This window comes from Erpetoichthys calabaricus, chromosome 5 (assembly GCF_900747795.2).
Source record: "Erpetoichthys calabaricus chromosome 5, fErpCal1.3, whole genome shotgun sequence".
In the NCBI taxonomy this organism is placed as follows: domain Eukaryota; kingdom Metazoa; phylum Chordata; class Cladistia; order Polypteriformes; family Polypteridae; genus Erpetoichthys; species Erpetoichthys calabaricus.
This window is the reverse complement of record NC_041398.2, coordinates 31,607,373-31,751,551: the sequence shown is the minus strand read 5'-3', so window position 1 is coordinate 31,751,551 and position 144,179 is coordinate 31,607,373. Positions and strand designations below refer to the sequence as shown.

General features: G+C 38.6%; 1 protein-coding gene across 1 annotated transcript; it reads left to right on the top strand.

The window, feature by feature from the left end:
- Positions 1-51,816: 51,816 nt before the first annotated feature.
- Positions 51,817-137,143, top strand: eif2ak3 (eukaryotic translation initiation factor 2-alpha kinase 3). The gene is made up of 17 exons (XM_028792711.2): positions 51,817-52,242; positions 105,954-106,083; positions 113,283-113,477; positions 113,731-113,861; positions 113,945-114,182; positions 115,606-115,771; positions 115,859-115,999; positions 116,098-116,220; positions 116,538-116,764; positions 117,182-117,294; positions 118,543-118,665; positions 124,132-124,281; positions 124,486-125,254; positions 125,479-125,649; positions 125,854-125,955; positions 126,058-126,120; positions 131,504-137,143. Exons 1-17 carry the CDS (start codon positions 52,001-52,003, stop codon positions 131,678-131,680), a joined length of 3,261 nt encoding a protein of 1,086 aa, XP_028648544.1. The 5' UTR covers positions 51,817-52,000; the 3' UTR covers positions 131,681-137,143.
- The last annotated feature ends 7,036 nt before the right edge of the window (positions 137,144-144,179 follow it).

Here is a 144,179-nt window from a genome sequence, read left to right as displayed (position 1 = left end):
TTTTAAAAAAATGGCTGCCATGAACCTGGAAGGAAAGATTCTGTTATCATATTAGATGGCCCAGCACATAAAGTATTTATACTGTACAATGTTCAGGAAATGATGAAAAAACAGCTGGCCTCTAGAACTGTGACTGTATCTAACTTTGTCTGTCATAACTGATCATGGACCCCTCAGAGGTTTGCTTTCTCTGAAAAAGTTGCTCACTGGAGTGTTTTGCTTTCCAAGCCTCCATTGTCAACAGGCCATAGTTAAAAAATATTGCTGATGGATAGATATTGTTAGACTGCATTTATGTTAATCAGTTTTTAACTGCTTTATTTAAACAAATCCATACCTTTATGTATTATTAAATTAGTAATTTATAAAGTTTGTAATTGCATTTACCTGTGAACTTGTTACAGCATTCCGGGGTCTCAACTCTGTGAACAGAGTTATAACCAAACAATCTGAATTAAATTGAACCAAATATGTGACCGCACTATGTGAAATAACATAAGCATGCATATAGGCCACACGAGAATATTTAAATGCTAAAAATATGTTTGGCATAGGGGGAATAAAAAGAGGGGCGGCACGGTGGCGCAGTGGGTAGTGCTGCTGCCTCGCAGTTGGGAGATCTGGGGACCTGGGTTCGATTCCCGGGTCCTCCCTGCGTGGAGTTTGCATGTTCTCCCCGTGTCTGCGTGGGTTTCCTCCGGGCGCTCCGGTTTCCTCCCACAGTCCAAAGACATGCAGGTTAGGTGGATTGGCGATTCTAAATTGGCCCTAGTGTGTGCTTGGTGTGTGGGTGTGTTTGTGTGTGTCCTGCGGTGGGTTGGCACCCTGCCCAGGATTGTTTCCTGCCTTGTGCCCTGTGTTGGCTGGGATTGGCTCCAGCAGACCCCCGTGACCCTGTGTTCGGATTCAGCGGGTTGGAAAATGGATGGATGGTTGGATGGAATAAAAAGAGGGTTTTAGATGGTGGCATCATTTTAGCACTGTGTGCCACATTCTGAATGGAAAATAAAAAAGTTAATAGTGGTTTGTGACCAGGAAGAGAGAGGTTGGGAGCATGCGCTGATAAAGTGTGTTGCACACCACCACACGACAAAGCACCCAAGTGTAGCTGTGCAACACGTGACACCTTAGCACCACACTGGGACAGTGTGAGTTTTTTTTTTTTTTTACGGTGGTTGGAGTGCCAATTGTGTCCCCAACCAAGACCAGGAAGCTGACCTGAAAAGAGTGTAGCAGAAGCATAGTCATAAAACAGGGATTTATCCTTTTTCCACAAAGACTACTGGATAGGCAAAATCATTTTCTAGGTTTTCCAATATATACTGATACAAATCCGTGTTTTGTAGGTTTCACAGGGCATAAACCTTTTATTAAAAACATCTGAGAACTGGGCATATTCTTGATATAATACCACTAATGAATTACAAGAAATGGTTGGAGGCTGTACCTTTTCATGTAATATACTCTACCATGTCTGATCCAATAGGTTCTCTATATACATAAAATTCAAAGATTTAATTTTTAATGTTTTGGGAACACTGAGTTTTTGGAGGAGACCCAAGCTAATAACATTTTCAGCAGCATATGAAACAATAAGCACTAATATGTTTAGTGTACATTGCAATGACACTGTTTTTATAATAAATTTGACCAACTGGGCCTGTTTCACCAAACCTCACTGATGGAGTTTGTTTCTCCTTTTCCTTTAACGTAGGCTACTTGCATTGGCAACTTATATACTACAGGTGTGAGATAATGATAAAGTATTTAATAAATAATAAGGTCATGGCCATGTAAAAATTTAATCAAAATAACTGAAGCTCTTCGCAAAATGGCATTGTCACAATAATTCAGTAAGTGCAAAAATATATTGCATATACACAAAAGGTTAAAAAAATGAGTAGAACAGAGTATGTTCGCCTTTCTGATATGCGATATGTAGAGCTTGTCTTGTGTATTTTGGAATACCTTCAATTTTCACGCCTTTTGATCTTGATTTTATTTTTAAGATAAAATATTTTTTATCTAATGTTGTTGTTCTTGTTCTGACCTCCAAAGATCTGACAGCTTTCCTGTTTGTGGACCTGTTTTGATATTCCACTATTTGCATTTTATCACTGACTTCTGGCCTGTTTTGAACATTCTTTTAGATTCCATATATTTTACCTTTTCTCATGTTGTGACACACCATTCTGCAGTTCAGTAGCTCCACTTTTCCTGCAGGAAAGCCAGCACTGAAGAGGCTCCTAGCCTGACTGCTTCCATTTCTGTAGTAGAATCTGGTTGGGAGACACATACCATTTTAAGAAACAGATAGCATTATTCATTATTATGTCATTATATACTATACATGCCTAATTTGCATTATTGCATAGTTTGAATTTCTAACTGCCACTTTTCTCCTTTACTTTTACAGCTTCTGAAAGAAATCATGCTGGGGTGGACAAAAATGAAAACAAATGGCTTTACAGTTATAATAATGATTTCTCATTGTCTTCACATTTTAAGATGACAGAAAGGCAATGAGAAACATAATTATAATCACTTTGGATAAATCTTTTAATAAAATGAAAAAGACACAATGTCAAATGTCATTAGACAAAAAATAAAATAAAACTGAAGACATCACAATGGCTAGCAGGATCTGCTACTAGTGATAACAAATAACCAAAACTGCATGCTTGCTTTATTAGCCAGGTCACCTAATGGAATAATTTAGATTCTGTGACTAATTCCAAGTATGACACTATTTTTAATTAACTATGTATGGAGAGGCAAGTTAATTCATGTGCTTTAAGATGTTAAAAGCATTGTAACATTAAACTATATGTTAAACTCTAAGGCCTTTTCTTTTTTACTTTATCTTTTGACCTATGTAAAAGCAGCAACAAATGTTTTAAACACAGAGAGAGGAAATATTAGCAGGCAGAAGGCACAACAGTTCAACTAGAAAAAAAATAAAACATTCTGCATCAATATAATTCTACATTTCTTCTTTCCCTCTGGCTTTTACCCTATCTGGGATCACCACATAGGAGGTGTATCTTTCTTTTTCATCAACTCACATTTCTGCCCAACTCCTTATTACACCCAATCACTTCACTATCACTTCCTTCCATTTCTTTTTAGATTTCCTTGTCATTCTTTCACATTGCCACTCCATTTTCAATACTTGCAATAAGTCAAAATCTTAAATTTGAACCAAGCCTTTATAAATTATGGAGCGAGAATTTGGTTGATGAACTAATGCTCAATCTTGAATACAGAAAGACATGTCTCGCCTACTTATAGAAGGTCATACTGATGATGTGACACTGAGACCACCCACATTGGAAAATGGGTCATTGCATTGTAGCAGTGGTGCCTTAATAGAAATTAATATAATTAGATCAAAATATACCAAAAAAAAAAAAAAATAATAAAATTGGATTCTTGTGATGAGTGGTCCATGGCGTTGGGTAAGTTTTAAATAAATAATTGTGCCCCACGAGGTGCAGGATCAGGTGAGTACACGAATGTGCTTCACTCTTGGGATGGATGAGGATGCTTGTCGGATTGTGAAGGCACGTGCAAGTAAGCACTAGAGCCTCAGAGGGAGCAGAATCGTCTAACACTCAAGCCCAATTAGGAGAGGCAGTTTAAAAGCATCCTGCATAGGGCAGAGAAGTTTAGAAGATGGGAGAAAAAGCAGGATGGTCCCAAACAGGAGTGAGAGCATAGAGTCAACCTGCACATCAGGGGTGAGATGAGCCGTGGCAGTGAGGACTGAAGATTGGAAAAGGAAACCGCAAGTGGGTTAAGGTGTCTGACTGTTGGAAGAACTCACAGATTTAAGCGTGAGGAGGATATTTTAATGGACATTTATTTATTTATTATATTTTATTTGTTCTTTATTTTGCCTTATACAATTTCTTGTACTAGGAATTTGTTAGTTTTCACATACCCCTTGGGGTCAGAGCACTGTGTCAGCCATTGTATAACACCCCTGGAGCAATTACAGGTTAAAGGTCTTGCTCAAGGGCCCAGCAGAGTAGTGACCGGGATTGTTACTGTTTTTAATGTCTTAAACTTCTTTTCTTTTAAATTCTTTTAAATATCCTGTTTTTAATGAAAGGGGGCTTGGGTTTTGTTTTAGGAAGGGGTTTCTTTTCGTGCTTTTATCATTATTTAATGGTTTTAGTGCAGTGTAGGGCCACGGCATGGACCTGGGCCACCAGTTGTGCTGGGTTGAAAGAAGGGTGGAGCCTTCACGTGCAACTGGGGCCTTGTGGAGTGAGATGTGTGATCAGTGATCTGTGGCGTCAGGTGAGTTTTTAAATAAATAATTGCACCTTATGTGGTGCAGCCTCTAATCCAGAGTGGGTGAGTACATGAATACACATCACTCTGGGGATGGATGGGGGTGTCTGGCTGATCGTGAAGGTACATGCAAGAGCAAGCATCAGTCAGGTGCCTCATAAGCGACTTGCACCAAATTAGGAGACCCAGTATAAAAGTAGTCTGCCCGGGACAGAGGAGGACGGGAAAAAAAAGACAAATGAACAAATAAGAAAAAAAGAAGAAATGGAGTTTAGAAGACAGAAGAAAAGGCAGAAGGCTCCGAAACAGGAGTGGGGCATGGAGCTAACCTTCACTGTCACAATTCTCTGATTCACAAAATCCCGGAAAAATGTATTAATATCTGAAAAAATTAACATAGAGTACCATATTATACCCCATAGCTGCTGAATGTATTAATATCTGTACTCTGAACTATTCACTATATCACAAAATGCATTTTTTCCTTCAAACTGTAAAAATAACCAAAAGTGAGGAAAGGATTTCAACTACAGAAAACAGAATGACCAACGTACCTTTGTAGAGAAGTAGTATTGTGCTATTACCAGCATTTAACTACATTAATGGCTGAAGACTCATTATTTTTTGTGTTTTTTTTTTTTTTGTTTTTGTTAGACCTGATGGTTCAAACTATATTTTTAAAATGTAACGGTATTTTGATTGGTATTAGCATCTTGGTATTGCATTCGTGATGCTGGAACGAAATTGTGGAGTTGATATGTTATCACCATTGATGGTCCCAGTGTCAAATGTCTGTGTTATACTGTAAAATCGTAACGAATGGCCTGTGTCCTGGGTAGAGATGAGTGAAACAAGCAAATTTCAATTTGCATACTGTTTCATAACAGGCACTAAAATTCATTTTGCAGTTGATTTAGCAAAAACATAAAATTTACTAAAGAGCACTTTTGGTGTGACAACAAGGAATATTGGTCACTAAAGTCTCACTTCCATGTTTACCTGTGCTTTTTTTCTGTAGTTATGTAATCCATTCCATACCAATAAAATTAATTCTATTTATGTCTTTTTGTTTCACTTCACCATGTAGGAGTACAATACATTTTTTAAAAATGTGAACTAACTACATGAAAAGTCACAGCTGTCAAACGCTCTGCCTCCTTCCCTTCACCTTTAACAACTACCTTATCCTAGTTGAGAATATGCACATTTCCGGCGATTTTATTTTTAATTTTGTACTACAGATCTTTATTTAAAAACTAAATGACAGTCCATCCCATGCAGAATCAATGCATGAAAACACTAATTGCCTTTGCTCTTGTGTGAATCGCAAAAATTTTTCTAGAAAAGAAACAAAATTTATTTTGTACATTTTTTTTGCAAAGTGAAAAAGAAGATTTTGCTGCAAAATCAATTTTGTGCAAATCATTTTGTTCATTTCTAGTCCTGGGGCATTATAAACTATTTATAGGTAGGCCTGGTGACCCATTGAACCTAAAATGATTGGAATCTGTGTTATCCTTTCACATTTTGCTCATGTTTTAGCATTCTATATTGTTCTGTTGCCTCTATTTTTAGTTTAATTATACTCTACATGAAATAAAGTAGGGGCGGCACGGTGGCACAGTGGGTAGCGCTGTTGCCTCGCAGATAGGAGACCACCCTGCGTGGAGTTCGCGTGTTCTCCCAGTGTCTGCGTGGGTACTCTGGTTTCCTCCCACAGTCCAAAGACATACAGGTGCATTGGTGATTCTAAATTGTCCCTAGTTTGTGCTTGGTGAGTGTGTGTGTGTGCGTGCGCATGCTCTGCCTGGGTTTTGTTTCCTGCCTTGTGCCATGTTGGCTGGGATTGGCTCCAGCAGACCCCCATGACCCTGTAGTTGGGATATGGTGGGTTGGATAATGCATGGATGGATGAAATAATGTATATTGTGCTCTATAATCTCACTTTCATTTTTTTATTTCAAGAAAGTAACATACTATATAATGTTTTCCAATTCCAAATAAAAGAGAACATCAGCTACCCACTGACTTATAAAAGGTGGTTCGGGATTCTTCCAGTCAAGCAAGGTAAGTCTATGTGCTAGTAGTATGGTATTGGCTATTACAATCAATTTGTCCTTCTCCACTTTAAGCCCATCTCTGAATCCATCAAACATAGCTGTTAATGGATTATGAGTGCTTGTGACGCCAAGGCTGTCTGATAAATGATTAAAGATTTTTGTCCAAAATGATGTTAATTTAATGCACTCCTCAAACATGTGGCCTAGTAATGCTGGAGCTAGATGGTAATACTTTCAAGTTGGATCTTGCACTGAGGACATTTTGGACAATTTTAAACATGACAAGTGTGATCAATTAAAGATTTTAAGTTGAATTATTGAGTGTTTGGCTCATATAGAGGTATGGCTAACCTCCACTCCTTTTCTGAGATGTTAACTGAAAGGTCCTTTTCCTACCGCTCTAGGATCATGGAAGGGAAGTTTATTTGCCATGTTTTTATATATTGTTGAGATCCCAAGACTGATTAGTTTTTCCTTTGGAACAGAACTGGGTAGAAAGGTCTGGAAAATTTGGTAGATTTCTTTTAACAAAATTACAAATTTTAAAATAGTGAAAAAATGGTGTTGCTGGTAAGTTAAATGTTATGTGTAATTGTTCATAATATGCAAAATATATTATCTGTATTCAGTTATACAAGTGTCTTAATCCTGAGTGTTTTCCAAAAATTAAATACTGAGTAAGTTTGAGAAGGTTGAAAATGGTGATTATCAGGTAGAACAGCAACAGATAAATGCTTCTCTGCTTTGAAGTGCATCCTGAATTGGTTCCAAATTCTGATGGACAATCGGATTACTGGTACTCTGTATATAATTTGCATTACTGGGGCACAAAGCAGGGCATATAAAGAAGTAGAGCAAGATTTAATTTCCATTGCATTGCTGATGAGGCTGGTGTAAATTCATGAATTTGTGCCAATTTCTAGGTCTTAAAGCTATGTATATCCATATTACTAACTGAGAATAAACCGGATATGGACGCAGGTACACGGCGATGGGACCATGAGATGTACTGTGCAGGCGCCTACAGAGCGCGTCTCATAAACCGCAATCAAAGGAGTTGCGGCCCAAAAACGAAAGAGCTCAACTAACGTGAATGAGAAATGAAGCAACAACGCGCCCATAGCCAACGACTAACGACACAGCCACACAAAAAAGAGGATTCTGCGCTGCACCCCAGAGTCAAACGGAAGAGGCTACGGAGGCCTCACAGGTCCACAAAGATAGTACGGAAGGTGCGGGAAAGTACGAAAGGCGCAGGCGTCCAAAACGCGCTTCTGAATAGGACATGAAGCAACAACGTGCCACGAACTCTCCGTATTAAACGTACGGCATCCTCACACGTCCAAACCATATAGCATATGTGAATCACATTACAGTGATTAACGGTACAACCACAGAAAACACTCCGTATTAACAGTAAGTGCAATTATCCATATTACTAATGGTAGACAACGGATAACTAATGGAGTCACGGTCACGGCTCCAAAACGATCCAGCTCAACTAACGGAGCTACAAAAGCGAGCCCACATGGATAAAAACAATAGACATAGGCGCTTACAACGTGCGTCTGAAACTGCGGAAGCAAGACTGTCTCGGCTCCAAAACCAAACAGCTCCGCATGAACAAATACAATGTACATAGACGCCTACAACGCGCGTCAGAAACTGCGGAAGCAAATCAGGCACGTGTTCAAAATGAAAGACCACAACTGACGGAGATACAAACACGAGCCCGCCTGAATATAATCAATGAACGCAGGCGCCTACAGTGCGCGTCTTGAAATGCCGCAAGCAATGCAGGCACATATTGCATACATTCATCAATGTATTTCGGGTTACACCGACAATAATCTCTTTCAAATCTATTTCGGGTTACCCAAGACCAGGGGTTGGCGAGCGAAGCAAGTAGGGGGCAGAGCCCCCTAGTATGCTGCTAAGTAATAAAATTGAAAGTTAGGTAGTGCCATGTCACCTTTTGCTTTAGGTCTTTATAGAGTCACCTTTTCAATGCATGGATGTCTTGAATTCAAAAGAAATGAAATTATAATTGAATCTAGTTTCTTAAAGAAGGATTTGTCATTGTATATATGAATGCTTTGAAATAGAAACAGAAGCTTAGGAAGGATGTTTATCTTGAGAGTACTGATTCTTGCTGCTAATGTGAAATGGAGGGTAGACCATCTGTTCCATGCAGTTATCAAAATTAGGTTGAACAAGATCTTTATATTTATTTCTGATGTTTATCCCTAGATATTTAAAGTGTGTTGACAGAATGAACAAATAGATCTCCAGTGTAGTTTGGGTATTCAAAACCCATTAAAAGAAAAAGTAAGCCAGTCTTTAACTGGACTGGGGATTAAGTATACTGAGGTGATGGCAAGTGTATCTGCTTCATCATCATACCTGCTTAATACAAATCAGGGTCATGCCTACAGTAGCATGTGCAAGGTAGGAATGAGACCTTTTTAATCCAGGCCTAAATTTAGTATTTATTTATTTATTGCTTGAATACTACCTTCATCAATCCTTTATTCCATTACCTATAAACTGTAGTAATTACATTCATTAAGGAAGTGGACTTTCAATGAAAATAATTATGCCTCAAATACTATGTAGGTGCTTCAGTATACAGACAAGTACCATATTTAAAATAGTAAGAGGTTTTTTTTTTTTTATGGCTCCTATACTGGCACAACAAGATGTGTTATAACACGTAATCAATAGCCAAAATAAAATATTGCACCTAATTAAAACAGAACACTGAATGCTTTTCACTTATCTCAGAATACTGCTAGTTTTTCTTCCCAGGTCAGTTCCACAAATAGGGCAGCAGAGGGCACCTACATACCTTTAAAAGCTGTTTGTCTTTTTAGAATGTTCAAAACCACACATGGCTAATTTGAATGTCGGCAATGCTGGGTTGAGTAGGTAGCCTGAAAAAGGGAAGAAAAATAAAATATCAATGAAAGCATCTGTTGCCACAGTGCTCAAATCACTTTATCCATAACTATGTGGGGCTGTTAGATCAAAGATTACGCTGTATGTACGAAAATGGAGGTAACTATAAAGCATACAAGTATTTCTTTAAACTAAAAAATCGAACCTAAGCTGCTATTTCTTGTCTAAATTTCCCCACCATAGAGTCTTATGAAGGATTGTGTTTATTTCAAGTATTTTCTCAGTTTAAACATTTGTCAGGTGCATTCTACTTAGAGTACCTAAACATGCTTTCTCTAAATGCCCACACAATATAGATTCTACTTTTACATTCCAGCATGCACTGCATCAGTCTATGTGAATAGTATACCAGTTAAAACAGTGAGGACCTGAACATCAAAGATTTTTTAAAAATGTAACTCAACATTGTGCTTGTTTTCTTTTACTTGTTTTTATTGTTAATTAGTATTATTACATCATTCTACAGGACGGTAGTGAGAGCAGCTATGTTATATGGGTTGGAGATGGTGGCACTGACCAGAAAGCAGGTGGCAGAGTTAAAGATGCTAAGATTTGCATTGGGTGTGACAAGGATGGACATTATTTGAAATGAGGACATTAGAGGGTCAGCTCAGGTTTGTTGGTTTGTACTTGTGCAGAGGAGAGATGCTGGGTATATTGAGAAAAGAATGCTAAGGACAGAACTGCCAGGCAAGAGGAAAACAAAGAGGCCTAAGGGAAGGTTTATGGATGTGGTGAGAGAGGACATGAAGGGGATGGGTGTGACAGAACAAGATGCAGAAGACAGGAAGAGATGGAAAATGATGATCTGATGTGGCAACCCCTAATGGGTGCAGCCGAAAGAAGAAGTATTACATCATTCTCAAACCCATTTAATCCAATTAATGGTCATATCCAAGCAACTACAGATGTACAGGGTCTATTCACACACACTCACACACTGGGAACAATATGGAGTTGTCAAATTAATCTAAACAGCATGCCTTTGGGAATGTGAGAATACACCCAGAGTAAAATTCCGGTGAACAAGAGGTGAAACTCTACACAGACAAAGACCAGGAGCAGGATTCAGACCTAGGAGGTTGGATCTGTGATGTACAAGTGATAATTTCTGTAGTACCATGCTGCCCATTAACTATTATCTAAAATATTTACATATTACAGGCAGGGCCAGCGCCACCATTAAGGCACATTAGACAATCGCCTAGGACACAGATCTTAAGTGGGGCAAAAACTCAGCCACAAAGACTAGTTACCAAACTAAGCTTGGCCTAGGGCGCAAAATAACCAAGCACTGACACTTACTACATAATGGTGACACAGTAGTAAGCTTTAAGTGATTAAGTAATTAATTATGTGGAAACAGTAAATTGAGCTTAATAATGTGGGAAAAGGGAATGGATTGATTTAATTAATTTATTAAATATGTATGTGTTTGTCAACAATTAATTATATATTTAATTAAAGGTTCCACTTTATTATGTTGACCTTTCTCTGAATATGGGGGTTCCCATTTATTAGACTTAAATCAAGGTGATCCATAGTCCTTATAAGAAAGCAGGTAACGCAATTTAATGATGAACACAAGGATTACAGAATTATGAAAACAGCATAAAAGATTTTACACAAAACCGAAGAGGCATCTTCAGGTTTTCAGAAGATTCTTGATTTTCTAAGCTTCTGCATCCAGTGTATCACCTCTAACATTTTAGTGCAATGTCACAGTCATCTTGCCCTTGCTCTAATGCAGTTGTTCTCAACTTTTATTCCTCCAAGGTTCCCCGTTATACCACATGAGCATGTGAGGCCTACAGGCTTGTCAGAGGTGCTTGATTTTGAACATACATTTACAAACAAAACATATTTGATGTGAGTGCTACAACACTGCCCATGTGGCTTTTTAACACCTTAATACAAAATTAATAAAACATTTCAAAAACAGCCTTATGTTTTTATTAATCAAATTATTTTTACTAGTGTGTAATTTTCTTTATCAAAGCATAAAACCAGTTGCCATTTTTAAGGGTAAGTAATAATTATAATGCTCATTACTCTCTCGGCTTAAGTATTATATTTAAATTAAACATAAAATGCTTAAAAAATGTCTGAAAATAAAAAGCAATCAAAAGTAAATTATTAAATGTGGAACTAAATTGCTGCAGACAGTTTTTTCATAACAATTACAAAAGATACTATGTTATCCTCTGTATTCAGCACTTGAGTGCATTCATCATCAATATCCCCTTTTAATACGAGAGGAAATGCAGAATGTGCTTTCTATCCACATACAACAAACAAGTAAGCAAGAAAGACAAAAGCACTGTGTAGGATGGTGGCAGCAGTCAAATAAACCAAAGAATGCTGGCCTGGCCTGACATATGTGCAGCTTTAAAAAATGAGCACAGCGGCAGCAGCAGCATGTGCAAAGTCAACCTGTACATCCTTCATGAGACTGTCAAAACTTTGACCTCATGCTAAAACACTAAAGTTCTTCATGGTGGTGTGGCACTTCACTTTCTTTTCACTTTTTCTTTTTCGGGTCATTGCAAACAGTCAATTTCCACTCTAACTACAAATTAGTTGAGGCAGTGCAGCGTGATACACATATAAATGTAAGCAACTACTAAATCCTGGATTGCTGTGTACATGTGAGGAATCATTCCAACCTCGATTCGGATGTGACACAGACACTGAAGATGCATTTTAATGCCAGGTGTACTGTAAATTAAATCCACTAAAAAAAATAAAGGGAACACTTAAATCACATATCGGATGTGAAATATTCAATTAGAAAATCCTTACTTAATACTGTGTAATTTGTTGACAATAAAATGATGCAACAACAGTCCATGGAAACCAAAATCACTAGCCCATTGACAACTGGATTTAATATCACACAGAAAATCAAAATCAAAAATTGAAATCATAGGCTTATCCAACTTGCATGAATTTCATCACAGCAACTCATAATATGACTCAGTAGTTTGTATGGCCCCCCCATGCCTGTATACAGTACACTCCCAAGAACAACTCAACATGCTTCTGATGAGACGGCAGATGGTATTCTGGGGGAATCTCCTCCCAGACCTGGACCAAGACATCAGTGAGCTCTTGGACACTCTGTGGTGCTACTTGGCAGCGTAGGATGCGTAATATCCCAGAGGATCTCAATTGGTTTCAAGTCTGGGGAACATGCAGGCCAATCAATGACATCAATGCCTTTTTCATCCAGGAACTGTCTACACATTCTGACCACATGAAGCAAGGCATTGTCCTACACCAGGAGAAATCCAGGGCCCACTGCACCAGTCTGACAGTGGCTCTGAGGATTTCATCCCGGTACCTAACAGCAGTCAGGGTACCGTTGTCTAACAAACGAAGATTTGTGTGATCCTCCAACTTACACCCCACCAGACCACCACTGACCCACCACCAAATCAGTCGTGCTGGATGATGTTGCAGGCTGCATAACGTTCACCACAGCATCTCCAGACTCTTTCACTTCTGTCACACGTGCTCAGTGCGAACCTGTTCTCATCTGTGAAGAAAACGGGGCGCCCACGGTGGACCTGCCAATTTTATATTCTCTGGCAATGCCAATAGAGCTTCACGATGCTGGGCTGTGAGCACAAGCCCCACTAGAGGATGCCGGGCCCCCACGCCACCATCACAAAGTCTGTTTGGTCAGAAACATGCACACCAGTGGCCAGCTGGAGGTCATTTAATAGGACTCTGGCAGTGCTTCTTCTGTTCCTCCTCAAACAAAGGAGTAAATACTGGTCCTGCTGCTTGGCTGATGCTCTCCTGTGGCCCCGTCCAGGTCTCCTTGTGTAACAGCTCATCTCCTGGTATTTCCTCCATGCTCTTGAGACTGTGCTGGGAGACACAGCAGTCCTTCTTGTGACAGCAAATATGGATGTGCCATCCTGGAGGAGCTGAACTACCAGTGCAACGTGAATCGGCTGCAGATACCGCCTCATGCTACCAGTAGTGACAGGGGCACTAGCAAAATGGAAAACTAGTGAATAATCAGTCAGGAAAGATAAGGAGAGAACAATTGCCTGTGGCTGCCACCTACAAAACCTTTCCTTTTAATAATAATAATAATAATTCATTACATTTATATAGTGCTTTTCTCAGTACTCAAAGCGCTATCCACACAGGGAGGAACCGGGAAGCGAACCCACAATCTTCCACAGTCTCCTTACTGCAAAGCAGCAGCACTACCACTGCGCCACCTGTGAGGGGGTTGTATTGCTGTTGCCTCTCCAGTGCATCTGTTGTCACTTTAATTTGCACCAAAGGAGGTGAAGTTGATTCAGAATTGCTTGTGCTTCCTAACTGGACAGACTGATATCCCTGAAGCTTAAATAACTTGGTGTTAGATGGTGATGATGAGTGTTCCCTTAATTTTTTTGAGCAGTCTATATACAGATAGAATCTGTCTGTGAAACACCTTTCGAATGGGGCTTTTCAGAAAACTTAACATTGTGGGAGATATGTAAAAATATTTTGAATATTGATGAAGTAGACCACTTTAATAAATTTGACACCCTTGCTATAGCTTGATTTTTAGTGGTCAAACTATTTGCTGCTGTTTTACATTTGCAGTATTTATACCGTCTTATTTTCAGCCAGGTTGTAACTCCTCTGGAAGTTTACTGGGCACTCCTAGTGTACCACGGACCTCCCAATTGAGAACCACTGATCTAATGCCTAGCAATCTTTGGGAGAAGACTAAACAGATTCTAGATTAGTTAGAAGATTGCAAATTCTAGAAATGTAAGGAAGGTAATCCTGAGCTTATTACACAGTAACAATTAAACATAATAAAGCAGGTCTTTAGCTGGCTGTTTATTAGCTACTTAGAGTGGTACACATAAACAATTTTACAAGAGTATGCATATAATGGCGATGTAAATAAGAGGACCAAAGAATAAAATATGCAACATAATATACTATAATCAACAAAAATGTTAAACTATACATGAACCAGGGACAAAACTCTTGCCAAGCCATGACACAATTATATTTTTATACTAAGCTTGCTTTAAAGAATCTTTCAATTTTCAATCCATGACAGGCTCTGCCAGGAGATGCTCACTAAATATTGCCAGGGTGAGTGTTGCTGTAGTGGTTAGGATGATCTCTCTCTCTCTTTTTGTTAGCTGAGGTGCTATCAGTGCTCTGGCTGTAATGTTCTCCAGATGTTATCAGATCATCCAGAGAATTTTGGAAATTAGAATTTTTACAGAGGGCTGCAAATGCATAAGTCCCAGGGTTGAGCAGTTCAGCTGTAGTGGTACTCCAGTACATTTGGAGTTCAGCAGTTGTGGAATTGTCAAAAGCCAGGGTGTGGTAAGACATTTTTGTAACTTTAACATAATATTGATTTGGTACAGGGCGGCACGATGGCGCAGTGGGAAGTGCTGCTGCCTCGCAGTAAGGAGACCTGGGTTTGCTTCCCGTGTCTGCCCTGCATGGAGTTTGGATGTTCTCCCCGTGTCTGCGTGGGTTTCCTTCAGGTACTCCGGTTTCCTCCCATAGTCCAAAGACATGCAGGTTAGGTGCATTGGCGGTCCTAAATTGTCCTTGGTGTGTGTGTGTGTGTGCGCGCCCTGCGGTGGGCTGGCACCCTGCCCAGGGCTTGTTCCTGCCTTGCGCCCTGTGTTGGCTGGAATTGGCTCCAGCAGACCCCCGTGACCCTGCAGTTAGCATATAGCGGGTTGGCTAATTAATGGATGGATGATTTGGTACAATAGACCAATCAGTGTCTAAGTAAGAGATTTGCTTCCCCATTTTTTGAAATCTCTGGAAACAAAGAATTTTCTCAGAATTAGTCCTGGCAAAACCAAAGAATTACTTTTCCACAGACTGATACAGCATCATAATGAAAACAAAAAAGTAAGAATATACAGTACTTTGCAGTCTTTGATGAAATGCTATAAAGCAGGAATACTTTCAACATTAATGCCATGAATAAATGTAATCAATAAAATTTTAAAAAGTGTAATATATAGAAAAAAACTTATTACTTAGTATAACCAACCTTTTATCTTTTCTTAGGTCTACTGGTGTGTAGTTTCTGAAGGTACTCAGGTGGCGGGTTGTTCCAAACCTCTTGAAGAACTTACTACCGTTCAAATGTAAAATTTGGCAGTTTTACTTGTAATCCTAGACTGGCTAGATGACGTTCCGATCAGAGCTATGTGGCGGACATGCAATCTGGTACAGGATTCCCTGTTCCTTTTATATGATTTTGCCCATGTGTTTAAGCTCATTGTCACATTATAGAATGAAGTTGGGATCATCAGATTCCTGTTGGTATTGTATGATGGATAAAGATCTGCCTGCACTTCTGAGCAGGGAGGAGTATCAAATTACCAGGCTCCAGCAGACCGCCGTGACCCTGTAGTTAGGATATAGCGGGTTGGATAATGGATGGATGGATGGATTTTCAGAAATGCAGTCCTAAACCTGCAGGGAACCACTAATGTGTTTCATGGTGGCAGAGCGATGTCAGAAGAGGGGGCCAGCAACGTGTGGCTGTTTCCATCTGATTATCAGAAAAGCATCTAATGAACAACTACAAGTGCTAGATCACAAGCCGCCTGTAACATTCATCCTTGTCCTCTTTACTTTTTCATAAGATTTTTATAAAGACTATATATATCCAAACTTTACTATCAGTCCTATTTTCTATTATTCTTTATTCTACTGTTATTATTATTCCTGTAATAAATACCATGCTGCTGTTAACTTTCTATGTTTTGTCTTAATGACTGGAGTGATCGAAGTAATAAGGTAGATTTTTCTGAGCACCTGGTGCAGTCGGAGATTTACCACTACCTCTGTGCTGCAAGGTTTATTAAAGGTTGAAGGTGAGAGCTCCACGTAAAAGTAGGGAACAGTACGTAAAGTAAGGCACTCTTGGCTGATAAATGGCCTATAGTCAAGAGTGTTGAGCCTTTATATGTTTAAATGTATTCTTGTAGGTCAAAAGTAATATTTAGGTCTGAGATATCTTAAAACATTGTATGTTTTTCGTGCCAATAATAAGTAAGTCTCTTGAAGGGCTGAGAGAGTGACAGGCTATGTTATTCCTAAGGCACTTGTGTGGTTTAAAGTGCTAGAGGTTAACCTGCTGTGTGTGTGTCATTCATGGGGCACTGTTGTGGTTAGGGTTAGTGTGTACGTAAGTCTCATAAAGTGCTAGGAGAGTGACAATTTGTGTTATTCCTAAGGCACTTGTGTGGTTTAAAGTGCTAGAGGTTAACCTGCTGTGTGTGTGTCATTCATGGGGCACTGTTGTGGTTAGGGTTAGTGTGTATGTAAGTCTCATAAAGTGCTAGGAGAGTGACAATTTGTGTTATTCATAAGGCACTTGTGTGGTTTAAAGTGGTAGTGATTAACCAGCTTGTGTGTTTGTCATTCATAGGGCACTATCCCTAATCTTAAGGTAAAACAGTAGGTCAACCGGGTAATGAATCTGAGAAGTACACTTACCCCTAGGTAAAGAGTAAGTAGAGGGAAATATAACAATAATACAAGTGCAGAGCATCTGCTGCCATTTTTCTGCACCTCAAGTCTTTTGTTTTCATGTGCAGGTGTGTCATTTGGCCTTATTTCACACCTCAAATGGCTTTTTGGTCACAATTCTTCCATGAAGTCCACAGCAGATAAGATTTTAAAGGAGTGTAGATGGATGTACCAGGGTTCCAGTGGTATCTGAAAGTTGTGTGCTGATAGTAGTGCTGGGTATTTTCTGATTTTGAAGGGAGAGCAAGCTTGATGCATTTCTTTTCTGTGTAATTTAGTTTTCCATTGCTGACCAATGTGTTTAAAATGCAAAAAAGTAAACTCTCTTCCTTTTACACATTAATACATAAGACATAATATAAGACTTTTGCACAGAACCATATAATAAAAGGAAAGTCAAGCAATGTAACATAATAATAATATTAACAGTAAATAAAATTCATATTGTATAAGAAAGAATACATCTTAAGAAGATAATTTGTATTATGAGTTAAAAGCTTATCAAAAACACAGATGACAGTTACACACTAAATACTGATTGATCTTCACTGGTGTTAAGGGACCCCTTTCATATTTATGATTGCCAATTGAACTATACTGAAAACTTAGAAGAGTTTAACTCTATTGAAAACAAGATGAAGGAATGTATCTTTGCAGTGGCCAGTTGAACCCTATAGAGAATTAGCAAAAGAATCACATTCCATCTTTACCCTGGCCACTTCAGCTTCATGGAAGCAATAAGAAGAAACATCTCACTTTGGGACAGCTGAAGGTTAAATCTAGAGAGAATGAGGGAAAGAAAAAAATCTGTTTTTACTCTGATCAGTTCAGTTCTGGACAGAATGGGGGAAGGAATGCATGCCATCTTTGCTCTGGCCAGTTAAGCTCTCAGGAGAATTGGGAATAGAAACACACACCTAAACAAATGCAGTGGTCCATTAAGGCTTATGGGGAAACACCTTCAGTTACTATCATGGGCAAAACAGCTGCAGTAAAAATCAAATAGGTTAAAAATCTTCCAACATTACTCTGCCCATTTTAGATCTATGGCTTGTGAGCTTTAGATAAAACACAAGAGGAATCACCTCAAATTAGCAGAGTAGTCAGCTGACCAACTGGGAGAATATAAAGATGGTGCACTTTCCAACTGTACCCTTGTTAGTTTATCTAATGAACGAGGTAAGCTTTAGAGAACCAAAAGTGGATCCTACCCTTACCTCAAACCTAGTTAGCTCAGTAATAGCAAGAATTTGAAAACACATTAGTTTTTCACCAGAATCAGAATGGTTTTGCTCTTCTCCTCCAGCCAGATGTACAGGAAACATCTCCTGGGGACATACTTGCCATACTGGCCACCTTGGTAACAATGGGCCCTTCTTAAACAACTTTCTTGTTGAACCGTGCATTTCATTATTAAAACATGAAGGATTGTTTGGTAATTTTGAAGTTATTGTTTACAAATTATGATACATTAATTTGCCCTGGAATCCATATTATTTATAAAAACAGTGTCACCTTCAGCAACTTATAATAGTAGCAATGGAGCACTAGACAAAATGAGAAAGAAAGACTTTTAAACGCTTTGAATATGTAAAACTGAAACCAATAATATTCCTGTGTACTGATTCCTGAGACTGCACATCAAGCTTGGGTAATAAAGTTGCATAGCAGAGTTCAGAAAGTTTTCCAAGGAGTAGAAACTTTATTCCTGTTCAGGCAGATATAAACACAAGTCTTTTTCAGAGGTGATCTGGCCTTGGAAGGAACAGCTGTCAAACTTGACGCATCAGCCCCAATTCCGCCACAAAAGAACATAAAATCTTCTTCATCAAGAGGGTCCAGTGGCTTGGAAGCAGCGGCCAGAGCAGAGGGAGTCCGGGGGAAGAGAGGCAGGAGAGTGAGACATGGGGTGGCCGCGGCTCAGTTTTTTTAAATATTCAAAGCCCTGTGAGAGGAGCACGCTGTGCGGCAAGCCAGCAAGCCTGCAGCTGATCCCACAAAGAGGAGCTGAAGAGTATGTTTATTTCCCATTGAAAAACTGTTTAAGAGGGGGTTTCAGTAGGTCGGGCGCGTCCCCCTGTAGCAGTGGTCACATTGTATAATGATTCTAAAAATATGTATGTTGTGAGGCTCTGCCTTTTTCAAAGGAGTCCTTCTTGCCTGTTTAAATCTTTTCTTTGCTGTATATATGACAACCTTTCACCCCCAATGGTGTGGTAACTGGTTAGCTGTGTTTGAAAATCTTGCAACCATTATATTGTTGAAACTACAGGCACTATGTTTATCATTTAATTTTCTCATCTGTATTTCTGAACCATTTTAGTTAAAAGGCAATGATGTACTAAACAGCTACAGGCAGATGTTTTGCTTCTGGATTGCTGTACACCACCGCATGTTTAATTGCCTCCACAGCATCTTTCAATGAGTTGCTGTTTACATGAAAACTTAACCCATGCCAGGTGCTGTGAACAGGGAAGACAACACATCTCCTTCCCTCAGGAAAAACAATGGGCAAGAATCTATACAGTGCTGTCAAAAAGTATTTGTCCCATTCCTAATCTCCTTTCTCTTTGCATATTTTAAACAAGAAAGAGCCCAAGCTTTTAGATGAAATGAAATATTTGAGAAAGTGAGCACACCATACAGTTTTTAAATCATGACTTATGGTCACAACCTCACAGACACAGTCTTGGGTTCAAACATGACAATTTATTTTACAAACTACCGTATAAAATACAGGTGGGATGGTGACCCTGAGGCTGGGGTTCTGCACCAGCAATCAGAAGGTTACCACAGTTCGAATCCCATAAATACCAGAAGTGATTCCACTCCTCTGGGCCTATGAGCAAGGCCCTTAACCTGCATCCATCCCTGCAAACAGGTCCTCCAACTTACAACTAGGAAAACATGGGGGCTGGTGGCAGGATTGGCACTCCAGCCACTGTAAAAACCCTCACACTGTTCTATTCAAACTAGTGTAGTGCTGAGATGTTGCACGACTGCACTCAGGTCATAATTTAGGATCTTGTGGTGGTTTGTCATGTGGAGGGTGCGGCAACATGCTGTATCAGCTCTGGCAGACGACCAGGGACCTTGCCCCACCGGGATGCTTGCAGCAGGGAAAGACAGGGAAAGGGGCAATATCTCCCCTGGGTGCAGGGGCCACGGATACATAGCTGGGAAGTTCAACCTTGTGGGGGTTTGTGGCCACCACCAGGGGGCACCTGGATGGTTCCCAAGCCCTGGAGAACAGCACTTCCACCACACCAACAAGTACTGCCACTCCGGGAACTGTGTACGCCAGGAGTGCTTCCGGGTGCAAGGGCAGCACTTCCGCCACACCAGGAAGTGCTGTCGGAAGTCCATCATAGAGCACCTGGAACACATCTGGGGCGTTATATCAGGGCCAGAGTCGGGAGGGAGAAGACAGGAGCCTGAGTCAGGAGAAGGAGGTGGCTTCCTTTATACTGCACCCAAAAGCGCTCCAGGTGCTTCTTGATTAACATCCATCCGGGTGTGGCGGAAGTGCTGCATACGGGTTCAGCTCCTCTTCTGGCAGCACTTCCTGTTGTGGCGGAAGTGCTGTTGAACACCGTTCCGGAGCTGTCCAGGCACCCCCTGGTGGTGGCCATGTCGTCCCACAGAGTTGAGTGTCCCAGCTCCAGGGCCCCCATGCAACCCAGGAAGGCTACCCTCTCATGTTCTGGGGAAAATACTGCCCCTCTCCCGGTCCTTCCCTTCTCCTGGCATGGCAATGTCCTCGGAGATCTGTCACACTGTGCATGCTCCCATCCTCTCTTATGAAATATAGCATAGTAGCACAATTTAACTTTACTCTCAATTTTCTTCTCCACTTCATCCCTGGAAAGCGTTATTCAGCCCTTGTCCCAACTCCAACTCTTTTAGATAAAGATGAGCTGCTTCCTTTATCCAGGATCCGGGAATGCTTTCAGTACCATGCCACTGTCCCACGAAAGCACTTCCAGGTTAGGCGGAAGTCCCATGAAGTAGGGGCCACTAATCCATGCAACATCCCCCTGGTGGCACCCCAGGAATCCAGCAGGGCTACACCATGGGACTACAGTTCCCAACATGCCCTGTGGGCAAGTGTAAAGGTACCTAGGGACGCTGCCATCTAACATTTCAGGAGATTATATAATCCAGGTAAGCTGCCTCCCTCCTGTCCCTCCATTGTACTGGCATCCCGGCTGATTAAGGATCCTTGATAAAGTCCTTCTGGGATGCCAGCATCTTCATTTATGTTGATCTCCCAGCTGTGGTAGGGACCACCTTGTCTATTTGGCAGACCAACCTCTCGGCCATCTAAGAAATCTTGAATCAGGCCAGCTGGATTTGCCAGCACACGCCTGCCATTCATTACACTTTCTCAAGGCACAAAGTTTCCAAACCTCAATAGTGCCATAGCTTCAATTCCTGGTTATAGCACCTTTAACAGTAGCAATTGCAACATTTCCTAAAATTTCATATCACTCTTTCACACCACTGTTGAGGAATTTTAGCCCACTCTTCTTTTCAGAATTGCTTTAATTCAGGCATATCGGCAGGTTTGTAAGCGTGAACTGCTAATTTCCAGGTCCTGCCACAGAGTCATTACTGGGTTCAAGTCAGGACTTTGACTGGACCGCTCCAAAACTTTAATTCTGTTTTACTCCTCCTTTCAATTGTAGGCTTGTTTTTTGTGTTTTGGGTCATAGTCCTGCAGTATGGCCCAGTTACGATTCAGGTTCAGATCAAAGAGAGATGATCAGACATTCTGCTTAATGGATAATTTTATTACTTAAGTATATCAAGTAGCAATGTAGAAATGTTGTTATATGTTTACTCTAGTACCCTTTTTCTAATATTACATTTTGTCTAAAGATCTGAGGACATCCATTGTGACAAATACAAAAATAGAGGATAACAGGAAAGGGGCAAGTACATTTTTTTACAAAACTATCTTTGGTACATTTTTAAGGTTTCTGTTTCAAATTTCCATTGTTTTCCCTTTGAGTGCAAATATAAGCCACTGTGGAGGACCCTTTTTCATTATAATTTTCTTGGGAAAATGAATGTATGACACAATTGTAAAGAATAATGTTGACTTCAACAATATTGAACTTATTCTTTACTACCCACTTATCTAAAGACATTCCTGAGCCTCCTTAAGTCTCTATGTTATTTTATTAGTGTATATCAAAGCAACATCTAAAGCATCTCTGAATCAATCTGATGCAAGCCCTCAGAATTTAAAGCATAAATGAGAAAACCTTAACTAGACCCTGGAGGATTAAAGCTAGTGGATTTTTAAAGAACTTTTTAGGTTTCATAAACACTGTGCTAGTAAGAGGAAATAAAATGCTTCACAGTTTCCACAGCTAAAGGGGAAGAAACCTCAGAATCTATGATTGTATTCAGTGAAAAGATTAAAAATAAAAATTACATGCATTTAAAATAGACATTCCGGTCGTGTTCAAGGCAAAGTTTAACACTAGAGGAGGTTTATGTCTCAATTATTCTTAATTATTATTCATCTACTGTGAAACCGCTCTGCAAATGCGAGCGTCCAAACATTACGCACTGGATGTAATCAAAAAGATTCTATAATTAATATCCAACTTACACAAGTAAAGCTGGTTTAGTTTGTAAACCGCCTTCCAAAAATCTCCTTTGAACCCTCAAGAAAAATTCATCATTAGCCTGTAAACTGTCAAAAAACGCAGGATTTTGTTGGTCTGAAGATGTTTAGAGGTATTTTTATATCTAAAGAGTGCAATAAAGCTTAAGCAAAGCAACTAAAGAGTGGTTAGGAGTTTACCGATTGTAGATGATAATAATAAAAAAATTGAAGCTTACACAAGAGAAAGAGCAGCTGAGTCTGCATGTAAAGTTCAGTATAGTTTTATGACAAAACAGCATTATACTAAAACAGCAGTCAACAGGTTGGTATTAATGCTTGACAATTTAATTGGCAAGCATCTTTCAATTCTGTATTGCATTATATGAATGTGAATATAATACAATTACTGGAGAAAAGCAAGACAGACAGACTGACAGACAGACAGACCTTTATTTGCCCTAAGGGAGGAATTGAGCTTTTTACAAAAGCACAATAAATAAATATTCTAATGAACAACTCCTCCTTTCAAATACATACATACACACACACACACACACACACACACACACACACACACACACACACACACACACACACACACACACACACACACACACACACACACACAAACAATACAACTTCTGACTTGGCACATTTTACATTATAAAGAGTTATTGGTATGGAGGAATCCCAATATCTTTTCTTAACACCCTTCTGTTGAAAAATTTGTTGACTTATTATTAGCATGTTACAGAGAGGACATGCAGCATTATTCACAATGGCACTCAGTGTTGTCTTAGTTCTCTCCTTCCTTACTACCTCCAGGATGATCTAGAGTGCATCTTGTAACTGAGCCTGCCTTATTAATTAGCCTGTCGATTTGGTAGGCGTCTCCAATCATTGAGCCTTACAAACTGTGGTCTGTCTAGTTTGTCCAGGACACCATAGGCTCACCCACCTGCATATCCCTGAGTTTACCCCTTAACAGGGATGGCTGGATGGTACTAAAAGCACTAGCGAAGTCAAACGACATAATCCTCACAGTGCTGCCAGCTTTGTCCAGATGCCTTGGGGAGGTGGAAGATAATCACATCTTATACTCCAATCTTCTCCCAATAGGCAAACTGCAGTGGGTAAAAGTGGTCTTTCACAAAAAGACTCATACAGCCCAGCCTCTCGAAGGTCCTCATGATGTTGGCGCCAACATAAAGGCTCTGTAATCATTAGGGGAAGAAATGCCTGCCTTTTTTTTTTTTAAACTGGAACAATACAGGACAGGTCAAAGAATGAAAGGACATGGAATTCTGTTTTAAGTATTGGATCCATCACCAACTCTAACCTCCACACCAATATGCTTTCCAGTGGCCCATATGAACCAGCCACTTGTGTTGGTAACTTTTTACTAATTTGATCTACCAGCAATGATGCTAACCAGCGATGATACTGACCTATCTGTAGCGTCCGCCCTTTTACTATACTGCATATCAGTTCAACTGTATTGTCTGGCTCTAATGTTTATATGCCTGTTTGTCTGTGTTATCCCCCTTTTAAAAGTCTAATTGGAGTCTATTCCATCAGCATTGTAAACCCATATTTTCTTCCCATATTATTCCTATTAGCCTGGTCTAAGAATGAATATGACTATTGTGGCAGGTGGCTGGGAGTGGTACCCAGCCGGGATGCCCATAAGGACGGGAGGAGTAGTCAGAAGATGCTTTTTAAAGCATTTAGCTTTTCAGTCATATAATCATAATATCAAAAGCAACAAAGTACTTTAAAGTATGAGAAAAATTATCGTGATTTATTGAACACAATGATGTGAAAATCATAAAAGCATTCATAGCAATCTATGTACTGTATCTATCATTGTGCTTTTCATATCAATGAACACAACCTGATATACTGTCTTTCATATCTATCTACCTATCTGCTTAAATATCTTGGCAGTACACATTGGAATATTCACAATATCAAACAAATCACACTTAATTTAAAATGAGAGGAGGAGGAATGAAAGTTTTCCTGTGCAGGAAAATACACCCAAGCCCTTATCTTTAAGACTAAATTCCAATAAAGCTTATTTTTCACATTGGTACAGATTTTCAGTTCAGATATGACACTAGTCAATTTGTTGGAGTACCGACAAGCCATCGATGCATAAGGAGGTAGATTAATTCTTAATATGGTACAATGCATGGCACCCTTTTTGGTTAAAGACAATGATTTAATGAGCTCTGATGGATCAAATGCTTTTTTCTTGTTCTCAGTAACTGTCATGAAAAAACATAATTCTGATAAAAGCATTGTTTTTCATTAGGCACAACAATGACAGCTTTATATGACTTATGTGTTTATCTGAGACTGTGCAAAATCAACATGGGGAAGATACACACTCTAATGAAATATACATATCAAATTCTTAGAATATTGAGAGGCTTCAGGTTTTGGATTCACAAAACCATTAACACTGTGAAAAACAACAGATATTGGAGACCCATAGAAGCCTGAATAGAAGCAAAAGCTCAGATATTTAGGAAGAAAGAATGAGCAAATAAATGTTCAGTGAACATAAGGAAGAGGCAGAATGAAGACAGGATATGCAATCGAGTCAAAAATGAGAAGGAGATAAACAGCAATTGACAGAAACGGATATATCAGATTGAAACTGAGTAGTATGAAGTGCTATTATTCACTCATTCATTTTTTGAACCCAAGTTTGCTAGTAGAACGGCATGGTTGAATATGAAAACCCTTCATTAGGTTATTAGAAGGACACAAATCTGAAGAAGACATTCATCCATTGTAAGATGAATTCACAAATCCATACACTCTCACGCCACTCCAGCTTGGTGTGCCCGATTAGTTTAACTTAAAGTCCAATGAAAGGAAATTGTATTACTCAGAGGAAACTGAAATCAACTCATGGAAACTTAAAATAACAGGTATCCAGCTAGTAAATGAAACAGAATCTGGGTGCTGTGGATATTTAGAAATCGTTACCAAGACAAATTAATTATTAACTTATTATGTCCTAAATTAGCTCATGAATAAGCCTTGCTTTAGCCTGGATTCAGCATCCAAACTTTGAGTCATGTTCTTTCTTGTTGTCCGTGTTGAATGTGTATATGCTCCCTGTGGGTGGGTTTTCCTCTCACATCTTCAAAAATGTACAGGGTTGGTTGACTGGCGACTCCAAACTGTGATAGTGATAGTTGGTATATGCAAGAGTGGGTTCTGACACAACCTGGGACCCATGGCCAGGGCTAGTTCCTGTCTTGCATCCATTGCTTCTAGGAAAGGCTTCGACCCCCTTGACTCTGACCTGAATGAAGCGCGTTTGGGAATGTTATGTTAAGCCATTAATAGAGAAAATATTCTTTTATTTTATCTTTTAAATGTGTATATTTTAACTGATTCTGAAATAAATTTAAAAATTCATAAATTAATTTACTACACATTAAAATTCATTTTAATGAATTGGTAAAGTCATAATTTGATTTTGCTGATTCAAACTCTAATAAAAAGTAAAATGTCCAGCCAGTACACACATCTCTTTGGTACTTGAAATTAAAACCTATTTTTTAAAACTTGGCTACCTGTATATATTATTGTACATTTGCAAGATTTAGATTGGAGGCTGTTTGTTACATCAAAGCATCTGAAGTATGTCACTACTACTTAGTGCAATTCAATTCAAATCTTTCAAACTATACAATTATTATATCGTCACTGTAGCAAAATTAAAAGTGTCCGTTTTTCGTCCCTCTGCGCAAAATGTGCAGATATTACAATGACACTACGGTCACAAATTACTAAACAGACCAACGGCAATTTAAAAATAAAAACATAATATTAAACAGTTCTCAATCAAAAAACACAAGAAATATAAAAATAAATATCAGATATTAGCATGTAACATTTTTCAAACAACATTTAATAAAATATAACAGTAACATTTAATTAAGTGCAGTCTCTAATATAAGTTTTTTACTAAAACTCAAATCTCTAAATTCTCTTTTCATACATTTACCTTTCTTTCATGTCAGGCGGAGTAGGTGAAAATCTGATAATTTTTTAGTAGTGAATTTCAAAACTATTTAAAAAAAAAAAAAAAAAGTGGAAATGATATTCCATTCCTTGAGATCCTAATGTTACATATTAAAAAAATCAACTGTAGTTATTAATTCGCAATCACTCTGAATACAATTCTTTATTCTTTGTTGAATTTAGAACATTAGAAACTCTATTATCTAACAAATGAAGGGGGTAAAATCTACAATATTAAAAAGAGCAAAATTCACAGCAGGATACCAGAACACAAATACAAATGTCCTTTAAATACTAGGCAGGGAAGTAGTCCAGCTACATTTTTGGTGGCCATACCTTCTAAGGCTCCCTTATAAAGTAAATAGAACAGGCAAACAAATAAACTACATATATATTAACATAACACAAAAATACCAAAAAATTAATAAACAACACAATTTATTTCAAAATCATATTACAAATTTATATACAACAAAGACAAAACCAAAACAGAATTCATAACATAATATACAGAATTATATTTTAAAAAACAATAGGATTAAACAAACAAATAATAAGTTTAAGCCAAGGCAAAAACCCTGCCTGAAACATAACACTTGAAAAGCATTTAACATGAAGGTAATAGGTAGTCATTTCTTCATCTCCCTTTTTCTTTAGCAGAGACAATTAACATTATTAAAATGCCTATTTACATTAATACATATTTTTTTTTCAAAATCTTGACTAAATTGCAGGTCTGTTTAAATGGAAGAGAGAAAGGCCTCAGAAGCAGAAGGTGTGGTGGTGTTACTCATAGGTTGGCAATATTTGCAATTCAAAACAATGGAAGAAAACAGAAGGTGTTGGGAATGCACCTTGCTTTGTGCTCCAGTCATCGATAAAAATTAAATCAATTTACTAACAATTATATTACACATCATCAAGTGGAGTCCACCATACTATTATCTTTAATAATTTTAAAAATTTCAAACTTGACACTTCTTAATCTCCATTAACTAAACTAAAAAGGTTCAGCTCTTTAAATTCTCTTTTTATTTTGTAATATGGAGAAATTAGCTTTCTTCACAGAGTGGCTGGGCTCTCCCCAAAAAGCACAGACATTCAGGAGAGGTTTGGCATAGAGCAGGTGACTCTCCACATTGAGAGGAGCCAGCTGAGATGGTTCGGGCATCTGATACGGTGTCTCCTGGACGCGTCTCTGTGATCAGCTGGGAGGAGACCCCAGGGCAGACTCAGGGCTGACTGGGAGGATTATACCTTCCAGATGGCATGGCAACACCTTGAGATCCTACAATACGAGTTGGCAAGAAAGGGAAGTATGTGCTTCACTGCTAAAACTGCTGCCCCTGTGACCCAGTATTGGATAGGCTGTGGAAAATGAATGAATAATTATAGAGATGAAATCTGCATGTAGTACTCCAGGTGAGGCCTCACTAGTGCATTATATAGGTTGAGCGTAATCTCCCTTTCCTGTACTCCTCACAATAATGGTGCTAACCTTTGATTTGCCTTCTTAATGGTTTCTGTACACTATTTCACATCATATATGCAAATCTATCATTTTTACTTCCTACATGTAATTACTTTCATTTACTTATATTAAACTTCATCTGACACAAATCTATGTATGCCCAGATTCTGTTCAAGTAAATCTGTAATGATTTAGCGGATTCTATATTATCTGCTATTCCACGTGATATCAGCTACAAACTTAATCAGCTGTTTTTTGTATTCCTATATTATATATATATATTAGTCATAGGAGGCTGGGGGCTGGACCCAGCCGGGATGCCTGGAAAGACGGGAAGGAAGTGAGTATGTTACCCGGGCCACGAGGGGGCAACCTCCCTGGATAAGCGGGGGACCACGGGAATGGAGCAAGGAGGCACAAACCCGTGGGGGCCCGTGGCTGCTGTCACGGGGTGCCCCAAGTCTCCTAAAGCCCGGGAACTCTGCACTTCCTCCACACCTAGGAAGGTGGGGGAAGATTCTTCCAGCAACACTCGGAGTGATTCCGGGTGCTCATGCGGCACTTCCGCCAAACCAGGAAGTGCCGCCGGAAGAACATCAGCAAGCACCTGGAGCACATCCAGGTGCAAATAAAAATTGGCCGCCTTCCTACAGTCAGGGAGCTAGAGTTGGGAGCGGGAGCAGGACGAAGCTCCCGTGAGGAAAGGAAAGGCGGTCCACGGACATTGAGAGAAAGGCCCGTGTGGAGGATGATTGGTGCTGGGAGCACTGTTTGTTGGGTGGACTTTATTTGCGTAAATAAATGTGTGCTTTATAAGGATGTGGTGCTTGTCTGATGGTGTTCGGACCCGTGCTCACAATATATATATTCATATATTATATATATATATATATATATTTTGTGAAAGATAGAGGCACTGTTGACCCCTTGAACCCTCAGACCAGACGTCAGACACCAGATAAAAGTCCAATATGACTTTATTTTATAATAATTATGTGCACCAAACACACTCCACTCCACTATACTCATAAATAAACACAATAATAAATCAATAATCAATCAATCCTCCACTCCCAGATGTGTTACCACCCTTCCACCCAGCTCAGATCACTCATCTGGGTTTCCCACAGTCTTTTATAGTCCATGACCCGGAAGTGTTTCCAATCCCTCAGTCCATGTGATCTCCTATCAATTCCGGGTCAGATAAAAATCCTCTTCTTCATCCCGGAAGCACGTCATTTCCCTTGTCGCCTTGCCTATGACGTACTTCCAGGCTATAGGGCATGTAGAATCTCCTGAGCCTCCCTACAGCATCTCCTGGAGGTCCCCATGGTATCCAGCAGGGCTGGTTGTAAAAACTACAAGATCCATGAGGCCCTGCTGGAATTCGGGGAACCTCTATGCCGCAGGGAGAGCTCAATCTGGCGGCCTGGGGGTGTTGGCTGGGATGACAGGCCGGCCATCCCTCACAATATATATATGCAATCTGATTATTAGGTGGTTACCTATCAGGTAACACTTGTGATTGCTCGGCCAATTGGCAAACATTCACCAAGTCCTCTCAGTTGAAATTTTTTTGGTGCGTCATACAGTTATTTAATATATCATTACTTCAGTAAGATCGATACCCTTCTCTTTTAAAGATATCTTTAAATATATATTGCACTGCTAAATGGGGCTTCTTTCAAACTGTGACGCTTATTTGGCAGGGTGAAGATCGGAGTATTACATTCTTTACAGTCTGAATTGCAATCTGATTATTGGCAAATACATTAAATAAGCTTATGACACACCAAAAAAAAATCAAATAATGTACAGCTTAGGTGTCAGTATTGAAAAAACTGCAAAGTTATTATTGTTTTGTATATTAAGGACTGTCTTTGAAAGGAAGAAGTAACTTCAGTTCTATTTCTATATGTACACATATTTTTCAAATACAGGGAGGCAGTAGCCAATACTGCAGCAATAGGCATCAGGCAAAAAGCAACTCTGGATTGAGCACTCGTCTATTAGAGGGCTCATACACTCACTCCTCATGGGCCAAATCATGGTCAGCAATTAACCTGAATGTCTATGTCTTTAGGATGTGAAAGGAAATCAGAGTGGGCAGCATAATTGGTCAAAGAACAAGAATAAAGTTATACTTAATTAGCATTGCGCCACAGAGCAGCTACATGTTGCATACTGATTAGCACATGCAAGTATGAATTTTATTGTACCCTGTACATGTGATGATAATGGACTATATAACTTGTCACACAAGCACATAATGGTATTATCTTCCAGGCTCATTACAGTAAGTGATACCACCCCGTGGTGCTGTCACTAACAGTATCATTTCTTTTCTCAACTGCATCCGAGACAACCCCCAGTGAAGGCAATTGATACCACCCCTTCTGTTCGGAAACCTATAAGAACCCAGACACTTCTGAGAGAGAAATCTCAGTCTGAACCACAACTTCATAGAGGATGGAGCTCCCAGTCAAGATCTCCTCTACCAAGCTATTCATTCCTGGAGCCAAGAAGGGCACCATTATTTCTGTTGTTTTTTGTTGTTTTGCACCATTGAATGCATGCTTTCTTTGATAGTAAAAAGATATAGGACTGAAAGGGACAACCCAACATTTCCTTGGAGTCCTCATGTCCTTCCACCCATCTACAACCTATAAACCCATTTGATCACACATAGACTTGCATTGCTAACTCCACATCAAGTGTGCCTGGGTTTAGATCTGAATATCCAGGACTGTCATTTTGATGCAGATAAAATATAGTACATGTGAATATAAGAATATAAAATCTATACTTTACTGAGGACTGTTATTGTATTTATTATTAAGTAAAAAATGCTGTAGGGTGTCAGAAAAGGTAAATCTGGGTATTAAACATGTTAAACAAAATGTATTATAATACACAACTTCATTTTAATAAACTGAAAACACAAACTGTTTATCTGATATATCCTGACTCCTGGTTTAACTCCACTTAGTGAGTTATGCTCCCATTTCATGTAACTCCAATATAATTAGAACTACTGTTTATTATAGAAATCCCGTTACATGTACCTATTTAATTACTAAAGCAAACAAGGCTGATGAAGTCAACATAAACTCTTTCGGCAATTATGGGTCATACTATACATGTCTGAAATCCCTTATCCTACTCCATTTAATTACACCCTTCATTATTCCAATCGAATGTATAAAGACTGATTATACTAGAACAGAAATACAACATAGATAATGTTCTCAATGCTGTAGAAAACTTCATGTTAAATAACATTGTTGAAAAAACACCCTATAATACTCTGCATCTTATGCTTTTTAAATGGACAGTTTTTGTTTTTTACTTTTGTACTTCTATCCCTTTTTTTCTTTCTCGCAGAGTTGAGTTACAGTCCAGCTCAGAATTATACTTCTTGTGGGAATGAACATAGTGCATGCAGTACATGAAGGATTCATAGTTTATGGGCTGCAGCCTTAAAGGCTCGTGTTAAGCCTGCAAACCTTAAAAGACCGTGGTAAGTGCTTCTTTAAAAACACACCGCTACAGTTCACAATTTCCCCCATTTCTGCATTGGTTTACCTTCATACATGCCCAGCTTTAGTGAATGCGTATGAGTGGTTTGGGTTTGATTTTCAGCATACCTTAATTAGAAATTTGTTTAGAGATATCTCAAAAATCAGTTAATGAAATAGTTCTTTCAATATTTCTATCCAATTTAAGATATCCAAAAATGAACTTCAATTATCTTAAAATAAACAGTGTATCTTGAAATGCCCTTCCAATTTCTAAAAATGGGCAATAAACTATTTTGAGATATCTGAAAACGTTTCAGATATGTTAAATTGTATTTTTTCTGACAATGATATTCAGATATCATGCAATGAAATTACTTGTGAAATCTTAAAAAATGCACCTTTAGTAAATCATAAGCACATGTAAGATATCTCAAATGGAGCACAAACACATGTAAGATATTAGGAAATGAATCTGGGATACCTAAAAATAAAATTTCTAAATACACTATCTCAGACATGAATCAATGTGACCATTTCTGAAATACCTTTCAAGAAATCTTTATTACATTTAAAGATATCTTGAAATAACATCCAGACCAGTTTGAAATATCTAAAATATATTTCTAGATATCTTCAGACAACCTCCAAAGCAATTCATGCATATCACAAATGATTTTTTAAAATGAAAGGATGTTGTATTGAAGACAAAAAAAATGTCAGAGAAGTCTCTTTAAGATACATCATCTCGAAATACTTTTGATAGAGCTGATTGAAACACTAGCTTCACCAACTGATACATTTCCATACATGCAATGATATCACTCCTTTAGATCCTGAGATTGATCTATTTTTATATATTGTACATTTTTTCAAAAAAAATATATATATAACATTTTTATCTTATCTTCATTTGGCAAGGACCTCCCTTCCCCAGACATGTCTTTCTAATTTGACTTATGCCTTGGTGTAATCTGCAAAGGTACAGTCCTTTCTGTTTAGCTATTCATAAACAATAATGATAGGCACACCTCCCCAAAAACCAGTTCTGTCTAGCCACAAAACAGATGTTTGGCTGCATTTTGGATTTGCATGACAATTGATGCTCAAACCAGAGGATTCAACAGACTTGAAGCTTGAAAAAGTATTTATATGCAGGCTTACAGCTATTTAACCGGGGACTCAAAAACAACAGTAACAATTTTCATCTGTAAGGATATACAGCCTTAAAACATCATTGACAGAGAAGGCTTTCATCACCTTGTACACAAACTGAAAATTGAAACGGAATCTGTTCCTGGTTTATCAGAATCAAATCAAAAAGGCAAAGTGTTGCCAATATCTAGTCCCAGTGTTTGACATATGCAAAATAAATGGAAAGTGATTTTAAGATCACACAGAATGCATTTTAGATATCTGAAAGTACTGGGATGTAATTTTAAGATACCTTGAAATATATACGAGATATCTAAGGAACAGCAGATAACCTAGAATCAGATTAGTATAAATTCTACTTGTTTATTTAACTGAGAATTGTTCAGTGCTCTGTGAATGCTCTCGATGATGATTGCTATGCAAAAAATAAGTGGCCTTGAGCAGAATTCAAAATTTGGAAATTTTCTGGCAGATTAAAAGAGTACTGTAGATAGCAGTACTTTCAGGATTTTGAAAAGTCAGCAAGATTTCTTTTTGCAGAAATCAGGTGAATAGGATCAGAGAGGTTTTTTGGGTGGAATGGACTGCTCGTGTCAAAATGCAATCATGTGAAAAAGTAAGTACACCCCATGAAATGTGTTTTTTTTTTAAATATATGTGAACATATCAAGATTTGATCTTCATTTAAACAGTACTTTTAGATAATGGTGATGTTAAAATGTTTTTTTTCAATAATTTATTCAACAAAAATTGAAAATACATTTTCTACAGAAGGAAAGGGCATAAGTAAACAACTAGCTCTAATAGCTGATTTTGCCCCCTTTTACAGAAACAACCCAAAGTAGAGGTTTCCTATAACCGTCTGCCAGTCTCTGAAATCAATTGGGAGAAAGTTTGTCCACTCCTCCATTCAGAATTTCATTTAGCTGTGTGATGTTTAAGGATGTCTTCAATGCCCGGGCTGTTACAAATCTTCCCACAGCATCTCAATGGGATTCATTTTCATTTTCAGCTTTGACTTTGCAACTCCTGAACCCTCCATTTCTTTGTTGGTGGAATTACTGGTACATTTAGGGTCAATGTCATTTTGCAAAGTCCACTTTCGGTTGAGCTTCAATGTTCTAAATGCTGGTCTCATATTATCTTCAAGCAACCTCTAAGCAGCCCCAAACCATAACATCTCCACCACCATGTTTTACAGATGACATCAGGTTGGTTTGGCCAAATGCAATCTTTGGTTTTTGCCAAGACTGTCTTCTGGTACTGTAGGCAAGTAACTCTGTCTTTGCCTTGTGCGTCCAGAGGACATTGTACTGTTCTAGAAGTCCTGGCCTTGGCCTAGGTGTTCATGGTCAAACTTTAGTCTTGTCCTGATGTTGTTTCTTGATGGCAAATATTTACTTCTCGTACACCTCACATGTACATTTAATTTGTGCAGCATCTTTCTAAAAGCAGACTCATGCACTTTGACATCAACAGTGGCAGGAGCTACTTGTAAGCCCCCGGATGAAACTGTGCTGTTATTAGAGATTTTTTTCAGCATTCTGCTTTCAGGCTGAACCTGCTGAGGCAGCATGGCATGCACAAATTGACAATTGTTTGAAATCCTCTACCCCTTTATATGACCTTCCAGACAATGGAATGGTTGGTTTCCAATTATTTGGAGATCACTTAAATTACTTCCCATACTGACAGGCATCTGTAACCTTCTTACTGGAGGCTTCAGACAGCTCTTTCAATCTTAGCATGGTGATAACACACATTTCAATGCCAAACAGCAAACCAAACTAAATGTCTGGTTCAGACATGATCCACTCTAATGATGTTCTAATCATTTGTACCTGGTCTGGCACATATGATTCTAACTTTAGGGATTTGAGGCAGTGGTATATGTTGGGGTATACTAGCTTTTTCCACATGTAAAATTTGCCTTTGTTTTTATTTAAATTATAAGCTTACAAAATGTGGACTACACAATGTAAATGTAGCTGATATTTGTTAAATTATATCACTGTTATCTAAAGATGCTATTTAAATGAAGATCATATATTAAGATGAAGATCAAATCTTGACATGTCCACATATGTTAAAAAGAAAAAAATTATGGACATACTTACTTCCTCACATATAGAATTAATTTTAAGATATCCTAAAATCTATATCAAATATCAGAAAATGTATTTTGAGATATCTAAATAATAACTAAGCTTGCAACGTTATCCAATTATTTAACTATTCTGTAAGAGGTCTTAAGTATTTAAATAAATATATATCCTAACCTGGGGGTTGGTGAAAGAGTTGGCACTCCAGCCTCCATAAAAAACCTCACACTGGTTCCACTCCATCTGAACAAGTGTGGTGCTGAAGTGTCACCCGTTGCATGGCTACGCTCGGGTCCTAATCTGGGATCCTGAGTTGGTTTGTCATGTGGTGGGTGCGGCAATCAGTGTGTGCTCCTAAACTCTCTCTCTCTCTCTCTCTATTATTATATTCTGGATTTATTCCAGACTGTCCATCTACTATAAATAATCATTCCAATGCATTTGCGTTACAATAGAACTTGACTGGGATCAGACTAACTTTTTTTTAGAGAGTAAGGTTGTCTGCCTTAGATTACATTCTTAATTTCTAGGGCAATCTTACATAATAGATAATTACAGTCAGATTTGTATTTAGTATTGTTATTTACTGGAAAAACGTGTTAGGGGAATTGCTAATGAAAAAAAATAGTATTGTAACTTGTATGATGTCTTTGCTCTTCAATATTTTATTTATAATTAGCAATGGACACAATCAAATGCAAGCCTTGAGCATGAGATTAACGGAAAGTTTACACTTGGTTGCTATCCAATACCAAGATAAATTAAAATATAGAAGAGTAAAGACATCAGGACTACTACCAAATGCAAAACATGGTCATTAAAAACAGCAGATAGAAAAAAATATTGACACATTTGAACTGTGGTGCTGGAAGAAGTTGCTCTGAACCCCATCAGAAATGGGAAAGTCCTAGATAGAATTAAAAGCAGTGCAACTCTGGAAGGCAACATGACCAGACAAAGACTGACACACTTCGGTCATGTTAAGATCGCCAACTTGCTAATGCTGGGAATGGTCAGTGGGACCAGGAGAAGAAAATGTAAAGAACACAATGGCTCGACATTGTCAACTATGACACTGATATGCGCATGAAACAACTGAAGGAAGCTGTCAGACACAAGAATGCATGGAGACAAGACAACTTGCCCATAAAGTCAACAGGTGTCTGTCCTGAATTAATGTATGAATTCAAATCAAATTGCCTGATAATTCATTACTGTTTTATTTTGATGTGATTGACTACACTATTCAAATATACAAAATTCTCTACTGCACTCGCAAATTCTGTTTGACTCTTGGGATCTATTCTTAGTTAGTTTATTTCATACTTATCAAATCATTTTGAAATCAAGTCAAATCATCATACTTATACATATGACAAAGCTACCAATCATTGCTGTCTGCAGCTGGTATGGTGGATGACCTTTACAGGTCAACTCTGGGACCAATTCTTTATGCTCTCGTTATGTTGCCATTAGGAAGCATCATTAAGAAACTTGTTAATTTTTGGCTACATAGTGACAATACTCATCTATGTCTTGTAGGGCTGTGGAAACTGATAATTTTAGAAACCATTCATCTATAAACTATTTTAATCGATCAAAATGACTACTATTGTTCAAGTAATTGAAGTAGACACATGAATGAATGTGTGCTGTATTTAAATATTGAATAATTTTGTATATAGAATTTAAAAATATCTGGATATAAAAAAACTAAATTAAAATAACTCAAGAAGAAAACAAAGAAGACAACATTGTTAACAATAATATGATTAAGGCAAAAAAGCCTAAGAGTAAAAAAAGACTTTTGAGTAATAATGGACTTGTTACTATAATTTGATGTCAGCAGTCCAACATGAAACTAGACCAAATAATTAGGTTTTCAGGTTTTTTAGACCTCAATGTTAGAATGGATCCACTATAAGATTTATTCATACACATGATCATGAATATAGCCGTTAGGTACAGTAAATTTGGGATAAAGAGACTTAATCATGTTTGCAAAATATAAATGATACCAACTAAAAACACATTGCAGGAAATGGGCAGCTCTTGGAAGAGTGAGATAAAATCAATATTCTTTTCTGATTACACTTTCTTCTCCAAAGGGCCAGCTTCCCAGCAACAGCTACCCTACAGGCAGAAAGCTGTGTGTTGCTATGCCCAGAAATTGTCTTTCAGTTTGAATCAAATATGTCATCTGCACTGGATTAAAATAAAAAAAATCTTATTAAGTCAGCCTGATTGTTTATTGAATATGATGCATTTACAATTTAATGATTAGTGAAAATATCTAAAAATACTTTATAATGTTGATCTACTGTATATACATATAGAATGAATTTGCTGCTCAATTTTGACAACCGGTGATATCTACCTTTCTTTCAGATCCATGAGATGTCAATTAAAGACCTGCAAGGTGCCAGCCCTAGAATAAATATGTGGCAAAGATTTAAAATGCAACTCAGGCCAAAATAAAGCATAGCAAGTGTATTTAACAGACTACAGTCTGAGGTATTTAGTTGGCAAATGTAGTGAGACACTATTTTATTTCAGTAACTCATGAGTAACAATGGTGAAAAGTGATAAGTGAACCCAGTAGACAATTTATGAAGGTCGTTTGATATGTTTGGTAAATTTCTATGAGATTGCTCCAAAATTCATTTAGGGACATCATGGGTAGCAAGTGTCACTTTTCAAGCTAGGTCAGGCCAAATTTCAGCCAGATATGGCGCGTTGTTTACGTTCCACACACGTTTGATGCGATTTTTTTCCAAAAACCTGTGTTTAACTTGCTTTTTTAACATACTTACCTAACAAGCATTGTAATTTGTTCTATTCAAAGTAATACTGTGGTTCTAACCTTCATTCTGACACTAGTCACTAGCATAAATTTCTCACATTAACCAGTTTCACAACGCGAAAAGATCCATTGTTAAACAATATGCAAAAGTGGGTACTTTACAGCATTGCTGGCTTGTCCATTGGTTTACTTCCAGGGGTGCTTATACTTCATATGTTAATACATTGAGCTAGTGCTGTTTTGGAACACAATCTGTTTTTTACACAATGAAAAAACAATTTCTCTGATTTTTGGGTGAAATACTCCCACACAAAGGAGAATTTTACCCAGTGTTTGAAGGAACCTTCTTTGAAAAAAATATGTACAACTGCCACCATGATTAGCCTACTCAAAAATAGGACAGAGTTGTAGCATGTGGGAACTCAATGTGGGGCATGAGCAGGGACAACTAGCTAATTAAGAAAGTATCATTCGGTTAAAATTTTTAGCCCATTAGTCAATTACAACAATTAAAAACAGCGGCCCTAATGTTTTGATATGAAAGTCCAAATATCGCAGATGAGTGTGAGCCCTCCAAAAATCTCTACAAAACACAGGTCGGGAATTTCACTAGCCAGCCCAGATGAGCCACATCTGATACAGTCAACCCCAGATTACTACCTAAAGACTTTGGTCTGGCTAGGCTCAAAGTGGAGAAAACAAGATTAAAGTTCATATATATGAGGAAATGTCCCAAGAAATATTAACTCGACTATTAGAAAGGGATTTAACGTAGATCCTTGATATATACATTTAAATTTATCTGCTTAGCAAACACTTTTATTCAGAGGTTACAAAAGAGCTCAGCATAATCAAGTAAACATCAGTCTGGGGGTCTGTTGGAAAACAAGTGTTGCAAGACAAGGGTACAAAATTAGTCATCAGAAATGAAGAGCTTAGAACAAAATGCAAGTTTCAAAAAATGAAAAAAAGCCTTTATCAGTAACATAAAAATTCACCACATAAACGAGTCTTCATACTCCTCCTTCAGAAGTTCATATGGAAGTGGCCAGCCTGTTCCACCAGCTAGAAGCTGCATATGAAGAGAGTTTGGATTGAGTACTGCACATAAGTAGAGCGAAATGGGACAGAAGGAGCATAGGATTGCACAAGTGTCTCCAAATATACAGGTGCTGACCCACTGACTAGTCTGTAGGCGAGCATCAATGATATGAACTTAAAATGTGCTGCTACTTGGGGCTGATGTATTGACCTGAAAAGGAGTGACATGTGCTTGCCTTGACAGGCAGAACACCAGATGTGACACTGCATTATGAAGTATCTGCAACGACTCGGGAACACATGCAACAGTTGTAAACAAAAGAGAAACACAGAATCTTTATAAATAGAACAACTGTTTAAAAAAAATAGAAAAAAACAAGAAAATGCTCAAAAATAAGCAAGAAAGGAGTTGCCTAAAAGGTAATTCTGAAGCCAACTAGCCTGATTCCACAATCCTTAAGAGAAACGCAACAACAGAAGCAAAATAACTCAAAAAAAACAAACAAAAAAAACAGTAAATCCAACCAAAAGCAATGCTTAACTGTTGGATCCTGTTTTCTAGCTGGGAATACAATGGCTTCACCCACATCCAAATGAGGCACATTTAAAAGGCTGGTACATAATTACAAATCTCACAGGAAATATATAAAAAATATGAATATTTCAAAATTGACAATAAAACAAAATACAGATAAATTCAGACCATCACAAACGATCTGTAACAATAAAACGGAACGACACACTTTCAGTAATGCTATCAATTATATGCTTTTGCATGGTTAAATGGTAAAAAAAAAAAAATCATTCTGCTGGAGCTGGTATTTCAAAATACTGCAGCCAACAAGTATTTAGTTTGCTTTCACTATTTAACTGCAAGGAAAATTATTTTTTATTGTTGTGTTGAACTTCCTCCTTCAGTTGCAGAACTTCAACCAAATGCTTCCTATAATTACAGAATAGAGCTTAAGAAGCATTTTGTTACATTCTGCTTTACAGAGCTGTTTCAATTTTTATTTATTTATTTATGAGATGTATTGCCTGAGCAACTTTTTTCAGATCATGTCACAGCATTTCAAAATAATTGCAGTCAGAACTCTGAGTTGGCCATTCTAAACCGTGAAATGTCACAACACCTTTGATTTACTACTGTGTTGGTTTGATCATAATTCAGAATTACACAACTTATATTGACTATTTCAACTGATATAAAGTGTAATCAAATTTGAGCTCATTTTTTGTTTTTGAAAAGGACCAAACATTGGCTAAAAAAATGTTAGTGTCATATACCATGCAGTGCAAATAAATCTATCCATTTTAAATCTACTTAATCTATCCTTATTGTCACAAGGAGCATAAGCATATCCTCAACGTACTACACTAATGGAACATTGATATCTCCATAACACAGAATTAATACAAGTTAACATAAAATATACTGTATATACTGGGTAGGTAGTCCTGCATTTGCTCTCAGTATAGCCTAAACAAGTGTCAAATGCAAGACAAACAGGGCTCATGGTGTATCTCAGTGTTATTGGGGTTGAGGACTTACCCTACTATTGTTACCAAAGGAAAGCAAACAGGCCCAATCTGAGATCAAATGCCACTTATAGATCAAGACTGCAACAACAACCAATGAACGGACATACTCCAAGTGGTTTAAATATGATTTTTTATACACAAAGAAAAAAAGTGCATCAAAATGATGTCATCCAAAGAATAGCTCAACTATTTAAAGAAAAAATGAATAGTAATTGTCATCCAGAATGTAAAAATCCAGGTAAAAGGTTGAGGACATTGCATATTTTTTTTATCACTAGCACCTGATAACCCACATTCTCTTGATTCACTAACACAATGTCTAACCTGTATCTCAGAATGGATGAATAGTAACTTTCTCAAATTAAATAAAGACAAAACCGAAATCTTAGTGATTGGCAATAATGGATACAATGAGGCTATTAGAAATAAACTGGATGCATTAGGATTAAAAGTCAAAACGGAGGTAAAAAGCTTAGGGGTAACCGCTGACTGTAATCTGAGTTTTAAATCGCATATTAATCAGATCACTAGAACAGCATTTTTTCACTTAAGAAACATAGCAAAAGTTAGACCTCTTATATCATCGAAAGATGCAGAGAAATTAGTTCACGCGTTTGTTTTCAGTCGGCTAGATTACTGTAACGCACTCTTCTCAGGACTACCCAAAAAAGACATAAATCGTTTGCAATTAGTGCAGAATGCAGCTGCTAGAATCCTTACCAGGAAAAGAAAATCCGAACACATTTCTCCAGTTTTGATGTCACTACACTGGTTACCTGTGTCTTTCAGAATTGACTTTAAAATTCTGCTTATGATTTATAAAGCCTTAAATAATCTCGCCCCATCCTATATATCGGAATGTCTGACGTCTTATATTCCAAATCGCAACCTCAGATCCTCAACTGAGTGTCTCCTTAGAATTCCAAGAGCAAAACTTAAAAGAAGTGGTGAGGTGGCCTTCTGCTGTTATGCACCTAAAATCTGGAATAGCCTGCCAGTAGGAATTCGCCAGGCTAATACAGTGGAGCACTTTAAAAAACTGCTGAAAACACATTATTTTAACATGGCCTTCTCATAACTTCACTGTAATTTAATCCTGATACTCTGTATATCCAATTCATTATAATAACTATTCATTCAGAATCTGTACTAACCCCTACTCTCTCTTCTGTTTCCTTTTCCGGTGTCCTTTTGGTGGTGGCTTGCGCCACCACCATCTACCCAAAGCACCATGATGTTCCAACAATGATGGATGGATTAAAAGCCAGAAGACTGTATGACCATCACCATCAAGTGACTCCGTGAGAACCCTAACTACAAAAAGGACTATTTCATTTATGTTAGGTAGAATGCCCAGGGGGGACTGGGCGGTCTCGTGGCCTGGAACCCCTACAGATTTTATTTTTTTCTCCACCCGTCTAGAGTTTTTTTTTGTTTTTTCTGTCCACCCTGGCCATCGGACCTTACTCCTTTCTATGTTAACTAATGTTGTCTTATTTTAATTTTGTATTTTGTCTTTTATTTTTCTTTTATTCATTATGTAAAGCACTTTGAGCTACTTTTGTATGAAAATGTGCTATATAAATAAATGTTGTTGTTATTTTTAAGTTAGTTTGATCTAATTCTTCAGATGTAAAATCCATAAAAGGTACTGAAATCTTCAAAATGGAAAATACAAAAATACAGTTCTTAAGCAGAGATCACACTACATGACCTTCAACATTCCAAAGTCACTAAATTGTACACCTTACATGACAGTTGTCTTGTTATTGCAGTAGTGTGCACATTACACCATCAAGCTCACATGAAGTTCATAAATTACAAGACTGATCTTCAATAATTCGGCTGCTTTGTATCCCATGCAGGCAGCTGTGTGAATGTAACAGTGAGATGACCTACAAAATTTGCTTCAATCAGCATTTCCCTCATTCTGGACTGTCTGTGCAGGTGGGGTAACTGGTGAACAGGGTACTAAACTGAATGTAGCAGTGGCTCAGTCAGTATTATTCTAGGTTTACACACCACAATACACTGAGGTACAAAGCCCTTCACCTTAGGTTAGGCTCTCCTTTGTTTCCAAGCAGCTGGCCCTCAGTTTGTATTCACGAACTGTTTTGAGTTTTTGATCCTTAATGAGAAGAAAGCATTGCTTCAGATATTAATATGTGTTCAGCTACATGGCTGTACATGCAAATTCTTTATTTGCACAATCTTCTTCTTCTTTCAGTTGCTCCAGATAGGGGTTGCCACAGCGGATCATCTTCTTCCATATCGTCCTGTCTTCTGCATCTTACTCTGTGACACCCACCACCTGCATGTCCTCTCTGAGCAGATCCATAAACCTCCTCTTAGGCCTTCCTCTTTTCCTTTTGCATGGAAGCTCTATCGTTAACATCTTTTCCCCAGTATACCCAGCATCTCTCCTCTGCACATGTCCAAACCAAACACAATCTCGCCTCTCTGACTTTGTCTCCCAACCGCCCAACTTGAGCTCACTCTCTAATGTACTCATGTCTAATCCTGTCCATCCTCATCACACCCAATGCAAATCTTGGCATCTTTAACTCTGCCACCTCCAGCTCTGTCTCCTGCTTTCTGGTCATTGCCAACGTCTCCAACCCATATAACATAGCTGGTCTCACTGCTGTCCTGTAGACCTTCCCTTTTACTCTTACTGATACCCGTCTGTCACAAATCATTCCTGACACTCTTCTCCATCCACTCCATCCTGTCTACACTCTCTTCTTCACCTCTCTTTCACAATCCCTGTTACTCTGAACTGTTTATCTCAAGTATTTAAATTCATCCACCTTCACCAACTCTACTCCCTGCATCCTCACAATTCCTCTGACCTCCCTCTCATTCACAAATATGTATTCTGTCTTGTTCCTATTGAACTTCATTCCTCTCCTCTCCAGAGCATGTCTCCACCTCTCCAGGGTCTCCTCAACCTGTCCCCTACTCTCGCTACAGATCACAATGTCATCAGCAAACATCATAGTCCACGGGGACTCCTGTCTAATCTCATCTGTCAATCTGCCCATCACCATTGCAAATAAGAAAGAGCTCAGAGCCAATCCCTGAAGTAATCCCACCTCCACATTGAATGCATTCGTCACTCCTATTGCAGTTCTCACCACTGTCGCACTTCCCTCATACATATCTTGTACTACTCTTACACACTTCTCTGCCACTCCCGACTTCCTCATACAATACCATAACTCCTCTCCAGGCACCCTGTCATATGCTTTTTCCAGGTCCACAAAGACACAATGCAACTCCTTCTGGCCTTCTCTATACTTCTCCATCAACACCCTTTGAGCAAACATTGCATCTATGGTGCTCTTTCCTAGCATGAAACCATACTGCTGCTCACTAATCATCACCTCGCTTCTTAACCAAGCTTCCACTACTCTTTGCCATAACTTCATGATGTGGCTCATCAATTTTATCCCCCTGTAGTTACTACAGCACTATTATTATTATTATTATTATATTTATTATTATTTGCACAATGTAGTACAGTATTTCTTAGTGCAGAGACCATGTGCCCCGATTATGACAGGGTGTGTGGCCTCTTCAGGTAACATGAGCTCACTGCAGTCCTTGTAGCTATACACACATGCATCAGGGCAGTCGTGGCAAACTTCTGAAATGAAGGGTACAGTAATCCCTCCTCAATCGCAGGGGTTGCGTTCCAGAACCCCCAGCGAAAGGTGAAAATCCGCGAAGTAGAAACCATATGTTTATATGTTTATTTTTATATTGTCATGCTTGGGTCACAGATTTGCACAGAAACACAGGAAGTTGTAGAGAGACAGGAACTTTATTCAAACACTGCAAACAAACATTTGTCTCTTTTTCAAAAGTTTAAACTGTGCTCCATGACAAGACAGAGATGACAGTTCTGTCTCATAATTAAAAGAATGCAAACATATCTTCCTCTTCAAAGGAGTGCGCGTCAGGAGCAGAGAATGTCAGAGAGAGAGAGAAAAGCAAACAAATCAATAGGGCTGTTTGGCTTTTAAGCATGCGAAGTACCGTAGCACAAAGCACTTGCAATGAAGGCAGCAGCTCACACCCCCTCCGTCAGGAGCAGAGAATATCAGAGAGAGAGAGAGAGAGATAGATAAAAACAAACAATCAAAAATCAATACGTCCCCTTCGAGCTTTTAAGTATGCGAAGCACCGTGCAGCATGTCGCTTCACGAAGCAGCTGCACAGAAGGGAGCAACGTGAAGGTAATCTTTCAGCATTTTTAGACGAGCGTTCCGTATCGTCTAGGTTTGCGAACAGCCCCCCTGCTCACACCCCCTCCATCAGGAGCAGAGAATGTCAGAGCGAGAGAGAGAGAGAGAGAGAAAAGTAAGTTGGATAGCTTCTCAGCCATCTGCCAATAGCGTCCCTTGTATGAAATCAACTGGGCAAACCAACTGAGGAAGCATGTACCAGAAATTAAAAGACCCATTGTCCGCAGAAATCCGCGAACCAGCAAAAAATCCGCGATATATATTTAAATATGCTTACATATAAAATCCGCGATAGAGTGAAGCCGTGAAAGGCGAAGCGCGATATAGCGAGGGATTACTGTATTTGTGAACCTATGCTTCATGTAAAAGCCGGAAAAGGGTGGAGTGCCCTCTCAGGGTTGGTAGCGAGATCCTGCCCCAAGTGGAGGAGTTCAAGTATCTTGGGGTCTTGTTCACGAGTGAGGGAAGAATGGAGCGTGAGATCGACAGGTGGATCGGTGCGGCATCCGCAGTAATGCGGGTGCTGCATCGGTCTGTCGTGGTGAAAAAGGAGCTGAGCCGCAAGGCGAAGCTCTCAATTTACCAGTTGATCTATGTTCCTACCCTCACCTATGGTCATGAGCTATGGGTAGTGACCGAAAGAACGAGATCGCGAATACAAGCGGCTGAAATGAGTTTCCTCCGCAGGGTGTCTGGGCTTTCCCTTAAAGATAGGGTGAGAAGCTCAGTCATCCGGGAGGGGCTCAGAGTAGAGCCGCTGCTCCTCCGCATCGAGAGGAGTCAGATGAGGTGGCTCGGGCATCTGATCAGGATGCCTCCTGGACGCCTCCCTGGTGAGGCGTTCCGGGCATGTCTAACCGGGAGGAGGCCCCGGGGAAGACCCAGGACACGCTGGAGGGACTATGTCTCTCGACTGGCCTGGGAACGCCTTGGGATTCTCCCGGAAGAGCTAGAAGAAGTGGCCGGGGAGAGGGAAGTCTGGGCATCTCTGCTGAAGCTGCTGCCCCCGCGACCCGACCTCGGATAAGCGGGAGACAATGGATGGATGGATGGATGGATGGATGCTTCATGTAAAATGAGTTTGTGAATGGTCAGAAGCAGAAACAGTGGTCAGCTTTTACCAATACAGATGCAGAATATTCAAACAAAACCACGGTCACAATTTCTATTTCAAATGACTACAGCTGGCTTAGAATGCTATTGCCTGTTGTCATTATTGCCTAAGGAAGACAGTGAATCTGAACATACGCTGGCGTTCCTGTGAATCTCCCCACCTGCAGTGTGTGTCTGGCTGTGCCTGCTTCCATTGCCCTATCAGTCATGCTGCCTAGGTAAGCTGGTAATAAAAACTGATGTGTAATTTCTCCCAGATCGTCATTAATAAATGTAACAATCTTCAATGTCACGAATATCTGGCTACTTTTGGACTCCCTGGTTAGACACGGTCCAATAACCAAGCTGTTACATGTATGTCTGTGCTCCATTTCTGGACTACTCTATCTCTGACATTTAAACCAAAGTCAGTATCAAATGACTGCTGAATATGTACAAACTATTCATTAATATATTGGGTCATTTATGCTTTATTGAAAATGTTGTATACATATTAAGTGCTTGTTTGCATTATTGAGCTCAAGTGCAGGAAAAGTAGTTCTGTTGTCTTTGCAACAAAGAGAAATAATGCAACTAGACTAAACTTTGTTTTTTTATTTGTAACTGTAATCCATTTCATAATAGACTTAAATAACAGTGTACCTGTTCTGTTGATTGTATATAGTGTGGCCAGTATATGGCCATTCTTACAGTGGATTCAGAAATTATTCAGATCCCTTCACTGTTTTCATATTTTTCTATGTTGCGGCCTTGTACCAAAATCATTTAAATTATTTTTTCCAATATCAAACAACACACAATACCCCAGAATGACAAAAGTGAAAACAGGACATTAGAAATGTTTGCATATTAATTAAAAATATACAGTACATATATCACAGTATCACATTGATCCAAGTATTTTGACCATTTGCTACGACACTTGCCCTATTCTATTTATCATCACTGCAGATTTCTGTGCCTTGTTTGGAGTCCACATGTGGTCAATTCAATTGACTGGATCAATTGATTGGACATGATTAGGAAAGGTGCACTTACTTGTCTTTAGAGGGTCCCACATTTGACAATGCGTATCAGAGCAAAAACTAAGCCATGAGTTCAAAGGAATTGCCTGTAAAGCTTAGAGACAGGATTATCTTGTGGCACAGATCTGGGGAGGACTACACAAAATTCTTTCAAAACTGAAGGTTCCTAAGAGAACAGTTTTCTTCACAATTCTTAAATGACAAAATCTGGAACAACTCTTGATGGAAGTAGCCACACAGTTGCTCTAAAGCCCTCCACAGCCTCTACAATCGTATAGGCCACATCATTAGTGTGCTGCAAACAACATATTACATACTTCAAACCAACAGTGTAACGGGAAAAAAAACTGTAAAAAAACAGCACAAACCAAAAACTAAAAATACAAACCATTTAGCAGTTCTACCGACAGTGTCACTGAAACACAAGCTATAATTTAAAAATAAAAACTGAATTTAAACTTTTCCTTCATAACTAAAGGTGCTAATCCTTTTGGAGGGGTGGATATTTCATTTTTAACAATTTTATGCATAGTCTATGCACGGCTAAAGTAAGCTATTTAGCTAGCAAGTGTACTGACATAAATACGAGCTTAGTAGTCTGACTGGTCTAAACCTGTGTCTGTTCCTAATAGCAATACCATAAGAATGTTTTGTTTCAATGTGCCTCCAAATGTATTAATTGAATACTGTAACACTAGAATTTCTTGGAAAACATGTCATACTGCCTTTCCTCTTACCTTTATGTGTTTCCTCTGTCAAATTTCTTTAAAGTCATGATTTTAATTTTTCTGCCAGCTCCTTCAATCTAAATTTATTTTCTGTGTTAAGGACATTGCTACAAATATACTTGAAGGAGTAGATCACAAATATTGACTCTTAATAAAGATTAAGAATATTACCATTATAATGGTTTGTACTGGATTTGAATGGAAAAAAAAACTACAAGCAGCACCATTTTGTGAAAATGAATTGTGGGCCAAAACAAAGTTCCCAAAGGACCGCCATTTTGACAGCCCTGACTTAGGAGGTATTCGAAATTCACTTCTCATTATTATGTAATAATGCAATGCTTCAAAGGTGGTGTCACACACAGACACACACACACACACACACACACACACACACACACACACACACACGTGTTTAGGAGACAACTAAAGGGCTTGAGTACATGTAATTCCACGCCGGACCAGGGGGTGGCGAAGAGCACTAATTCTCCCTCTCGATCTCTTACAGACCATTCTAGGGAAATCCCGCCCGGCTCAGGGGCAGCCAACGACGTCACTTCCGGTTCCGGACCTGATGCCATCACTTCGTCCACTGGCCTTTAAAGCCGCCATCTTGCTTCCAGTTAATCAGTTCTGTTTTGGACTCAGTTGTGTGAACATGTCTGTTCTTTGGACAAGTTTTGCAGCCGGGAAAAATTATACGGGTGGCTGCCCCAAACCTTCTCAACGTCTTATGGTCGTTTTTGTGACAGTGGTAAAAGATTTTTTCTGAAATGGTTTTATGCTGTTTTAGGTACCAGTAAGATGAACTTCTCGTGGGAGAGCAAAACCGAAATCAAAAACTGCACTGAATTTTAAGTCAAAATTTTGACTGAATTCTGCTGCTCATAGTCCTAGCTGGAGAAACTGCTGTGGACTGAACTTACCTTTCTGTGCTCAATCAAAGCAGACGTTTTTTAAATAAAAAAGAAATCACATTTGTTTGCTTTCAACAAATTTATTTCAAAGTTGAAACAGACTTTGAAAATGAATCGCATAAAAGAACCTTACTCTGAACCACCATGAAACTCCTACTTATTCACAAATGAAAAGAAGCCCACTGGAATATGGGTATGCACTTTGAGCAACATGATGAATGGCTTTTACTGTTTAATTGTAAGGAAGAAGTGAACAGGAGTGAGCAAAAGGCAAGCCTCCACAGAGAATGCTAAGCTACCCTAAAAGTCTCCATTATTCATGTCACATATAAACATATATTCGAAAAATAAAAACAAAGACTTCCTCTTTTATATTCAGAATTCACAACCCTTTCAGAATACATAAACCTTTATACCTATGCAGAAATGGATGTACGAATGACAAGCTGCGAAGAGCATTTTTTTTACCTGTGACTGAACCAGCCACATTTTTTAACAACAAATACATCTTGTTTTTAAGAGCTCCTAAGACATAGCTGCTGCTGAAAAGAATGTTACATTGTTTTATGACTTTTCCAAAAAAAAAAAATGAAAAATGAGAATTGAAAGGCAGATGTGTTTATTTACTGGTCTAATGTGCATGGGTGTCTTCCTAATGTAAAGATAGACACAGCTATGCCTCTGTGAAAGCATCAACTTGTCGGCTTGAAAAATCTTAGTTCATGTCCCATCAGCTGCATCCACATGAAAAAAATGTATCCCATGCTGCACATGTTTCTGTCTAAGACTTTGGCATGGTTATGAAAAATATGCCTTTGTTAAGAAATACTATGTGTGAAAACCTGTCTGAATTAATATCATAAAGCAAGCACACTACATTTTTAACTCACTTCTGCTTACATTATAGATTATTAAAGTCTGTTTTTTTTCTGACATTATGACTTTCTGATTCCAGTTGAATGAGTATATATCAATGTATTTTCCATCTCTTTTCACCAGCATTTATTATAATGGTCTACAAGGAAACTACTTGCAGGTTTTTACAATTCATTTTCCCTTTTTCTTTCTTTATAAGAAATAAACTTCCCCATGACAGATCCTGCCGAGAAACTTTTCATGAAGCATATCAAAACATGTAAAATCCATCAGCTATACGAACCTCAAACTTAAAAATAAACAAAGAAAAAAAACGAACAAATAAATAAATAATCATAGAAAGTACATTTTCCAAGTGTTTAATGGTATTTTCACTTACCAGCAGTATGATATGGAATGGCAACAAAAAATGTTTCTTGCATATGCAGGGTTGATCAGGAAAGGTGATGGAGGGTCCCAAATAAGTAAGTTCATATACTGTTAGGGGCGGCACGGTGGCGCAGTGGTAGCGCTGCTGCCTCGCAGTTAGGAGACCCGGGTTCGCTTCCCGGGTCCTCCCTGCGTGGAGTTTGCTTGTTCTCCCCGTGTCTGCGTGGGTTTCCTCCGGGCGCTCCGGTTTCCTCCCACAGTCCAAAGACATGCAGGTTAGGTGGATTGGCGATTCTACATTGGCCCTAGTGTGTGCTCGGTGTGTTTGTGTGTGTCCTGCGGTGGGTTGGCACCCTGCCCAGGATTGTTTCCTGCCTTGTGCCCTGTGTTGGCTGGGATTGGCTCCAGCAGACCCCCGTGACCCTGTGTTCGGATTCAGCGGGTTAGAAAATGGATGGATGGATGGATATACTGTTAGAAATTAAAAATAAAATGGAACATACATAAGGAATATGACAAATGAAAGGAGATCAGTCAGTCAGGCTTGTTTGTTTTGCTAATAGCTAAGTCATCCCATAACCTGTAGATAAGGTTTACTTTACTTCTTAAAGGTTATCAAGATTTCTACTTCAATTCCATGCCATCATAGTTTGTTACGGAAACCTACAACTTGTAAAGAAGTGCTTTCTGTCTTCAGTCCTGAATGCATTTTCCCTTAATTTCCCCTTAAGCTGAATTCTGATAAAATTTATTGTACTTTTATCAATGCCTTTGAGGATTTTGCAGACCTGGATTAAAACCCAACACAGTCTCCTCAGCTCAAGGCTAAAGTATCCCCTTATATTCCGAGATGCACTTGGTTGATCTTTTCTGCATAGTTCAAGGTGCTGACAAGTCTTTTTTTGCAGGATGGTGTCCACGACTGCACACAGGACTCCAGATGTGATCGCACGAGTGCATTTGATAGCCTGAGCATAATGTACCTTTATTGATATTCTATAATTTTTACGCTATAACCAAACATTTAATTTACCTTTTTAATAGCTTTTACGGAATGCTCAGATGATAAAAATGTTGTGTCAACATAAAACCCCCTTCTCAGAGTTTGCTTCCTTTAGAACTGTGTCTATCATCTTGTATTAACAATTGACTCTCCTATTGCCCATGTGTAGCACTTTTCTGTGTTAAACTAAATTTTTCCAAGTGTCAAACCATGGGGCCACCTCACAGACAGCTGTGGAACTCAACAAGTGAAGAATAAATGTTGCTTTTGCAAGCTTTGTGAGAAGGTGGGATATAACCATTCCCTTGAATCAGTTCTGTTTACTCTTAATTTGAAGTCCCTCTGTTATGTTAAAGAATTTGCCACAAGCAGAGCACTATGAATAAACTATTAAAAGAAAACATTCACTTCTAGCAGTGAACACATTAGACATACATTACCAACAATTACTACCACATATGGTAGCACATCTTTCACCTGAAAAAACACTATAGTATCACCAAGTGGCAATAAGTAGTCTGTATCACTTATATAACTTTGAGAAAAGATTTTGCAGCTCCTTCAAACCAAGAATATTCATTTTAAGAATATTTTAAACCATCCAGGAATGTCTAATTGACTTTAAATTGGGAGCAGTGCTACGGTAGGTGCTAAAAAATATAAAGAAAATAAAAGAAACGAAGAAACTCTTATCTCTGGCTACTATTCTATCAAAACCTAACCGTCATTTGCTCAAAAGTATTAAAACTAGTAAAGCGAGGACCTGAAGGTTGTTTCAGACTAAAAAGAACAAGCACTAAGCCCGATGCTTTCTGTCTCATAACAGCTTCCGTACTCCCCACGCACTCCGCGCTTAAACATCCAGCAGCCACGTTTCACTATTTCCATCATTAAATGATCCGACCAATCGTCTGTTCAAGCCCCGGAGGTAAAGCAACAAATCCCTACATTGGAAACTCACCCATAGACACGAAGAAGATTGACAGGAACTTGCAACCAATTCTCCGGTGGCGCCACTTTTCCTTATATCCAAAATGCACCAATCATCTGTCTCTCCGCATTAATCTCGTCTTCCAATTTGCCAGCGCCTCTTTTTCCACGACGTACGCATTCTCATGACCGCCCCTAGCGTCAACCTGATGAGTCGAAACATTTTGAATGACATTCATTTAGACCACTCAGATTCAAAGTTTGACAGGCTGAACTTCCTGTTATTCGGCATTATGAATGGCACTTTTTCTAGCCAATAAAAAATAGTAAAGTCGCTCACTAGCTTAAAGCGACAGCAGTTTATCCTATGGAAGTGTTCACCAATGAATCAGTACCTAAAGGGGGTTGTCGCTTGGCAAATGTGTGATTGGAAACGGGGCGGGCATAGTGTTGCTAAGGCTGGGTTTAACGTGAAGTATAAAGGGAATATCATGGGCGCTGTGGTCGCTGTTTATGTTTACGTATAGGACTGTCATTGGAGTTGTGGGCAGTGAACTGCCCCTAAACTTTCTCACTGTCCTTCTTCGGTGGCGACTCTTATATATGACCGTTTTATCAATGTGCCACCCGCCCAATGGAAAAGGGTCTGCAGTGTGGAAAGGCGAGCGTCCCTTTACTACTGTTGCTGCTCTTGCTACGAGCTGTGAACGGCACTTGCAGCGAGCTGGCTGCTACTTCCTCTGTAGGGCCTGTGGCTAGGGAGACTGGGCTTGGTAGCGTTGCAGCGGAGGTAACAGTGGAGGATGACGAATATGCAGGCTGGGGTGATGGAGACGAGCAGGTCGGCCAGACTAGCGGAGAGACCAGTGGAAAAAGGTAAGACGCGCAACAGAAAGCAAAGGGAGACATTGGAAAAAAAAGTTATTTGTTAGCGCGAGAGCGAAGTAAGCGAGGATTTATCTCAAGAAGGGGAAGCGGGGCGAGAGAAAAGTAGTTGTAATGTTGGTAAATGGTAACCAGAGAAAGTATTCCTGGGGGATCAAGGCAAAGAGTTCTCCGACTAGGGTAGCGCAAGCAATCACTTCACCATTTTCGGAACAGAGGAACGTATCTGCGGTGGTACTGGTACTAGTACGTTTTCACCCGCTCAGGTAATATAGACCACTAAACCATGCCACAGCTGCAGTTTTTGGTTTGATCTCCTGCAGACTTATGGACGCCGCCCAGCCTTTCTCCGATCCTACGTGCTATTCCGGGTTTGTTCACTTTGTACGATGGTGTGAGATATCGATGTGCGTAACCGAGTTAATTCCGATCTGACGTTCAATTCGAGAAGTATCCAGCTACAGCCAGCATAGTTTTTTTGCCTCTAACAGATCTCGTCTGCAGCTGGAGTCTATTGGGCCGTTTTGTGTTTCCTCTACATTATGCAGACTTGTAATGGTGTGTCCTGCCTCTGTGCATTACAGAATTCATTCAGCATCAGTGGAGTGCCCTATATTTCACACTTGGGCCAAAATGCGGTTTTAGAACTGGTTGACATTCATCGAGCCTCCAGTACATCCGTTTTACCGATATCACTCGCCAAAAGATAAAGTATAACATTAGCGATATCCGCCACCAACCACAGAAAAAATACTTCGTTAGCGGTACTTCTCAGTTTGTCACTTGCACACTTTTCCCATCTCAAATATGCTGTAGTACTGAAAAAGCCTATTCTTGTGGGACTGGTTCACCCTTTCCAGTTTGTTAGGAACAGAAAAGTATTACATCTGCCAAAAATCTTTTTGTTTTTCTGCATGTTGTGTATGTATTATTGAGATTAGGGTGCCTTTCATTGTTTGTGTCACCGAAAACACGTTATAGAAAATGTGCCCTGAAGTCAAATTGAAATAGAGATAAGATGCTTGTTGTATTTGTTTTGTCGTTCCTTTTACATTTTTTAATGTATTTTAAGACACCAAAGCACGGTCACACCCAGCAGAATAAAGATACACTCGTTAGCAATACGACAGTGCATCAATTGTATTCCAAAAAAGCAAGAAAAGCCATTCATCAAAATTAAAACCGCCACAGCTTCGTTCAACTACCAATAACAGAGCTGTATAACAAAAGAAGCCTAATGTGATTACTCATATGTATTAAATAATTACCTTTTATATAGAGCTTTTCAAATCTCCTTGATGCATTATACATACACAACGGGGAACCACTTAAACCACCACCAATGTTCAGCATTACCCTGGATATTACGATCACTAACGTTGTTGTGTTAGTACAGTCACCATACTTTAGCAATTAGGAGGTGAAGGGATGAGGCATAGTTAGCCAGTAAGGGACAGGGGATGATTAGGTGGCCAGAATTTTCAGGCCATGGTGGGCAATTTAGCTGAGATATTGTGGAAACACCCTATTCATTTTGGAAGATGCCTTCATGACCACAGAGAGTCAGGGCTTCATATTTATGGTACATCTGAATGACAGTGCCAGTGTTTACAGCACAATGTCCATGTTCACTGCATTGGGGTATTAGAATTCACACACAGAGCACAAGGTAAAGCACCCTCTGATGGGCTCACAACATATCTTCCAGCAGCAACCCAAGCTTTTATCTTAGCTCCAGCTGGTTTACCTGTTCTAAAGTGCAGGTGGTAGTGCTGTTGACCCCTAGCAAAGAGTCAGCAAGCTGTCGTTTGAAAGTATTCATGCATTCTGGTCAAATTTAAAAAAAAAAAAAAAAAAAAAAAAAAGCACTAAATATTTCTCAGAGAATTTTTGGATAATGTTTCCTCCAGTTAAAACTAGTATTTGTGTGAGCAGCATAGTAATGGATACCACCGTAGATTTTCCAATGGACAGTATTATCACATCTAGTGTTACCCCAGATATTATTGTGAATAGGTATGGGGTGATTTTAAATCTTAGGCGATCTGAACAATATTTTAAAATAGTAGTCCAAAACAGTCTGATTGTAGAGCATTTCCAAAATATGTGACTTAATGAGAGAGGGCAATTTTTAGTAATATTTATAATTCAGATCTTTTTTTTTTTTTTTCTTTTTTTCTTTGTATACATTTTGGACCGTGTAAACAAGCAGGTTGTTAGGGCTTCAAATCCCTCCACTGACAATGTGTGACCATGAGCCATTCACTTTACCTGCCTGTGCTCCAACTGGAAAAACTAAAGAAATGTAAACAAGTATACCTTGACATATTATAAATTGCCTTGGATTTATCAGCCAAACAATTAATACAAGTTTTATACAGTCAGATCCATAAGTATTTGTACAGTAGCACAATTTTCATAATTTTTTCTCTGTACACCACCACAATGGATTTGAAGCAAAGCAATCAGATGTGATTAAAGTGTAGACTTTCAATAATAATAATAATAAGCTTTAATTCAAGGGATTTAACAAAAATATTGTATGAGTTGTTTAGAAAAGACAAGACATTTTTATACAGTGGCTCACTATTTTCAATTGCCCAAAAGTATTTGGACAAACTAACATAATCATAAATGTAACAATCATTTTCAATATTCGGTTGAAAATCATTTCTAGTCAATGACTGCCTGAAGTCTGAACACAAGGCCACCTCCAAGTGCTTGCTTTTCACCCCACTGATGCTTTGCCAGGCCTTTACTGCAGCTGTCTTCAGTTGCTGCCTGCTTGTTGGACTTTATCAGTTTTGTCTTCATCAAGTGAAATGCATATCCAGTTGGGTTGAGGTCAATGATTGACTTGGTCATTGAAGAATATTCCACTTCTATGCCATGAAAAGCCCTTGTTTTGCTTTTGCAGTATGTTTTTGCTCATTGTCTGTCTGTGCTGTGAAGTGCCATCCTATCAGTTTTGCAGCATTTGTCTGTAACTGGACAGACCGTATACCCCTGTACACTTCACAGTTCATCCTGCTACTTGTGCCAGCAGTCATAATCAATAAACACCAGTGACTGACTTCCATTCACTGCCATGAGGAGTTGGTTTGCCTACATGTTGTGAAGGAGTTTATGTTCACCAATGACGGGTTTTTGCGATCATCCAGCACTGTTGTCTTCTGTGGTTTTCCAGACATTTTGGTGTTGCTGAGTTAACCAGTGTGTTCATTCTTTTAAAGAATATACCAAATGGTTTCTCTGCAGAAAAATGGCTGTTATTCCTAAATGGCTCATACGGTATTTTTGTTAAACCCCTTAAATTAAGGCTGAAAGCCTACACTTCAATTACATAATGATTGCTTAATTTCAATTCCAATGTGGTGGCATACAAAGTCAAAATTATGAAAATAGTGTCATTGTCCAAATACGTATGGACCTAACTGTAGATGACCCCAATCTTAACATAATTTATAATATTGTTTGCACAGTTTGAAATACAATGTGTTTTCTGAAAAGATGAGATCTTTTAGGGGTGAATGTCAGAGTTTGATAAAACCTCTTTATCTCACTATGCCCTGTCTGTACACATGACAGTAATAACAGTATTAGCCTATGTTTTAGCCAGTATTGCTTCTACTAGAGGTGTAACGATACGCAACAAGACGCTTGGTTTGGGTCACATTCTTGACATGGTGGAGAGGACGCTGGCATTGAATGTTTGCCGCTTCTCCCTCTGAGTTTAATATTACTAATTTATTATTTTACTTTTAGTTTTTAGTTAGAAAGTTTTGTACTTTTTTGCTCTTCTACCATCACCAGTATCACTTTCGCTGGCCAAAACATCCCCCTTTCCACATCTGTCACCAATTTGGGTGTTAAAATGGACCCGCAGCTCACTTTTGACACCCACATCAAACACCTCTGTAAGTCCTCTTTCTACCACCTCACGAACATCGCTAAACTCCGCACAACTCTCACCCTGGCAGATGCAGAGAAGCTCGTTCATGCCTTTGTCTCCTCCAGGCTGGATTACTGTAATGCGCTCCTCATCGGGATTCCTGGCAAGAGTTTTCAGAGACTCCAGTATATTCAGAATAGCACTGCCAGGATTCTGATGAGGGTGCGAAAGCATGACCATATCACCCCAATCCTGAAAACCCTTCACTGGCTCCCTGTCCCACTCAGAATAGAGTACAAGGTCGTTCTCCTCACCCATCAGTGCATTTATGGACATGCCCCCCTTTACTTTCAGGAACTCTTTACCCCTCATACCTCCTCACGCACCCTCTGCTCTGTACACACTAACACTCTCCAAGTCCCTAGAACGAAGCTTCGCAGTATGGGTGATAGGGCTTTTTCATCTGTGGCGCCGAGACTGTGGAACGCCCTCCCTGACTACCTGAGAGCCCCACAGTCGACTGATGTTTTTAAACGGAATCTAAAAACTCATCTTTTTAGAAAGGTATTTTGTTAAAGTATAAATAGATTTTCTTGTTTTATTATTTTTATTTTTACTCTGTAGCACTTTGAGATTGCTAAAATATAAAGTGCAATATAAATAAAATTTATTATTATTATTATTATTAGGAACAGAGATTGGAGGAAAGTGAGAAAACCTTTTTCTTCCTCCCCCCCATTTCCCCTAGCCCCCCCCCCCATAATATTTTTGAGACAACGTAAATGAAAAGACACTGGTTGATAGGTTCATATGGTCAATTTTATAAAATGTATAGAGTACAGTGAAATTCTAACTCTTGAGACAACGTAAATGAAAAGACACTGGTTGATAGGTTCATATGGTCAATTTTATAAAATGTATAGAGTACAGTGAAATTCTAACTCTGCTGCTCAGCATGCAACACATTACCACACCTTGTGAGTATCACTGCCTTACTTCAAAACTTCCGTCTTCCATACCTCAAAAGGCAGTTTCATGAATCCAGTACCCAGGGTCGTTGCTCTTTGTAGAGTCTGTACATTATCTTTGTCGATGTGGCCTTTATTCTGGCTTTCCTCCTACATTCCCCAAAACATGGATTAGGGCAATATTTCCAAAAGTGAACTGTGTGTGTGCGCCCGCGCACATACATGCATAAAGGGAGCCTGCAAAAGACTTCAGTTCTTCCCAGAGCTGGTTCCTGCCTGTGTGCATGATGCCTCTGGGACAGGCTTTAATCCCCTATACACAACATATACAGTTAATAATACAGAAAACTGGATCATTGAACTGAACGTAACTGTAAGTGCAAAATCAGAAATTTGAGTTGGAATTCTATAAAGCACAAAGTTTTTATCAAGGCTTGCCTTGCAAGTCTGGATTCTTAAATTTGAATTAAAGACTGATTAATGTCTGATAGAAGTCTGCATTTTCTCCCAGTGTCTATGTAGGTTATTCTCTTGGTACAATAGTTGTCTTCTGCATTTCTAAAAACGTGAGCATTTAATTATTTTATTATTCCCAAGTGGTCCTGTTTATTGTGTAAGAGTTGTTTGAACATTCTCGATTGGTTCAAACCTTTCTTTGATATGCCTTGCAAACCTAATCTAGATTAAGCAAATTTGATAACGGATTGATAAAAAGACCTGCATGTGGTGGAGGTAATGCTTGTAGCAGAGACAATGTGATGCTGAGATACATAGTCCGAAAGATGATAAAATGCTAGGTGAATACTTGTGATGTTTATTGCACTTGGGAATTTTATAGGACAATTCTGCTTTATAATTTTGTTTTGCAGAGCACTTGCGGATGATGCTTGGTGTTTATTGTCCTTTATAAAACTAGGGGTTTCTGCCCCCTGCTCGCTTTGCTTGCCCACCCCCGGGTTTGGTTTACCGGATATACAATGGGAATTGTCACATATGCATTATTTTCACTTTTACTTTAAAGCTTTTGTGAAAACAATACTTGTCCTTTATTTCTGGCCCTGGGCGTAGTTAAATGTCTTTCTCGCAGGACGTATAACGCTACTCGCATTGTGAAGGGGGGGCGGCTAAATGCACGCTAAGGAGATGCAGTCGGGTCATGTTGTCTTGCTGCTGCTGGCGAGCTGCCTGTTATATTTATCGTGCTGTGCATCATTCATTTAAAAGCCTGTACAGCAGCTGTCCTTTTGCCACTTCGTGTCTCTGCTGCTCGTATTGTGAATGGGGGGTTTAACGCACACTAAGGAGTTGCAGTCGGATCATCTGCTGGCTTCCAACTGCTGCTGCTGGCAAGCTGCGTGTTCTGCTTGTCGTTGTTTTAAGAGCTGGAAGCACATGATGTCTGACTACCAAAAGCATTCCAACAGCTGCTTGGTTAGATGTCCGTGAACTTGTTTTAAATGTTGTCTCACTGCCTTGTCTCGCGTGATGTTAGTGTCTCTCGCAGGACGTCAAATTGCAGTCTCTTGGCACCAAGTCTCATGTTTGGCCACGGAGCGTCTCGCGGGGACCTTAATCTCTTTAATCTCGCGGGTCTTTTTAGTGTCTTTTGAGAAGATCATGTCTCGTCTCCCTTCCACCAAGAGTTTTTTTTTTTTTTTTTATATATATAATAGAGAGATATTGATTATTAATATCTATTTTTACAAATACTCATCAAACCAAAATAATTATTAAAGCTTATCTGTGTTCAGTATGGCAGACCATGTTTCCAGTTTCTGGTTCTTTGGCACTGATTTATGTGACCCCAGCCAGTCAGTACTTCTGTTGTGGTTACAAGGAAACGATTTTACTGTGCCTGTGCGTGTTCGCCCAGTGATGGACTGGTGCCTTGTCTAGGTGTCCCTGTCATGAGTCTGATGCTTGCTGGGATAGTTTCCACCATCCCCACAACTTTGCCCTAGCTAAGCTTGTTAGGAAAATGGATGGATGTCAGTATTATTCCAGTAGTTATCGGAGAAAATGGCTTATAGTTGTTTGAATTCCATCATATACAGTGGTGTGAAAAACTATTTGCCCCCTTCCTGATTTCTTATTCTTTTGCATGTTTGTCACACAGAATGTTTCTGATCATCAAACACATTTAACCATTAGTCAAATATAACACAAGTAAACACAAAATGCAGTTTTTAAATGATGGTTTTTATTATTTAGGGAGAAAAAAAATCCAAACCTACATGGCCCTGTGTGAAAAAGTAATTGCCCCCTTGTTAAAAAAAAAACTGTGGTGTATCACACCTGAGTTCAATTTCCGTAGCCACCCCCAGGCCTGATTACTGCCACACCTGTTTCAATCAAGAAATCACTTAAATAGGAGCTGCCTGACACAGAGAAGTAGACCAAAAGCACCTCAAAAGCTAGACATCATGCCAAGATCCAAAGAAATTCAGGAACAAATGAGAACAGAAGTAATTGAGATCTGTCAGTCTGGTAAAGGTTATAAAGCCATTTCTAAAGCTTTGGGACTCCAGCGAACCACAGTGAGAGCCATTATCCACAAATGGCAAAAACATGGAACAGTGGTGAACCTTCCCAGGAGTGGCCGGCCGACCAAAATTACCCCAAGAGCGCAGAGACGACTCATCCGAGAGGTCACAAAAGACCCCAGGACAACGTCTAAAGAACTGCAGGCCTCACTTGCCTCAATTAAGGTCAGTGTTCACAACTCCACCATAAGAAAGAGACTGGGCAAAAACGGCCTGCATGGCAGATGTCCAAGACGCAAACCACTGTTAAGCAAAAAGAACATTAGGGCTCGTCTCAATTTTGCTAAGAAACATGTCAATGATTGCCAAGACTTTTGGGAAAATACCTTGTGGACTGATGAGACAAAAGTTGAACTTTTTGGAAGGCAAATGTCCCGTTACATCTGGCGTAAAAGGAACACAGCATTTCAGAAAAAGAACATCATACCAACAGTAAAATATGGTGGTGGTAGTGTAATGGTCTGGGGTTGTTTTGCTGCTTCAGGACCTGGAAGGCTTGCTGTGATAGATGGAACCATGAATTCTACTGTCTACCAAAAAATCGTGAAGGAGAATGTCCGGCCATCTGTTCGTCAACTCAAGCTGAAGCGATCTTGGGTGCTGCAACAGGACAATGACCCAAAACACACCAGCAAATCCACCTCTGAATGGCTGAAGAAAAACAAAATGAAGACTTTGGAGTGGCCTAGTCAAAGTCCTGACCTGAATCCAATTGAGATGCTATGGCATGACCTTAAAAAGGCGGTTCATGCTAGAAAACCCTCAAATAAAGCTGAATTACAATAATTTTGCAAAGATGAGTGGGCCAAAATTCCTCCAGAGCGCTGTAAAAGACTCATTGCAAGTTATCGCAAACGCTTGATTGCAGTTATTGCTGCTAAGGGTGGCCCAACCAGTTATTAGGTTCAGGGGGCAATTACTTTTTCACACAGGGCCATGTAGGTTTGGATTTTTTTTCTCCCTAAATAATAAAAACCACCATTTACAAACTGCATTTTGTGTTTACTTGTGTTATATCTGACTAATGGTTAAATGTGTTTGATGATCAGAAACATTTTGTGTGACAAACATGCAAAAGAATAAGAAATCAGGAAGGGGGCAAATAGTTTTTCACACCACTGTATCTGTTACGTAGTACTTGATGACATCAACACGCAATTTAGCAATACTTGAGAAAAATAAGTGATGTTAAAGAAGGACAATATAATCTGTTAGTCATGGTATATACAGTACCTCCTTATAGGATTAGAAAATGATAGATAGATATACTTTATTAATCCCAAGGGGAAATTCACATGATGAAATGATTCTGCTTATTAAACATTCACAAATTAAGAAAGTAATTTACTGTACATTTCTTTTCCATATAGTGCCTTTAAATGAGTGAATTTGCGTCCTCATTATATACTGTAGGCACACTTCCTTTTAGTGTATGGTGTTTTATTGTATGTGTGTAATTGCCTTGTTGGCAGGAAGCTTCAAGATGTCTGCTAAAAGTGGCCCGTAAAGCTCACTTAACCGGTAAAGCAACGTATCCCAGTGTTGACTGAATACTATAATTTTTGCAACTCACTTTCACACCACTCTGAAGTGAACAACATGTTGACAGTGAACCACTGCCGGCAGTGAAACGCTAGCTAAATAGTGTTTTTGTATGTCCAACCCCCTTCTTTCTAATGTTTCGCAATAAAATTTGAAAGGGGATTTTTTTTTTTCACGTCGTATTTAATGACTAAAACTTTATTTTTCTCTGTCAATATTTGCTTAATGTTAAGTCAGAGTATCTTATTTATGAAGGGTGGCTGCTTTGGTTAGGCTTATTACAAACACCTTTATAATACGTCATCCCATCTTCACTGATGCTGAGCTCATTTTGTCAAGTAGTTAGTTATATTAATTACATTTGTGATGAAAAATAAGTGTGATTTACTTTATCAATTTTTTCATATGCATTGTTAATTTACTTTTTGTTTTCCTTCTGTTCTTTTTGTATGTGTATTATTTTATTAATTACTTGCATATTTAAAAAAACTCAAGGTTGCATCGCAAAGCATAAAATACATCAAATATTAAACACTATTAAATAACAGGAAAAGTCTTGACACAGTGAAAAAGCAAGCTTTTAAGGATGAGTTTTAAAATTCTTTTTGTGCAATAAAATGGAGTCTGAAGACCTAATATGCATAGAAAGTGAATTCTAAAGCTCGGGTCAGGATAGCTTAAAGCTTGTGCTTCAGTTGTGGAATGTTGATTAGTATTTTTCATTTTATACAGCATTTGTTAAAACGTCCTCACTTTGTATGTGTCTCTCCTGGAATCTCCTTTATAAAGCCTGCATACAAATAGAAAGCAGCTTGATGTGTGTATGCAATTTCCCACACAAACAATAGGATTTTTAAAAGAAAATGCGACTTGAAAACATACGTGCACTTACAGCAAGTCTGGCCCGTGCGTATGCAACATTTCAGTAAAATACAGGGAAATAAGGATACCCTTGATAAATAGAGAAATACAGCCAAACCATCTATAATGATTCATATCACTGGGCCTTTATTTTAATGTTTGTTAACGTGACAAACATCTTAAACCTCATAAGTGCTGAATATGGTATGCACACTATATTTCAGTTCCCTTTTAAGATGGCCAATGCTGCGTTTTTTCACCGAACAACTTTTTTGGGTTTTCATCAGTTTATGATGATTAGTTGTTGCCAGCAGATGAGGAATATCTCCGTCAACCTTCACTCCATCACGCTCGTTGTGCTGGAAACTATTAGCTGACTAAGGAGGCACTACATGCGGTTTTCATATGGTGTTGGTGTTTATACTTAAAATATGTTTTTGACAGGATGAAAAGGCAATTTTCAGCAGTGTTCGGTTGTTTCACTGCACTCAAATTGCAATAAGGGCAGCTAGCAAGAATTAAGCTGTTTTTGTTAACTATAAGGTGTTGCATTATATTAATACTCAAGTCGTACAGTTTGTGATGCTATGATGAAGCTGGCAAATATTACATATCCATGACTTTGATCAACCCATGATTAATTTATTTTGAGGCCAGCTAGATTAAGCAGACCTTGGTTTTTCTTTGATTATGTTCTGTACTATTTGTTGTATCAGCAATCTTGTCATTAAATGTGTCGAGTGATAGTTGCAACCTGTTTATACACTGGCACCATACACCTTTCCTGGACCACCAGAACACAGAGGAGAGGCACTATAAGGTTGCAGAGTGTAGAGGATTGCTGTTAAATGCAGCTGGCGGCATCTTAATACATCAAGAGAGAGACTTCTGTGTTAGCATAGACCAATGGACATTTACAAAGTGATTGTGATTTATAATTGATAAGTTGCATGGAAATGTGTATATGCCAGGTTTTTTTTGGAGGGTATACACATAATTTCATGATCGAATCCACACAGTTTTATAAATGTTGCCCCTGGCCAGGCATCAGGCCAAACAGGACTTAACCAGTGTTTCTAATTTCAAGAAATCGGCTTTCAGCATTTGTTAGGGGGATATTATCATATCCTTCTGTATGTTCTAGTCCTTTCCTGCATCTACCCAGAAGATTGTTCTCAGTATATCCTCAATATGGGAAAACCTCCACAGTACTTGGAGGTCCTTCTAGATTCTAGAGATTCTGGATGGATAAAACAGCTCTTTTAAAGCATAAGGAGATTTCCTTTAAGTGTTCAACTCAATGGTAGAGTTCAGAGTTCCTGTTTATGAAAGTAACTAGCCAACACTTTGAGTGAATGTAACATAAGGCTGGCCTCACTGTGCACATCCAGTCTTTCTCTGACCATCAAAGGTCTTACAGGGATGTACAAATGGCAGGCAAGAACACACATTATGGCAGAATAATAGAAAGTGGCCATTTTAACCTGAGGGGTTTGTTCTCTGTAGTTAATACACTACTTCAACCTGTATCTGGCACAATTACCTCCTCTACCGAAGCCTGTGAAAATTTTTGCCGCAATAAAATTTAAAGATCTAAATAATTTAACTAACATAAATCCATCAGTTATAGCTTTCCTTATCTTCCCTCTCCATCCAGCTTTTTTTTTTTTTTCTTCTAAATTTTCACCAGTTACTTGTGCATTTGTTAATGACCTGCTTTGTAAGATAAGGCCCACTACCTGTGTAATAGACCGCATCCCCACCACACCAAATCACTTCTGTAATCCCAATGTTAAAGTCTGGTCTTGATACGGACAATCTTAACAATTTTCTGCCTATTTCTAACTTGCCTTTTCTGTCAAAAGCTCTTGAGCGTGTTGTAGCCTCCCGATTCATCAATTTCTTAACTTCTTATAATTTGATGGAAACCTTTCAGCCTAGCTTCAGGGTGCAGCACAGCTGTGAAAGTCACTGTGCTGCTTGTGGTAGCCAGAGATTTGCTTATAGCAGCAGACTCTGGACAAACCAGCATATTAATTCTGTTAGATCATAGTGCTGCATTTGACACTGTCGGACATGACATTCTATAGTCCAGAATGGAGAACATACTGGTTATCTCTGGCACTGCCCTCCAGTGGTTTAAGTCCTGTCTGACTGATAGGCAAGAGTTTTAGTCTTGGCAACAGGAGGTCCAGCTCAGCATCGGTCACAGAAGGGGTTCCTCAGGACTCTGTCCTCGGCCCTCTGCTCTTCTGTATCCATATGCTTCCCCTTGGCCATATCATTCGTACCTTTGGACTGGGTTATTATTTTTATGCAAATGATGCTCAGCTCTATTTCAATTTGAAAAGTGAAACTTCATCAGAGCTTTCTCAGCTCACATCTTGCCACAATGAAATTAAAACCTGGATGGAGCAGAATTTCTTTAAAATTAAATTGCAGCAAAACTGAATTCCTGCAAATTACCACTAAAGCGCAATTTAAGAAAATGAGCTCCTTCTCAGTCACTCTTAATGGTGATCTTATCAAACCTTCTTCTGATGCAAGGAATCTTGGTGTCATTTTTGATTCCTCCCTTTCTTATTCTGTCCACGTAAACCACGTTAAACTGTCCTACTTTCACCTCTGTAACATATCCTGTGTTTGCTCATTCCTTTCCTTTTCTAATGCTTTGAAACTTGTCCATGCTTCTATCACATCCCGCATCAATTATTTTGCCCCTTCTAATCTTGTATCTCAGCTCCATTTGATTCAAAACTCTGCTGCAAGAGTCCTAACATGGACCAGCCACAGCGAGCACATCACACCCATCCTGCTTCACCTCCACTGGCTCCCTGTGTATTACAGGATCCAGTATAAAATTCTATTAATAACTGACAAAGCTTTAAGTTTCCTCACACCAAACTACCGTACATCAGTGACCTTCTCCATCACTATGCTCCTGTTAGACCACTAATGTCCTCTTATTCTGGCCATCTTGTTGTGCCCCACACTAACCTGCACTCTATAGGTGACAGCACCTTCAGCTGTATAGCGCCCAGACTCTGGAACAACCTCCCTAAATAAATGAGATCAGCTGACTCCATTCATTCTTTTTTTTAAAAAAAAAAAAAAACAACTTAAAACTCACCTGTTCAGGAAGGCTTTTAACTTAACCTGACATTCTGCCCCTTCTTTTAGTTTACCTCTCTGTCCAGATGCTCAGGGTAATTTGTGTGTGTGTTATCACAAATGTTATTTGTTAGGCTTTTCTTTTAGTATTGAATTTAATATTTTACTTTGGTTTGTCTTTTATTCTGTTTAATGCTTTGTATCTCCTGCATCTGTCTGTTTTAGTGTTCTAGTCGGGAAATATTTGAATCCAGTATTATACATGCCCGATGTTTCTTTCTGAGACTCTGTGAAGAGCCTTGAGCATCAGAAAGGCACCATATAAATAAAATATATTACTATTGTTACCCTGTACTGGAAAGTATTTTGTTCAGGTAATCCCATTTGTTTGGCTAACATTTAAAGTATGTGACAATTGGAAGGGTACAAGAACTGATTTGTAAATTGAAAGCTTTTTTGAAATCTGTCTGATGCAGCCAAAAGGAATTGCCATTTGTAAACCGTTCTCAGGCCTCCTGATGCCTGACTGAGCTCTGCTTTGATGCCCCATTCACGCACACAAGTATTATATGCATGATAATGGTGGCTGCTCAAAAAAGTTTTGAGCCTGACGTTTTAAAGGAAACTGCTGTTAAACCATGCAGGTTTTATCCTTTAATATAGTCCCTGTGAATGCCAATGCATTTGTTATGGTGTTCATAAAGTATTTTGTGCCATTCAAGAAAAAAAAAAAACATTGTCTTCATTTTACAACCACTCTTTAGCTGACTTGATTATTTTGATCACACAAAGTGTCTTGTGAGAATGCCCCATCAGGTTAGGAAACAACTGGGAGACATAGGTGCCAAATACTTAAAATGGGTTCAGTGCAGATTTTTTTTTATTTTATTATTAAATAGATGAATACTTTATTAATCCCCAAGGGGAAATTCACAATGTACAGTGATGTACAGTTTTGTAGAATAATATTTCCAACTGGTCAGTTAAAGTGTGTGTATTTTAAGGGGGGTTAACACCTTTCCATGCCAAAGCAAATCCACATACTGTGGACCGGCTATGTAGGCCTTTTTGAGGCCTGTAATCAGTAGGGACTGGCGTGAACCTTAAATTGCCTTTTTTCTGGATAATTCCAGTGCTTTTTTTGCTTTGACTGTTGATTTAAACTCGGGGTAATAGTAATGTATCAAAGTTTCATCCCCATTTATAAAATGTTTGTTTTTTTTTTTTTTAATTTCTCCTAGTTCATTCCTTGTGCACTGTTATTCTTCAATTCTTCATTGCATTTCCCTCAGCTACAGCAACTTTTCTTCTCTGGTTTGTGTCCAATGCCAGCCTGATGTTGGATCATTTATGTGAGACATCTAATAATAACAGAAATAATTCTTTTTCAAATCAGACTTTTTCCTGGGATATGGTTGAGCATTAGGCTATTGCAGCAGCAGTGGGTGCTAGCCAATCCTTTCTGTTGCAAGGCAGCTGATGCTCATACCTATGGTCATTTTAACAGGTTAATGTTTTGAATCTCCAGACAGGCTAACCTGTACAACTTTGAGATATGAAAGTAACCTAGACATATGGAAAACATACAATATCAAATCTTAATACATTGACCTTGATGGAATTTGAGCTTGAATATAAGATGGCATGAAGCACCAGTGCCTTGCACTCTCGCATTATCAAGGCCTATAGGAAATCACATTTTGGCAATGTTTTTGTCTTGTACCAATGAACACATCTTAAAATACCCGGGTTTTAAATAGAGCAACAGACTGTTAACATTCTTTAAGCATCATTCTTAAGGAAAGGTACCAGGTCCAGGGAACTTTTGGCTGTGCTTCTCCCCTTAATTAGAAACCCTAATATTCAGTTTTTGTGTGTGATTGAGAGTATTTTGTGGTGTATTTCTGATAAGCTGTTGGTCAATGCTGATACAGCTAATATTTTAATACATCTTGCATTGAAATACAGTAGCTGTCCACTCCATATTTTAGAATGTAATGTTGATTTAACTGACAACTAGGATGTTTGGTTCTAGGTTAGAAATCACAATAGTGATTTCTTACAATGTTGATCAGTCAATTCTGCTAACGGAATTATTAGAAGTGAGCCATGTGACGGTGCTGGTTGGCCCCACGCTACCCGGTCCTACCAGGAGCCTGTTGAACCTGCCACCACCAATAAAGTAACCAAAGGATGAGCCGGGCAAATGAGGACACCTTGTGCATAATGGAGGGTAAAAACATAGTCAAATATTCTAGTAGAATTCTAATACAGCAGGAAGCTGTTAAAGCTATATTAAAGTGTATTTTTATAATTGAACTATAGACCACAAGTGTTAGCTGTTTATTTTTAACAACAAAATGAAATTCTATATGCTTATTGTTCAGTGACCGTAAAAATACTAAAAGAAATAATTTCCTTAAAATAGATGCTAATAAAATATATAAAAAAACAAGAAAAAGAAAGATGAGCTACATTGTCGAATGAACAGAGATAGCAAGAAGCACAAAGTAAAAGGGATGTGATGATTTAGTGACAGTTAATGATCAGATTTCCTTTAAATTCAAAAAATGTTTTAGAAAACATTAAAGCAGTAGCTGCTTAGCCTTTGCTTCTAATGGGTGGCAGGATTTGGTCTCCACCATGTTTTCATCTGTATTGTCTTAAAATTAATGGTGCAGTTTACCATCATGCCAGTGTATTGCATCCAGCTAATGGAGAAAAAACGTATATCAAGAAATCTTTAGTACTTTAAAGAATGCAGGTTTAGTTTTATACAACCCTAATCTGTAAAATAAATTATTATTAAAATAGTGTAAACAAGTTCTAACAGATCCAATAACATGAGGTACAAATTCTGCACTCTCAGATGATTCTGCCTTTAATAGAAATGGCACCTTCTGACAACATATAGATTCCTTTTTCTTTTTTTTTTTTCTTTTTTTTTATTTTTCCATTGTACCATTGTGCCCTTATTACTAAACTAGACAAAGCCCATTTCGACAACGTAAGATGAAAAGGGCACGAGTTTGTGTCAGCAGTGTATGAAAAACAAATGATAAGTAACGAAGAAGTTGTTTTGTAATGATTGTAGTCCGCTTTACTCATTACTGTACAATTACTCAATTGTACTGTTAGTTGATGAATTTTCCAGGCCTATAGTATAATATTGAATGATGAATGTTACAGTACAATGTGGAATAGCAATAAGTATACGCATCACAAACCTGATATAGTTGTATTGAATAAATGCGTAATTGAATCAGAATGCGTAATTAGGCCTCGAGCTGTAGTCGAAATCGCCTTTCAGACCTCTAGAGCTTTAATCGAAGTCGCCTTTCTCTTTGAATTTTTGCGGCCATAAATCCACCGCCTGCCGCGATGTTGGGGTTGGATGTCGGTCTCGTAAGGTTTTTCGGGCAGCTGTGCAGAAGGCGACTACGCATTCGACTTCGAACGTGTGCAGAAGGCAACTGCGCATTCGACTTTGGACTGACTGACGGACGGACGAGATTGAGTGAGGAGGCAGGCGAATTATGTATTAAGATGGCTTTTTGCTAATATAATAGTCATTGTCATAACCATTGAGCAGTTTACAATATGTGTGTATATTTTGTAACTTTGTCCTGTTACAAAACATCTGCTAAGCAAATAAATGTAAATGTATGATTTAATCACCAATAAAAAAAATTATTATCACTAAAATACCATGCGAATGGTCACTTGACCAAGACAGTGACATTTTCTAGGTGATCACCCAGAAAAAAAACAGGTACTACCAAATATGGTTACCCCTACTGCTATATCCGATTTTTTTTTTTTTTTCCTGTTAAAATATACCTGATAGTATACTGTATTTTCTACATCCTTTACTTATTAATGCCTTTATTTACACCAAGTTATATCTCAATCTGTCTTGTGCTGTAGTCTTATGCCACAATAGCCGTTTTCCATTATGTTTTAACAGTTTATGTGGTCATAGCAGTTTTATCAATTCCATCTGAGTTTTTTGGGCACAGCAATTTGAAATTGGAGTTTAATTTATATGCCTGTTAAAAGAAGTTCACTGCCTTGTGGTATAAAGTTAAGTGTTTTTATTTGTATCTATTATCTAATTTTTATATATAATAGAGTAAGATTGTTAGGTATTTGTCTAAGTGAAAAATAAATTTTTGCTTGCTCTTGAAAAGAAATACACAAATATAGCACACAAGTGTTGAACTTTTGTGCCTAATGCTATTTCACAAGCCTTTAAAATACTCTGGTAGTACTTTTTTTTTTTTTTTTTAAGGCAGGGGTTAAGTTTCCTATGGGGGCTTTCCATTTACTTTGGGCATGTGACACAAGGGTGGGAAGATCACACATGCCTATAGTAGGTGGTAGCTTAGCAGTAGTTTGGCATAGGCAGTGTATTGATATGGATGTTGGTTGGAGGGAGTTTCCACACCTGTAAAGATAGTGTATAAACTATAGATTGCTGCATCATCTAAAGCTAATTTAAGTTTGTTGAAGAAAGATTAAATGTCATAGTTCCTCCCACCACCCCCTCATTCTTCTGTGTGACCTAACTCGAGCCTTTGGGGGTGTGCTAAACTGCCAGTTCATAGAGCACACGTTATCCTTGCCTGCGACACTTTCTACATTTCACACTAGGCTATTAACATTGATGATCGCAGCCAGCCTGCTGAATCCTGCTTATCTTGTCAACAGTGAAAGCTGTTGAGGGATGCTGTGTATATTTGTCATATGGAACAGTGTTCCAATTTAAGAGATCATCCTGAAACAGTGTGGTGCCTATAACTTCTGTCATTCTTGGCATGTATTTCACCTTTAACAAGTCCCTGAATGGCACAAAGCTTAACCAGTGATAAATTCATTAATTAAAATATATTTCTGTTAATTACATTATAATAAATAATACCCAGACGACTCTGACATATATTCCGTCCTATGTCCCATTCATTTGTTTCAAAATCCATTCCCTACCCAGTGAAATCATGTTTTTAATGCCCTAATTGGTTTCTCAGTGTCAGATAATAAAATCTAATACAATTCTCCTTTAAACGTTCCACTTTCAAATGGATGGATGTGCGTGTGTGTGTGTGTTCAGTTTTATTTAAAACTAGAACTATTGTGAAGCATGAGAATAATGCTTTGAATGAGGTCCCCTGCTGGGAATCCATCCCCTACCTTTAACACTTTGGACTTGATCAATAGTTACCAGCATTGAATTATTCTGAACTAACTTGCTAGTAACATTCGTTATCTGTTTATAGCTTATGACTTCAGAAATATGTTTGCTTGGGAATTTGAACTTTGGATCCCATCGACTAAAGTTCATTTGTAAATGCTATGCAGTGGTGCTTTCCCTGCTTGGAATCAGACATTCTCATAATACTTATAGATGTTAAAAATTATACAAAAATATATTAACTGCATATGCATTTGTGTATTCGTTATTGTGCAGTTAAAATCAAATAAACCATCCTTTAATATTATTTAGAAACAAAATACCAAATTAAGTATTTTTTCTGCAGTCCTTTACAGTTTCTTATCTTATCCTGCTGTATTTACTGTAGCTTATTATGACTGAGATGCCATGGTGGTGCAGTGGTTAGCAGGGTTAATTCCAGTTTAGGAGAACGTTCCCATTCAGCCCTGCACACTCTTTATCATCTATACATTCAACTCATGTCTATAATAATTTTTTTTTCCTGACGATTCCAGTTTCACTCTAAAAGGCATTAGTGTTGGATAAACTGACAAATTTTAATTTGGTTCCATAAAAGAGAGCATTTTTTTTGTTCGTGTGTGAATTTGACCTGCAGTGGTTCTCATCAATGGTTGGTCCCAAACCTGTGTCTGGAACTACTGGGATAGTTTCTACTTAACTAACATGAGAAAGACTATTCAAAATATCTATTAATACCTTAAAGAATGTAGAACATTTGAACAATCTAGACAAAAGCAGGTCATTTAGCCCATCAAAGCTTGACAGTCCTATCCACTTATTTCTTCCAAAATAACATCAAATCTAGTTTTGAAAGTTCTATTGTCTACTACACTACTTGGTAGATTATTCCATGTGTCTGTAGTTCTCTGTATGAAGAAAATCTTCCTAATGTTTGTGCAAAATTTGCCCTTAACAGGTTTACAACTGTGTCCCTGTGTTCTTGATGAATTCATTTTAAAGTAACTCTTGAATGACTACACTAAATGCATTCATAATTTTAAACACCTCAATCCTGTCTCCTCTTATTCTTTTGCTTAAACTGAAAAGGCTCAGTTCTTTTAATCTTTATAATTTTAGCTTTGGAATTGGCCTTTTTCGCTCTTCTCTGGACTTTTTCTAGCTCTGCTTTGTCCTTTTTTGTAGGTTGGACACCAAAACTGCACACAGTACCCCAGGTGAGGTCTAACCAGTTACATTATATAGGTTCGAGCATAACCTCTCTGGACTTGTACTCTACACTTTCTGCGGTATACCCTAACATTCTTTTAGCCTTCTTAATGACTTCTGAACAGTGTCTGGCAGTTGATAGTGTTGAGCCCAGTGTGACTCCTAAATCCTTTTCATAGAGTGTACTTTCGACTTTTCCTATTTTGTATTCAAACCTAACGTGTACTTCCCACATAATACTTTACATTTACTTATATTGGTAGCTTGGTATCATCTGTAAATTTGACCAGCTTGTTACTTTTATTCCCCTCTCTCTCTCTCTGTCTTTCTTTGTGTATATTATATATTCATGGCAATTGTAGTCTGAATCACAATCTGATTGTGCATACTTTTTGTATTATTTGACAGTAAAACTATTTCAACCATTTTATATTATATATATATATTATGATATAAAAAAATCTTGGGTCGAGACGTGACCATCTCAAGGAGACACTTTCGCGTCACGCGAGACTAGATATTATAACCTTAGGAAGCAAGACCCGTGAGATGGTGACTTTTGCATGTCACTCCCTACTTATAAACAATTTAAAACAAGTTCATGGACATCTAACCTCGCAGTTGTTGGAATGCTTTTGGCAGACACACTTCATGTGCTCCCAGCTCTTAAAAATGTTATACATTCTAGATGGCACGTGAACGATTAAGCAAAGAAGAAAGAGCAGTGCGTCGTAAAGAGACACGAAAGTGTTGGAGAGAAAAGAAGCTAAAAAAGGATGCACAAGAGAACAATAATAATCTATGTGCAAATTCAGAAAATAAGGAAAGTAATAATCAGCCCGGACGTCCCACGAGACAAAGCAGTGAGACCAAAGGACAGCTGCTGTAAAGGCTTTTAAATGATCGACACGCAGCATGACAATCTGAACACACAGCATGGCAGGAGGAGCAGTAAGCAAGCAGGTAATCCGTCTACATCTCCAAAGCGTGCATTCAGCCACCCCCTTCACATAGCAGCAGCCCTGTGGAACACCACTCTTAACCAGTTCTGATAAGTTTCCTTGCACGAATCACCCTCTGCTTCCTGTGTCTAAGCCAATTCTACACTCATCTACAAACACCCTGAACTCCCACTTCTTTTAGTTTAATGTCCAACCTCTCACGTCACTTTATCAAATGCTTTCTGAAAATCAAGATAAATAATATCATATGCTTCACTTTGATCACATCATTTTTTTCTTTCTCATAAAATTCTAGCATGTTACTAAAACGTGACCTCCTTTTTTTGAACCCGTGAGGACTGTTCAATGAAACTCCTGTTCTTGCTATGTGTTGCTCAATCTTTCCCTTAATTCCTTCCATTAATGTACCTGTGATACATGTTAAGGTTGCTGGCCAACAGTTGCTAGGGTTGTCCCAATTTCCCTTTTTATTTAACAGGATGATATTTGTGATTTTCCAGGCCTTCAGACTTTCCCCAGTGCTCAGTGACTTCCTAAAGATATCAAGTGTTTATATATGTACTCGCTAACCTCCTTAAGAACTTGAGGATAAATATTATCTGATCCTGGTGATTTTATTTCATTTCAACCTACAGTATTTAATCTGATCAGTAATTCTCCCTTCACAATTTCCAAATCCCTCAGTACCTCCTTACTGCTGGGAGGTTTTCTGCTTCCTCACACGTGAAGATCTCGGAGAAATGCGAGTTTAGAGCGTCTGCTATTTTACTGTCTGTATTTTTTTTTTTTTAGTTCCCCTTTACTATTCCTGATGCACTTCACCTCTTCCTTGACTGTTCTTTTACTACTAAAATACTGAATGAATCTCTTTGGATTGCTTTCGCCTGCTAGAATTTTTTCTAACTACCTTTTAACCTCTCTAATATCCTTCTTAATGGTTGCTCTAATGTTCTTATACGCCCTACAATTCACATTGAAGTTACTAATCTTATACTCCTTATGCAGCTGGTGTATAATGCCAAGATAAAGTTACAAAATAGTTTATATTAACTGTATAAAACACACAAGATATGACAAAGTAAATATAAATAAAACCTCTACCATTCCACAGGTTGTTCGTATAAAAATATTTTTCTCCCCTTGTCTATCTTAAGTACTGGCAAGCATGTTTTGCTCAGAAGCCCACACCTCCAGTTATAATACTCTTGGTCCTCTTTGGTCAGTTTTTAACCAGCTTTGTAATTTTTTTTTTCTTTTCATTTGTCTCTTTACTAAAAAGAAAACATAAGACATATCCCTTTCAAGACAGGGGCCATGCACATCAAGCGGTTTGGTAAAAAGTACTGGTCTCCTACAAGTCTTTGAAGTTGTCCTTGATTGATCACAGTTTACATAACTACTAACAGGAATATTGAAAATACTTCAGTTCTGAGGTTTTTCTCTCTTTGTCTTGCTTTCTGCCTTGATATATAGGGCCAGGTATCCACAAGGCATCTGTCTGTCTTGGTGGTGCATTGTGTGCTTCCACCCGTGCTGCTGTTCTTGAAAATGTGCAATGTGAATTGCCTGTCTGACTCACCATTTCTGACAGGGTCTCTTGTTTGTGTATGGGGCTAGGATGAATGCATCAACCTGGTCTCAATATTGTGGTGAAAATGAGCCTCTGAAAGCAAATTTCAATTTATCATTAATCATAGCACATGCAGTATGGCAACTTTGATTTTACAAATTGAGAAATTAAATGACTGAACTCCATCACAGTGCAGTGGAAGTAGACATGAGTAACCATTGGCTATCATTTCTTTGAGCACTAAGAGCACCAAATCTTTATCCTCTTTCCTGGACATCTGTGTGTGTTTTTGCAATCCGGCCCTTACTGAAAAGGTGTTTTGTTATGTTTTGTTTCCCTCTAGTCAGCAATTCTAAATCCTATTCTTAGGAAGGTGGATTAATTTCTTTGACAGCAACTGTTTTTGTCCTAATACTCTTTCATTTTCTAACTTGAGAAATGTTATGATCCTCGTGATGTTCTCATACTCTTGTCTCCTCTGTGTATGTGCTTCCATTTTGAAGAGATTGATTTGGCTTCCTCCAGTTTCTTCCATTATGTGAGAAAAAAATAAGCTTTACAAATCCCAATATCTGCCCCATTTTATCAAATAACTGACTTCTTTGTAAGTGTTTGACAAGTACCATCCTGCAACTGTCTGCTCTTCTCACAAGATATGAACACTATTGATAAGAAACTAACATTACACTTTAATGTAAATATAATGTAAGACACAGAAATGTAAGAGTACAGTTACCTTTTTTGAATTTAACCCATCTTTACAATGTTTTTACTGGTGTTGGTATTCACATGTTAATAATTATTGTTTTGGATTAAAATTTATACAGTGGTTAATGGGTTAAACTTTAGATGTGGGGATGCTTGGTCATTCCAGGATGAAGTAAACCATGTTACTGGGTCAGGTACAGCAAAAAGTATTTCAGCCTTATGCTTCCACTGTGTGAACCTGAACACATCATTTACAGTATTCTGTCTTTGTTCCAAAAGAAGAGTGGCGTGAACCTATAAAAAGTAGCATCATGACCTTGAGAGTTGTCTTGGAGAAATGCATCTGTCAAATATGTTAGAAGCAATAATAATCTTACAGTGGTTTCCCTTCCACATCCCAAAGATGGTTGTGGGCCTTTCTGAACTGGGTTAAGCTGATTTAAGAATTTTATGTTGTTAACAAATTGCTGGTTTTTATCACTTTTTGTACTGCTAAAGCAGCCTCTTATATTGCATCAATGGCCAGAATCGGGCTAGTTGGTTATTTTATGCAATCCCAGACACCATCTACTCCTACAAGATGTTGGCTTTCTCACTCTTCGTAAACTTTTGGATCTTCTGTTTGTGTAAGTTTGGCTAGCCATGGTAGTTTGAAGAACATATTCTTCACCAGTAAATAATGTGCTCTGTATCCTTTCATGTCAAGTCCACTTATTCCGTATTTAGCATAATGTTCAGGTTTTCATTTTTTTCCAAATGCAGCTTTTATTTGTTTTCAAGTGTATCTTTTCAGATGTATATGATGCCTGGCAACTTCATAAGCATTTCTATTAGAGCAAGGTTTATCTTTAATTTTAATGTGCTCAAGACTCAAGATGCACCCCCATGTGAGCAAGCAGGCTGTTGTACAAGCTACAGCAGATGGAAATGGCTGTGGCATTTGTAGCACTGTGCATGTGGCAAGAATTGGGCAACAGAATTAATATATATAGAGTAATGCAGTCTGCATTACCTACAGTGTCACTCCTGTAATGCTCTCAAACATTGCTTGATACATGACCGCTCCTTTTCCTCGCACCTAAATTCCGAGGTATACCTCACATAATGTTCTCCTAAAGCACCCCTTACACTTTTCCTAAATATGGAGTTCCTTAATTAAGGTTAGTGTTGGAAGAGTGTCATTGTATTCTATCTGTCAGTCCATTGTGTTGGTTTTTCTTCTTTGATTTATAAATTACATACGTGAATGTGGGATGAAATTAGACCCTTCTTAAGCTAGCAGGTCTGTGTGTATCAGGTTTGTTTATTGTTTCAATTCTTAACTATTTCCATGTAACTATTAATAACTTTTTTGTTAACTTGTATTTTTTTTTTCAGTAACCACAGTCATGTCAGGGAGTTCGCACTTAGCACAAATATTCTAAAATATATAAAAGTGTATTAAAATACATTTTGGCTAGGGCAATGTTGGTGTTTGTCACATTAATTTAGACAGTCTTTGCAAATGTCTTTATAATATTGGGCATGTGTGGTTCGAGTACAGCACAACTGACCACTGAATGCCTGGAATTGGTGGGATTGAAGCTAATGCAAACTGCTGTAAAGGTTAAAGTCTGTGGGAATAAATGCAAATCTGTAAAAAAAAAAAAAAATCTACATAATCTCTGATAGAGGAGCTTAAAAGTATATAGTTGAATATAATGCATCATTTGTGCACATCTTTGTGTATGCAGTTGCTATTAATATGTCTGTTTTAGTATATGAGATTTCTTACATGTGATGTAAATTGAGTTCTGTAGCCATCTCCTAACCTAGAATGAATGTTTACCTAGGAACCGAAATTACATAAATAAGTTTTTATTAAAACATTTTGTTAAAAATTCATTATAATTAAGGAACATTCACTAGGAAATAACACAAGGAAATGGTGGGGGAAAAAAGTCAAAGCATGTCCTTTTGTCTCTTGGGCCTTACTACACACCAGAATAATTGGCTGTTTATCACTGCATTTATATTAAGCGCTGTGGAGTCGGTACACAAAACCTTCAAACTCCTACTTCAACATTTATGGTCCCACCAACTCCTACTCCTCTATTTGTAATTTAAGCCGGGCAAAAGTTTGAGGGCACCCATGAATTTTCACATTTTTGATAGAAATTAATACTTTTTATTTAATCAAGATAACACTAAATTTGTTGAAGTGGCAGCCACATTAGAATATGTATTCTCAGATACTACACCCTTTTAAACTGCATACCTATATGGGGTTTTTTTTGTGCATTTCCTGTAATGGCAATCGGATATCTGCCTATAGGTTGTCTTTTGCTTAAACCCATTATTCATTAAGATTCAGTGCATAATGTATTTAAGCAGCATTAATAAATGCCATGTGCAAAATGAACTAATAAATGAACTGGTAAATGAACTAATTCTAAGTAGGTCTGAGTTACGCACTTCATGTTGAGAGACGGTGACCAGATTGCACACATTGGGACAAGAAGTTTTGGGAATCAACTGTCTCAAAAAAGATACCATGGTATTGTGACTTGATTACACAATTAAAACATTTATCTCTGACAGATATAGAACAAAATAAATGAATCACAGAGTTGGTTATCCATATCTTTTTCATTGCGGCAATCCACTTTGAATAACTGAATTCCCATCACTTTACAGCATTTACGTGTAGTGTGCATTTGTACTTACCACCTGCTTTTTTCATATGGGTGTCAGTGAAATATTTGTGAAACAAGATTCCAATACAAACTTTATTCAGCAATTCCAATCTCTCCCGCAAACAAATATTAAAGATGCAGATAATTCTTTCATTGTTACTCTCAGGGTTGTGGCACATATGCAGTACTGTGCAAACGTTTTAGGCAGATGTGAAAAAAAACACTGTAAACTATAAATGGTTAAACAAATAGAAGTGTTAGTAGTATATCAATTAACAATGCAAAGTGAATGAACAGAAGGGAAATCTAAATCAAATAAATAATTGGTGTGACCACCCTTTGCTTTCAAAACGGCATCAGTTTTCTAGGTACGCTTGCACATAGTTTTTGAAGGAACTTTGCAGGTACGTTGTTCTAAAGATCTTGGAGAACTAACCACAGATCTGTGGATGTAGGCTGCCTAAAATCCTTCTATCTCTTCATGTAATCCCAGACACATTTGATGATGTTGAGATCAGGACTCTGTGCGGGCCATACCACCACTTCAAGGACTCCTTGTTCTTCTTTACGCTGAGGATAGTTCTTAATGACATTGCCTGTATGTTTGGGGTGTTCATTGTCTTGCTGCAGAATAACCTTGGGACCAGTCAGATGCCTCCCTTATGGTTTTGCATGATGGATATGTATCTGCTTGTATTTCTCAGCATTGAGGACACCATTAAACCCAGCCAAATCCCTCATCTGCATTTGCAGAAATGCAGCCCCACGCTTGCAAGGAACCTCCACCATATTTCACTGTTGCCTGCAGACACTCATTATTGTTATGCTCTGTAGCCCTTTGGCAAACAAACTGCCTTCTGCTACAGCCAGATATTTCAAATTTTGACTCATCATTGCAGAGCAACTGCTGCCCATTTTCCTGCACCGCAATTCTTATATTTTCATACATAATGGAGTTGCTTGGCCTTGTTTTCACTTCGGAGGTAGGGCTTTTTGGCTGCAATTCTTCCATGAAGACCTCTTCTGGCCAGACTTCTCCAGACAGTGAATGGGTGTACCTGGGTCCCACAGGTTTCTGCCAGTTCTGAGCTGATGGCTGTGCTGGATATCATCCAGTTTCAAAGGGAACTAAAGTATGATGTGTATTTAATCTGCCGCAGTAAGTTTCCTTGGCTGACCACTGTGTCTACGGTCCTCAACTTTGGCCATTTCTTTTCTTCTTCAGAAGAGCTTGAACGGCACATCTTGAAACCCTAATGAAATCTTTGCCTGGGACCTTGCTAATGTAGCATAAATACCTTGTGTTTTGTTGCTGTGTTCCGTCTTGTCATGCTATATGAACTGTGACATGAAACTGTCTTCCATATCCTCACCTTAGTAGCAGATGTTTGGCTGTTCCTCACCCAGTTTTAAGCCTCCTACACAACTGTTTCTGTAATGGCTGTTTCATCCTATATACAAAAATGATGATCGTTAGCACCTATCCATATTACTAACCGAGAATGCTAAACCGGATGATGGATGCAGGCACATCCGGCAATGGGCCGTAGCTGCAAAAAGACGTACTGCGCAGGCGCAAAAAGAGTCCGCGAGAGTCGGCTGAGGAGCCGAGAAAGGCGGACAAAAGAGGGCGAGAGAGGCGGACAAGACCACAGAAAAAAGGAGTGAGCACAGGAAAAATGGAGAAATGAGGCGCAAAGAGCACCGAAAAAAGGAAAAGGCACATAAAAAAGTATTCAAACGCAAGCAAAGCACGAAACACATTGCACACGAAACTAGACCCAAAAAAAAAAAAAGAGGCTCGCGCACAACAGCAAGGCACCCCCCCCCCCCCCCCCCCCCTACAGGCACCGGACGGGACACACACCAAGAGGGGGATTCAACAAGCCCATGGAACACAAAAAAAACAACACAAAACCACCCCACAGACCCTACAAGCAAGGGACGGGACACACACAAAGAGGGGGATTCAACAAGACACAGGAACACAAAAAGAAAGAAGACGCTCGCGCGACAACAATCCTCAACCCACCCCCACACACACATCCATAAGAAGTAACACCCAAAGCCACATATTCTAAAGTGAACATCAACACCTTCACACTAGACAGCATAGGTGTCAGCATAGGTGGATCTCCTTACAATAAGGCACTATTAACCATTCAACTGCAGAAAAGGAAACATATTAACAGTGACTGCGATCCTCCTTATTACTTATCCATATTTCGCATGCTGAGAAAGAAACAAGTCATGAATACACGGTCACGGGTGGCAAAACGAAAAGGAAATGATAACAGGAACAAACACACAAACACGAAAGAAGCAACAAAATAGACGGCTATGCAGCATAGGTGGATCTCATTACAATAAGGCACTATTAACCGTTCAACCGCAGAAAAGGCTCCATATTAACAGTGAGTGCAATACTCCTTATTACTTATCCATATTTCTAAAAGAAAAAATGTCTCGACTCCAAAAACGCAAAGCTCAACTAAAGCTTCTAACTAACGATGTACCTAAAAGTAAAAACTTTATGAACTGCATTAGATCCTACAATAGTTCATTTGCTTTTGCATATACCGGAGTAAATATCAGGCCACCAAAAGGCAATGGCCCATACTGCTTTCGCATATGTGCACAAATACTGCATCGCATTGGAACAGTGCACCCTGAAACAAATCAACAACACAAATATGCACAAATCTACATCCTAGATCCACATGACGCAATCTATCAATCAAAGTGCTGCATCGCAACAGGCACGGATTCAAAACGAAATACCTCCCGTCTCAGACATACGTTAATGGCAGCGAAGGCTACAACGGGCTTCTCACACAGCACAGGCAAATCGATTATGGCTCCAGAACAACACGTCCCAAATACTACACATGCAACAACGCGCCTCTCAAACGGCACAAGGAAAGCATACACCAGGAAAATTCATTCGGATTAATGAATGTCATTTGCAATCATTGGCATTCAGTTCACTTCCCTGAAGAAACAACTGGCAATACAAGTTATACATTTACACGTTGTTGTCAAAAGGGTCAAATTGGACTGCCTTCTTTACATTCATATACTGAATATCTACAGAAGCTTATAACTGACGATGTACCTGAAAGTGAAATCTTTATCAACTACATTAGATCCTACAAATCGGTATCCACTATGAACATTAACGGTGGCACTGCACGTGACATCCATCTTGAAAAAATGTTAATTATTGATGAATGTACAATGGCATGAAGTCACTTACTCAACACCATTCATAAACTTCTACAAACGTTTATGAATAATAATATTCGATTTGGAGGAAAGGTACTTTTATGAGGAGGAGATTTTAGACAGTGATTAGCTATTCTTCCAGATGCCATGCACTCAGCTATTGTTCAGTGCACCTTAAAATACGCAGACAATTGGCATTGCTTTCAAAAGATACAGTTAGTAAAAAAGATACGATGTCCAGAACCAGATCATAACAATTGCTTATTACAACTGAGAAATGGTACACTCACCAATACAGATGGACTTCAGCCACATATTATTACAATTCCTCAAGCCTTTATCTGCGACGACTTAGTTACAGAGACATTTGGAACAGCAATCTCATTAGACCAAATGCCCCTTTTAACACAACGCACTATATTATGTCCAAAAAATATTAATGTGGAAAACATTAATACCCAAGTCATTCCATTACTTCCTGGAGAGACACAACTCTTTCTAAGCTCTGACAAACTTGACTCTGATCACAACAATAACCATCTTAAATGACCTTACAAGTTCTGAGCTGGAATTACCTTTTACACTTAAACGGCGTGTACAAAGAAATTTTCAAATAAACCTTTACACTGTGCCACACACTTTATTGTTTGCTTTCTATTTGCATCATCTACACCGTCACACTATTCTATATCTCATTCATACATCACGCTCTTTGTCATTCCCAAAACCAGGGGTTGGCGAGCGAAGCGAGCAGGGGGCGGAGCCCCCTAGTTTGATATAATTGGTTAGTCATACACATGACTATAATGCTACAAAATCTTTGACTTTTAGCAAGTGTATTGTAAGACCTGATGCTGGGTTGAAGGCAAAGAGTAGTCATACAAAAAAATTGATTGGATTTAGATTTTCCTTCTGTTACCTCACTTTGTATTTTAATTGATAAAAATAAACAATTGAAATTTGTGAAAGAAATCTTACTTTACAGTACAGTACTGTATGTTTGTATCTATACTCCAAACCTGCAAGCAACCACAAGTCATCCTGCACATTGCTACCCAGAAACCTGCTTAAGTGCACACTACCCCAATTGGCTCAAACAACAAGCATCTTGTTCATTACACTACCACCCCCTGCTGCTGTCCCTTCAGTGCATCGATTTTGGTAATTGCAAGATGCAGCAAAAAGAGAGTACAAATAATACATGTAAATAATTGTAACAGTGTATGGATTAACAATTCCTTAAGAACATTAACCTAATCCTGTTGACTTCTTTCAGACGTCCCTTCGTTTATATCCTTAACACTTTAAGACAATGCTTAGAAATGGTTTGCATCGGTGACTGCTAGTCATCCTCTGTGGTTTGGCCCTTGTACATCTTCATGGCGTGACACTAGTAGAGGGCGTGCCAGCCACTCAACCCGACACAGACAGATGCAGGAGGCATACTTATAAAAGCACACATGATTTTTATTTTGTTTCTTCACTTGTGGGCAATGTCTTCCCTGTTCCCACAAGTACACAACAGTCTCAAGCACAAACAGCCCACCTGAACACTATTATTTTTTTTCTTCCTCTTTCACTTTTATCCTCCACTCCTCCTTGGCAAGCTTAGTCTCCCGACTCTGGCTCCCCGAGTACTGTCTGCTGACTCCTTTTATACGTTACCCAGAAGTGCTCAAGGTGCTTGATGACCTACTTACAGCAGCACTTCCGGCGAAAGAACTGCCCACACGGGCTCAGGAGCAGCTGTAGCACTCTAGCACTCCCTGGCTGCATCCCCTTGATCCCAACAGGGCTGTATTCAACTCCAACTCCCATGAAGCCCTGCGGGGGTCCGAGGCACCGCTGCAACCTATGGGCACTACCATCTACTTTTCCAGGGGAGGTAATGCTCTGACCACGCTTGCTCCCCTGGTCCTTCCAGTGTGGAGGCATCCTGGCTGGACAAGGACCCCGGCCGTCCACGACAGTGGTCAACACACCATATGAGATGCAGACGAAATATTGTTTCCTCTGAAACTACTGATGATGTCCAGCAGTAGGCTGACATTTCTCTTGCCTTCCAGTGGCCTTTATTAATAGAGCAAGAGTCATCACACACGTCAGCAAAGCCTTTCAATGCCTTATGCCTCCACCTCCCCATGCGTCCAGGAATGTTGTCTGCAGTAAATGGTTGGAGATGGTTATGATGAACAATTTTTCCACCTTTAATCCAATATAGAACTGGTCCAGACACTCGGAATAACACAAGGTGCTTAATGTTTTGGATTGTGACATTTCTTCCAATTGCAATTTCTGATATAAACCAAATCTTTACTGCTTCAGGTTTTCCACAACAATACTTCCATAATACACCCAGTCAGCCAGTCCCACACGTTATCATCCTGGGAGTATGGAATTGTCTTTGTTCATTTTTACATTAGAAACTACATAATCATGTCCATTCCCACCTGTTATATATGATTGTTCAGGATCTAAACCCATGAAAGCTTCTTCCAAGTTTGAATTTCTTGAAAACTAATTATGCATGGGAGCAATGCATTTTCCCAGTGTGTATCTGATTTCCAATAGATATTTCCACAAAAATCTCTCCCATATCAGCCTTTCTGGACTATGAATTTTACAAACGTTTTTAATTCCAGAGTGCTTCTTAGCTGAAAGGTTATAATTTTCTTCTAACATTATGGTAGCTTCAGCTGCATAATCAACCACAGTTTTTACCTCAATTCCATAAACGTCAAGTATGATGGAAGGTCTAGGTCCTCTGCTCCCAACTCCACCTGCAAGCAAAATGTTTGTCTTAGTCTTTCTTATCCTCACTGAGGAATGTTCCTCGTTATACTGAGCTAGTGGGTGCAGTTTGCTCATTCCTTGTGGCCTAGCTTGAATGGTCCTAGGAGACCTTCGAACATCTGCAGAAATGACCCTGTTCACCACAATGGTAACAGTTGGCTTAATTTGCTCAAGGGTGGGCTGGGGAGGCTGAACCCTGTATTGATTCAACTTCCAGAGTAAAAAGGCCACTGGTCTTCCTTGTCTGCTGAAATGAGTAACAGTGCTGAAGTGATGTGAGCCCATGGCAAAAGGTGCCCCCGAAACTTAATTGAGTGACTGGACTTCTCTTTGACTTTACTGGCTAGTGCCCATTGTTTGTTGTCCTTGCAGAGGACAAGACATACGTGTAAGTTGTCTTCTTGCCCTCAAGTGACCGCAGTTTGTTGCTGAGGCACTGGCTGTATGAGACAATCTCTGTTTCACATAATGCATTGTGGTTCTAGTTTCATTCCACTCAATGTGGAGTTTCCTTTTGTATTGCGATCCCAGTGTTTGTGGCAGTTTACTTTAGAGGTTTTGGTTTCTTCTTTCAAACTTTGTTACTCTTGGTTGGTCTACTAAGTGTGTGTAATCTTGTTCTTTCTGGCGCCAATTTCAGCCTCCCTTAACAGCAGAACTGAATCAGGAACTGAAACTGGAAGTGACAGTCTTCTTTGTTAGCCACATGCTATGATAAAATCAAAGCAATTTGTCACAAAAGCCTCAATGTATTCTGGATTCTGATTGTTTACTCAAAAAAAAAAAAAAAAAAAAAAAAAAAAAAAAAGCCTAAAATATTTCATATTTTGAAGCTGTTTAATGTGCGTCCACACGTATAAAATCTGAGCTACATCTTCTTAATGTTGACATACCTCTAGAGTAGTAAACTTCCACTTAGGAGTGATTCAGCTTTTTCCATCATATAGCATTCTTCTTGTATTATATATTTGTATTTACTCTTTCTTCACAAATTGAATTGCTGTTGTGCTTCTTCATTTTGTTGTTTGCATTCCAGGGCAACTGTTATGCACCTAAAAACCTTGTTTCACATTAAATACCCTTCACTGTCTAACAAAGTAGTATTAAAAGGCGAGTTGAACAATTAAGCCTGTGTTAGGATATCCCAGATTATCACCACGCACCAGTACTACAGTATATAGAAACACTATGCTTTCCTTGTTAATTTCACTATTATAGAAGTTAGGTGAATAGGATTGACTAGCTTTGTTGGTCTGAATGGCCCGTTCTTATCAATTTTTCTAATGTTCTAACAATATTGGTCAAATATGTATCTAATCTATCATATCTTGGGCACAAAATTGAGTTAAGGATAATGTGAAATGTATGTCTTTTACACTCCTCCATAATGTGGCTGGATTATAAGGCATAAACTCTATATGAAAGCTAAAATGTACATTTGTTAATAAAATGGTCTAAATAACCCATACAATTGAGAAATAAGTCATCTGCATCCGATAACTTAACCCCTCATCTTGATATCCATGAGCCAATGAAATAATGTGTAGGGCACAACCCTAAAATCTTCTCTTCCCATTGTTAAAAGTTCTGATGTCTCTAATATGGTGAGATGTGTTGTCCTGGTAAGGTTTAGGCCCATTGATTCTCTAAGAGGGGTCATATTGTCAAAGCAATTCTGAGTGATTATGTTCATGCTATAGTAAAGTATTTCTGTCCTGTTGGAAGTGAATTCTTCCATGATGGCAAAAGGACAGGACTGATCAATCAGTGGTTTAGAGAGCCACACAGCAATATAAACTGCATACACAGTTTAACATATCTCCATGTCTCAACCTCTGGAAGGTTATCAAGCAGTGGATAATGCATTTTTTGCCATCAAATGATGGAATCCATCATTAATAAAGTAAGAAATTATATCTCATCCATCCAATACAATGTCATATACACACAGAGGTGTGCCTGGTTAGCAGTAAAACTTTTTGTGGCTGCTTGTCTTTGTCCAGTGTTTTATGAAAACATTTTTTTCTTTTTGAGTTATTTGCCTGTGGGCAATTATAATACTTTTTATGCACATGTGATTAAGCTTTGTGATAGCTGATGACATGGTACTGCGGATATCTGTTTGTTTTTGTGATGCTGCCAAAACCTATGTTCTTTAAAACTTTCACTATGAAATAGGGCATTATATTAAAATATCCTTAAGAGAAAGGACAGTCTCTTTCTACTTAGCTTGCACATTTGTGGCCATGCCAGTCTAATGCACGATTTGTTTCTTGTCTTAAACCAAATAAACTCCAGCTTAATTCACATAACCTTTATGAAACTTTAAGTAGCTTGGTTTTGAAAAATTTAAAAAAATAATTACTTTCATTGCAACTTTTTAAAACACATCATAGAATAAAGTCCATAATAGTAAATAAAGGGAGCCTTTCTTATTAAGGAAATATATTAAACATGCAGATTATTTAAATGTATTGCTTCAAATTGTTCTTTGGCAGTTGGAGTGAACCATGTAATTTGTTACCATACAAATTGTCTGATTATGTTTAATGTGGAGTAGCCAGGGCTATGGAGTCAGTACACAAACCCTTTGCCTCGGCCCCCTTGATTAATGGTACCTCCGACTCCATTATCTTATAAATTAACATGGTACAGTACTGGCCGGAAGTTTGGGGTCACCGAAAAATTTCGTTTTTCATAGAAATTCACTGTTTTTTTTATCAGGATGCATGTCAAATGCCATTGTCGTCCACAACAAAGAAAAGACAAACACATTGAGGAGATGGTGGCTGGAAAGGTGTAGTATGCTCAGCATCCCAGTGTCGTCTCTTTTCTGTTGTAAACGACACAAGTATTTGGTGTGTATTAATTGAAGAAGACAACTAGGGGCCTGTAAGGCATTTGTTTCTCAAACTTTACTCTCTGATGTTCTTATCCTGTTATGCAGTTTCCCACCTGGGCCTTCCCCTTCCTTTTTCTATCCTGGTTAGATCCAATTTGCCTTCTTCACACAAAATAGTAACTTACACCTTTTGTATGAAATCGTTCTCAGCACACTGTCACATTAAATATATTACCTTCTGTCTGCAAAAATAAAACAATAGACTGACATGGTTTCTTGTGAAAACCGTTTCATTTTGTTCATTTTTGTATCCAGATTTGAACTTTAGAAATGTCAGTGCTTTAACACAAGCGAACAGGATAACAGTTTTCTGTGGTGCTAATGGACTTAGAAAGGTTTCTCTAATAACCAGTTCTCATTAACACACAATTAATTAAGGATAAGCTAGGGGAGTTGACCATTAGGACAATTAAGGAATTGGGGCTGAAAATGTCACTTTGCTGCCATATATAAATAATAAATGAAAAATCAGTAATTTCAGGCAGTAATAGCCATTATATGCACTGTTAATGCCTTGGCTATGTTTTTAAATCAGTTTAGTGTTATTTACATAAAAGGTATGAATTTCTATCAAAGCATGAATATTTATGGGTGACCCCAAACTTTTGAACAGTAGTGTATTTTACTGTTTTGACTGAAAGCACACAACATACAAGATACAAAGCATTTTATCACTGCCAATGTGAATCATCAGGCTACTTTTTAACACCTTAACTGTTTAAATTTGGCTTTAAAGACTGTAGTAATACCATTGTAGCTTTTCTTCCATATTATTATTAAGTTACATTAGACAAAACTTCTAAAACTATTTTTTTTGTCGCCTACTCCCCAAAAGGGTAGATGAGAAAAGTTTATTTGAATTACTGGTTTTAACTAAATTTATATTTAGTTGGAGTCAGTACATTTTTACAGATGGTAAATATCCCCAATAATTTATTCTAATTCTGACTGCACAACCCCAGTAATAGAACCATTGAGACAAATCATTTTTTTTTCTTTTTTTGTTATTTTGGAGCAGGTGATAACTGTAGATCCTTTCAGTAAACATTATCTATCTGTAAAAAAGCTAGGCCATTGGTCACTGCAAATTGTAATGAAATTCTATTAGAACCAGATACTTCATAGATGATGACTAGTTTGATGAGAAAAAAAATTACAATTCATTTCTTTTGTTTTCTTCAACAGAATAGTGAAACAGTACCCCAATAAAGATGCTCTTTAAAAATGTCTTGGATAAAATGCGACTTGTAGGAATGTACTTCATATATACAGTATAATGCCAGCCCAATGGACTGTTAAAAAAAATAATAATAATAATAATAATAATCCTCTGCTAAAAATAAATCTGTGAAATTTAAGCAGTTTTGGTTATGATAGGATCAAATTTTTTTTTTTTTAGGCATATAGACATGGCTGCTCTTAAAGATTGTTTTTCACACTAGGTAATAATGAAACAGCAAGAATTTTTTCTTTTTTAATTCTTCTCTAACAGTGATACTTTATAAGCAAAAATGTACTTTTTTAAGACCCTTTAATATAGCAAACAATGCGATTTCTTCAAATGAAAATCTGGAAGCAAGGCTTTTCTCTCTCAATGCATGGTATTAAACTCTGCACTTTTTTTTATTTATTAAATATGCACATAAGACAAACCTAAAGTGATTACACAAACAAACATTTAAATACAAATAAAATACAAACTAGAAGGCAACAACAGTGCAGTGATCACTTCTGCTCCTTTCCCAATCCAGTGTCTTCTTCCAATTCTGCACTGGGCCCTTGTTCTTATGGAGTGTGCATGTTCTTACAGTGCCAGTGTGTGTTGTGTTAATTGGCAATTCTTAAATTGGCCCAGTGCAAGTTGTGATGTGTACATTGAGTGAGCCTTGTGGTGTACTGGCATCCTATCCAAAGTCGTTTCCTGACTTGTGCCGCTGGGTTAGGTTCCACTCTCTTGTAACCATAAATTGATTTAAGTGTAAAGTTATGCACAATAACAGATTGAAATGTTCTCAAATGCAGAGGAAGCAGAGGTTCTAATTAGCTTTTTTTAGTTTTTGCAGTTATTTGACTTTAAAATAATCCTATGGGTAATGATTGTTCTGTACTTTTAAATTGTTTTTTGCATATTTTTCTTTTTAGTTGTAATTGTACACTCCAAATTAGCCTAGTATGAGTAATCCTGTGATGCACTGGTATCGTTTTACGGAATTGTCCCTGTCCTGTAAACATGGAAGACTATACCTCATTTGCTTCTACATCTTGCCTTAGTCATGAAATGTTTATCTTCTAAGCTAAAATAAAGTAACAAGGTAATGGCTTTCTATCTTTCTTTCTTTCTTTCTATGAAACATTTTTGCATTTTCTTCGTCCGTAGGGTTCATTTATCTGCTTTGACAGGCGTAGTATATTTCATCTATTAGTTGATGATATGTACCGCAGAAATATAGTAATAATGTACAACATGTTCTGAAAAGTGATGGTCTTTCCAGCAAATGCAATTTGACTGCTATAGCTGGGTAATCCCTACAGTATAAAAGCAGTGGACATTGTTGGGATAGCATAGTTAACGTGTCTATGCAGTGTCCCATGAAAGGCAGGTAAAGTACCCTTTGCTAATGGTCCCCATTTTTAAGAAAGGTGACTAGAGGGGGTGTTCCAAGTACAGAGGGATCATACTTTCAGCTTCCCTGGTAAGGCCTATATCAGGGTGCTGGCGAGGAGACCACATCTGATAGTTGAGCCTAAGATACAGGAAGAACAATCTGAACTCTGTGCTTCTCCCTGGTGTAGTTGCTGTATAGTGAATTGGAGTATGAAGCCAGTCTACATGCGTTTTGTAGATTTAGGGGAAAAAGCGTATAACCACGTCAACTTGGCATTTGTTGTATGAGGTGCTGCAGTGATATGGGGTAACGGGACTGCTCTTGCATGCTGCTAGTTTCCTATGAGTGCAGAGAGAGCTGTGTTTGAGTTCTTGGTGTTAAGTCAGATTCGTTCACTGCGGGTGTCAGACTTTGTAAAGGCTGCGTCTTGTTACCACTCTTGTTTGTGGTTATTATGGACAGGATGGCAAATTGCAACCAGGGATTTCTAGGTATCCATTTTGACAGGTACAGCGTAGCCTTGTTGCTCTTTGCAGATTATGTTGTCCTTTTTGACATGCATTTTAGGTGATTCTGTCTATATGCCTGTCCTCACCAATGGTAATGAGCTGTGAAGAATGTGACTAAGAGTACACGCAGCAGAAATGTAGTTTCTTCACAGGGCCACTGGGCTGATGCTTACTGATAACATAAGAAGCTCAGTGATTTGGGAGAACCTCGGAATAAAGTTGCTGTTCTCTTGATGAAGAGAAGCCATTTGATGTGGTTTGGACATATTGTAAGTATGGCCCCCTGGCTGGCTTGCCTACTGGGTGGCCACCCTGCGTTAGACCTAGGACACACCAGAAGGAATTATCTCTCTCGGCTGACTTGAGTATGCCTGGGAATTCATCTGGAAGAACTGAAATCTATCGTTATGGACAGGGAAGTCAGGGCTGACTTTCTTGACTTTATGCTGCTTTGACCTTCGCCAGCAGAAGTGGCTTCAGATAATGAGATGGAGCTGGGCTATCAAGTAAGCAGGAGTAATGAAAATTAGAAATACAGCTATGTGAATTCCTCCATGCCAATGAGTCCTAGCAAGAAGATATTGATAAGTTGCATTTCTGCTACTACAATCAGAAAGAGAAAAATTTACATTTTATTTGACCTTGAATCACACTCTCGGAATAGCATGAAATTTAGCTGTATGTTAAGTATTAACAACCATGCCGGTTTAGACAATTTCCTTTTAATCTGTTTTTTAAAGTGAGCGGACTTGTTACCTAATCTTTTGAAATGCCCTTACATGTAACTGGGCCAAAGAAAATCCAGTAAAGCCTATAGATGGTTTTTAAGAAAAGATGGAAGTTAGCACAGTCCTGTAAGTGTCTGTTATGCTTTGAAGATTTTGGAAAGGCGAAACTGAACTGTAAGAGCCAATCATAGAAAGTTAAAGTTTTGAGTTAAACTCATATTAATGTTTGCTTTATTTGAATAGAATATGATTTCTTCCATAGTCATAGACAATGGTATAGTCTTTTCCCCCTATAAGTTAGTAAGATATAGAATCTTCTTGCTATAACTGAGAAACAGTGAGTTAACAAGTAAGCCCGCGATTCTCTAAAGAATCATAAATCCAAGAATGGCAATCAGTTTCTGTTCCATCCGATATTTGGATGGATGAAATATCATGGAGGGTGGGTGCGTCCGGGGAAATGTCATTGAATTAAATAAGCACATCTGTACTAAAGCGGTTTCGTTTTGTGGAGACGTGATTCCGTTGCCTTTGCTGACACCGACTGCTGGCAGAGTGGAGCACAGCAAGTTTAGTTTACAGGTTGTGGTGTTCGTGTGCCAGCCACTGAGTCTGGGAAGCTGCTGGGTTTGACTCTGTGACCGTTCTGTGATCTATATTACTGGCACAGTGGATTAGAGCAAGTGTAGTGTACAGGTTGTGTTGTTTGGGCGCCACCTACTGACTCTGGGAAGCCGCTGCGTTTGACTCTGGGGCGTGCGCCACAGCGCAGTACGTATGTGCCTCGGTGGGAAGCCGCTGCGTTTGACTCTGGGGCACCACGGCCTGTGAGTTGTTTGCTTCTGGTGTTTGTGAAGCGCGTTGTAGGTGCCTCCGTTTATTGTTTTTATCCACTGACTCTGGGAAGCTACTGCGTTTGACTCTGGGGCGGGTGCCACGGCGCAGTACGCATGCGCCTCGGTGCGTCCGCCGTGCATAAATTAAACTGTGGTTTAGTAATATAGATAAGCTCTTGTTGTGTTTAGAGCAGGTCCCAGTAAGCAGGGACTTGAAAGATCCATTTTTAAGTTAGAAATGGGATATGCATACAGTTTTCTGACCGTTTTGAAATGGTTCAGAAATTATAAGTGACTAGTAACGATTTAAGATGTAACAAGATTAAGCTTAGAACTAAATTTTTCTTATTATAATTTTTCCTTTTTTTTTTTTTTGCTATTTTAATTTTCTTTTTTGTGTGAACTGTTCTACTTTGAAACGTAACTAAACTTTTAAAAAACGAAGATATTTTGTCTGTGGAATCATTTCTGCGCGTCAGGCCTTTGTTGAATCCCATTTTTGTGTTGGAGCTGCTGAATTTTGGAAACTTTGGGGGAAAATGCGGCTACATTTTCGTCAGAAAACTGTTTGCTTATCCCATTTCTAACTTAAAAATTGGTCTTTCAAGTTCCTGTTTACTGGGACCTGCTCTATACACAACAAGAGCTTATTAACTCACTGTTTCTCAGTTATAGCAAGAAGATTCTATATCTTACTAACTTATAGGGGGAAAAGACTATACCATTGTCTGACTATGGAAGAAATCATATTCTATTCAAATAAAGCAAACATTAATATGAGTTTAACTCAAAACTTTAACTTTCTATGATTGGCTCTTACATTTCCGGCCCCTAATTGGCTATGCAGGAGCGGAGACAATTACTATACTTCAATATGAGCCAGTTTACTTTATATTAACTATTATTTTCAAATCACTAGCAATAACACTGCAAACAAACATTTTAAAAAATTCATATTTTAAATGGCTGTTTCTTGAAGCAGGCACAGTTTATTCACAGGTCTGTCCAGTGTGCTGGTTTTGGTCTGCACACAAACTCTTCTGACTGCACCTTTGGCATCTGGCATTGTCTTGATGACTCGACCCATTACTCAGGAATTGCGAGGTGTAGCTTTATCTACAATTAAAACAATGTCCCCTGGTTCAAAATTTCTTCTTGATGCAAGCCATTTTTGACATTCTTGAAGTATTGGCAAATACTCTTTTGTCCATCTTTTCCAAAACAAATCGGCCATGTATTGAATTTGTTTCCAGCGTCTTCTTGGGTATGGTTCATTTTCTGATACGAGTTCAGGTGGTATTTCAGGTTTTGTCTTCAGTAACAACAAGTGATTGGGTACGAGTGGTTCCAGATCATTTGGGTCATCTGATGCCTTTGTAAGGGGTCTGTTATTGAGTATTGATTCCACTCTACACATCATTGTAGGAAGGTTTACATCATCGAGTGTTTGTTGGTTTAGTGCACCAAAAGCAGACACCAAAACCAAAGACCTTTTGACAAAATGTGACTATTCCTGAGAGCTTTCAGACTACTGGGTAGAAAAGTGAGCAAGGTCAAGCTTTTTTTGTGGTGGTGGTGGTATGGGGGTGTTTGTGTGAAACCTATTCCTGTAGATATGGAGTCTGTAATGATTATTAGCATGCAAAGGCAATGTTGGAAAGAGAAAATCCTCTTTGTAATCCTATTTATTGTAAACCGATAAAAGTCCAGTAATCAAGAGTGTATATAGTAATCCCTCATTCTGTCACATTTTTCTGAAACTTAGTTGTTTTACTTGATCTGTCCTGCCTCCAGTATCTATTCCTCAAATGCCACTTTAAATGCCCCTTTGTGTACCTGGTATTTTCTTCAATGTAGCTATGAAGGCCTTGGCAATCTTGAAATAACTAAAATTCATTTTGACTTTGACATTACAATAATTACTGTTTTTGATCATATTTGGCTTTGATATTGATGAAAAAAAAAATGAAAAACTGAAAGTTTGTCCACTCACTGATAAGTACTTGCAGAGTTTTAGCTTGTCTGGGTTAATGAGGTACAAGTGCTAATGAAATGAGTAATGAATACTTGCATTCTATCACGGAGAACCCAGACTGTTAAGACTGCAAGCTAGCTTTTGGGTTTTCAGGCAGAGTCTTGCCAAGTGAGGCTCTTGATGGCAGTGTTTTACAAGCCTTTGCGTTGAAGGCCAGCATGCGGACCCAGCATACACATATGTATATGCATGTGTGTCTCTCTCTCTCTCTCTCTCTGTCTCTCATATGCTCGGCTGTTCTCTCTCCCTCTCTCTCACTGCTTAGCAACAACGAATCAACTAGACAGAGTTGGGTAACTAGTTGGCCAATTAGACTCCAGGAGGGGCGTATGTTTGAGTTTGAGTTAGCCCCGTCTGGCGGCTGCTGGGGGGGGGGGGGGGGGGGGGGGTTAGTTCATGCCCTTGTTTTGTGTGGGTTTTTCCTTGTTTTTTTTTTTTTTTTTTTGCCCCCCCCCAGTTCTTTCCCGGTCTAGTTCTGTAACTAGGGAAAGTTTCTGCTTGAAGCTTCGAAGCTAAGCGAGTTCCCTCATATGCATAGGAGCTTTCAAATTAATACAAGTGAACTTTTGCAGAGGATGCTCTGATGAGAAGGTGAGCTTTGCTTTGTTGTCATTTTAAACCTTTTTTAATTTGCTTCTTGTTATGTAGTCGTGTAGCTCTTAGGATGACAGATCTGCAGTGTTATGTTCTTGATCACTGGCGACCATGAGAAATAAAACTTGACAGCAGAAAGTGCAAGAATGACTTTGATTATCTACAGCCAATGTGTCTTTTTTCAACATTAGTTGATGCATCGTTAGGCAGTAGTGTGGTTAAAGTTTTTTTTGTAGTAGTTTATGGCTGCAAGAGGAGGTCACGAATTTGACAGATTAAATCACAGAAAATGTGTTTACTTTTTTGATTTCACTGAACGCCCTAGTCATTGTATGTATTGTACTTTTTTTTTTTTTTTTTTTTTTTTTTTTAAAGAAGTTTCCATTAGACCCCAGGTTATTTGCATGGTTAATTTGATGCTTTTTTGGATATGGAAGGGTGGGAAAGTGGTAAACATCTCAAGGGTGGTAATTCTCATGTTGCTACATTGGGGGGGGGGGGGGGGGGCATTGGGACCCGGAAGACTGTCTGATTTCCCTGCTCCGCTCCCCACTGCTTAGCAACAACGAATCACCCAGCCAGAGCTGAGCAGAGAGCCTGCCAATTAAAACAATGAGCGGCCGAGCATCGGAGTTTGAGTTAGGCGCGTCCGAGGATACGTAGTGCCAGGTTCTGTTTGTCTCCATGCTATATATGTGCACACTCCCACGCCCAGGTTTAGCTACCCACCCTCCGTATCAATTGGGACTTAACCATGAAGAGTGATTTTTAAAAGGTATACTGTTGTTATGAAGGCATGCAAAATTGTCTTAAAGTAGTTCGAAGTACCCCTGCTCATCCCTGGTATTGGTGTTTTCGGGTGTGTCACTTGTCCATCGTCTATGAAGCCTACCCATCAGCATCTGTCTGGATAGCATGAAGGTCACTACACAACCTTGCTTCGGTGTTCATTGAGTGTACCCACATGTTCTTGGACTACTTCAAGGACACACGGCAAAAATGTTTACCATTAGCATTGTGTGCTACTAAGAAAGCAGTGTGCAGCAAGGTGAAATGGGTGGTGCATTTTTGCTGCAGCATAAAATGCTGGAATTCTCCACATCAGCTTCATCACAAAGTGCCGTTCTTCATTATATCGCATTTATTATCAAATTCATTTCCTTAACAGTAAAGCCACAAGTCCCAACTCAGTGTATTAACAATAACTTGACTGAAGTTCATCATTAGTAGCTTTCTCTTGTGTTTTTTTTTCTTGCACACATTAATTACTTTTTGTATCCCTTTATTATGCAATGCCATAGATTCAGGAATCCCTGCCATTAACACTCTCGCCTCATTTTGGAATGTTTGTAGATTAAACCATGAGAGGAATTTAGTGGAATTTACTTGTTTACACTTAGTACTAGAACATATTAATATTTCCTGGCTTGATGGAATTCAAACCTGACATTGCCCAGCAAGAAAGAAGATCCTAGAAGTTGTCTTTCTTTCTTTGAGACAATTTAAGAATGTTTTTGCATTTGAGCAGAAACAGTGTACTGAGTTTACAGGCAACATGGGGGGGGGGGGGGGGGGACTAAAGTGGAATACAATGTGGTCCACAGCAATCAGTGTTACTGGTAATTTGATGTTAATTTCTGAAATTTTAAAGACCTCTTTCAGACATTAACAAAAGAAAAATTGAGAAATTAAATATTAGTGAAGCCAAATATAAGGCTCTGATCTTTACCACCGGTTTACCACCATTCTGTTTTTTTAGATAGTGTGTCATTGCCAGAGTTCTCATGATACTTTCACTTTAATTTACATCAGCACACATTACATGAGGCTTTAATTTTGCATTGAATGACAAGTCAGTAGCTTTTCCCACACATGCTGAGCTGTTCTTGGCAGCACAGATTCTGAAATTTTCGCAGTGTGTGTTTTGTTTTACACTTTAAATAGAAGAATTGTGTGGTAAAGTAATGCTAATGTAATGTTTTTTGGATTTCCTGTAAAGCTGCAACACTGTCATTGCTTTAAGTTATTGCCTGAAGATCTCCATTTTTGTGTCACATGCAGAGAGTACCTTTGGATGTCAGAAATGTCATTTAAAAAAAAAAAAAAATAAAACGTTTAGAATATATCATTGTTTTAGTTGTACGTGGCTGCCAAATGTTTATAAACTTGGTTGTGTTATAAATTGTACTTTGTCATGCGTTTAGGAAGAACAAAGATCTATCGCTCCTCCATCGGCATCCTGTAAACTTTTTTGGCTACCTACCACACATTATTAGAATACCTAAATAGTCTGGTTTAAAGATGACTAAGCTGGATGTCGCACGTGTGGATGGTACAGAGTAGGTATTGGTCACATCAGTGACTTGATAAGGAAACTCAGATTAATATTCACTCTATCACCCCACCCCGTAATGAAAAAAGTAAACTGAAGTCGTTTGAATTTAAGTAAACTGCATGAATACTAGTTTCATGGTGCTGGCAAAGAAGAGTGGATGGGAAATCCAACTTAAATTCCCAGCTCCCTGCTTCTCACATTGCAGACTGAAATAACCGTACCTCCACTGTACAGTAATAGAGTGAAGCAAAGGTGTCAATTTTTGTAACTGTGAAAGATTTATCTGTAAGATTTACTATCATACTGTTCAGATCACATCTGAAACCTGCCCTTTGTTCACTTTCCTTTTACATCTAATGTGTTTCTAGCTATTTTGTTTAAACTGACATTTTTGTACATACAATACTGATGTCTGCTGTGCTTATTCACTTTGATTTTCTGAGTAAATGTCGGTGCATTTTGTTGAATGGTTTAGCATCAATTCGAATGGCTTTATTTGCTAGAATACATATTAACACAAGCTATTTTTATTTGCCTTGTAAAGTTCCTAGCAGTAGTATGTTCTAGTATGTTTTCTCAGGAAAAGTCTGGACTTGATGATGTGTGTTGTGTATTTAAATATTCTGCCTTGAAGCAGAGTCCTACCAACAAAATTTTGTTATGTGTATGCATAATGACAATAAAGCTGTCTGTCTGTCAATCATATAGCGTCTTACAGATCTATATACAGTATCTAGCTATCTATCTAGCTATCCAAAAAATGATTGATTAATGTGCAACCAAATGAATGGCTGGTCTGACACCATGCTTCAGAGTGAGTAGCAGAAGCAGCTCTTCTGGCCAGTTGTTTACTGTTCTTTATACTTGGCAGTTGTGCTTCCAGTTGTGATTTATGCATCATGGAGACCATTTGAAGTTGTACTTGTAATAAGTAGGCTGCCCAATATGGTCTGTATATTCAAATCCAGCTATACAGATTTCTGTTCAATTATCTTGATCTGTCTGAATGGACTACTTACTAGTTAGCCATTGAAGAAAAACACATCCATTTTCTCTAATGCCCGTTCTGCTCAAACCAAAAACATAGTCACGGATAGGATTCTTGCCAATCACAGGTCAAAAATTTTTGAAATTCCTAATGGTTCAATTCTACCAACAGGTGTTCAGTAGGATTACTGCATGTTTGTCATTGCAATTCTGTTCAGAAGCTTTAATAAATACTTACTGTCAAATACAGACAAAGCTGAGCAGTTTTTAATAAGGCTTTTAATTCTATATCCTAATATGCCTGTTTTATTTAGCATTCTTTTTAACAAAGGTTACTTCTTTTTATTAATATTATATTGTGAACAGATAATTCAGGCATGTTACATAAATGTATTATAAGAGCGAACGCTGGAAAAGCATTTTCTTTCCGAAAATAATTTGGTATTTATTTTGGTTGGCATGAATCCCATGACTACAGTCATTGAGTTAAGTAGGTTCAACAAATGAATGGGCACTATCTATTGTTCCTTTTTCAGTTTTAGGAAAATGGAAGCATTGTGCATGCATGTGTCCTAAACCCTCACTTTGTATGTGATTTTCATTAGTCTCCCATAATTTTTGCCGCCTTGACATTTTCTGTGTTTAATACTGCTGTCTGTTCAGACCAAAATAGATGTACTTATACCTGTGTTATTAAAATGTGATGAATGCCCTGACTAACACAGTTTACAATAGGGTTTTTAAGGCTAATACCAATGATGTATTTCATGTTACTTTTTTTTTTTCTTTAAAAAAACTTTTTACACTACTCAAGTTTTACCTGTTTTAAAGTGTATTTTTATAATTAATCTATAGACAACAGGTGTTATCTGTTCATTTTTGTGTTAACAAAAATAATATTCTCTAGGCTTATTGTTTAGTGACCATAAAATCCTAAAATAAATAATTTTCTTAAACTACTTACTTTAACTAATAAAACATGTACAAAAATATTTATTTATAATATAATGCACATGCCATAAAATGTAAATGCTTCTCAAGCTGTCATATTTTTTAGTTTTGTTTTCTTTAATGTACCTATCTGAAGCAAGGCTTAATTAAAAAAGTTTTCACCATTTCTCTAACAACAAAAATCTATTTTCTTTCACAACCAATTAATTGATATTGGCAGTTAAAAGCTGCTAAAATGTAAATATACATGTACTTATGTTTTAATCGTTTTAAATCATTAATTGTGCTACATCTTTTTGCTATTAAAATATACATTTGTTACATTAATACAGATGTGTTTTTTTCTTCAGTTTATCAAATAAAAATTTGTAATTCTTGAGGTGTAATTATAAAATTACCGTTTTAGTTATGTAGTACTTGTTTGCAAATCTTTAAAAAAGCCTATTTTTTACTAAGCAGCACTTTCAAATTTGTCTTTCTTTTCTTTTCCCAATTAAAAATGTAAGCTGCCGTGTTTTAAACAAGCACACTGTCCAAATTCAAGTAGTGTCTGTTTTAATTTAAAGGAGAAAATAAAGGTTTCAATTCCTTAAAGTAGCTTTTCTTGACACCGGTCTAATTGCACATGACTTCTCAGACTTTTTTTTTTCCTTTCAGTTTATATTGCACTTTCTTCAGTGTAAAGGCTAATATATCAGTCATTCAGTCATTTTCCAACCCGTTATATGCTAACACAGAGTCACAGGGGTCTGCTGGAGCAAATCCCAGCCAGCACAGGGTGTCAGCCCACTGCAGGACACACACAAGGCACACACTAAGGACAATTTAGGATCGTCAGTGCGCCTAATCTGCATCAATCTCTTATTCATTTATAAAACAAGTGTTTACCTGCCAGCTGATCACTACTCGATAATCTCAGACAGGTAGTGAGGGTTGGCTGGGAATGTCGAGCGAAAACCTCTTTTCAGAATAGGTTCACCATCCACCTCTGGAAGAGCCTCTCTTGCTTGTTGGGAGAGAATAAGGATTTTGAATGGACTATTTTCAAGATCTCAATATTAGAGGCAATTGCAAGTAGCTCTGGCCAAAAAGCTGTTGGTACGTGTCAGTGCATCACCTTTAAGACCTGTTGATAGTCCCCAGTTGGGAAGGAACTTTGTCAAATTGAAGCAATGGGATTCCACTCAATGTTAGGAGATTTGACCGAGATGCACTGACAAAACAAGATTGTCTGTGACAACATTGGCTTAAGTGAAGTCCCATTTGTAAGTGTAGTTTTGTAAGTCCATTAAGTATTACTTTGGTTCTTGTAAACCATATATAACTACTTGGCAATGATTGGAAAGATGTTTCCCAGGCTGTTCTAGTCAAAACGAGGGGACTGTTGACCTCAACTGGAGATGTTGGTGCGAGGCAGAAATATTCATCAGGTTTATGAGTTCTTTAAAGTCGTCATATGCTCCAGGAACATTGAGGTTGGCTCCATTTCTGTGGCTGATGTCATTGCAGTAATTGCCAAGGCAGCAAGGATGGATGAGAGGAGACTGAAAATGGGTAGGGTGCATGTATGTGTACACATAGAAATATGTATCTGTGTGTCACTCTAAAAAATCCTTCTCATATTTGAAAGGCATTGCTGCAGTCCATGCCTGGTTTCCCCAGCAGGGATGTGCACAAATTTCTACCTAAACAGTGTTTTAGTTTTCTCTGTGGTGAAAGAATTTTTGTATTTATCCAGGCCATAGTACATTTAGGTTGTAGTGCTTACATTCTCTTTCACTAAACAATTCTTCTCGCCATACATGCATTTTCTAAATTGGACACCCAATATAATAAGAGGAACTTAAAATGATCTTTAGCTTTTCCACTTCAATACCTTGTTTACTCCATATCCTTACTTATTCTTTTTGAAGTTGGTGGTGCATAAGATTAGATTGTTGCTTGTCAGTTAGGATAGGAAACCAATTCACGTTATCACTAAAACAACACTGACACCCACTTTGGGTTAACCAAATTAATGAAATTTTGAGAACAAGGTTTTGTGAATTTAAGAGCTATGTCATGCATTGAGCAGGTGTAGAGTCCTGTACACCAGGGGTCCCCAACCCCCAGGCCGCAGCCACCTGACAGCTGGGCCGCGGGAGAACTGCCGGCAGCGGAGACTCACTCAGACTTTTCAGAACCCTTGCAGCGGCGCTGAGAGAGGGGAGACACCGAGGTGAGAGAGTATTGCAACAAAGTATTTTTATGGTCCCGACAGTTTCCACATATGACACAAGTGTATAGAAATCTCGTTACTACGAAGTACATTCAGCAGATACTTTCATTACAACGAAGTGACCTTGAAATGCTTCAATGAATCATCCACAGAGCAGTTAGATCTGTGGTCGCAGCTCAGATGTGCACATTTGCACAACGATCCCCAAACAGAAACATTGTTAAAAAAAAAAAATCTTTCTTCGAACTTTCCTCGTACTGTTTTTGCTGTTTTTGTTTTCTGTGGTTTTCAGTGATACCTTATGCTTATTGCTTGTCAACATTTGAAAAACATCCATTGGAATTTAACTCTGTCATCCTCCTATAGAAACGGCAGACACGAAAAAACGATAACAGTGTTAATTTTTGTGATGTGCAATCTGTTGGAATGACAAATGCAATGCATATGTCTTTGTTGTATGCAAAAAAAAGAAGGAAAATCTCGGTTTGCAAACGTATGCGAACTGCTTAATAACTTAATAATAATAGAAATGTGATGTAAATTGTGTATGAAACTGCCCTACCAACCCGCCCCGCATCCTCAACCACAATAACCCCCCCTCCCCCAACCTGGTCCCTGGAAAAAGTTTTTTGTAGTAAGGTGGTCCTTGCTGTCAAAAGGTTGGGGACCACTGCTGTACAGTAATAACTCATTCTTTGGCTGCCATGGTGCTTCATGTGATCTCAACATTACATAGTACAGTATAAAAGAGGTATACAATTAGAAATTAACTTAAAAATGTGAGAGAAAACATTATGTAGCAAGTATATGCATTATATTTGTGTAATACTTCATCAACCAATAGGTTTATTCTGTGTTGAAAAAACCCTAAGTACTGCAGTTGTGATTTTCCTCTATGAATGTAAATATTACGATAAGCAAATGAGGGAAGAGGTGGGTCTTCAGTTCAAAGGCTCGATTTTGTTTGAATGCACACCCCTGTAATACATAAGGATTTTCAAGAAATGGTTTATTAAACAAAATTTTAGATAAAATACATGTGTTTGGGAAATTGTGGACATTTTAACTAGATAACAGATGTGTGGAATGTACAGCATTAATATTTTTTCCTTAGACGTTTTGGTATTGTTTACTGCTGTGCAGTGTGGGTCCTGATAAAAGTCTATTGTATGAAAAATTTTTGTTTTCACCATTCTCCATGGAAGAGTTAGATTAAAAATTTTTCTGGTTGCATTACTATGAAAAATATTGGGCAAGTAACACATAAAATGTAATGTAAACGTAGAGTATTCCTTTAAAAAAGTTTGATGATGGATGGATATAGAATATCTGAAATGAAATTCATTAGTATGTGAAAGCAGTGCATCTGGCTGCATTAACACATTGGGCAGGCTGAGCAATATAAATTGCTATAGATCCAATTCAGAGCTTGGACATGTACTTGGTCTAACCTTATCTAAACAAAATGAACAAACCTGCTTAATAAATTTCAGCTTCTATACTGCAGTTATCTTGCACAAGGCAATAATAAGGCATGGAAAGAGACAAAGACAATTTCAGGACAAACGCATGCTTACCCTGTGGAGGCTGATAGAAACTTGCACAGACACTGACATTCAGTCAGTCTGAGCCAGCTTATTGTGAGCTGATTGAATGACTTATAAATCAGGGTTTTTTGTGGAAGCTTGCTCAAAGCCTTCCAGTTGGGTAACAATATGTTATACTCTCAATTGCCTTAATGTTTGTGGAATTTATTATATAAACTTTCACTTCCAGCTCAAAAATGCATTTTTTTTTTGTTTCATCGTCATTCTCTTTAACTGTTTCCAGTCTTTTCTTTACCTTAAACTGCATTCTTATATGCACTATAAAATGCTGTGTAACTGTATTCAGTATAAGAGAAGCCTAAAAGAACTTTTATGATGCTTTGTGTTTATGGATGTGAACAACTCACTTTATATAAAATTGGTATGATGGCATATAGTAGAGCTGTACTGCCTCACTTTTTAGTTGGATTAATTCCCTGACTAATGTTTGTTCAAAGTTCGCACATTCTGCCCAGGGTCATGTGAGACTCTTTAGGATGAAAATTTTTGTTGATAGTTCAGTGATGCTAATATAGGCTGTGACGGAAAGTGGAAGCAGTCGTTACTAACTCTGACAGACTGATATAATGATGTAATGACTGTACTAGCCTGTGGTTTAGTGTTGCAGTTCCTGGTACAAAGTCTGTCATATCCCTTCACTCCATACTGTATGTATGGTGTAGCAGACAGCAGGTAGGCACCAGGACCCAGTAAGCGCTTGCATGTGCAATCTCTCTCTCTCTCTCTCTCTCTCTCTTCCTCGCTCTGTCTGTGTCTCTCACTTAACTGCTTAGCAACAACAAATCTGCCGGATGTTTTGGAAAGCTTGTTGGCCAATGAGGATCTAAGAGAGGGTGGGTTGTCGATCCTGAAAAGCAAAACAAGGAATTGACATCATGCCCATTTGTGTGGAAGAAAATTCTGAATGTGTTAAAATGTTACCTACTCTGAAATAATGAACTGCACATGGTAGTGATCCAACTTGTGGTAGAGGTGGGAAAGGTTTAAGTTCTCCACACAGCAATGCACTAGAATCCCAAACATGCATTTGGACCATGCACATAGCTGCTAGACAGTGGCTGAACTTCTAATGTCTCGGACGTGTCTATGTTACTGACCTACAATTGGCGCGTGACACTGAAGCTGGTGCGCATCAGGTGAAGTCTGTGCCCTATATCTTCAGGACTCTGTTTGCCTTTCATGCGACTGCGGAAAAGCACATTTGCAGTCTGTCTGCCGCCAGACCAGGCTATCGAGGCTTTCAACTCCACATTGTACCGCTGATTCTCAATCTGTCTGCTTTCCCTCTTAAGACTAAAGGGGAGAAATGTGACTGTTTTAGTAGGTAGTCATCAAGGTTTTCTTTCTTTTACTCCTTGAGAATGCGTTATTGAGGGGCAGGTGAATTGAATGATTGTTTTCAGTTCAGCCTTTATGTACTTCATTTCATTCTTGTACTGTTTTTGGCAGAATTGAACTAATGGTGCAATTTTTTTTTTTTTTTTTGCATTGCCACTATCACAAGAACACCTCACTTATTGTCCTTTAAGGGCAAACAATTGAGAATGAAAAAAAATCATACATTATATATGTAATGACTTTTTCATCACAGGATAGAGAGCTTCAATTTAGCATTAAACTATGTAACAATGAGGGTGTGTACATATGTCCGTAGTCCTTCAGTGTGTTTTAGCACCACTGCACCCACACATTTAGAGACTGCTGTGTCTTTTTTCTTTCACCTCTTGCTATAAGATGACCAAATTCCTATGTGCCTATAAATTTCATGGAGTTGGTGGAGGGCTATGTCAGTGTTCATCTGTAAAGAGTAAAAAAAAAGTTAAAGGTTATTTTCACACTGAAAAGGAAGGAAGGTTAAAGACCAACATTTCAGCTGTATAACGCAACGAAGGCTCAATAGCCAAAATGTTGTTTTGTTTTTAACCTTCTATCCTTTTAAGTGTAGAATTTACCTTAAAGCTTAGTTAAAGCTTCATGAAAAAGTTTAACTATATACCCTTTTGATTTTCTTAAACCCCATCTAAAATGTTATTCATGGTGCTGAGAGTGATGGTTCATTTCGCAGATATAAAGCGATACTCATTCCAAGTTTATCTTTATGAGATTTAATTTTTCAAACACTGTTTTTGCTCATTCACTGGAACATCATTGTGATTTTAGGTACATGTGTTTTTGCACTCAGCCTGAGATCAGAAGGTCCCTTGATGAAGAACATTTAATGTCACATTTCCACTTGTATAGCTCCTTATGAGAAGCATTTCTATCCTGAAGTCTGCATGTCTTCTTTCAGGAATCTGTTGCTGTGTGGAAACGAACAAGCTCCTCAGAGATCCTTGAGTCAGATTGCTAAAGCAGCCTCCTATTCCTTCCTCATAGCTACTGTCGCATCTGCACAAGTTGTTTAACCTCAGCTTTGAGCAGTGTCTGTCTTTATGGTGACCTGAAGTATTCACTTCCAAAGATTATATTATTCAGTACATTGGAAAGTAAACTATCCCAAGGACACAAAATATAAGACATCCACATCATCATTAGCACATTTCCAAGGTGGACACCATCATAAGTTGCTTTATCCATATGCTGTTTTTTTTTTTTTTTCTTTTTCTTAATACTATTTCTGTGCTATTAGCCCAGGTGGACCAAGTAACCAACTCATGCTGTTATAATAAGACTCTGGTGAGGTTTGAATCTGATTTGCTGCTTTATGTATTGTATAACTAATAAAATAAGTACCAGTTTTTAAATGCACCATGTTCTGAAAGGGGATGTTGATGGGAATTGTCTGTACCTTTTCTTTGTAACGTAACAGTGTTTAAAAAAAAAAAAAAAAATATTGAGCAGTATGAAGTCACAAGCAGCATTATAAAAATGATGGTGTAGGAGAAGGGTTTGCTTTTTGTGTATTTACTTACATGACTGGGTAGCTAGGAGTTTGGAGGTTCATAATGTAGCCACTTAAAATAAGTAGAAACATGCTGGACACAGGAACGCATTTATTCACTCATTTGCTCATTTTACGTGAAACTCAATTCACTTTAAAAACTCTTTTAGGTTGAGGCCAGCTTTGACCTAGTAAGGTACAAATCATACATGCACGTTGTAATTCTCCCCTTGCCTTCCCCGTCCTCAGTATTTCTGAATATTTTTGTGACTTTCTAAAGACAGCACAGTGTTAAGGACTAGATCAACAAATTTGTTTTACGTTATTGCCCAGTACTTTGGCCATTAAGCCTCACTACCTGCTTGTTAAGCACAATGCATTGGATTCTTTTGCACGGTCTTTCTCAGTTTTGGTACTGAAGTCCTGTCCTTTAGATTAAGGACATTTTGTTTCCCCTTCATCCCAAATATTTGTACAGCTTGTATTGAAGTGCCCTTTCTGTGTATTTCAATAACTTGCAGAACTCCTTATCACATTTGACTACTGGTAAGACTGAAGGATTTAACAATTGCTCGGCTGCCATTGCAGATAAAGAGAAGATTAAAGTCCAACTCTCTGAAATGAGCCTTAAAAGAAAACCACAGCCTTTCTATTTGTGAAGCTGATCACACGCTGTGCTCTTGGGTTGAGTTCACTGATCGGCTACAAGTCAAGCATTTGATTTACTAAGTGCCCACTGAATACAGAACTTGACTCTGCAGCTGTAAAGATTTGAAGGAAGTTGCACATTTTAAGCAGAGGCGTATAGGAATCTTAACAGGCTTGTCTATCAAGTCCTTCATGCATGTTCCAATGGACAGTGCAGGGAGTAAAGCATAAACTATAAGCACCACATTGCTGAATTGTGGTGTGGCATTCAAAACATTGTTGGTCTTTATTTCATAGTAGAAATTAAAAAAATATATATATCTGTGCTTTACATAAATGAGTTTGTGTGTTGCTTTGGATTTACTTATCTGCTATGTAACCTAATGCAAAATGTGACTTTGTGTGTGCATCTGTCCATGAAGGCTTTTTTCTCAGCTGTCCATATCCTGTATATTTCAATCTTTGTTTCGGTTTCTCTTTTTCCCTAAAAATCTGCCCCCCTCTTAAGGTTTAATAGCCTTTAGTAAAATATTATTCTTTGCTCGTGTTTTTAAGGTGGGATGTTGCGTTATTTGTATCTTATGTCTTCTCCATATTTTTTTTTCCTTTATTTAGGTCTCTTGTGATCATCAGCACTTTAGATGGTCGAATTTCTGCCTTAGACCCAGAAAACGATGGCAGGAAACAATGGGACCTGGATGTGGGCTCCGGATCTCTGGTGTCTTCGAGCCTCAGTAAGCCTGAGGTAAGTTCAAGCCTTCTTGTTTTCTGTAGATGTGGCACACAAGGCTTGTTAAGACAACAGATTTAACAGGAATGCAGAAATTCAACTGGGCTTGTATTGGCCAATGGACTCAAAGAATGCCCTTGACAGGTGAATGGCGTGAGGTTGAGCAAGCAGCATGAATGTATAGGCACTTGATGAGGTAGATGAGATTGCACTGAGCCACACTGAAAGAGCCAAATAAGATCAGGGAAGCAGAATTTTTATTGAAGGACAGTCAAAGGAAGTAAATGGCTGTTTTTGGCATGGCTGTGGAATAAACAGTCTCTCCACCCTTATTCTTATGTATCCTTCTTCCTCCTATGGTTCATCTTCAAATAACAAACATGTATATATTGAACTTGGAACACTTACACTCCATTAACTGAGGCATAACTGTGAATGTGTGTTTGTGTGTGGGGGGGTTGGGGTGGGAGAAAAGGAATTGGGTATGTTAAAATAAGAATAAAAAACTAAGCTTTTGACAACCTACCAGGTGTCATCAGGGGAAAATGACTATACATAAAGGAATCAAAGGCGTGTGTATAGATATATATAAATATATATATATATATATATATATATATATATATATATATATATATATATATATATATATATAATATAGAGAGAGAGAGAGATAGATATATAGAGATATATAGATTTATATAGAGATAGAGCAAACACTTTATATACTCAGTTGACTCTAACCTGATCTCACATCTTACCTGGCACACTATTCCCTATCACAATGGTGTATCAGAAAGTACAGCTCGCATCCTCTCAAATCAGGCATCAGAATAGCCCATTAACCTGCAAACTCTCTGTGGACTGTTCTTTTGAATGCCCAAAGCAAGAAATCGTATCGGAGACACAGAACACATTATTCATTATACCATGCAGTGCATGCCCAGCTGTATACGTGGGACAAACATCTAAAAACACTTGCAACACGCATAGAAGAACATTGTGATGCTGTCAGACGGAAGGACACATGATCTCTGATCTGTACACATACAAGTTAAAGCGAACACATGTTTAATTGGGACACAGTGCAAGTAAAATTCACTGCTAATCCTAAAAGTGCCAGAGAGCTGGCTGAATCATGGCTGTCAGATGAAAACACCATTAACAGTCATTTGGACATTTTAAGCCCAAGCATATGCAGGCTTAAAAAGAAGAACACTTCCATAATATAAAGACTTGATGACCAGTACCTTCTGAACCCCACCTTATTGATCTAACCCCCCCGCCCTCCTGATTTGCTATATATTGCCTCTAATCAGATTCCTCTGATGATGACACTGTGTGTGTGTGTGTGTGTGTGTGTGTGTGTGTGTGTGTGTGTGTGTGTGTGTGTGTGTATAAACCCAGAAAAGCATTAATGCTTGACAAATTGTTTTATGTGCTTAGAGTGTTTGCACTGGTTCCTGGCCATTAGTTAAAATCAAATAAGGATCTTTTTGTCTTGTCTATGGCTGACCTGACATCGTGCCTATGTCTTTAGCCCAGTTTAAACTTTATCTTGCCCCCCCACACCTTGGAATGTGTTCACTTTACTCAAAAGCATTAAGAAATATCTGAGTATAGTTTCAAACACTGTAATGATGCTTAAGTGGTATTATTGCTATAAATAGCAGTGTTTTGTGTACATTCTCTGCTCCTTAATCATTGTGCAAGCCTGAATTGGGTTTGATGTGTATCTGCATCATTTGCATCTTTGACGGAGATATCCAAGCAATATTAAGTACTGTGTCGCTTTATTTTTATTTATTATTTTTTTAAATCATGTGGGCATTTGTATAAATATAAATATATTCCTAATAAATCGTCCTACTACACTATTAGGCAATTGTATTTGTGTCTTGCTTGTTACCTTTGTATTTGCAAGTTTCACTTTTGAAAAGTTCTTTTGCTGAACATTATGCCGTAACTGGATGTTTGGGTTGTGGGAATGACCGCCCGTTTAGATTTAGACTGTATATAAAGCTACAAGTCTCTCTTTGACTCTTTGACTGACACAGAAGAAATTCTTGGCCATTTGCAGACAATCTTAAGAAGGTTTTTTTTAGCTAATGGATCAATCTCCTGGGTCCAAGGCCAGCAAAAAATGCACCTTTTAATGGTGGAAAAAAATCAGAAAAGTGCAGTAATGTTTCACATTTAATAGTCAGAAAAGCCCATCTTTGTTCTGGTCTGCAGTGTTTGCAGAATGGTGTCACTAATAAGTAAGATCTTTGGCGCCCTAAATGTAAGCATTTCTGAGTGTAAATCGGCTGCATCATTGTTAGAGTCCCAGCTGTGTTAATTGTTTTTTTCTTATTCTTATAATCTTGGTATTATTTATGTTTCATTACCAAAAATAGTCATCCCTCTGTTTTTTTGCTTATTACAGCTTGAAATAAATTTCCCTCATTCCCATCTTTCTCAGCATCCTATTTGCATTATTGCATTTGGCAGAGAGGTACATTTTGCAGTGTTTTTTGTGTGCCTGCCATTTTCAAATATGGGGCCAAGGGATGACTGGTGAGGAAGCTTTAACTTCTGAATATGAAGAAAGGTGGACATTCCTTTTTATATATAATATATATATATATATATATATATATATTAATATAATATATAGAATTTTATTGATTTTATTGAAATCTCGCATATAGCTTGAATGAGTCCGTGGTTTGCTAAACTTATAAGAAAGAAAAAGAAATTCATGAAAGCTTAGTGCAAGTTTGCCAAAAACTGAAGGCTTTAGTGAAAATGTACCATGGCCCTTAACATGTGGATTGAAGATCTAACAGAAAAACATGCATCACCTACCCTCTTTAAACTTAATCCCATGGTGTCACAGGGAACCTAGCTTGACCAGATGGCTTTGGGTGAAAAGCAAGAAACAACCCTGGATGGGGCAAAGGTGCATCAAAGGGCACATTTACACTAAACTAATTTGGAGCGATTAGTTTCCATATAATGCATTTCTTTGGAATATTAAGAAAACTGAAGTACCCAGAAAAAACATGCACAGATACAATGGGAATATGCGTACTTCACACATTACTCGTCTCAAGATTCAAACCATGACACCTGTAGTGCTACGTAGCAATGCTAAGCAAGCCATTAATGTTTTATGGGGGAAGGCTTTTAACATGTGTGCTTATAGGGGTGAAGTGCAATGCTAATCGCTGTGCCACACTTAATATTATGTTGGTCTAATTTTATGGGACAGGGGTGGTGTCTTCTTCTTTCGGCTGCTCCCGTTAGGATAGCTGATATTTACAAATTTCACTTTTTTACAGGAGGTATTGGGACAAAACCCCCCACCCCACAAAGACTAAAGGGACTTCTACAATTCATACAATACTCAGAATTTCATACCACATCTACAATAACCTACCTACCTTTTTTTATTAAGATGTGCAATTATTTTTAATTATTTTATTTTTCTGGAAGTATAATAACATAATTTAATTCACTTTTTAATTGCCGGACTTGCTCCTGCACATTTATTTAACTGGGATGTTAAAACGATCACTGCAGTGCGTTGGTACATCATTACTATTGTGTAACTTTAGCTGTTCTTATATGCATTATCATGTTAACTGTTCATTTCAACAGGATATGGCTTTCAGAATGTAAGCCTTAATTACTACTAGTACATGTTAAAAGGGTGTTATGTGTATAATTGCCTGGACATGAGGTTAATTTCTATTCATTCTATTTATTTGGTGTTTTTGTTTTTTCTCCTTTTTACTTGCAGATTTTTTTTTCCAAAAAAGCAGGAATTTTGGAGTTGATAGTGAGTTAATAACAAAGCTTATGTTGGCAGTTTTTTTTTTTTTCCTGAATGATCATGTCAATTTACTATCATATCATAAGTGTTAATTTCTGCTTTACACCGATGGCTAATGACTTCGGATGATCCTGAAATAATAGGTTTTGTAAAAAAAATTTCCCCCTCCAATATCCTGGTAGAATCTAGTGCCAGTCTCGTGTCATGCGTATTAGTACTTCAGCTGAACCTGTTTGTTTTTATAGCTTACACTGAACTTTACTCTCATACGGGCTTGGGATCATTATTCATCAACCAAATTTTCTTTTGTTCGGCAAGACATTTTCAGGAAATCTTTTCTGTCTTTTTAAAGAGTTTTGTTAAACTTTTTAAGCAAGATCAATAAAGCTTTTTTTTTAAATTGATACCCTTTCAAGTTGTGCTTCTCTAGCACTTTTTCCAGACTCTGTCGGACAGCACCAGCCTCTCACCCGACTGGCTGCTGCCAGCTTCAATAGGCAGCTGATTGGTTGTGCGCGTCATCAACCTCTGGTACTTTGTAACCAGGCAGTCTGATTTGCAGGGTCTGTCCTCTCAACACCAGTCTGCTTAGTGATTAAGGCTGCCCAATACCATTGGTTTAAAGCTGTCAAGCTGAAATGCCGCATTTACCTATGTGTGCATCTGAGGAATGTGGCAAAACAAGTCAAACAGTGTCACATCAAAGCGATTAGGATGCAGCCAATCTGCACTGAGTCATCCTGTAGTAGATTAGAAGCTGAGGTAATGTTGTGGCAGAAGGACGATGATGTCATTTCGTTGCATAAAACCCCTCCCTCAGTTGTAAAGAGTTCTTTAAAGAACATTGTCTACCCTTGTGCTGCAGTACTTTGTTTCTAGTTGCTAACCCACATGTGCTCATTGGCAGCTACCCTACCTCTATGTGGACTGCAGGTAGAGAAAAAACGTCATCTAATAATAGGTCATTTTGTATGGCAAATTTTGTCTTCTTCGCTTACTATTCCTATAAAATAAGACAGAAAAAAAAATACCAAAATAATTGCTTTGCATCAATAATATATACATGGTAGTAGTGCCCTGCTAACATGAAGTCTACTATAGAGCAATAGGAGGTGTGCATTAGGATTTCTGTTTGGAATCCCCACAAGTGTTAAGATATAATTTTTAAGTAGTCTTTTGTAATAAAATAAAATGGAGACTCCACTTTGCACCATGCTGATCTCTGTACATGTCTACAAATAAAACCTTTTGCTTCTAGACAGTCTGGTGGGTCTGATGAAGCTAATGTTGTTTGACAAGCACTACTACAGTGTATAAAGCCAAAGTGCTCTGCTGTCTGCATTTATGTCTGTTGAGGGCAGATGTGTTCTGGGACTAGGCTGTGGTCTTCCCTCTGTATCGGTCTGCACTTGAGAACAGTGTTCATTTAAAAGTACGCAGAGAGTTGAGTGAGAGGAATGGGGTTCACTTGTAATCCTGTTATTTCAAAGCTGTTTTAGTTCAGAGACCCTTAGGTTAGAAGTTTTTCAGATTTTAATATTTATCGGTAAACAGAATTGAGCAATTGCCTGATTTTTTCAAAGAAATTAACTGTTTATTACTTTTACTGGTTAAGTATTTAAGGAAAATGCAGTGACATAAAAAGGCTTGTGTCTCGCTCATTAATAGTTTGTGCCATTCTAGATGAATTTAAATTCAGAATCTTGTACTTGCTGTTATGAACTACTAGCAAGTGCCATTTGACTGTTTTAATACTACTGTTTTATTGCCATGTCTAGAAGTACCAAATATGAATGTTTATTAGTACTGAAAATGTGTGGAGAAATCTTACTCCCAGTAGTGTGTAGATTACTAAACAATTCCTCTCAGTCTCTCCAATTGTTCTGCACTGCCTCTGCACAATAATATCGACTTAATCAACACAGTGGGTTTGTTATTGTTTCACACCAGTAGAGACCAGGTTTATTTTCTATCCTGACCAGTGACTGCATGTTTACATGAGTGTCATTAAGCACCCTTTTTTCAATGAAAATTAAGATCTTGGATATATATTTTTCTTAATGTGTATTTGTGTGTTCCTTTTTGATTAATTTATGTTCAGTTCATGGTGGACTCCTGCGTTGTGTCTAATACCACCAGGGTAAGTTCATTTAATGGGTTTATCTTTTGAATCTAGAATTTTTATTTTTGTTACTTTTTATCTTCACTTACCAGGTCCTCCCTGCGTGGAGTTTGCATGTTCTCCCCGTGTCTGTGTGGGTTTCCTCTGGATACTCCAGTTTCCTCCCACAGTCCAAAGACATGCAGGTTAAGTGCATTGGCGATTCTAAATTGTCCCTAGTTGGGTATGTATGTGTGTGTGTCCTGCGGTGGGTTAGCGACCTGCCTGGGATTTGTTCCTGCCTTGCACCCTGTGCTGGTTGGGATTGGCTCCAGCAGACCCCCGTGGCCCTGTGTTAGGATATAGCGGGTTGGACAATGACTGACTGACTGACTTTTTATCTCCATTTAAAACACATGTTCAATGCCCATTTTGGGGTATAATTAGTTTATTCTGATTGGAGTTATCTTGCTTGGTGAACCAGTTACAGGATGGCAGAGTAGATTTGCACAAAGTTATTGGAATAGTGAACTTTGGATTTTTAATGATTGAAAACAAATGAACTATCCAAATATTTTCTAACACTAAATAATTCTAAAATCAATTTGAAAATTCATTTTTAACAACTGTTGGCCGCTTTGAAACGATTTGATGTACGTTCTGCGCACATTAGGTGATGTTGCATGTTGAAACTCTTGTTAGTAAAATATACTGTAATGTTGAAGGGAAAATATATTTGTGCTGAAAAACTGAGTATTACATCTGGGATGGGTCTTCTAGGTCCAACTTGGACTGTTAAATTGGAGCATTTAGAGTGTGACACTGTAGATGCTCTGGCAAGAACTTAGTTGGATTTCTTTGCAGCTGGCCTTGATGTGCCTACCTTTCAGTACTTTTCATTTGGTGAAGGCAAATACTGAATAAACGTTTAGTTAGCCTAATACATCTGCTTCTGCCATCATCAGTTGCGTAGAGCAGAGGCTACATTATGAAATTCAGCAAAAATATTTTTCCTAGTGCTTTCCTGCATTCATTCTGGACAAAGCAGAAATTTAAGTTTGTTTGTTTATTGTGTATGTCTCTTTGTTTCCTATTTTATGAGTGAAAGTTGGTTTAAGTGTAAAGAAATATATTGAAGTAAAGCCTTCATGTGACGGTATCACTGAAGTTCCATTTCTTCAAGTATTAGACATGGTTGGAATGACTTCAGTTACTAGTTTTGTGAAGGAAAATAAAACGTTTAATGCGTCTGAACCATTTAATATTTTGTTCTCCCGCTTTTTCTCGTTGCAGGTTTTTGGAAACAAGATGATCATCCCATCTTTAGATGGAGCCCTGTTCCAGTGGGATAGGGACCGGGAGAGCATGGAAGCTGTTCCTTTCACTGTGGAGTCCCTCTTGGAATCATCCTACCGCCTCAGAGAAGACACTGTGCTGGTGGGAGGAAAATCTCTTACCACCTATGGTCTAGGTGCCTATAGTGGCAAGGTGAGAGTTTTCATGGATTCCTACAAATGGCAAATTCTGTGCCCTGCCACTATGCACTGTTCAAATCTGATAATTCCTTATTGCAAAGACTTGATCACACAACTCTGTTGTTGTATATGAGGGAGTTTTGCATCTGACTATAATAAAGATGGCACGGCAGAGGAGCTTAATAATAAATGTGTGACTGCTATAGCTTCACTGTAAATGAATCTTCTATAAGATGTGTTTTACATTTTAAACTTGTCTACTCTAGTTGAGGTACATCTGCTCTGCAGTGGGCTGCAGCCGGTGGGATGAGAATGAGCCAGAGCCAGAGGACGTGCTATTGCTTCAGAGAACGCAGAAGACTGTACGGGCTGTAGGACCACGCAGTGGTAACGAAAAGTGAGTGACACTGAAGTGGAAATGATATTTGAGGACTTCCTCAATGGTCTCCTGTGTCTATAACCTAACCTGTTTTTACCTAGGTGGAATTTTAGCGTGGGGCATTTTGAACTTAGGTTTGTTCCAGAAGTCCAACCTGGGGTGAATTTCTTAGAAGGGGATTCCCACAGCAACAGTGTTAAAGATGATACAAAGGTAATTCGGGAGGAAGAAGATCCTGCTGCTGAAATGAAGGATATGGTGATCAAGGTCTCTGTGGCTGACTGGAAGGTTATGGCCTTCAATACAAAACATGGTGGGAAGCTGGTTTGGGAGCATCAGGTGAGTGTGCAGGCTGGTGAACTGAGTGAACCTCTCTTAATGCCTGTAGCCTGTTGTGTGGCGTAGTTGATGTGTTGTGAGCTTCACAGTATTTAAATATATCCATAATAAAAAGCAAATGAGGAGTAGTATACTTTAATATTGAGCCATTAAATGTCCTTCCTATGTCTGCTTGTGCCGAGTTAAAAAAAATAAAATAAAAAAGTGCGTTAATTTATTGCCTTTTATATTACTTTTCATGAGGCTTTATTAAACATGTTTTGCTGCTGTTACTTTTCCTTAAGATTGTGTTCGGTCGATGCACTCCTAATTGAAGTCTATTTCAATATTTTATTTCAATGTCGCATTTTCAGGGAATATTAAAGTATATCATGAGAAATAATTTAACATTGTTTCCTGATAGGTTGCAACCCCATCCCCAACAATTTCATTGAGGTTAGGCACAGAGCAAGAACTGCCTAGAATGGGCACCTGTCCATGCATTTTACCAATGTATACTATGTTTAAGAAGTAAAAAAATGACAAAAAAATAGACACAGAAAGCATGCACACTTCATATAAACAGTAACCAGGCATGCGATTTAGACCCAGAATGGTGGATTTCTGAAGCAGAAGCATTATCCACTCCTCCACCATGCCACTGTAGAAATGTTAATTTGTTATAATTACAGTAATATTTACAAAGGGGCCTTATGGCTGCATCTGGACTGCCAAGTTCCTGTATATCAATCTCTCATAATAATATGTATATTACCTTTAAATTCTGTAACCAAAAGTATTGCATGCTTATAAAATGTTTCCTGAGATTCTGTCTAATATTAAAAGCACATAGTGCTTTGTTCTATGGATAGCAAAATGAATTGCATACATGAGTTCAATTAAACACTTGTTTCTTGGTCCTGTTATGCTATATTTACATTTGAAAAGAATTGTATTAAAGTAAACTGAATATAAAAAAATCAAACACCAAAAATATTACATATTTTTCATTTTTCCACCAATTAATGGAAACCATGTATGGCTGCCTAGATGCGAGGTGAAGGGACTTTACTGTATTGCTGAATGATATTTGCCACAGATGATTTGCACTTAACTAATTATGGGGTATGGGTCAGACTGGTGTTAGGTCTTGCACTTATCTCAAACCAGGTGAAAAACCTTATCTATTTAAATTTGCAATTTAATATAAATATAATTCATTGATTTTTAAAAAGCTTACACTTTATATTGCAAATATGCAGTTCATCTTTAGTGACTGAGCGTCTGATTCGGAGTACCTCCCGTGTCCTGATTCTGTCTACAAGTGATTAATAGAATGCTCCTCAGATGATTTTTTTTTTCTTCATACCTGCAATTGTTTTTCTTGTTAGGGCTTTATGTAATTTTAGTAGTAGGAACTAACAGCTAAATATTTTTTTGTTAGTTCTGCACTCCCATTGCTTCAGCATGGCTGGTAAAAGATGGAAAGGTGATTCCCATTAGCCTGTTTGATGATACTAGCTACACCTCACGCAATAGCGAGATTCTAGAGGATGAAGAAGACATTGTAGAAGCAGCCCGTGGAGCCACAGAGTCCAGCGTGTACCTAGGTATGTATTGCAGGGCAAGAAAATTAATTGCAGTTCTACAAAAACCTGGAACAAATGTATATATCTTGTCTTTATTTTGTGTTTCAGGCATGTTTAGAGGACAGCTGTACTTGCAGTCATCAGTGCGCATTTCTGAGAAGTTCCCTTCAAAATCAAATGCACTAGACAGCAAGAGCAACGAGAATGGGGTTATCTCCCTGCCTACAGTCAAGTGGAAGCCACTGATCCGTAAGTAGCAGTTATAGTGGGGTTTTTGGTTTATGTTAGTGCACTTGGATGTAGTTAGTTTAAATCTTCACTCCTTTTCTACATGTTGTTCCTATTAGATTCACCCTCAAGGACCCCTGTCCTGGTGGGTTCGGATGAGTTTGATAAATGTTTGAACAATGATAAATTCTCCCATGAGGAATACAGCAATGGAGCCCTGTCCATCCTACAGTATCCTTATGGTATGTTGGAGATTTACTGCAGTTAATGCTAAGGAATACCTTGGTTTTCTTGAAGTGTGCACTGGCTGTCTTGATACTGTACCTGCTTTTCTCAATTGTGTTGCTTTGCACAATACCCTTCTACCCCTCAATCAGCTCCACATATTTTGTATGCATCTCTAGCAGCTACTTTGTAGAGATTTCAATTCTGTCTGAATGGACAATGCCGTCTGGGGCATCATAATTAAAGGTGACTGAGTAACAGCAAGACACCAGCTAGATATGCTTTCAATACTGTTCTGGCAGCGATACACTTACATCGATTCTTAATTTTGCAGACAACGGATACTATTTCCCATACAGCAAACGCTACAGGGGTCGGAGAGAGACTCAAGTGAGTGTTCTCATGCACCAGGACCCATCTCGTGTGGAGCCACGCCAGAAAGATCCAGTGCTACTGCTCCCCTGGTGGAAGGAGATCATTGGCACCATTGTCTTCTGCATTGCAGCAACTACCTACATTGTGCGAAAGTTCTTCCATCCAAATTCTGTCCACATAAGCAGAGTATGTAACTCCATGTTTCTCCTTTTTCCCCTTGCAAGAAAATACTTAATTTTCCAAATAGATGCTAAAAGTGTTGGCTTTGGGTGAGGGAAAGGTTTTAATAATTTTCTGCTCTCTTATGAGAGGTCAAAGCACATACATTTCCCTAAAATATCCGAACTTTAGTTGGACACTGCAGTACTTTTAAAATCTAAAACTTTATTTTTCCTCCTTGGTAAAAAGCATCCATTACTCTAAATTGGTGTTTTAACAAAATTCTCATTTAGTGAGAATTGATTATACATTTTAATTTGCCCTGTCATTGACAGTTTAAATTCTCTGAAATATTAAGTTTCTTTTTCTACTGTTTCAAATTTGGTTAGTTTTTTTAAATCTAACCTCATTGGTTTTTCTAAATTTTTCCCCTCTTTCTTAAAGCAAAGAAAGGAGTCTGAAACCCAGTGCCAGACTGATAGCAAATTTGATGAGGGTAATGAGGAGTCCCGTGACATCTGTGGCATTGATGGCAGGAGCAGTGAATACATCTCAAGGTAATTTTGCTTAATAATAGCAAACATAAGAAAATCATCCAGATCAATCTGGCTTTTTTCTGAATAGCATTTTTTAAATAGATCACAATCTCAAGGTTGATTTTCTAAAGTACAAGACACTGCAATTCAAAATCAAACTCAAATTCAGGGAAATATCAAGTAATTCAAATATGAAATAAATCCCGGGGAAATTTTTCAATATTGTGCAAAGTCTTCCAAGTTCTGCCCTCCTAGTTGTGTAACTATTGAGTTTGTGCCTTGCACCAGAACAAAATTACTTTGTGAATGAATAGTCTTCCAGCCTGTTTTATCTTTGGTCTGTTTCCTTAAAGTAAGCAATTGGTTCACATCTTTTATCATTTCCAAGCTAAATTTCTAAATGAAAGTGTTCATGTGACAGGTTATTTCTTCAGTGAAAATGCTTCACTATGTCAGACAAGTTTTTCTTTTTGAGTGGGAAACAGTTTAGGAGGCTACTGCTTGATCAGTTAGAGCATCAGCATGGGAGAATGTAGAATTTTTAATCCTCCCAAAATTAACTGTGTAGGTTCAGGTAAGTGGGGATGCACCAGTAGTACTTGATGGTACTAATATTGGTCTGATATATCCCTGTACATACTGTGTCAGTATCGGCTCTATCTGTTGTTTTTTTCTGAGTACCAAAATGTAAACAGGGACAGGTTAATTTCCACTAGAACTGTTACCTTCAGATTTGAACATTTTTTAATTAATAATTTTGAACACTTTATTTAAATCTTCTTTCCTATTTAACTCTAATCAAAAGGAGAGAGAAAGGGTATACAATAGAAAGAAAAATGTGAATAGCAGTAGTGTTTGTGATTGGATCTTTTGCTCCATTGTTCACTTCCAAAATTATCATCTGAAAGGCACTATGACTGTTAGATAGATAGATAGATAGATAGATAGATAGATAGATAGATAGATAGATAGATAGATAGATAGATAGATAGATAGATAGATAGATAGATAGATACCTACCTACCTACCTACCTACCTACCTACCTACCTACCTACCTGTTGGATGCTTTTGCATTTTTGAACCTCTGTTCTCAATAATGTTTTAACCTTTATGGAAACAAAAGTGTTCTGAAAAAATGTAAAATTAGTTTAAAGGCATCTCTCACAGTGTTACTCGCAATGGTATGCTAAAACAGTAGGAAAGGTGATGCCACCTGAAGCCATCAGTCAATAAACAACATTTCTGTGTTACTTCCCTCTCCCTTGTAGGTATCTTACAGATTTTGAGCCAGTTCAATGTCTTGGACGTGGAGGGTTTGGAGTTGTTTTTGAAGCCAGAAACAAAGTGGATGACTGCAACTATGCCATTAAGAGAATAAGGCTACCTAACCGGTAAGGCCAGTGCAACAATAAAATTTGACGGGATAAGCTTTGCTTGACAAGACATTCTTTAAGTCATATCTCATAAGTTCCCCTATGTATCTGCCCTCTGGCTTTTCAGATGCATCATCAATTTTTAATTTAAATCCTTTGATTATTGTATTGCATTCATTATATTAAAATTAAAGAAGATACACTTTTTGCTTATGATAAAAAGAATAATAAAAATCTGTGGTCTGTTATTGTAAGCATGAAATACCAGGAGAAAGGGTTCAGTCTACCTTCACTCTTTTCATTTGGCCAATGTAAAGCTCTTTTGAGTCATAAAAACTTTTGGATGGGCACTTCCAAGACTGAATCTATTAAGCTTTTACTCATATTTTTATATATCTTGACTACTGTTTGAAATAAACCATTTGTGGTTCTCAGTTACTTATGTTCCCTTACAAGCTGACTTAGATGTAAATATGGTTGACAAAAAGTTTAACAGTTCTCTGAATCCAAAGAAAAGTTTCAGTTCAGTCTGTAACACTTGAAAAACAGGGTAGCATATGAAGAGGTAAGGTTAAGAATGCATCCCATTTCTAAGCGAGTAGCCTCAAGAATAAAACCACCTACCTAATATTGTGTAGGTCCCCCTCATGCTGCCAAAACAATTTTGACCTGTCGAGTCATGGACTCCACAAGACCTCTGAATGTTTGGACTTTATAGCACATCCCACAAATGCTTAACCGGATTGAGACCTGGAAAACCTGAAGGCCAAGTCACCACCTTGATCTTATTGTCATGTTCTTCAAATGAATTCTTGAACAATTCCTGCTCTGTGGCAGGGTGCATTATCCTGCAGAATGAGGCCACTGGCATCGGGTAATGCAGTTGCCATTAGGGGGATGTATGTGGTCTGCAACAAACTTTAAGTAGGTGGTAGAGGCCAAAGTAAACTCCACATGAATGCCAGGACCCAAGGTTTCCCAGCCAAAATTTGCATAGAGCATCACACTGCCCCCTGCCGGCTTGCCTTCTTCCCATAGTACATCCATCCCCCTGCCATATCTTCCCCCCAGTAAGTGACATGCACACACCCAGCCAATCCACGTTATTCACTTCACCTGTCAGTGGTTTTAATGTTGTGACTGGTCGGTGTATGTTTGCCACCTAGTGGTTGAAATAAATACAAATTATCAGGCCTTTTTATCATTATCCATATTACTAACCGAGAATGGTAAACCGGATGGACGCAGGGACATCCGGCCATGGGCCGTAGACGCAAAAGACGTACTGCGCAGGCGCCCCCACAAAACCCCCCTTCCAAGCAACGGAAACCGGATGCAAAGCAATGTAAAATAAGAAATGAGGCGCCCATAGCACACAGAAAAAAGGAGTCAGACGCGAAACGGAACACACACAAAGAAGAGAATTGAGACCCACGACACACAAACACCCCCTCCACTAACAGAGATAAAATAAAGTGAGGCAACGCCCCCTAGCACAAAAAAAAAAAAAAAAAAGAAGTCAGACGCGAGCGCCACACAAACCCATTGGACACAAAACGGGACAGACTACGGACATAGCACACGAAACATACACAAAAAGCAGGATTCGGACCCACGACCACACTAACATAAATAAGAAATGAGACACAAAGCACCATTACTAAACGAACCGTCCGTATTAAATATACGTCATCTGAACACATTCAAATTATGCAGCATAGGTCGATCTCATTACACTGATGCACTATTAACCGTTCAATCACAGAAAAGGCTCCATATTAACAGTGAGTGCGATCCTCCTTATTACTTATCCATATTTATAACGCTGAAGAACAAATAAGTCATGAATTCATGCTCACGGGTACAAAACGATACGGCTCGAGTGACGGGACCAAACACACGAACCCGCATGAAAAAAAACAATACATGTCGGACGACTAACCGACATACAAAAACGGGCAAGGCTCAATACAAACAATGACCACCGTAAACTGCAACGGGCTTCTCACACAGCACAGGGAAATCGATTACGGCTCGAGAATAGCACGTCCCAAATCCTGCACATACAACGACGCGCCTCTCAAACGGCACAGACAAAACATATACATCAAGGACATCAACGACAGACACCTGCTAAACGATTGCGCCAGTTAGCTGACAACGTGTTCAATAATGAGTCCACTATTCATGAAAATTCATTGGGATTAATGAATGTCATTTGCAATCATCGTCATTCACTTAACTTCCCTGAAGAAACAACTGGCAATACAAGTAGTGAATTTACACGTTATTGTCAAAAGGGTCAAATTTGACTGCCTCCTTTACATTCATATCCTGCATATCTACAGAAGCTTCTAACTAACGAAGTACCTGAAAGTAAAAACTTTATGAACTGCATTACATCCTACAATAGTTCATTTGCTTTTGCATCTAATGGCATCCACTCACTTACTCAACACCATTGATAAACTTCTACAAACGTTGATGATTAAGAATATTCCCTTTGGAGGAAAGGTACTTTTATTAGGAGGAGATTTTACACAGTGCTTAACTATTGTTCCACATGTCATGCGCTCGGCTATTCTTCAGTACACCTTAAAATATGCAGACAATTGGCATTGCTTTCAAAAGAGTTGCGGAGATATTTGGAACAACAGTCTCATTACACCAAATACCCCTTTTAACACAACAAACTATATTCTGTCCAAAAAATATTAATGTTGATCACATTAATAACCAGGTGATTTCATTACTTCCTGGAGTGGCACAGCTTGGACCCACGACCACACTAACATAAATAAGAAATGAGACACAAAGCCCCATTACTGAACGAACCGTCCGTATTAAATATACATCATCTGAACACATTCAAATTACGCAGCATAGGTCGATCTCATTACACTGATGCACTATTAACCGTTCAACCACAGAAAAGCCTCCATATTAACAGTGAGTACGATCCTCCTTATTATACTTATCCATGACGGGACCAAACACACGAACCCGCATAAAAAAAACAATACATGTCGGACGACTAACCGACATACAAAAATGGGCAAGGCTCAATACAAACAATGAACGCCATAAACTGCAACGGGCTTCTCACACAGCACAGGCAAATTGATTACAGCTCCAGAATAGCACGTCCCAAATCTTGCACATACAACAACGCGCCTCTCAAACGGCACAGACAAAACATACACGTCAAGGACATCAATGACAGACACCTGCTAAACGATTGCGCCAGGTAGCTCACAACGCGTTCAATAATGAGTCCACTATTCATGAAAATTCATTGGGATTAATGAATGTCATTTGCAATCATTGTCATTCACTTAACTTCCCTAAAGAAACAACTGGCAGTACAAGTAATGAATTTACACGTTATTGTCAAAAGGGTCAAATTTGACTGCCTCCTTTACATTCATATCCTGTATATCTACAGAAGCTTCTAACTAACGAAGTACCTGAAAGTAAAAACTTTATGAACTGCATTAGATCCTACAATAGTTCATTTGCTTTTGCATCTAATGGCATCCACTCACTTACTCAACACCATTCATAAACTTCTACAAACGTTGATGAATAATAATATTCCCTTTGGAGGAAAGGTACTTTTATTAGGAGGACATTTTACACAGTGCTTAGCTATTGTTCCACATGCCATGCGCTTGGCTATTCTTCAGTCCACCTTAAAATACGCAGACAATTGGCATTGCTTTCAAAAGAGTTACGGAGATATTTGGAACAACAATCTCATTACACCAAATACCCCTTTTAACACAACAAACTATATTATGTCCAAAAAATATTAATGTTGATCACATTAATAACCAGGTCATTTCATTACTTCCTGGAGTGGCACAGCTCTTTCTAAGCTCTGACAAAGTTGACTCCGATGACTACAATGACCATCTTAATTTCCCCTTAGAATATTTGAACACTATTAACCCAGCCGGATTACCACAACACAATCTTAGCCTTAAAAATGGAACAATAATCATGCTATTAAGAAACCTTAACACTAAACAAGGTTTATGCAGTGGTACACGTTTAGTCGTCAACACCATGCCACACAATGTTATTAAAGCAAAACTTCTTACAGAATCACATGCTAACAATACTGTTCTAATTCCTACAATTACCTTACAACTTCTGACCTGGAATTACCTTTTACACTTAAACGGCGACAGTTCCCCATTAAACCTGCCTTGACCATGACCATCAACAAATCACAAGGACAAACCATAGACAATGTTAGCATCTACCTCTCTGAGCCCGTTTTTGGACATGGACAACTTTATTTGCTTCCTATATGCGTCATCTACACCTTCACACTATGCTATATCTCATTCATACATCACGCTCTTTGTAAATTCACAACACCAGGGGTTGGCGAGCAGGGGGCGGAGCCCCCTAGTTCCACACTAATGAAGAAAATATTTTGCAAAGCATAAGCAGTGCATTAGCTGCAGAAGTAGTGTCTGGAAAGCAGAAAACACTAATGAATACTAGCTTTACAAGGAGCTGGCTGACCACTTGCCTTCAGGCCATCTTGAAATGCAAGAGAAACAACATCCTATTTTTCAATAATAAAATTAATTGGCTTATAGTTTTATTCAATGGAAGATACTGTCTTTCCAGAATCTGACAAAATGGTGGCTTATAAATACGTTCTAAAAAATTTTAACATGAACATGATTTACAGCTCAAAAAACCTTGCCAATCTTACCTTGCTTACTGTGAAAAAATTAAGTCAACATTTGTAGATCCCTCCTATTGTGTAACATACTACTTTGTAATTTATTGCATGTGTCTATTGTTCTCTGTGTGAATTAAAACTTTCAAATGAGTGTGAGTGAAGATGCAAATTTAGAATTATTAACCTATGATTCATTAGTCTTGGGAAAACATATCCTATGCTGTTGCACCCTATTCCTGCTCTACAGTTTACTGTCTGAGGTCTTGGCTTAGTTCTCAATAGGTAGGTATAATGAGTGGCTTTTGTATTAAGTATCTTATACTTTAGAGTTATCCACTTGTAATTCATAATGCAGCTAGACTTCAAAAAAAAAAAAGAGAGAAAATGTTACACTTCTAAAGTATATGCTTTTTTTTTTTTTTAATGACATTTAGCAATCCTCTCAGATGTGAATTATGCAGCCATTGCTTCTTTATAGATATATGGATGGTTCTAAGGATAGAGAACAACAGGTCACAAGTGTATGCACCAGCATAACATCTACTTGTCTTGTAGTACATATTAGAAAAAACTACATGAGAGAATTGCTTACCTCTAAGGCTGTGTTAATTTGCCACACTAAATTTTGTTTTGATGCTTTATGGTCATATTTCTACTTTCAGTAAGTCATTGTCCAAGATTTGATTGCTCACTATGCCGAGAAATCCACACAGTCTACAGTACATTCAATCCCCTTTCCCTCTTGTTCAGCTCTGAGTGAACTCATCTGTGCTTTCCTACAGGGAGCTGGCAAGAGAGAAGGTGATGAGAGAGGTGAGGGCCTTAGCCAAGCTTGAACATCCTGGCATTATTCGATACTTTAATGCCTGGCAAGAAACACCACCAGAAGGATGGCAGGAAGAGATGGATAAGCGTTTGCTCAAGGATGCCAGGTAAAGAAAAGCTCAAACCTGATTATGCTAATGCACTTACGCCTATTCACTTGTGGTGTTTGATTATGTGCTTTATACATGTAAAAGGAAAACAGAGATATGATACTAGCCTGGTGAGCTGCAGCTAAGATGCTGGGTGTCATCTGTTGTACTTGGCTTGCTTTTCTTAATGTTTAACAGTATGCCATTTTTTCTTCTCTTCAGCACCACAGACTGGCCCCTGAGCTCACCAGATCAGTTGGAGGCATTATCTGTAAAAGTGCCTGTCCCAAAGCAGGTTTCATCAGAGGGACCCTCTGAACGTTCCCCTCCAGTTTTTGCAAATGGACATGGCACATTCTGTGCCCTGGCTGCGGGTCAGCCAGTCATTCCTCCTAGTCTTTTCTTCCATACAGATTCCATCTCCACAACAACAAACAAAGAGGCTGGTAAGGCCACAATGGACAGCTTTTTGTCAGAGGGGGACAGCCAAGGAGAACTGGAGCTTTCAGATTCCCCTAATTCCTTTGAATTTTGTCCTCCACGGCCTGCCGATGAGCGAACTTCCTCTTCTTTCGATATTGTCTTTGAGGACTCGGGCTGTGACAACTCTTCAAATTCTGCAGACCCAGCCCATTCTGATCAGGGCAGCCGCAGCACGTTTACAGAGCGCCCCAACTCAGAGTCTAGAACTCAGGAAGTAAACTGCAGCAGCATTGCATGTCCTGTACCCTCCTCTCATTCGCCACCAAGGCCCACCAGCCTCAACCTATGTGTATCATCCGTTCCTGTTGAGCATGCCAAGCTGCCATCACCAAAGGTCTACCTGTACATTCAGATGCAGCTGTGCCGCAAAGAGAACTTAAAGGACTGGATGAGTAAGCGATGCCTCATGGAACAGAGGAACCATGTGGAGTGCCTGGGCATCTTTCTGCAAATTGCAGAGGCTGTCCAATTCCTTCACAGTAAGGGCCTTATGCACCGTGACCTCAAGGTGAGCACATGAGCAAGAAACAGTCCAATATGGCAATTGTAAAATACACACAAATGTTAAATCTCAGTACAGCTGTTATTGGGTTTGTTGCCCATATGTGTGTTGTATGTGTAAATAAATCTGTTTTTTTATTTTTCCAATTGGTAAATCCAGCTCTTAATATATGCTCATTTCAAATTGACGTTTGAATGCATAATTGTATGGAATGTTTATTTTTCACTTAGCCATCAAACATTTTCTTCACGATGGATGATGTGGTGAAAGTAGGAGATTTTGGTTTAGTGACTGCCATGGATCAAGAGGATGATGAAGAAGCTGCTGTGCTTACACCAATGCCCTTGTATGCCAGGCACACTACCCAAGTGGGCACTAAGCTGTACATGAGCCCTGAACAGGTATTTCTGTTTTATTTTGATTTCTTTAAATTATTTTAGTTATTGCAGCAAATTCCAAAGTACTCTACTTATGACAATACTACTGCTACCATTCTGCCAAACACAATTTATGATGTCTAGTTTGGGTTTAAAAAACAAAAAGCTTAACCCCTGGAAGTTTGTTTTTAATTAACTCCTGGACTGTTTTGTCTTTTCACAATTAAGCTTTCTGGCAACTTGTACTCTCACAAAGTGGACATCTACTCTCTAGGCCTTATCCTTTTTGAGCTGCTCTGTCCTTTCAGCACACAAATGGAGAGAGTTCGGGTAAGACTTTCAAATTGCTTTTAGTTTTATCCATGTAATAAAATGATTTCCTTTCCTTTAAAATGAGCTTTGCATTTCAACAAACTCTTCTCTTCTTTGTAGACTTTAATGGATGTAAGAAATCTCATATTTCCATCAGAGTTTTCACAAAAGTACAAGCAAGAGGTAAGTGTGTGTTTTTAGTGTTTCTGTAATTGTAATACAGTGCATCTGGAAAGTATTCACAGCGCATCACTTTTTCCACATTTTGTTATGTTACAGCTTATTCCAAAATGAATTAAATTCATTTTTTTCCCTCATTGAATTGAATTCTACACACAACACCCCATAATGACAACATGAAAAAAGTTTACTTGAGGTTTTTGTAAATTTGTTAAAAATAAAAAACTGAGAAATCACATGTACATAAGTATTCACAGCCTTTGCCGTGAAGCTCGAAATTGAGCTCCGGTGCATCCTGTTTCCCCTGATCATCCTTGAGATGTTTCTGCAGCTTAATTGGAGTCCACCTGTGGTAAATTCAGTAGATTGGACATGATTTTGGAAAGGCACACACCTGTCTATAGAAGATCCCACAGTTGACAGTTCATGTCAGAGCACAAACGAAGCATGACGTCAAAGGAATTGTCTGTAGACCTCCGAGGCAGGATTGTCTCTAGGCACAAATCTGTGGAAGGCTACAGAAAAAATTCTGCTGCTTTGAAGATCCCAATGAGCACAGTGGCCTCCATCATCCGTAAGTGGAAGAAGTTCAAAACCACCAGGACTCTTCCTGGAGCTGGCCGGCCATCTAAACTGAGCGATCAGGGGAGAAGGGCCGTAGTCAGGGAGGTGACCAAGAACCCGATGGTCACTCTGTCAGAGCTCCAGAAGTCCTCTGTGGAGAGAGGAGAACCTTCCAGAATGACAACCATCTCTGCAGCAATCCACCAGTCAGGCCTGTATGGTAGTGGCCAGATGGAAGCCACTCCTTAGTAAAAGGCACGTGGCAGCCCGCCTGGAGTTTGCCAAAAGGCACCTGAAGGACTCTCAGTCCATGAGAAAGAAAATTCTCTGGTTTGATGCGACAAAGATTGAACTCTTTGGTATGAATGCCAGGTGTCACGTTTGGAGGAAACCTGGCACCATCCCTACAGTGAAGCATGGTGGTGGCAGCATCATACTGTGGGGATGTTTTTCAGCGGCAGGAACTGGGAGACTAGTCAGGATAAAGGGAAAGATGACTGCAGCAATGTACAGAGACATCATTGATGAAAATCTGCTCCAGAGCGCTCTAGACCTCAGACTGGGACGACGGTTCATCTTTAAGCAGGACAACGACCCTAAGCACACAGCCAAGATATCAAAGGAGTGGCTTCAGGACAACTCTGTGAATGTCCTTGAGTGGCCCAGCCAGAGCCCAGACTTGAATCCGATTGAACATCTCTGGAGAGATCTTAAAATGACTGTGAACCGACGCTTCCCATCCATCCTGATGGAGCTTGAGAGGTGCTGCAAAGAGGAATGGGCGAAACTGGCCAAGGATAGGTGTGCCAAGCTTGTGGCATCATATTCAAAAAGACTTGAGGCTATAATTGCTGCCAAAGGTGCATCGACAAAGTATTGAGCAAAGGCTGTGAATACTTATGTACATGGGATTTCTCAGTTTTTTTTATTTTTAATAAATTTGCAAAAACCTCAAGTAAACTTTTTTCACGTTGTCATTATGGGGTGTTGTGTGTAGAATTCTGAGGAAAAAAAGTTACAGCCTTATTCCAAAATGGATTAAATTCATAACAAAAGGTGGAAAAAGTGATGCGCTGTGAATACATTCTGGATGCACTGTGTGTTGTTAGAAAGACCTGTGGGGTTCTTTGATTAGCAAATTCCTATTCTACAATTAGTTGGTTTTATATTTTAATGCTAATATATATATAAAATGTATTCATTTATATTTATTTTTTATTTTAATGCTGATATTTAAATGTACTTTGTGTGTAGTCAAGAGCTGATAAAATCAGAGAAATAAATGTTAATGTTTTAGTGAATATTCATGTGCACTCTTAAATTGCCTTTATCTCTAAAAAAGAAATGAAAGCTGAGATCACTTAAACCTTTTATTTTTTCTAGTGAATCTTTCCACTTAATGTTTCATAATTAATTGCATATAGTGTGACCAGTAGAGGGTGTAAAGGTACACCAAACCCCAGCCATTTGTAATAATAAACACAAGCACAACTCTGGAGAGCTGCCATCAAACATACCGGGGAAGACCACGATTAGGGCATATTCTGCCAAATTTTTAGAAAGAACATAAAATGTTCAGTTTTCTCTTCCTCTTGGCTAGGTTATGGACCAGAGCCCATCCAGGTTATGGACCAGAGCCCAGGTATGGGGTGCCAACCAATGGGTGCTCTCTATCACAATAAATAATTTGTGTGAACATGGCGTTACCCTTATCTCCTAGAAGATTCTGTGTATTAAGCAGTGTAGTCATGTATCTACAAAAATGTGCTTTAAAGGAATACTTGCCCCAGGAATTATATTATTCTTCTTACTTACCCCATATACTTTGTAGGGATGGTGGAGAAGAAAAAAATGTAACTTTTTCATCAAGAACAGAGATATAAAGTTCCTGATATAATAAAGCTTCTGGGGACTAATGCTGCCCAACAACAAATGATTAACAAGTCCATAAAAAAAATCTTGCATTACTCATGTCTCATTACAGCATGTCAGGTCATTCAGTCGTATGCACACAACATTCCAAACATGCATTTTTACCGAATTATTGTTAAATATACCATCGCCAGAAAATGAAAATTAAGTAACATTAAAATAAACTATTTTTTGGATGAAGTGTATCTTGAAAGCACACATTTGTGGGTTATATGTCCAGCATTCACTTTGTTACTCTGATGAAGCTGCTTCACATGCCATTGAACAATTGAGCAATGTCAGTTAAAATATTTTATGGTGAAGTTCTACTATGAAAGGCTCTATATACACCAAGTTTGTCTGAAATGTAAGTTTAGAGGATATTAACCATTCCTGTTCTTTGGTTCTTATTAGCTTTATAATATGCCCGCTGATGACAGTTCTTTGTAAAACTAGAATAACAGGTGTCATTAATGAATTGAAAATTGCTTTGAATTCAAAATTTTAAGAAGTTACGCAACCACATTATATAGGCATATTGGATTTTGAAATATGATAACCACGTAAAATCTGAAAGTTTCTTGTTGCCATTGTGTGCAATTCTTTTTGAGAGTGTTCCACCTGTAAGTTTAAGTGTGTTCCTAAAGGACATGTGCTCTCATAGCCATCGGGTGGTGTTGATCACAAGGTCAGGGCTTACTGAAAGCTCAGTTGTTATCACCAGGAAGCGCACTGCTTGCAGTGGTTTAGAAACTGTCTTTCTGTCTTCTCTTTCTCAAAAGTGTTAAGTAGCTGCTTCTGAGTGTGCTCCTTAAAATAAATATTGGTCACCATCTGTGAACCTGTAGTGATTCCACAGAACATGTGATTAACTGGAACAGCAGTGGAGGTCTTATCTCATGTTGTTGTTTTTTTTTGTCCACCCCCCGTAAACAGGAAAGAATAGTTTCAAGTCAAAATTAATATATGCAGTCATTTTAAAGCATTATGAGAAAACAAACTCATAGATTGGGCTGATCAGAAATACAAAAAAGCATGTGTTTGCTTAATCATGTTGCTATGTCTCTATAAACATCCTTACCTGTACAGTAATAGACGTCTCAGTATTACTCCACTTCATATGCATTACACTGCCTTTATTTTTCAGATTTGTATAATCCTTTTTGTTGTCTTGGGGCCAAAGGCAGTCTTAGAAGAACAAAATGCAAGACAGAAACCAATTCATTGCTTTTGTGTTTTCACAGTTCCATGCTTCTCAAGTAGATCTCCGATATGAGCAGATACTTTTTAAATGCTTGAGCTTCAGACTGCTACTGCATTATGATAAGAACAGTAGCTGGCACTAACAAAACAATGCCAATGCATGATTTTTTATTATTGATTAGTTTACAGTAATCCCTCCTCAATCGCGGCGGTTGCGTTCCAGAATCCCTCACGAAAGGTGAAAATCTGCGAAGTAAAAACCATACGTTCTTATGGTTTTTATATATTTTAAGCCCTTATAAACTCTCCCACACTATTATAAACATTTCCCGCACAATTATACAGTATAAACCCTTTGTATTCTCTTAGATATTAGGTAAGATTCGTTGAAATTATGTATGTAAACACACTGTTTATATACAGTAAAACCTAAATAATATTTTAAAGATATCAAGCGTCTCCGATATCACATATGTTACAGCCATTACGACAGACAGGCCACCAGCAATAAATACGTACAATGCAAGAAAAATTGTATACAGTAAAATGTGTGTACAATGACACTAAACTATGTACTTGTAATAAGTACTGTACGTAGAAAATTAATTATTGTTACTCACCAACAATGACACGACGACTTGTCCGATAACGATGAGTTTAATTTTACTGCACAACAAAGGAGAGCGTTACAGCTCTTCTAAAGGAGCCTCTTCAGGCGATTGTGTAGCACCGCCATTGTTCTTCTGGAAGTCTTCAATACAAATCCCTAAAGCAGATTCCATCCGGGCTACCGCCTTATTACATCCACTTACAACTCGTTTTGCACCCTGGTTAAAGGACACTGCGGCCGTAGATCTTATATTCTTTTCTTCCTTTTTAAATAAAAAGAATCGTGGACTCATTGATGCCGTAATGGTGTCCTGCAGCGGTGTAGCTGTTCCCTTCCTTCAACATATCCAAAACTTCTACCTTTTCGGCAATCGTTAGCATCTTCCGTTGGCACTTGGGCACGGCCCCTGAAGCAGTAAGTAGCAGGAACACTTTGATGCTGAATGAGCGAGACGAGACTTCCTGGTTAACGCAGCGGAATCGAATTTGGCGCTCTGTTGCTTAGCCAATCAGCACACAGGAACTTAACTGCGTGCTCTGATTGGGTAGCTTCTCCACCAATAGCGTCCCTTGTATGAAGTCAACTGGACAAACCAACTGAGGAAGCATGTACCAGAAGTAAAAAGACCCATTGTCCTCAGAAACCCGCAAAGCAGCGAAAAAATCTGTGTTATATATTTAGATATGCTTACATATAAAATCTGCGATAGAGTGAAGCCGCGAAATTCGAACTGTGATATAGCGAGGGATTACTGTACATTTTGTGTCTTCACTCATAATAACATCTTAAAATCACCACTAACACCAATTTTTTTTTTTTTTTTTTTTATTTTGTCTCGGTTCCAATCACCTCTATCACTTCAGGTCTCATTTTGTGGTAACTAATTGGTTCAATTTAAAGTTGTCTATATATTGCTGCCCAAGTAGAGCATTTGACTTTTTTCCCTCTGCACAGTCTGCTTTAACTAATAGAATTGCCTTTCAGTTCATGTTATCCACATTTACATTCTACAAAAGTTTTTTTGTCGTCTTTTTTTTTTTTTTTTTTGTTCCTTAACTGTCCACTCTGTCCCACCAATCTTATTCAATTTTTTTCCAGCATGATATGATACAGAAGATGTTATCTCCTTGCCCAAGTCAGAGACCAGAGGCAGTGGACATCACGGAGACTCCCGTATTTCAGGACCTGGAGATCCCCAGCAGACTCATCCTGAGGCAGCGATCTCGAACCTTCAGCTCTTCTGGGAATCGTCATTCCCGGCAGCCTAGTAGCTGAAAGGATTGTCCCTCAAGAGTTAAGGGGTCAGGAATGGCATGGAGGTTTGTGGCAGCTTCCTGACTTCACAGACAGCCACTTACTCTGTCTTCCAGTAATATCTGACTTTTGAGGTCCACATTCTAATTTTGTATTTACTGCTAGCACCACCCATTCTGGAATGTGTGCACGTGTAGAGACTTCGGTATTTCTTTTGTCTGCAATATTCTCTGGCAGAGTAAATGGAGACCTCTTTTCATACAAAGGACTGTATCCACTTAACCACACTTTAAGCACTATTCATGACATCTTGCAAAAAATACATTTTATACTCAAATGGTTAACCAAAAACAACATTGTCGCAGCAAAGGTGTCTTCCTACACATCATGATGTCTAAGATTTGAAAAAGTTAACTTTGCAGCTAGGATACTGACATTTCCCCATGCACTTGCTTTTGAACACAGCCATGATTAAGACTTTTTGTATAAAGATAAGGGAAAAATAAAAAAAAAGTTTCCACTGGTTGTTTATTACCTTGCCATGTTCCACAGTTATAAATATAATTCACATCTATGGATTCTGTCTTTACTACTGCAGTTTAGCACTCAAACGTGTGGGTCTCCAGGAGCCACATGAAGTGAAAATACAATCTAGTGGCTCAGTTTCATTGTGCTGGTGTCCAGTATTGAACCAAGAACTACAGCAGCCATTTTCATCTTAATATCAATAATGTCTTCTCCAGCACTCTTCTCCTTTTGACTTTCCCCTCTTGATGAAAAAATGTCAGCTTGTTATGTGTTCTCCAGTGTTCCTTGTTGGCTTAAAGTTTAATTTGTCATGAAGAGCAACATTTTTTTTTATATCAAAAGAAAAGCTTGGCTGTTCTACAACCACTTGCTTTCAGTGAAGTTGCCACCAACAATAGCAGTTACAGGCGTCCAACTGCACCTCCGTTTTCAAAACCTTTGAATCTTACTGATCAGTCGTGTCACTTTTTGTATTTTGTAAATGGACTTCTTTAAAGTGGAAAAAAAAAAACTTGATCAAGGGGCAAGCTTTAATACCTTTGTAAATATTTGTTCACATTTTGTATTTTTATTGTCGCCTTTAATGGGCATTTGCAAGCATTGGTTGCTGGATATCCAGATAAATGGCTTGTCATTAAATAACTGATTAAAAAGGGAGACAATGAAAATGGGGGTGAGGGAGGACAAAATGATCAAAGCACTTCATTTGTTAGAAAATGATGCATGATGCAAAATGTGCCCACTGTATATAGTTTTATACATTCTGACTTGTTTATGTCAAAAATGGGGGGAGGACAATGGGAAAGTTTAAGTCCCACCTGTGTGCTTGTATGTGTGCGCGGCACTCACTGCTTCCAAAGTGTCCACTAAATGGAAGAGAATATAGCAGATTAAGAAGCTGGGTGGGGTGTGAATTTTTTTATATATATATATATATATATGTAAATATACTGTACATGTATACACCAATTCAAGCTTTTCAAATATTTTCTCTTCTGCCATTTTTTTTTTTTTTTTAAACAAGACAAAAGTAGATAAACATTTACAGTACGCTTTGTTATGTAGTAGTTACTTTAGCATTTCTCTCACATTACAATGACTCATTTTATTCCCTTTTGTATTGCTGCTGCCGTTTTGTAACCAGTTCATCATGCATCCGTCACGGTTAAACCTCATATGCCTTTATCTTGTCAAACCTTTCCCAGGCAATCGTTATACAATCATGATGTTCCTACCTTGATCTTCCTTTTGTTCCAGTAGAGCAGATTCCACCTAGTGATACGTTTATATTTTGAAAAGTCGCCGTTGAAGAGAGGGGCTTTGGCCCACTATGATGTACTAAAATGGGCAGGTGGCTGACCAGGAACTCTCAAACAAGTGAGTAGAGTTGTATTAATTTGCTTGTCTGAAATGTTTTTTGTTAGTCACACTTGGTTGGCCAGTTCTAAATCTTTCCACTTGGACATGCGGATTTCTTTGATTAATGGATTGTTTTTCTTAGGGTAATATTTTTCTGTGCATCTGATCCTTTTCTGACCACAAATATCGAACTGAATAATGTTGGTCAGTAATAATTACATTTTGAAACAAAAGCCAGTGTGATCAGACCTTACACTGTAGGTTTCACACTGTACTTTCTGTGTGAAAGTGCAGATAGCAAGATCACCTTGCTCAGGGTCCAGCCCTGGCATTTAAGGAAGGTGTCAAAAACTGAACTGTATGGACAGAACAGTCTTTTGTTCCTCACCTGTAATCTAACATAATCTATTCTGGAAGGCCATGGTTTGTTAATCATTATTTGGCTTCACTTTAAATGGACAGTTTTCTTAATTATCTTAGATGTGAATTAGAGTTGCCTCTCAGGAGATCCAGGCAACGTAACCTCATTTTCAAGAAATTTTGTGCACATGTGTTTTACCTACTGTTTTCTCATAACTGTGGCATGTGGGATCGCCTCTCCATTTTTTTTAAGTACCTAATAAAAATATCTATTGTTTGGATTAATTCATACATTTGGACAGAAAACTGCTGTCCTATAGAATGCAACAAAAAAAGTATACGTAATCATTATTCAAAGAAAACTCCACTTGTCTGCTGCTCTGTATATGGAAGTCTGATCTGGACAAAGAACTAGGCGTGCAGCTCACTTTGAGATGTGGATCAGCCATCATATAAGACAGGTGTCTGCAAACATAGTCCTGGAGGGCTCTAATGGCTACAGGGTTTTGTTTGTTTAATCCGATTACTTAATTGGTAACCAAACCTTGGAGGTCTTATTTAACTTTATGGCTTTTTTGTGTTTTTATTCTGCCATGTTGTCACATTGTTATATCATAGAATTTTTTTTTCTTTTCTAATGATATCATCCAAATAATTTGTTTCCTGAAGTGCATCGCCAATTCTGAGCCCATCACTTGTTTTTTTTTTTTGTTTTTTTCCTTTAGTTTCCTTCCAAATATTTTATGAAACTAGATAGTTTTTGGTGAAAATACTCATGTATAATGGAAGCAGATGAGATGGAGAACTGCTGGTACCTTTGTCATTTACATCTTATTGCTCATAAGGAGAAATTAAAACAGTGATTGCAGCCTTTTAAGACTAAAATAAGCAGTTAAAGGTGGAGAATCTTAAGTGAGGCATCTGATATGAAGCACAAAAATGGCATCAACAACAATGATTAAGTTCTCATTAAGGAAATTTGGCTGGAACAAAAACCTGCAGCCACCACAGCCCTCATGGACCGACTTTGCGGACACCTGACTTGAGCCATTAACTACAATAAATACTTACTGATGGGTTTTTACCCCCAATAGCAACTTTATCTTTATCCTGATTCTGTAGCAGTTTTGAAAAACAGGATATCCATTGACTGCTTTTGTTGCTGAATTCCTTTCCACTCTTTTTCTCTCTTTTGAAGATTTTGTTTTCATTTCAAGAACTTGATCAGTCTACATGAAGATTCTGTAAGCCTAGTTATTGGTTACTTGGCAAAATACTAAGAGGATGCATGCCAAGTCCTGCTTTGTTCTTAGGCTGTAATGATCCTGCCCTTGTAATCTTATTCCAATATTACAAATCTGACTTGCTAATTTCCCTTACCTGCATTTGTTAGGATATGAAATATCAAAGGCCATCCGCCTTTGTGTTCTGTGGTGGATGGTAATCGTGTTCTCAGTATTTAATGGCATGGCCATATTACTTAGAAGGTGATCACACATTTTATTAATTTTTCTTATTTGAAGTCGGATTGTGATAGTCTAACATTGAGCAATGGTTCTGGCCATATTTCACTGTGGGGAGAATATAAATAATGTATAATTCTTTACATTTATATAGCGCTCTTCACATAGAATGTGTGTGTGTGTGTATATATATATATATATATATATATATATATATAATAGAATTATTTATTAATATATAATATAGGGACATTTTCAATTGTCGTTCATTGCACAAATAGACACAGTACAAAATACATTTAATGATTAAATGTACAGGATATGTAATTAATGATGGTAATGAATTCATTTGATATTCATTTTACATTTTGAAGAAAACATGATGAAGGTGTTGTCCTTTTCTCTGTACACATTCTTAGAGCCTGTTGTGGAAATTCTGCATTGCTCGATGTAACATGTCAAGAGGAATGCCAGCGATTTCCTCTTCAGTCTTCCTTTTTAGTTCAGCAGTGGTTGCAAGACGTGTGCGGTACACTTGGCTTTTAAGATGTCCCAGATCTGGGGATCTAGGAGGCCATAGAATGTCGCTGTTGAGTAAAATGAGGTGCCTTCGAAACAATCGTCGAATAGCTGCCATCAATTGTTAGGCAGTATGCGAAGTGACTGCACCTGGGGACTTCTTTTTTTTTTTTTTGAGGCTGAACCCATTTCTTCGAAATTACGCACCCATGTTTGTAAACACACGAGCAGACGGGACACGATCATGACATCCTAACTGGTAATGATGCCGAAATTCCCTTTGCGCAGCAGTCACACTATCACCATTCTTGTAAAAGGCTTTCACAGCAGTCGCTTGTTGCGCACCACTCCACTGCTCCATTATCACTAATGGCAAGGGGTTCTAAATGAGGTCGCAAACAGCTGCTGACGCCCCAGGGTCGCCAACACCTACTTCCAAAGTCTCCCATTTCCCTGCGCCACCATGCTCAACTTCACTTAGTAAAGAGAAAATTTGTCATCTGTAAAACATTTGGTCAACTACAGATTTAAACTCATTCTGGTTTTTGGATGTTTAAGTGTTTTAGAAAATGGTTTTTAAGTAGGAGAATTGTAACACCTGCCTAACTTAGCCTCTCTTCTTGGTTATTCTAGGCTCTTCATGCCTTCTAGGTGTAGTGCCCTAAAATCTACCAGATGTTCTGTTTTAAATCATGCCAACTCAAAATACACAAGACACTCTCTTTGCCGCAAGGTAGATGATGTATGACCCGTTGCACCCATGGGCTGGACTTTTAATGAGATGGCTTATGATGGAGTTGTACTACTCTGGTCTTGGTCATCTCAGCAGCAGTTCATTTTGATTTCCCACCAGTGTGTTTCCAATTCCCCAAAAAAAAAAAAAACTCTTGCATTGTATGCAACTTTCTTTCAGCTCCATCACTAGTTACCTGTACCCTGTAATGTTGGAGGATGATCCTTACCATGGGAACATGATGATTGTTGTCTTTCTGCCAAGATGACGCCATTGAGCATGTGATGTGTTTTCACCCCTGCTGATAACACAATTTTCTACCAAACGTTGCTATTGTATGTAAAATTGGTCCACTTTGTTTTCTCTGCTCTGTAAATATTTTTTTTTATTTATGTCTGTATAATCAATCCTTTTGGGTTGGTGGTATGAAGGAATGCACTTTTTTTTGCAATATTGAAGTGCATTAAAATAATTAGACTTGTAAGAAGTCAACATTTAATAAAATGTTTTATGACCTTTTAATTCTGTCTCTGTACAATTTTTTTTTCTTCTTTTGACGCTGATCATGCCAGCCCTTGGCAAGGTTAAAATATTAGTTGAATAATTGCATATAAAGTTTGGAGATGCCCAAAGTTTTTGGAAATACCAAGGTCCAGTGCTTCAGATTAAAGGTGTTTTTTTTTTTTTTTTCCTTTTATTTCGTATGTATTATGGATAAGTATTCTGTGCATGTTTTATTAAATAAAATCCCCTTAATATACATTTTATGATCACTGATCCATCCATCCATTATCCAACCTGCTATATCCTAACACAGGGTCATGGAGGTCTGCTGGAGCCAATCCCAGCCAACACAGGGCGCAAGGCAGGAAACAAATCCCGGGCACGGCACCAGCAGGGCACACACACACCAAGCACAATTTAGGATCGCCAATGCACCTAACCTGCAGGTCTCTGGACAGTGGGAGGAAACCCACGCAGACACGGGGAGAACATGCAAACTCCACGCAGGGAGGACCCAGGAAATGAACCCGGGTCTCCTTACTGCAAGGCAGCATCGCTACCACTGCGCCACCGTACTATCTGATCACCGAGAGTATATAACTTTAATTTGTTAAAATAAAATGAACGGGTAACACCAGCAGTTTAAATGAATGTGGTACATAAGGCTTCTTGTGGTTATGCAGGAGCTCAGTATAAAAGTGTAAAAGAATAAAAACAAGTGGAATCCTCCAATTCGTGTGACATGGAATCAGTGATCGGTATTGACCCAAATCTCTGCATCAATTGGTCACTTTAAGATGCAGGGTGTGTTATCCTCCCACTGGGGAGTGCTGTTGCCATGAAAGGGTAGACCTGATCTGCACCAATGTCCAGGTAGTGAGACTGCGTCAAGTTAACTTCCATATGAATTCCCAGATTGAGGGTTTCCCAGGAGACCATTTCACAAACTATCACGTTTATTTATCTTGCAGTGCATCCTGATGCTATCTCTTTTCTGGGAAAATGACCCACACATACCCATCCGGCCATCCACAAGATACAAAAGAAAATGGGATTCATTGCACCAGCTAATCTTCTTGCATTGATCCAAGGTCAAGTTCAGGCACTCATCTGTCCATTGTAGGCACTTTATATGCTAGACAGGAGAGTTCGCATGCAGGGTTTGATGCATTGTGTGTCACGACCCATTCTTCTCGTAACCCTCTTTAGAATTATCTCTGATTTGTGCCACAGTGATGCTTCTGTTGCTTTGTACTAGAAGGGACCTCATTTGTTAGTCTCTTCCATCATTGAGTGTTGGTTTGTTGTTGTTGTCCATGCCCCCAAAATCCTTGGATTGTTGTTGGTAGGTACTCCTCACAGCTGATCTGAGCAAGTCTTCTGGCCATAACTTTTTGACCCTTATCATAGTCATCAGCTCTTATATTCAAAAAATATGCATACCTAATTTATATTATTGTACTTTTGTCACCGGAAGGATGCAAGTACACGACAATAAACTTGACCTTTAATTCTGAACACCACCATACAAAAGAGTCACTTTCTGTGACACCAGCATATTTAGACTTTGTGGCTATGGTGCTAGAATGGATGTCTGCTCATGCAGATTAAGGTCACTGCCACAGACCAGCGCTTCAGGTGTGGTTATTTATAGCAAGGTTGGTGGAAAAGGGTCATTTCGAGGGTAAAGCAGCGATCCCCTGCTGTGTGAACACCATCAGCACTGGCAATCTCCACCGTCACTGCCCTGCTCCAACGACCGACTGAGGAGATCGTTCCTCCCCCACACTGTGCGACTCTTCAATTCCAAACGTTAACATTATACAAAGTTACTGTCTGTTATACCTGCATTCTTATCACTCTTTAATATTATTTTTATCAGTATGCTGCTGCTGGAGTATGTGAATTTCCTCTTGGGGATTAATAAAATCGGGATTAATAAAGTATCTATCTATCTATCTATCTATCTATCTATCTATCTATCTATCTATCTATCTATCTATCTATCTATCTATCTTATTATAATCTGATCAAGGCTGGCACTACAGGCTTTGTGGGGTTCCAACTTTCATCATTTTCCTGTCTTTCTCCCAGCGCTTGCCAGAGCTGTGCTCCAGGACATGTTCAACAGTCCACCTGACACCAGTTTTGGCTCCATTGAACAGTACAGGCAGGAATTAAAACAGCAGTTTTGGACTATCTTTGGCAGTAATTTCTCAAGGTTTGTGTGTTACGGCAGGCATGTCAAATACGCGGTCCGCATGACAGATCCTAGTTAGCACTAAACTTGTACAAAATGATTACTATCGTTTGTGATTGAATCATTCTGCATCGTTGGCGTTACTTATTGACTTTTCTTACTTCTGCCTTCTGACAAAAGCGCGTTTTCCCATGGCATTACGGTACCGGAAACGTCATCTGCTAGCCTTGTCCAATGTTAATGAGCCGCGACGTCGCAACTGAACTACTAGGCTTCAACAGCCTGGGCAGCAGGGGCAGCTTTAGGTATGTGCAACCTGTGCACCTGCACTAGTGCCGCCTCGCCAATAGGCCTATATATTGAATATAAAACAGAAAGAGAAAATAACGACACAGCTGACGGCAATGTGGCTGAAAAACGTTGTGTTTCTTGTTAATTAGTACGCTGTATTTACTAATGTTGCTCGAGTCGGAGCAGTAAGCTATATGTAGTATTATAACGTTCTGCCGTAATGAGAATATCATGGGCTGCCACTTGGTTTTCAAGTTACGGACATGTGCATATAGAAGCGTGTCATGAGCACGAGACGTGGCCATCCGCCGTGCATAAGATACCATACCATATTTAAGCACTTTGAGCTACTTTTTTTTGAAAATGTGCTATATAAATAAATGTTGTTGTTGTATTGACATTGGCGGGCGAAGGGGCCACCGATTCTTTCTCTGCCACTGCCGCCACGAGCCTAGAGCCGACCCTGGCAGGCTACACTACTGACTGGGCTGCTGAGACTGGCCACTGGGCAGAGCTGACTATCACGAGTAGTAATCGCTCGTATATTTTCACGTTTTTTTGCGCTAGTTTTATGTAATTTGGTGCTAGTATTGTAACGAACAGTTAGTACAGACTACAGCTGAAGATCTGAAGTGGACGTGAGAAGTTGGTGAGTTGTTAAAACAAATTTTTGTGATTTTAAGTTTGTAAAATTAGTGTAGCCTAGGTCAGGGGTTTTTTGCATATCGGCTTATTTTACAATATAAACTTTGAAGTAAACTTAGTAAAGTAAAATTTGATTTTTGGAGGATTTGTTTTCCAACTTGAATTACTGAGCAATGAATTCAGTGAGCGTTTTTAGTCATTTCAGTTCACACGAACAGGACTTTGCGCTGTATATGTCACCATACTCTTACAACGTTGAGAATGCGCCTGAGAATATCCAAATGGATTTGATTGAACTGCAGTCAGATTCTACTCTGAAGGCAAAATAGGCCTACAATGAAGTTGGTGTGCCAGGCTTGTATGCTTACCTGCCACCCTCGTATGTGCAGACCCGTAAGTTGGCATCGAGAGTACTGTCTATGTTCGGAAGCACTTACCTTTGTGAGCAATTGTTTTCGTTAATTAAAGCTACCAAAACCCCACATCGCTCAAGACTTACTGGCGAGCACCTTTCATTCCTCATAAAAGTTGCAGCTGCACAAGATTTCAAGCCTGATATTGACGAACTGGTTACTAACAAGAGATGCCAAGTGTCGGGACAAAAGAAATAAATCTCACGCTGTAAGGCTCCTATATAAGCAATGAATATAATATAATGAATATAATATAATAAGGACCTAGCTAAGAGGCTAAGACTCTAATTGTACGATGTTGTACGGAGATTATATGGAAATAAATTGCTTTTCTTTAAACTTTAAGTGTTACATTTTTTAAAGTTTTCAGTATTGTAAAGAGGGGCGGCACGGTGGCGCAGTGGGTAGCGCTGCTGCCTCGCAGTTGGGAGATCTGCGGACCCGTGTTCACTTCCCGGGTCCTCCCTGCGTGGAGTTTGCATGTTCTCCCCGTGTCTGCGTGGGTTTCCTCCGGGCGCTCCGGTTTCCTCCCACAGTCCAAAGACATGCAGGTTAGGTGGATTGGCGATTCTAAATTGGCCCTAGTGTGTGCTTGGTGTGTGGGTGTGTTTGTGTGTGTCCTGCGGTGGGTTGGCACCCTGCCCGGGATTGGTTCCCTGCCTTGTGCCCTGTGTTGGCTGGGATTGGCTCCGGCGGACCCCCGTGACCCTGTGTTCGGATTCAGCGGGTTGGTAAATGGATGGATGGAGTATTGTAAAGAAAGCTACAGTAACTTTGTATAATAGTATTTGTTACAGTGCGGCCCGCTGACGCACGCATGGCAGTCGAAGCAGCCCACCAAAGATAGTGAGTTTGACATGCCTGTTGTACGGAGTAAAGAGCAACACTTTGTTTCGAGTCTGTTTCATTTATTAGGAATGTTTGTTGAGGTTTTTGATTATAATGGCTGTGGATAGTCTGTATAAAGTGTGTCTTTTGTCTTGTATTAATAATTATAAATAACAACCCGGGAGTACAAGAAATGGAGGAATGGACTTAGCACTGGTGGTAGGTGACTCTTAAAAGGACCATCCGTGCCTTCATGGTTGAACCCGCTGCCAACTTCACCGGTGGCTCCCCAATGTGCCCCCAGCTGCTTCGCCCTGACCCTGCACATACTGTCGTCATCCCTGCCTCATAACTCTTGTTCTGTGTAAGCCATGGTCCCTCACCTGGCTCCTGTTTAAAGTGCTTCTTTTTATTATGTTTGAACAATAAAGATTAAAATAAAAAAAAAATACTATTTTTTTTCCATAGTCTGTTAATTTAACTGTGTTGTCATTTTTATTCTGTTCTGTCTATTGTTTAGTTTCCATGTGTGTACAGTATTGCTCTTTTCCTTGTTTCTTGTATTTTGTGGGTGGATCCCAAGAGGCGGGGTCACCTAACCATCACAGTTTAGGACACGCCCCGCAGACAAGTCTGAAACTGAAGTCTGGGGTGGTTCATTCAAAAAGGCTCCGGTGGATTTTTGACTTTTTTTAATACTTATTTTGTTCTGCTTATTAGAATTGTTATTGATTTTGTACTGTGACTCATTTGATTTGAATTGCTGTATAGACAGTTCCTTTTGTCTCCTTTTTTTGTAGTGCTTTTATATTTAAAGCATCGTCCCACTTGTGCCAGAAAAAGATCCCAAACTTTGAAAACAGTGACATCTTGCGGTGTACAGAAATCATAGCAACCTTGAACTCAACTCGGGGGAAGCCCGTATTGAAGTCCTAGTTGATTGCATAGTTTTTTTCGGACAGTTGTACTAAAAGCCTAATTTTGATTTTATGATAATCATGTCATTAAAATGCAGCAATAAATGTGCATGTAAGTAGGGCCGACGATTTTCTACAATATGCTAAATGTGCTGTCCTCCGTATGTAATCTGTTGCCGTTACGAATATTTCAGCACGACACCAGTTCTCACTTGCTCCGAGTGCCAATGGGATTCTCTGCTCTGTTCCTTGTTCTTGTAGGTAGCTTGCTATCCTCAGAAGGACCACTTGTCGCTGCTGCTGCTTCACTAGTTGGAACTGAGACTTCGGAAGGATGGCCTTTTTATAGGCTCCCCTGCAGCTGGCAATCAACCTGCTCATTTGTATGATGAGAAGCCAACTGTGTTTGTGACTCCATCCCATGTTGATACAGTGTGTGGGCACTGTCACCATAGCTATGTAAATAACAAAAATCCATCACCACTCGGAGCCAGCGAGCACTGGCATAACGCTACAGTGCATTAGAAGCCACCATTAATTCATGATTATCTGATAACTTTTTCACATCTGAGGAATTTGTGCTGTGAGGCATTGTGAAAGATTACCATACTTGCGTATAAGTCGCAGTGCAGGATTTACGTATAAGCTACATAAGCTATAGCTTGGGGCCCCCAAAACAAATTGTCCGAGTGAGCAATTGTCATATATACTTAAATATACTACAGCATTATTTGTCCCAATCAGGCCCGGCCTTAGGCATAGGCGAAGTAGGCGACCGCCTAGAGCCCCGGCGTCCGGGGAGCAACGGATCGACTCCTTAGTCTAATTTTCACGCATTTCACAGAGCTTCCAGGGGGGCTCTGGACCCCCCTTTCGCCTAGGGCCCCATAATACCTAAGACCGGGCCTGATAAGTCGGGTCTTGAAACCTGAAAACTCGATCATAAAATCAGACCCCGACTTTGTCGCATTTTTGAACGGGCGTATATATATATATATATATATATATATATATATATATATATATATATATATATATATTTTTTTTACATTTTCTTGCAAAAAGAATTATAATAAGGTTTAGGTTGACAACGTCTTCTCCTGCGCTTCCTTTACCGCCCATGTTTCAGCTCCACTGTCTTAAAAACCTTACCTTTAATTTTACATTCTTTGATCACACACTAATCCTGTTACCTTCTTCCAATTGTTCCATCCACGCTGTACATTATGGGACATCTAATTTTCCATCTTAAGCTACCACTGCCCAGGGATATTTCTTTCCAATGGCTCTCCCTGCAGGCTCACTTCTGAATCCTATTCATCGTTAAATCCTCCGATATTCTGTCTTCTTCCTATTTATCTTCAATCCTCTATCTTTTAAAGCCCCTCTCCATTCTTCCACCATCCTCTCCACTTCTTTTCTGGTAACCAGGGCTGGATTTTCCTATAGGCTAACTAGGCTTCAGCCTAGGGCCTCAAGATCAAGAGGGGCCTACATTCAAATTGTTAGCAAAATTTTATTATCTCTCATGTAATTTACAAACTTAAAAATGGAAGGTGAAAGGGCCTCATAAGTGGAATAGCCTAGGGCCTCTTTTCATATAAATCCGGCCCTGCTGGTAACACACAGCACAATGTCTTCATCAGAAAGCCTGCACCAGGGGTCTTGGTCTTTTATCCCATGATTGAACATATCCATAACCAGATCAAAGAGGTAAGGACTTTAAGAAGACCCCGGGTGCAGACCTGTTCTAACTTGGA

What these genes read in the sequence shown, in the direction of transcription:
- eif2ak3 (XM_028792711.2), top strand. Translation starts at nt 52,001, where the DNA reads ATGGAAAAGGGTCTGCAGTGTGGAAAGGCGAGCGTCCCTTTACTACTG. An exon ending in CGTTTGCTCAAGGATGCCAG is followed by an intron (nt 124,282 to 124,485) that starts GTAAAGAAAAGC and finishes TCTTCTCTTCAG; the next exon opens with CACCACAGACTGGCCCCTGA. An exon ending in CACAAATGGAGAGAGTTCGG is followed by an intron (nt 125,956 to 126,057) that starts GTAAGACTTTCA and finishes TCTTCTTTGTAG; the next exon opens with ACTTTAATGGATGTAAGAAA.